The 143,449-nt window shown below is 33.3% G+C and overlaps 12 protein-coding genes, 2 long non-coding RNA genes and 1 pseudogene across 22 annotated transcripts; 8 read left to right on the top strand and 7 right to left on the bottom strand.

Moving 5' to 3' along the window:
- Positions 1–15,434: 15,434 nt before the first annotated feature.
- LOC144574307 (putative trehalose-phosphate phosphatase 6) lies at positions 15,435–18,571 on the top strand. The gene is made up of 11 exons (XM_078324246.1): positions 15,435–15,847; positions 15,973–16,113; positions 16,226–16,297; positions 16,439–16,537; positions 16,692–16,745; positions 16,856–16,957; positions 17,135–17,212; positions 17,322–17,391; positions 17,602–17,672; positions 17,839–17,931; positions 18,130–18,571. Exons 1-11 carry the CDS (start codon positions 15,569–15,571, stop codon positions 18,178–18,180), a joined length of 1,110 nt encoding a protein of 369 aa, XP_078180372.1. The 5' UTR covers positions 15,435–15,568; the 3' UTR covers positions 18,181–18,571.
- A 19,970-nt stretch (positions 18,572–38,541) lies between these two features.
- On the bottom strand, positions 38,542–40,957 carry LOC144573954 (proteasome subunit beta type-2-A-like). The gene is made up of 3 exons (XM_078323736.1): positions 40,648–40,957; positions 39,666–39,789; positions 38,542–39,043 (listed from the first exon to the last, which is right to left on the bottom strand). Exons 1-3 carry the CDS (start codon positions 40,803–40,805, stop codon positions 38,711–38,713), a joined length of 615 nt encoding a protein of 204 aa, XP_078179862.1. The 5' UTR covers positions 40,806–40,957; the 3' UTR covers positions 38,542–38,710.
- Positions 40,958–42,547: 1,590 nt separating this feature from the next.
- Positions 42,548–46,145, bottom strand: LOC144574152 (cupincin-like). Its single transcript, XM_078324021.1, has 7 exons — positions 45,753–46,145; positions 45,128–45,306; positions 44,477–44,652; positions 44,301–44,381; positions 43,710–43,958; positions 43,071–43,449; positions 42,548–42,771 (listed from the first exon to the last, which is right to left on the bottom strand). Exons 1-7 carry the CDS (start codon positions 46,010–46,012, stop codon positions 42,611–42,613), a joined length of 1,485 nt encoding a protein of 494 aa, XP_078180147.1. The 5' UTR covers positions 46,013–46,145; the 3' UTR covers positions 42,548–42,610.
- Positions 46,146–58,447: 12,302 nt separating this feature from the next.
- Positions 58,448–70,529, top strand: XRN4 (exoribonuclease 4). The gene is made up of 22 exons (XM_078324245.1): positions 58,448–58,854; positions 59,885–59,987; positions 60,095–60,171; positions 60,652–60,843; positions 61,492–61,611; positions 62,081–62,143; positions 62,224–62,358; positions 63,095–63,259; positions 63,862–63,939; positions 64,181–64,267; positions 64,347–64,430; positions 64,705–64,800; positions 65,328–65,398; positions 66,323–66,451; positions 67,254–67,330; positions 67,762–67,802; positions 67,887–67,961; positions 68,277–68,431; positions 68,542–68,646; positions 68,946–69,021; positions 69,123–69,202; positions 69,570–70,529. Exons 1-22 carry the CDS (start codon positions 58,648–58,650, stop codon positions 70,186–70,188), a joined length of 2,835 nt encoding a protein of 944 aa, XP_078180371.1. The 5' UTR covers positions 58,448–58,647; the 3' UTR covers positions 70,189–70,529.
- A 1,181-nt stretch (positions 70,530–71,710) lies between these two features.
- Positions 71,711–78,951, bottom strand: LOC144573958 (uncharacterized). Of its 4 annotated transcripts, none has more exons than XM_078323748.1 (9): positions 78,808–78,951; positions 77,059–78,704; positions 76,347–76,476; positions 75,636–75,730; positions 74,970–75,208; positions 74,271–74,357; positions 73,600–73,699; positions 72,836–73,049; positions 71,711–72,165 (listed from the first exon to the last, which is right to left on the bottom strand). In XM_078323748.1, the coding sequence occupies exons 2-9, from the start codon at positions 78,691–78,693 to the stop codon at positions 71,939–71,941; spliced, it is 2,727 nt and encodes a 908-aa protein (XP_078179874.1). In that variant the 5' UTR covers positions 78,694–78,704; positions 78,808–78,951; the 3' UTR covers positions 71,711–71,938. The 4 variants fall into 4 exon arrangements, with proteins under 4 accessions (XP_078179874.1, XP_078179873.1, XP_078179872.1 ...); XM_078323747.1 differs by having other exon boundaries at positions 77,059–78,707; positions 78,808–78,932; XM_078323746.1 differs by having other exon boundaries at positions 77,059–78,947.
- A 553-nt stretch (positions 78,952–79,504) lies between these two features.
- On the top strand, positions 79,505–80,725 carry LOC144574338 (uncharacterized). The gene is made up of 2 exons (XR_013518188.1): positions 79,505–79,864; positions 80,119–80,725. It is a non-coding gene; the product is annotated as an uncharacterized LOC144574338 (long non-coding RNA).
- Positions 80,726–85,145: 4,420 nt separating this feature from the next.
- On the top strand, positions 85,146–89,532 carry DJ1C (Class I glutamine amidotransferase-like superfamily protein). Of its 3 annotated transcripts, none has more exons than XM_078323569.1 (8): positions 85,146–85,446; positions 85,536–85,736; positions 86,231–86,380; positions 86,570–86,749; positions 87,136–87,213; positions 87,668–87,868; positions 88,409–88,583; positions 88,907–89,532. In XM_078323569.1, the coding sequence occupies exons 1-8, from the start codon at positions 85,282–85,284 to the stop codon at positions 88,936–88,938; spliced, it is 1,182 nt and encodes a 393-aa protein (XP_078179695.1). In that variant the 5' UTR covers positions 85,146–85,281; the 3' UTR covers positions 88,939–89,532. The 3 variants fall into 3 exon arrangements, with proteins under 3 accessions (XP_078179695.1, XP_078179694.1, XP_078179693.1); XM_078323567.1 differs by having other exon boundaries at positions 85,148–85,446; positions 88,409–88,546; XM_078323568.1 differs by lacking the exon at positions 87,136–87,213 and having other exon boundaries at positions 85,147–85,446; positions 88,409–88,546.
- Positions 89,533–91,162: 1,630 nt separating this feature from the next.
- LOC144573812 (small ribosomal subunit protein uS13z/uS13y/uS13x) lies at positions 91,163–94,029 on the bottom strand. The gene is made up of 4 exons (XM_078323566.1): positions 93,892–94,029; positions 93,658–93,818; positions 91,714–91,902; positions 91,163–91,420 (listed from the first exon to the last, which is right to left on the bottom strand). The coding sequence occupies exons 1-4, from the start codon at positions 93,892–93,894 to the stop codon at positions 91,315–91,317; spliced, it is 459 nt and encodes a 152-aa protein (XP_078179692.1). The 5' UTR covers positions 93,895–94,029; the 3' UTR covers positions 91,163–91,314.
- Positions 94,030–102,871: 8,842 nt separating this feature from the next.
- Positions 102,872–106,906, top strand: HCC2 (Thioredoxin superfamily protein). The gene is made up of 7 exons (XM_078324306.1): positions 102,872–103,054; positions 103,765–103,894; positions 104,022–104,097; positions 104,552–104,758; positions 104,859–104,948; positions 105,720–105,852; positions 106,611–106,906. The coding sequence occupies exons 1-7, from the start codon at positions 102,975–102,977 to the stop codon at positions 106,717–106,719; spliced, it is 825 nt and encodes a 274-aa protein (XP_078180432.1). The 5' UTR covers positions 102,872–102,974; the 3' UTR covers positions 106,720–106,906.
- A 2,021-nt stretch (positions 106,907–108,927) lies between these two features.
- Positions 108,928–109,937, top strand: LOC144573727 (trans-resveratrol di-O-methyltransferase pseudogene; annotated as a pseudogene). The gene is made up of 2 exons (XR_013518075.1): positions 108,928–109,424; positions 109,563–109,937. The product of XR_013518075.1 is annotated as a trans-resveratrol di-O-methyltransferase pseudogene (transcript).
- Positions 109,938–112,038: 2,101 nt separating this feature from the next.
- LOC144574265 (uncharacterized) lies at positions 112,039–116,187 on the bottom strand. Of its 3 annotated transcripts, none has more exons than XR_013518159.1 (7): positions 115,978–116,187; positions 115,693–115,832; positions 114,731–114,832; positions 114,095–114,172; positions 113,473–113,713; positions 113,111–113,228; positions 112,039–112,612 (listed from the first exon to the last, which is right to left on the bottom strand). It is a non-coding gene; the product is annotated as an uncharacterized LOC144574265 (long non-coding RNA). The 3 variants fall into 3 exon arrangements; XR_013518160.1 differs by having other exon boundaries at positions 113,481–113,713; XR_013518158.1 differs by lacking the exon at positions 113,473–113,713 and having other exon boundaries at positions 115,978–116,178.
- Positions 116,188–119,617: 3,430 nt separating this feature from the next.
- Positions 119,618–122,110, top strand: LOC144574381 (uncharacterized). Its single transcript, XM_078324336.1, has 3 exons — positions 119,618–119,745; positions 120,203–120,670; positions 121,177–122,110. Exons 2-3 carry the CDS (start codon positions 120,244–120,246, stop codon positions 121,785–121,787), a joined length of 1,038 nt encoding a protein of 345 aa, XP_078180462.1. The 5' UTR covers positions 119,618–119,745; positions 120,203–120,243; the 3' UTR covers positions 121,788–122,110.
- On the bottom strand, positions 121,698–124,686 carry LOC144574380 (uncharacterized). The gene is made up of 2 exons (XM_078324335.1): positions 122,129–124,686; positions 121,698–121,783 (listed from the first exon to the last, which is right to left on the bottom strand). Exon 1 carries the CDS (start codon positions 124,552–124,554, stop codon positions 122,461–122,463), a length of 2,094 nt encoding a protein of 697 aa, XP_078180461.1. The 5' UTR covers positions 124,555–124,686; the 3' UTR covers positions 121,698–121,783; positions 122,129–122,460.
- Positions 124,687–126,780: 2,094 nt separating this feature from the next.
- On the bottom strand, positions 126,781–128,158 carry LOC144574410 (non-specific lipid transfer protein GPI-anchored 5-like). Its single transcript, XM_078324372.1, has 3 exons — positions 127,754–128,158; positions 127,208–127,273; positions 126,781–127,071 (listed from the first exon to the last, which is right to left on the bottom strand). Exons 1-3 carry the CDS (start codon positions 128,082–128,084, stop codon positions 126,950–126,952), a joined length of 519 nt encoding a protein of 172 aa, XP_078180498.1. The 5' UTR covers positions 128,085–128,158; the 3' UTR covers positions 126,781–126,949.
- A 452-nt stretch (positions 128,159–128,610) lies between these two features.
- LOC144574411 (non-specific lipid transfer protein GPI-anchored 5-like) lies at positions 128,611–132,014 on the top strand. Its single transcript, XM_078324373.1, has 3 exons — positions 128,611–128,987; positions 131,623–131,688; positions 131,810–132,014. Exons 1-3 carry the CDS (start codon positions 128,657–128,659, stop codon positions 131,926–131,928), a joined length of 516 nt encoding a protein of 171 aa, XP_078180499.1. The 5' UTR covers positions 128,611–128,656; the 3' UTR covers positions 131,929–132,014.
- Positions 132,015–143,449: the final 11,435 nt, after the last annotated feature.

Raw genomic sequence — 143,449 nt, 5'->3', positions numbered from 1 at the left:
TTTTGCTAACTCCTTCTTACAATTGTCTTTCAAGAGACAACTTACGGGTATTTACTTAGTAGAATGGAATGCTTTGCAATTAAAATTTCAACATTTTACTTTATCTAATCAGTTAGAGGATAAGATTATATGGCGTTGGTCTAAGGATGACAATTTTACGGTTCATTCTTTTTATAAGTAGTTGGAATATGGGGGCATACCAAATAAAGAGTATTCCACCATTTGGAAATCTCATATGCCTTTGAAAATAAAGATTTTCTTATTGTTGGTTAGACGGGACAAAATACTTACTAAACTCAATTTAGTAGCTAAAGGGTGGCAAGGGGATACTACGTGTGTCTTTTGTGATCAGCCAGAGAGTACTGATCATTTGTTAACTCAATGCTCTTTTATTAGATTAATATGGATCTGTATTGCAAACCATAATAATTTTATTTATAATTGTCATACTTTGGATGATTTGTGGATGATTGATGCTTCTATTCCTTTAAAAGATAGATTGTTAGTAGAATTATTACGAGGGGCTCTTCTATGGACTATTTGGCTAGAAAGGAATAGATTATGCTTTAATGATAGTTCCCTACGTTCTATTAGGGTTATTGGTACTAAGATTATCTCTTTGACTCAATTCTGGTGTAAATATAGAGGTGATGTGTCACACCCCGCGGCCACGGGTCGTAGCAGTCCCCCGCCGTAAGCATACAACGCCGTGTAGGCTTACAAGGCGATTAACAATTCAAACCAAACAACAAGCAATTCAAAACAAGTTTCTAATATAAAATCAGAGTACACAGTCTGGATAGTAAATAATACAATAAAAGTATCACATCCGGATACCAACCATGAGGCCTACCCTAAATCTATATAACAAAACATATCTAGGGTTATCAAGTGGTAAGCTACTAAGGCCTACTACTCTCGTGCCTCTCCGGAATCAGTCGCACCAGTACCTGTAAAGTAGCCCAAAGGGTGGGGGTGAGAATAAATTCCCAGTGCGAAATTTGCCACAGTTTAGATTATTGGACTTGCAATCAAACTCTATATTCAAAAATGAAACCCAAACAATAATAATTCAAATAGATATAAATATAATCATAAATAACAGAATGTCAGTGCTTGACAACAATTAATCAGATGAATCACAGTTAACGGAATTTCCAAGATGAATTTCAAACACAACAGATATTTTGGCTTAACTCAATTCATTAGGGCTTGTAGCAATTACAGATGTTCTTTCGAGCTGGACCCTTTTATCAAACCCACATCTGTAGGGTTACTGACACCTACAGATGGCCAACCAAGCTGGACCCTTTATCTGACACCCATCTGTAATCGGTTGGCTTAACCGTTTATTAAGGTCTGGTTCAAGTCACATAAAGAAAATCCTCTTTGGAATCATTCCAATATTCGTAATATTCAATTGACCGTCCAAATGCATTAACACGTACTAGAATGCCACTGAGCCACAGACGTTACACATGTCACCCACGATTTCAAATCACACATCATAACATAATCACCCTCCCTCGTCCCAACCGGTACTGGGAAACATCGAGGACCGTTCACCTAAGGCCATTAGGATCCTGAGAATCCAAGTCAGCATACAACCCGACTTGGCAAATTCATTGGATCCAAGTGCTTAACTTCGTAAATCCATTCACATACATATCAAATCAAATCGTGGTGACTTTCAATCAAATCAGATCATAATAGATCGACACAACCTACAACCATACCAGCATGCAAATCACTCAAGTCACATCAATTCGAGTTTAATTTGATTGGGCTATGCAAATGCTATACACAATTCAATGATGCAATCAATGATATTCAACATGACGAACGAAAACACAGTTTAATTCATGAAAATAAAGTATCAAACAAGTCCAATAATCCCGCACCTGGTTACGACGAGCGTACCGCTTAGTCACGGATCAGGCGTCTTGAATTGCCTTGCTAATTCTTGCTCGACCGAGCCTACCCCTATATTATACGTATACTTGGTTTAACATTGGTTCACTATTGGAAATATTTTACTCGAGTTACATCAGGCTTACACCTTAATCAATTTCATATCCTATGGTACCAATCCGTTCAATTCCTGATTTCTTACTTACAACCTTTCAAATCACACCATTTACCTCAGGGTCCTTCAAACCTTACACAATTATAATTGGGTAACCATTCAGTCACAGTTTCACTACTTTGGTTCTCGGTTCAATTCAATTTACCGTTTGGTTAACCCTAATTTGGTCAAAATCTCAAATCAGCCGTTAATTGTTCTAGAAATTCAAGATCAAAGGGTAACCTTACCGATTATAAGTCTAATCGGTTGGATTAAACAGATCAATTCACGATTATGCTCGATTTGGATTTTGGCACGAAACCCTAGAAATCCAAAATCAACGAATCGGGAGAAATCAGGAAAAAAATTGACAAATAAACAAGCAAGGAGTGTAGAGGAACTAATCCTCGAGCAATTCGAACACAAATCTCGAGTTTAAAACGAGAATATGAGAAATCGAGAAAATTCAAGGTTTAGAAAGAGAAAAGGAGAGAAAAGAATACCGAATCAGGGAGTTGGGAGAGATTCACGGGCGCTTACTCGGTTCCAGTTTCGATTTCTTGCGACAATCGGGGGTTTGAGAAAGACGGGACACTCTCTCACTCTTTTTTCTTCTCTCTTGGCAGAAATTCACTCAAAATTATGAAAGAAATGAAGTGGGAGAGAGAGAGCAAATGATTTATGCAAATAAACCCTCAGATCACCCAGTGCGGGTCGCCCATCCGCACTGGATCTAAGTGCGGACGCACTCGGCACTCGGCTGGGCCTTCCAGCGCCTTCCAGAGGAAAGAACAGGTGTCGGTGCGGGTCCTCCACCCGCACTCACCATCAGTGCGGACGCACTCCATACTTAGTCAAATTTTCATGAAAACGACACTAAACAAAGGAAACGTCTGAGCGTAGTGCGGACACACTCAATTTCAGTGCGGGTCGGTCACCCGTACTCAGTACTTGGACGAATTTTGGAAAGAAATTCAATCAACATAGAAGAATACTCCAGTGCGGACGCACTCAATCCAGTGCGGACGCACTCAATCCAGTGCGGACGCACTGAGAAGAAATTCAGAAAACAACTAAGGAAAACAGAATCCAGTGCGGGTCAGTCACCCGCACTCACCACCAGTGCGGACTCATTGGACCTATAAAGGTTCATAACTTCGAAATTCCGACGCGGTTTCGATTCATACTTAATTTACTTATTTAGGGGAACCTTGATTAAGGTTTAAACTTTCATTTTGTTAGCACGATTTTCGATTCTTGCCTTTAAATCATTAAAAATTAATTGTAAAAGTTTCGTAACGTAACATGATGATTCTCTTTTTAAATTAAATCTTATAATGTCTTTTGATGTTAAGGATCTTCCAGATCTGATTCTGCTGGAAGAAGAAAGAAGTCCCGATACGACCCAAGCGATGGACCTCCTATTGTCCCTTGCTCGGGAAACACCAGTGGAGGACTTGCAGGGTTCTGGCAATGGCAACCCCCCCATCTCCAATGTCTGGAGAAGGGGAGGAGAATGAAGACTTATTAGATATGTAGTACTTAGTTTTTTGCCTATTATGATGTTTTGGTATTTTCTTATGTTACCGTCTTATGTTTTGTGCATGTTTTAATGTTTTTGATACTTCCTTTTATTGGTACTTTTGTTACGAACAGCTGTAAAGACTTGCCATATTTGATTTTGGTACCAATTTTAGGTACCAAGTCGAATATGCTATAGTTTCTGATTTCAATGAAATCGGTGGTATATACCACTATTTTTCAAAAAAAATTAGTGAATGTATATTAACAAAGGCGGAAGTAGAAGATCGATTTAGATAATAGATGTTGAAAGATAAAATGCATAATATGTGTAAATTTATGTGTAGCCGTCTTAATTTGAATTAAAAAATTTCACAATCACAAAATAAAATTCTAGCCACTAAATAAAAATTATACACACTTAATAAACTAAACTATAAAAAAAAGATATTCAATATAAATAATTAAAATTTTAAAATTACAACTAATCATTTCTGACTTTATTATAAACATATCCTTTATATCAGTGCATTGTGCATATATATTTTCATAGTAGAACTAGGATGTTCTTATGTTCGCCAAGTCCTTTTTACTACAGCAGAAAGGCCCATTAGCGACCCGTGTTGACGCCGGTCGCTGATTCTCAATTTCTCCAAAAAAAAAATTCACCCGAAATCAAGCGACTAAACCTTCAGCCATCGTATTAGAAGTTAACACTAAAAGTTTTGGTATAAAAAAAAAAAATAAGGCGCGCCAGAAGTTAACCCTAGCCTCCTTCTCTGCGCACAGCTTCTTCTTGTCTGCCCTCAACTCGACCCTCTCCATCTCACCGCTCTCAACTCCGCCCTCTCCGACCAAACCTTCAGCTAAACCTAATCCCTCTTCTCTCTTCTCTCTTCTCTCTTCTCTAACCCGCCCTCTTACCTCTTCTCTCAAGTTCGCGACGATCTCTGACCTGCCCTTTCCACTCTAATCCAGCGCCTCCAGACCCTCTAGCGGCCTCTCTCTCCTTCCCAGCGCTGAGTGGTTCCTTTCAAATGTTCCTTTCATCTCCTTTTCCATTTCTCTTTCTATTTTTCATCTCAATTATTTATCAAATGTTTGGTAATGGTTTATTTCCAAATTCTAAACCACTGTTTGATAATTTATTAATTTAATTATTATTTATTAATTTAATTATAATTTATCAAATGTTTGGTAATGGTTAGTTTCAATTAATTATTATTTGGTTAATAATTAGTTTCCAATTCAATTAATTGTTCTATGTTGCTGGTTGGTTATTTACTTGCTTGTTGCTTGACTGTACGGTTGACTGTTGGTGGTTAATCTTCCAGTTATTGCTTGATGTTGCAAGGCATAAGCCTTGATGTATCATATGAATATAATGACAATATTTTCTTATAACTATATTATGAAAATCAACGCAATGTTTGTTTTAATGCATTCAATTTGAAAAGACTCCGCTATTAAATCAATCTACTACGAGCCGTAATGCTTCTTTCACTCGTCGGGCATAGCATCTCACAGAGAAACATATAAAAATGAATGGTGCTGAAATTTACTTATTGGTAGCTAAATTTATAATTAAAATTTGGTTCCAAATAGATTATGCATGGCTTGATCAATATATATTTTCTAAAGCTAGCGTACGAGATAATAGGAAGGAATTGGGCAAAATAGGAGTTTGATTTAGTTAAAACATGAGTTATAGTTGTATTTAAAGTTATATGAATGCATAGCTTTTCTCATGAACACATTGGCATGGATGCATTAGATTGCTATGAGGCATTTAGTTAAAACATGAGTTATAGTTCTATATCTTAATTTGAATAAAATGATGCATAAGCATATATTCTATAATAGTTTGTGGTATTGAACCATAACATGATTTCAAGAAGAGGAGGGTTCAAATGCCTCCATTTTTTGTGCCTCCATCGTGCCTCCATCGTGTCTCCATTTTTAAAAATATTAATAAATAAAAACTTAAAACTTAAAAGTCAAAATAAAACCATTGGATATGATCTACATCATTTTATCTATGCACATATAAAAATTTGTGACATTTCAACTTTGTTTTGGTTGTCATCAAGAGTTTGTAAAAAACATACTAATATGAATAATTCTTGGACGTTGATTTTTCAAATGATTGATTCACATAAAAATAAAATTGAAATGCGATTATTTTTTTATGAGCACATAGAGAAAATAACATATATCACATCTAACGATTTTATTTTGATGTTTATGATTTAAATTTTGATTTAGATGAAAAAGTTCAAAAACAGGAGCAAGAAGACGTTTGACAAAACCAAAAAACAAGAAAATCGACACAAACAAGAGCAATGGAGAACAGTGCTTTTGCCTTACCCTCCACTCCATGTCTTGTAAGTTTTCACATTTTCTTCTGTTTACTTTTTCTTGTGTGAATTTAAGCATTGAGAACAGTGCTTCATTCAAGCTTTGGGGGAGGGGGGGGGGGGGGTGGAATAGAAGAAAATTGTATTCGCATTTAGGTCATGTTTATGTTTTCAAAAATTGCATTTTTAGGTTAAAAATTTGTGTGATTGCTAGAATTAAGGACTCGTTTGAAAATTTTTGGTTATAATTTGGATGACTTTGGAAAATTAGAAATAACTTCATATTTGATCAAAGAATTGCATAGGATGAGATGTTTTGAAATTTTTGAAAAAAATGAAAAATTAGATTTTATCGAAAAAGTATTTTGAAACCGGATTATGCCTTTTAAATTGGAAAATTGAGATTTAAAATATAATAGAAAAATTGTGATATCTATGGATATGAAAGAATATCTTTGGATGTATGTATTCATGGTATTTTTGCATAATTGGTTGAAAACATTTTAATTGAAATTTTTTTAAATTTATTTGGACTCCACTTGCCTATGTTATGGCGACATGACGTACTTATGGTTATGAGTCATTGACACTTTGCTTCGCTAGTTTGTTCGATAAAGTGACCGAGTTTACACCACAAGTGTAAGTTCGTGTCATGGAATGGTTAAACCAAGAGCATGCAATAGCACTTTTGAATTAAAACGATTGGGTATGGTTAACTAGCCGGTTTTGTATTAAGGATAAAGATCATAATGTCATAAAATTAGCAACAAAAAGAAAAACAAAATGGAATTTTGCATGATACCAACACACGAAAATTCACAACTTTCTAACCTAAGCTTGTTCCAAGCTTGGAGGGGGTGAAAAGGAAAATCAGCACAAAACGATGGCACATTTTTGATAGAAAAATGAAATATTGATAAATCCAAATAATTAGTTTTTGCAAATAATAAAACATCTTTAAAATATGAGATTTGATTTGTCAAATTGTGGGGTGAATTAAAATTGATCAAGGAATGTTTAAATTATTTTTCCAAAGGATTCTCAAGTTTTTAATGAAAGCAAGATCATGAGAATTTTTCGCACTTCGGGATATACTTAGAATTTGGTTGGTTTAGAAACCGAACTTATACCTAAGATTAGTTTTTTGCTTGAGGACAAGCAAGGTTTAAGCTTGGGAAATTTTGATAAGCCTCAATTATATATACTTTCGGTTAGGATTTTACTTCTAAAACTGCACCAAATCTCTTGTATTTTAGCTTAGGTTAATATAGAATATACCAAAGAACCAAGTTAATGTCTTTGCCTTGTTTAATTTGTAGAAATCAAGCAAAATGAGCAATTATGTGGGTGTTTGTGTGGCCTGTAGGAATTATGTGCGCCACACAAAATAAATTCAAGCCGAAAATAAAATTCGGAATTTATCAAGTTTTTTTCTTTCAAAACAGAGAGTTGTGCGGCCTTAAGGAATTTTGTGTGGGTCACACAAAATCCTGCATGATCCCCAGCCGATTCTCCATTCTGTGCAGGCCACAAGAAATTTGCACTGGCCGCCGAGAATTTGTGAAGGCCACACAAGAGGCCGCACGAATGTCAGTCTGGCCCGATTTCACCATATCTCTTCAGATTTGCTTCATGATTTTGGGGGATTGTTTCCCAAGGCACAAAAATAAATATATATTGGCAGAGAGGTAGGGGAAGACATCTTTCAACTTAGTTTTTATTCTACACATCTTTTTATATTTTTCTCTCATCCCCGCATGATTGAAGGCGATTGGAGCTAGGATTAAAGGCTTTCTTGAGCGAGCAAAAGTGAAGACAAAGGGCAGCGAGCGAAGAGATTGGCGTTTTCTATTCTCTTTCTTGTTTTTCTTAGTTTTAATCATGTTTACTCTTATATTTCTTTTGGATGTTAGCGAACCCATGAATAACCTGAGGATTAAGATTAGAAATTATCAAATCTATTTCTTAGTTCAAAACCACAAGAAACAAAGGTTGAATTGAGGTGAAGGACTTAATCGTGAAGCCTCATATTTGATCGGGACTCCTAAAATTGAACCAAATATTGGTATGAAGAACTTAATCGCGAAGTATTTATTTTTAGGGATAAACTAGGCTAATCTGTGCTTATGGCTTAGATAGCTAGGGTGCAGGACTTAATCGTGAAATTCGACCTATCTAGGCACGTCGTTAATTCACGAAAGTGACCCTTTATTATATTTAAGGCTTAGAAACCTCATAATTGCAAACATGAATTTAGAAACCAATTAAGTGTAGATTTGACCAAGGGATTGTATACCGATAGCCCCTAGACTTCTCTATTATTGAATCACAAAACTCATTTTATTTGTTTGTTTAAATTGCTTTGTTTATTTTTAGACTCTCAATCTGGTATTGAACCCATAAAACCAATTTTCAAACAAACCCCCCCGCCCCCCTAATTCGTATCCTCTGAGATATCTCATATTTTGCGTGACTTTCTGGGAAATCGTAACCGTTTAAATACGTTCTGCACGAATCTCAAATCTCTAATAATACTGGCCCCCGCGCTATCCACGAATAGGCACGGGACACGTCGGTCACGCAAAATATGAGATATCTCAGAGGATACGCACTCTGCCCCCCTCCATTTACTTTTATTGCACTGTTTTATAATTTTTATTAATTTAGTAAAAAGTAATATTTCCCGTTAATCGATACCTAAACTACTACAAGAATAGGTTGTATGCTTGCAACTGACCTATTATTGTGTACTAAGGTTTTATAAATTTAAAAGTGAAAAGTGTATTCAATTGACCCAATTATTCAATACCTAAAATACACAACAGTAGAGTAAACGCAGGGGAGGACCCAGGATTTTCGTCAGGGGGGCAAAAAAATATCGAATCGGATTTAAATTTAAATAGCTTATCGGATTTAAACCCATTAACTAATTGGATACTCGATAAAAAAATAATATTTTGACTTATATTTTCAAATACCCTGACTTATAATTTATGATTCTATAACTTATAATTAATATTACCAATCATAATTCAGAAAAATTTATTTTGATTTTAATACTAAATTAAATTCGAATTACAAATTAAATATTCAGAGGGGAGCAAAAAAATTTCCAAAAAAGAAGAAATTCCATCAATACCAATAAATCATCACTAAAACTCAAAATTCAAGAGTGGTGACTGCCCCGTGTACTACAGTAGATCCGCCTCTGGCTGAACGGGTAAACGAGTGACGAGTGTCATTGACACCCCTACTTACGAACACCCTTGTTTACTCGTATTTTCATGACTAATAAATGTGCGTCCGCATATAGTGGACAGAGATAAAATCTCAAATCTCAACTCGTGAAATACAAGGTTTGTACTAGGGATTGTAATAGCTGTCGTGTTGTAATTGGATTAGTCGTTATCGTACATCATTTTTTCTTTTGCTTTGGACTCTTCCCAAGTTTTAGAGAATCACAAGCACAGAGAGTTAGCATTATTATATTTTAGAGAAAATATCTGATTCAATTTGCAACATGAATGCTTGAATGGAAACAAAATATCCACATGACTAGGGGTGGCAACGAACCGAACCGAACCGAACTTACCTTAGGTTTGAGTTTGGTTTGAATTAATTTCGAACCGAACCTGATTTGATTCGTTTCGAACCGAACCTAATTTGATTCGTTTCGAACCGAACCCATTTCGAATCGAATTAATTGCGAACTACACGAACTATTTCGATCTAACCAGACTAAGTTTGAGTTTGGTTTGAATTAATTCCGAACCAAACCTGATTTGGTTCGTTTCAATTCGAACCCATTTCGAATCGAATTAAACTCGAATCAAACCCGAATCGAATCACGAACCTCGAATTTTTTTGCCAGCCCTACACATGACTACCACAAATTTTAAAGACCTCCCTTTGGTTAAAATGGCACCATAAAATATGTAGTGTCAATTATTGGAACAATTGTGAAAGATTTCTATTAGAATAATATGTTTGCTGGTTTTGCTTCCTGGGCAGGTTGCAGCTGCTTGTTTTCACACTTGGTGGGACCGGACAAATATAGATTTTTAGAGCAAAACTAGGGTGTTCTTAAGCTCACCAAAGTCACTTTGGTGAGCTTAACTCCAAAACTTATCAAATTGGTTTCAAATAATGAATCTGAACTATTGGAACCCGCCTACTTTACGAGTGATGAACTTACATGTGAAAATTTTAAACATTCAAATTAATTTAGTATAAAGTCAAGCGGTCAAAAAATATTCAAAAAATGAATGCACTAAAATTAATTTATTAACCTTCTAATTTTAACTGATTGACTTTATACTAAACTAATTCGAATGTTTAAAAATTTCACTGTAGACGCATCACACGTAAGATAGACGGATTTCAACGGTTCAGATTCTTTATTTGAAACCGATTTGATGGATTTTGAAGTTAAACTCACCAAACACTTTGGTGAGCTTAAGAACACCCTAGTTCTACTCTATTTTTTATATGAAAGAAGATTAATAAAATAATGGTAAAAATAAAAACTAATCTAGGGCAGATGTGTATTTAATTAACGATGGCTTTTGTTATTTATGAGAAAAAAGAGGTGAATTAGAAAACCAACAAAGGCATATAAAGCGGCCACCGGCGGCACCTTCCCCATTGTTAGTAGCTTTTAGAAAAGTTTGCATACATTTTTTTTCTTGATTTTTTGTGGTAAATCTGGAACTATATATGCTTTATGATCCTCTGTGGTTCTCGTCTGTGTCATTTTTGTGTAACGGACTCGGAGTCAAACAAGCTAGAGATGAATTTTTCTTAAGGTTAGTAGTTTTAAATACCAACTAATAATTTTATTGATAAAAAAAACATATTTACAATAGGTTAAATGACTGTAATTTTTAAATTTACTTTTTTATTATCATAAAATCTATTCTAGAATTCTAATACTCATCTCACTCCACGATCGGATCTGCTTTTTCGACCGTCGTCGCACTCCAACGGCAACCGGATCTACTTACTGTCGTGCTCCAATCGAGATGTTGATCACCCTAATAGACTTTAAAAATAGATATATGAGTTTTGCACCACTCGGTTCCAATTGTGCTCCAATCGAATCTACTCGCCATACTGCAAGACTCATATATCTATTTCTCGTGATTGGACCACGACGGTGAGTAGATCCAATGGTTCACCCTAATGGACTTTTTCGCAATGTACTCACTATGGTGCAAGACTCATATATTTGTTTTTAAAGCTTGAGCAGTCGATCTGAACCGATAAACATGATCTTCTTATGAAAAATATTTGCAAGCCAAATTTATATATATATTTTTTTTAGAAATTTTTTACTATTTTATTAGATAGGTAGAAAATCACTTGATTTGAAAATCCTGAACCATTCAAAAGCAGTGGTTCTATCTATCTAACAAAATAGTAAAAATATTATAAAAAAAAATTAGTTTGCAAGTACATTTAATGTAGACATTATGTTTAATGATTTGAATCAACTATTTGAATTTTAAAAATAGAGATATGAATCGATAGCCCATGTCGATATGTAATATGCATATTACCATAGCCTCACTCTTCAAATTTTGTGTAAATGTAACAGAGTGCTTCAGTTGTTAATATTTAATGATAGAGAATTTCAAAAATTTGTCTCTAATTAAACCTTCACAAATCACAAAAAATGAACATAATTTTAGAACTTTTATTTGCATCAAATTGTGAACAGACCTTTGATCTAACTAAAGTAATGTGACATTGTCTTTGTTTTGTAGAAGGTCGGAATCCGAATGAGACTTTTTATGAATATTGAGAACTAGCTTCTCATCTCCAACCTTTGATAAAAAAAAAAAAAAAACTTTTGTTTTCACCAAATCGATTGTAGAATTAGAAAAATTGATGGTTCTTAAATTTTGAATAAACAAAAAAGTTCAGTAGACTTTAATTTGCATCAAATTAGTACTCAACTTCTAAATGGGAATCAAGTTGATCGTCAAATTAAAAAAAGAGAGTAAAGTTTGTGCTTGAAATTATCTCAAAATAACTATATTAGTCCTGAATCATCATAAGTTGCCACAAAAGTATAGGCATCCCGCTGTCATAATTTTCAAAATTCGTTTAAACAAAAATCAAATAGTTCTTTGTTTTTATGAATTTGAGACTTTCAATTTTAACTAAATGGTCCACAACACCTACTGATCAAACTCTCTTTAATGGTAGCTAGCGGATGTCATGTCTTAGTCCTTCAATTAATATGTTCTTTTCAAAAGGACTAATTTTTGTTATTTAAAATTAAAATAAGTACCAAATTTTTTTCAAAACATCACACAATGAATTATGTGCAAATAAAAGTTGTCGGATTAGTTTTATCAAATCCAAATAACAACGTAACTTGATTTTTTTTTTTTTATATAAGTTCAAAAACCAATGCACTTGAAGTTAAAAAACCATGGTTTTCTTGTAAAAATTGAACGATCAAAATCCAAAATTTTCCTAGCGGGTGTTTAGATCGAAGAGGGAATCAAAGGAAATCTAAATTATTTCACCTTTTATTACTATTTGCAATTCTTTTTCTTTAATTTTTATTTATTGATCATTTCTTCTCTAATAATTTTCTTTTAATTAAAAATATGAGTTGGCTTACGATGTTTCATGAAGTAAAGAGAATACTTTACTTTACGTCTATATCTTTAATTATGAAGTTCAAAAAGTTGATCTAAACAGTTCAAAATGACCTTTGTATTAAAATGTGCTTGGAGATCAAATTTTATAATTTTTAAAAACTTTTTACTAATTATTTAGAATTTTTTAAAATCATTGTCTTTTAGAAAACTGTGGACCATAAAAAATCAGTGATTTTCCAAAATAAAATAAAAACTAGTAATAAATTTTCAAGAAATGTAAAATTTGGTTTTCAAGCACAATTTAATATGGAGATCATCTTAAATTGTTCAGATCAATACAGTGTGAACGGTATTTACAAGTGATTCCTTCTCAACAATAAAATATACTCGCGGTATTGAACAACACAGTGTGAACGGTCACTGATTCTAGCTACCACCTACATTGGAAGTTTGTTACCTGAACTCGAGAATTCCATTTTAATATCTGATGCTTCAACGTGTATTTTGTTGCTTTCTGAACCAAATGTAAGCAGAGCGGTAAATATATCAACCTATTCTTTTTTTTAAAACAAATTCAATTTCCGATGTACTAAAGAAGAAAAGGATAAATCCAAGTATTGAATTGAATTCCACACCGTCAAAACCTTTTCTCGCTTGTCGCCATTCATGATTCATCGGAACTCCGAAATGAATTTTAGTCAGATTTCAAAACTTCAGCCGAAACACTTCAGCGGTTAAAATTGTGACCCTGACAAAATTTTGTAGACGAAAAAAAAAGTAAGAGAAAAATTAGAAAATTTTAGTTAAGAGGACTGAATTATAAAATAAATAATATCTGGTACGTAAAATTTGAATTAAGTGTTCACAAGCATAAAGTGAAATTATATTCACCAAGTTGTAAGTTATATTTAATATTTTATGGGAGAGGGTGAATCATATAAAAATTAAAAAAAATCTTAATATATATAATTAAATTTTATAAAGGACTCAAATGTCTTTATTTTTTTTTAACTCGATCATGATTTTATTTTTTACTATTTTAATAACAGTAATCGTACAATTTATATGAGAAAAAATTGTCATGTGTAATCTATATTATTTCTCTATATAAATAAAAATTATTATTGTTTGTTTTGCTTTTTATGTAAATTAATAAATTGATACTCAATATTCAGAAATTATCCACAGTGTATTTTTGCAAGTTCTTGATAACAATCAAAACATAGTTGAAATATTATAATCTTTTACATATGTATTGAGAAAATAATACATATCATATCTAATTGTTTTATTTTGACATTTGAGTTTTATATTTTGAGTCGTTAAAATTTTAATAATCGAGGCATAATGGACGGGGTGGATCTAGAATTTTTGTCAAGAGGGATAAAAAAATAGCGAACCAGATTTAAATAGCTAACTGTTTCAAACTCATTAACTAATTGGATATCCGATAAAACCAATAATTTTTACTTATACTTTATAATGCTCTGACTTATATTTTCTGATGTTCTAGCTTATAATTCTATTACCAATCATAATTCACAAAATTTATTTTAATTTTAACTCTAAATGTAATTTGAATTACAAATCATAAATACAGAAGAAGACAAAAAAAAATTCATAAGAGGGACAGAGCCAACCGAGTTGATCGGAACTGATAGATCTCCATCTCACTTTTTTTTTACGAAAGAACTTGATTTTCTTAATATTAATATATATTAAGTTAAATCCATTGCCCTCTAATAATAAAGGCACAAAAAGTAGATGCATTTAAACTCTCCTTATTATACTTCTAATTAATATTATAAAATTGGCTAAGGACCCTATGATTGGTTGTAGATCATACGAAGAAAAGTTGGAAATATTTAATTGCAAGGATCATGAATATAAACTTTCTTAAGTTTTACAGAAAATGTCACTACCTCAACACTTTTTTTTCTCGAGTAAACATTTTGGTAAGTGAGTGTTTTCTCTCAATATATTTTTCATAATTGTAGAACAAAAAATAACTATCTGAAATTCAAATTCCAACAAAAATAACTTGTAATCATATTTGAATAGTTATTTTTTTCTAAATAAAGAGAGAAAGTCTAGCCATCTAATAATTTAATATACATAAGGAATTTATCTATTCGAGTTTCAAACCTACGACCTCACACACAAAATACATTATCTTTGGCGCTCGACTAAAAATTGATTATCACATTTGAATAGTTAATTGTTCTGACTTTTCTTCACATAGATCAAGAAAATACATTATAAAGTCATGCCTCTTATTTCACAGTCAAGCTGTCAAATAAGAAATAAAATAGAAATAAGATGACGTAATTGTAAAGTAAGTTAAACTATCTCTTTAGATAAATTAACTTATTTCATACTTACTCCATTACTCCATTTATAGCGTTAATTGTAATAAATAAAGATTTATTTTTCACGGTCTTACTATCCTAGCCGAATTAATTTACTTCACAATTAAGCTATCAAACAAAACAAAGTGTAAAATAAAATAAAATTTTATTTTAATTTAAGTAGTAACCAAACAAGATCATATTATCACAGAACCTCAACATTTGTTCGTCTATCTGATCTGGAATTCCGCGGTTCAGTTTGGGCTTTACCCAGAGTAAGACTTGAAATTCTTGAATCGCAGTTAAATTCACACGGGCCGCGGCACGTGCAATTTACTCGTTTGAAAACGGCGCGTAGACTAACATTGAAAAGGCAATAGATGAAAAAACAGAGAGGAACTAGAGACTCAGTGGCGGGGCCATAATTAATCTATCCAATGACATGCCTTCTAGACTGGGCCCGGGCCCACATTCATTCCCTCTTGCACCTATAAATCCCTCCCCGCTACCGCCTTCTAACCTCCACCACTCTCGCTCTCTCTCTCTCTCTCTCTCTCTCTCTCTCTAAATATCCCCCTTACCCACACCCACACACACACACACACACACCCCTTCTCTCAATCCCTCTCTCTGGCTTTCATTGAAGTTTCAACTTTTCAAACCATGACAAAGCAAAATGTGGTGGTGCCTGAGATATCAAACGGTGGTGTTACGATGGCCGCTGCTATGGCAGCAGCGGTGTCATACCCTCCTCCCCGTGGCTGTGGGACCGGAGGCATGACGTTGAAGAAAAAGTTTGTGACGGCACAACTTGAGATGTCCGGTTCACGCCTCAATGGATGGGTGGAGTCGATGAAGGCGTCCTCGCCAACCCATGCCAAAGCTGCGGTGGCACTCGCCTCGCCGTCTCTCTCCCTTGAGGAATATGCAGCTAATTGGATGGTATGAATGATGGATTGCAATTTACTTTTGCTTTGGATTCCATTCTTATATTTTTATTGGTGAGGTTGAAACAGAATTTGATTTGTTCTTTGTTTTTTCTTTTTTCTTTTTGTATCATTTTGTAGAATCGGCACCCATCGGCGCTTTCTATGTTTGAGCAGATCATGTCAGCTTCTAACGGGAAGCAGATCGTCATGTTCTTGGATTATGATGGCACACTTTCTCCAATTGTTGATGATCCGGACTCAGCCTTCATGTCTGACACTGTATGCAATTTAATTCATTGCTAATCTTGATTTTTTGTTTTCCTTTAGTAATAAGTGAGATGTTTTTCATACTTATACAAGTTCTTATGAGTGTATTTTGTAATTTTATTAGATGAGAAAGGCGGTACGGAGCGTTGCCAGATACTTCCCGACAGCCATAGTAAGCGGGAGGTGCAGAGACAAGGTACATTAGCATTATTGCTTTTGTGTACTCCAGCCAAAACATTCCACACAAAAATAAGAAGGAAAAAAAAAACAAAAACAAAGGATGTTTTATGGGTGTTTCATACCTAACATATAATTTTTCCATTATGAGTAATTTCAGGTGTATAATTTTGTGAGGTTGGCGGAGCTGTATTATGCAGGGAGCCATGGCATGGACATAAAAGGCCCCGCTAAAGGCCACAAGTACACTAAAGCTAAGGTTTGGTCTCTTCTATATGTACTCTCTGTATATAGTGACAAACAGTCAACTACAACATATCACATCTATGGTCGATCTCATCGCTGGTCTCTCTCTTGTTTGATTCTCTTCCTCCTTTTATGTGCTTATCTCTGGTTCTCTTTGTGTGGTTCAGGCTAAGGCGGTTCACTTTCAACCAGCTAGTGAGTTTCTCCCCATGATAGATCAGGTTGGTTTTCTCATTGTTATATAATTAATGTATTTTTCTCTCCTTCTACTCTCATCATTTCATGCAAGCTAAATTAATACGAGCTGTATATATATTGGACTTCTGACTAGGTTTATAAGTTACTCATGGAGAAAACAAAACAAATAGCCGGAGCAAAGGTGGAGAACAACCGGTTCTGCGTGTCCGTCCATTATAGATGTGTAGATGAAAAAGTACGCAACAAAAATTTAATAATTAATTGATTCATTATATATTTTAATTTTTTGGATTTGCATGCTTTCTTTTTATTTTATAAATTTATGTTGCACTACTTGAGAAAAGAAGAGCTCCTTTCCTCAAATTAAAAAAATGAGCTCCTTTCTGACTCAAAAAATCTCTCCTACTTGCAGAGTTGGGGTGCATTGGCGGAGATTGTGGGATCTGTCATGAAGGGGTACCCCAAGCTAAGGCTTTCTCAAGGAAGAAAGGTAATTATTTTCCTTGCCTTGGTCTATGCATTTAATGCTACACCAATATAACTAATTGTTAAATACAATAACTTTATTTTAATTGGATGATATATCTTTTTGAGTATAGGTATTTGAGATCCGGCCTACTATTAAATGGGACAAGGGTAAAGCACTAGAGTTTCTGTTGGAGTCCCTTGGTGAGTTCTAAAGCATGACTGACTTAAACCACATATACATTACATCACATCCCTTTCTTCAATATTCCCTTCTTTTGATCTAATATTCTTTCTTTACTTAATCATACTTAGAAAACAACAACACATTGATTTTATGGCCTCTAGCATTTCAACAGATACCAATAATGTTTCTATCACTAATATTCCCTTTGCTCATAATTATATTCTTAGGATTTGCCGACTGCAACAATGTCTTACCCGTGTATATCGGCGACGACCGAACAGACGAGGATGCTTTCAAGGTACTGTTAAATCTATATATTTCTAAATGATGATCAAACTTGACTTACAAGTTTCTAACTTGGGGTCAATGCAAATGATCATTAGCAATATTAATTTATAATAACAGCCAACATCAATCATTAATTTATAATAACAGCCATGCATTGTGTTGATATTTCAATCTAGGTACTTAGAGAGAGGGGTCAAGGAATAGGTATTCTTGTTTCGAAGTGTCCGAAGGAGACAAATGCCTCATATTCTCTCCAGGAGCCAGCCGAGGCAAGTACACTTGATTCTTTCTTTTTAGATGCTTTTGGGATATTATCTTGCATATTGACTATTTTAACCCTCTTCCCTCTTGGACCACTCCATCATATATTCATATATATATATATATGCATCCACCTTTTTAATTTTTTGCTATTCATTTTTACTAAGTGGTTGATTTGGTTCTTTGAATTATGACTTTTTGTGCAGGTCATGGATTTTTTGCTTAAGCTAGTCAAGTGGAAGCGCACTCAAGGCTAGCTAGCTAGACAAATTAAGGGTGTGAAAACTGGTGTTAATTAACAACCCATCAACCATACTAAATTAATTATTAGCTAATTAATTAATTACTTAATGAATAGGTGGTGGGTCAAATGTATTCTGTTAAGTTAGTTTAGGAGGAATGGAGAAGATACCCCCCCTAGGAAAAGAAAATTTATGTTTTCCTATGTAGTAATTAATTAAAAAATCCCCTCTTTTTTGGCGGGCCTGCTTCAATTGGGCTTGAAAGCGTTTAAGATGGCTTTTCTAGCTCTTAATTAAGAAAAGAAGCTTGTGAAAAAAACAAAAAAAAATCTAGATCTTGTAATTAGGTTTTTCAGTGTAAGAAATGGAAGTAATGACAAATATTTTCTTCCTATGGAACTTTGCATATTTGTGTCATTCTTTTATGATCTCACACACACAAGCGCACATGCATACAGATCACGCTTAGAGAGATAAATAATGAAAAACCAAGAGTAGAAAATTAATTTGAGAATTAATATATATAATACAGTTGGATAAGACATTGTTTTTGGTATTTGAGATTAATATTTTGAAATTCAATATATATGATAAAAAAATAGAAATAAATCATAAAATATTAAATACTGATTCATAGGAGAAAGGACTGCTGCTTTCAGCTTTATGTTAAAAGGATATGCTCTTACTTCACCTGATTAAAAACAAAAGAAAACATCATGGTGCCAAAGAAATTTGAGACTGATATTAAAATAAAATTCACTTATAAGCAGCAAAATATACATTCAAATGCATTCATGCATGCTTTTAGATATGCTTCACTAGAAACTAAAAAAATAAAAAAATAAACAAACCATTTAGCACGAGAGGTTTAATTGATGTATATACAAGGGCGGGTCTAAAATAATTAGATTGGAAGTTGAAACTTAAAATATAGTGCTAAAATTTAAACTCAAGTCTCCACAATTAATTACAAATTTAAATTCTAAACACTAAGCCACAAGCACATATATATTTGACATTTTTCGAGGGAAACGAACTATATATATAAAAACTTAAAATAATGCAATATATATATATGACTAAGTACCCCTTGGCTTTGACTTTAAATCCGTCCTTGTATAATATTAATTTACATTAATTCTACTAATTGAACGTGATTGCACCACCAAGATCTTGCTTCAAGTTCATAATACATATCAACATCAAGCTTTCCATGGTTTCTGGGTATTGCTTAATAAATTTAGAAACAACATCCATTAATTTTTGTCCTAGGCAAAACAAAAAAAAGAGAAAAATAAAAACCATGTGACTGTCATTCAGTATAGTGGTCCAAATAATTTCTACTTCCAAAATCTCCAGTGAAGAAAGTACAAATAGTTTCTACAAATGGATTTGGGGTCCATTTTCTCTCTCTCTCTCCCTGCACTTGCTCTAACCTTTATTAACAAATTCAACATCTTTGATAAAGGCTGGTAACCAACCAAAGTACATTGCACCTTAGTACTCTTTAGCTAGTTAAAAACATTTGCAATGATTTTCAATTATTTCACTAAATAAAGTAAGAAAGCGACTTCTAAGGTTACAATAGCTTCATTCAAGATCTATATATCTAGTACTAATAAGCAAAAGATCACCAATCTTGTAACCTCCTGCCATTTCTATTTGGATCAGCTCAAGTTCATGTAATTCGCCTGAATATCCCTATCAGTGCAATGAAATATGGCAATGCAAATTTCCTATTTTTGAATAAAGTTGATTTTGACTAAATGCGCCATTTGTTCATAACTTAATTTAGGATACTTGAAGAGCTCTATTATTGTTATAAAAAAAAGATAGATGTATATGTTGCCAAATTAAGGAAGAGGTGGAAACTGGGGGAAGCCTAAATTATTCATGAAAAGTGACAAATAACTTGACTTTCTAGAGTTTGATAGCAACTTTTTCTGTTTATGGGACAACTTGTTTGCAGAATTTAATTAATTTCGGGTGAATTTTCTTTTGACAAAAAACTTGTTAATTAGTTTAGATTTAACAACTATTTAATTCACGGTTAACATATATCCTACGTTTTCTTGTTGGAAATACATCATAATATCAAAATGGAAAACATAGGAAATTATATAATTGCAGAATGTAATGAATCATTAATAAGAAATTGCCCACTTTTAAAAAACAAAACAAAAAACAAAATAGAAAACATATGTAGGAAAAACAAAGACATTTTGTCTAAATGTGTCAAAACGGATATACCTCGTAAGTAAATTTGTTTTTCCAAGGTTTCAAACAAAACAACACCTAACCACAAAATACATCGCAGTTAATGTCTCCTTGGATTGCATGTAAAGCTGTAATTTTGTCATGTGTCATGTCTCTTCTTGCCCCTAGCGGCTACCTACGTTGACTGGTCACCGGTATCTGATTGGTCCCCTGAAATAGTCAAAATGCATACGTTGGAATTTTTTTTATAAACCATAATTAGAAAAAATATTTTTATGAAACCAAGTCGATTGCTTTTTTTTTTTTTTTTAAGTTCTAAATAGCGATTATAGCGCTATAGTTTTAAGATCCGAAAAAGCTATAGCGTAACCATAGTTAGCTATTTAGAATCATTATAAAAGAAAAATGGTTAATAACGTTATAGCTTTTGAGTTTAGAAAAAGTTATAGCACAGCTATTGCGTAGCTATAGCTAGCTATTTGGAACTCTAGTTTTTTTTTTACAAAATTCATAAAAACTGAAAAATCATTTTGGTCCTTTTTTGTACTGAATTGTCATTTCAATCCCAGTCGTTTTCACATATTTCGAGAAAAAAATATGATGAAAAATTGTAAAAATATGTGTGGCCGAATTGCTATTTCGGTCCAAAAAAATAATAATAATACATATTTCGGGACCGAAATGGCATTTTGGTTCTTATGATTTTTGTAAAATAAAAATAATCATGTTGGTTTCATAAAAATCTTTTTTCTAATTATGGTTTATTAAAATAAATTTTTATTCTGGGTAATTACATATATATAGATAGCACCGACATTTTAAAAAGATACCCGATTAGCAAAATATTTTAATAATAATAACCAGGTTTTAGATATAATTTTAAAACTACTCAAACCGTGGATTTTTTTCCACGGTTTCGAATTTTAATTCGGAACCATGAAAAAAAATCACTATTCCAACTTCTTCTTTTTGCAAAACAGAAATTTTTAAATTTTTTTATTTTTTGTATTGAAATATTAGAAATGCTGAATATATTTCTTTGAAAATAGATGAAATACAATATAATTAGATTTATTAGAAAGACTACAACAAATAACTCGGATCAACATTTTTAGGCCGGATTTTTCGCAGTTGTAAGAAAAATTAATATATTTATTTATGTGTTATTGTAAAAAAATAAAAATGCTTGGATTCTAAGTTATTGATCCCGATTCAAAAGTCACTTCTAGGTAATACAGAAAATATTGCCATCCTTCTAGTACATTTAATATCTAAAAAGTTGTATCTATTTTGACAATTCTTTTTGAATAACAATCATTAAATAACTTAAAGTTTTTGTTTTTTTTCAAAAATAGATACAACTTTTTAGAAATTAAATGTACTAGAAGGATGACAATATTTTCTGTATTACCAAGAAGTCACTTTTGAATCGGGATCAATATCTCAGAATTCAAGCATTTTTATTTTTTTTACAATAACACATAAATAAATATATTAATTTTTCTTACAACCGCGAAAAATCCGGCCTAAAAATGTTGATCCGGGTTATTTGTTACAGTCGTTCTAATAAATCAAATTATATTGTATTTCATCTATTTTCAAAGAAATATATTGAACATTTCTAATATTTCAATACAAAAAAAAATTCTATTTTGCAAAAAAAAAAAAAAAAAAAAAAACCAAAACCAGTTATTTAGTAACCGGATGAATTCATTTAGGTAAATAACAGGACCCAGGCTCTCTGTCCGGTAATTTAGTCACCGAACTCAGAAATAGGTCCGGTTACTCAAATAACCGATTTTTTTTTTTGCGAAACAGAATTATTTTTATTTTTTTTGTATTGAAATATTAGAAATGTTGAATATATTTCTTTTAAAATAGATGGAATACAATATAATTTGATTTATTAGAACGATTGTAACAAATAACCTGGATCAACATTTTTCAGGCCGAATTTTTCACGGTTGTAAGAAGAATTAATATATTTCTTTATGTGCTATTGGAAAAAAATAAAAATGCTTGGATTCAGAGTTATTGATCCCGGTTCAAAAGTCACTTCTAGGTAATACAAAAAATATTGTCATCCTTCAAGTACATTTAATTTCTAAAAAGTTGTATCTATTTTTGAAAAAAAAACAAAAACTTTAAGTTTTTAATGATTATTATTCAAAAAGAATTCTCAAAATAGATACAACCTTTTAGAAATTAAATGTACTAGAAGGATGACAGTATTTTTTGTATTACCTGGAAGTGACTTTTGAATCAGGATCAATAACTCATAATCCAAACATTTTTATTTTTTTACAATAACACATAAAGAAATATATTAATTTTTCTTACAGCCGCGAAAAACTAACCTGAAAAATATTGATCCGGGTTATTTGTTGCAGTCTTTCAAATAAATCAAATTATATTATATTCCATCTATTTTCAAAGAAATATATTCAATATTTCTAATATTTCAATACAAAAAAAATTAAAAATTTTCTATTTTGCAAAAAAAAAAAGTTGGAACCGTGAATTTTTTCCATGGTTCCGAATTAAAATTCGAAACTGTGGAAAAAATTCACGGTCTGGGTAATTCTATCTAAAACCTAGGGGTGTCAATGGCACCCTTTTATCCGTTTACCCAACTCGTATCGTATTCAATAAGATGGTTATGAGTAAGATTTTTTTTTCATAAACTTATCGGGTACGAGTAAAGATTTTTTTCCATTATCAAAACGAGTAAGGGTACGGGTAATATCTATTTCGTACCCGTTACCCAATCGGGTAATTATATAAAAAATTATATATATATATATATATAGAGGTTGACTTGGGTGAGCCATGACTCACCAAGCGTTTGTACTCCACGCCGTATTTTCATTTTGAAAGTCCAAACGACCGATCCGAACGTTAGATGTTTAATCCATATTGAAATGTGCTTGGAGACCAAATTTTACATTTTTTGGAATTTTTTTTACTATTTATTAAGCATTTTTTAAAATTGCTGTTTTGCTGTGAATAGTAAAAAAACAGTAAAATTTTCTAGACCATTGGATCAGCGATTTTCAAAATTGCTTAATAAATAGTAAATTTTTTTTTATTAAGATGGGTACAAAATTCAATGATCTGAATTTGACTAGTTTTTGTACCCATTTTAATAAATAGTAAAAAAAATTCAAAAAATATAAAATTTGGTCTCGAAGCACATTTTATTGTAGATATCACATCTAACGGTTTGGATCGACTATTTGGACTTTGAAAATATAGAAAATGATTGTGGTAACTTGTTGTAACTTGATTCCTCCTCTATATATATTATGATGAGGGTTCAAATGCCTCCATGTTTTCGTGCCTCCATCATGCCTCCATCTCTCTCCATCATTTTCAAAGTTCAAACAGTCGATCCGAACCGCTCAACCTAACCTCCTTACTAAAATATGTTTGGAGACCAAATTTTATATTTTTAGGAATTTTTTTACTATTTTTTTAGATAGGTACAAAAATATTGTTTTTAGATGGTTCAGATTTACTGATTTTGTACCTATCTAAAAAATAGTAAAAAAATTCCTAAAAATATAAAATTTGGTCTCCAAGCATATTTTAGTATGGAGGTTAGGTTGAGCGGTTCGGATCGACTGTTTGAACTTTGAAAATGATAGAAAGAGATGGAGGCATGACGGAGGCACAAAAACATGGAGGCATTTGAACCCTCCTCATATATTATATATCTTAATAAGCATTGAATTATTATTCATCTCCAACAGTCCAACTGACAACTACTCTTGATCTTGGAAAACAAAATTTATTAAATTTTCTAACTTGAACAATTGATAATTTAGTTGGAATTCACCATTAAAGCACTTGAACAATACACCATCTTGTTTTTATTTGCATGCCTTTTTTTTAATTAAAGAATAAAAATATTTGTGTTTTTGAATTTGTGTTTTGCTAAAAAAAAAAAATTAGTTGGAATTAATTTTCATATTAGTAATGTGATTATATATGTGATAAATAAATGTGTCTTAGTATTTTATTTAATAAATAATCAAAATAATTATTATACAAGTATTAACCGTTATTTACCCGCTATCATTTCGTTATCCGACAACTACAACAGGTAACAGTAGAGTACGGGTAAGATTATTTGTAACGGGTAAAGGTAGGGTACGAGTAAGAATAATTTGTGGCGGGTACGAGCATGAAAATGCTTCCACCTGACCCTTACCGTACCTGTTGACATCTTACTAAAACCTGGTTATTATTATTAAAATATTTTGCTAATTAGATTTTTTTTTTAAAATGTCGGTAGATAGCATTCAAAGTTTTAGGTACTTAAATGTTAAATCTGTCTGCAAGCATGTTTCTCTTGATGCTGGAAACCAATGTGATGCAAAAGGACAGTACCATTCCTGCAATATTTATAATTGATAAATTTTGTCATTGAGATCTCCAACACAAGGGACGAAAAAGATTCCAAATTAATCAAAAATAAATTGAATATTCAATGCAACTTTAGTAACGGTACAGTTGTAGATTCTATTGGATCAAATTCCTCTATAATTGTGCAGTACTACTTCCCTAGGTTAAAGGCATGCTTCTTTTTCATATTTTCCTTTTGTTCAAAATAAAATATTCCAATAACAAGGCCAAGGATGCAGGGGAAGATTTGAACAAAGGACCCCCTGATTCTAACTTTCTTAATTTCTTTTCTTATGTCAAAGAAATAAAGAGCAAATCATATAAATCATCCTTAAAGCATCACTTATTTATCATTTTGGTCTTCAAAATTTTCAATTAGTATCAAATTGGTCTTACCATTATTCAACGATCAAAAATTATATATTATTTTTAACTTATTTATGAATACATAAACATCAATACTAGTATCGATTTTATTTGACATCCAATTTCATGCATAATTATATTAAGTTCTACGTTTTTTTTTTTTTTTTTTTTTTTTTTTTTTTATTTGTGTGAACTGCATCAACATTAGTTGTAATCCCAAAATATGATATATTATAGATGAAAATATTTTCTTACAATATATGTTAAAATTATGATCAATTTGGTATATATTAAAAAATTAAGGGACCAAATTGATACTTTAAAAACTGTAAAGATCAACACAATAAATGAATAATATACTTTACGGATCAATTATGCAATTAATTTACTTAAGAATAAAACAAGAACTAATGTATTTAGTTATTTGCTTTTTAGAACAGTGCATTTTTTTAGTATCAATTTCTCACGCCGTTTTGGGAGAATTTTGAAAGATATAGCGGTTCGCATGTTCCTCTCCTTCCATAGGATTCACATAAAGTCCATGGCATGGAAATAAATCTGCGCTGTTATTCCAATTGAATAACAAGTTCCAAACAATTAAAAGTTTTTCATACACGAATCACAATGAATTTTTTTTTTTTCATGCACAAATCTCAACAGAGTTGAATGGTTGAGATCGGAATAAAATAAACATGTAATTCCATTGGAATAACAGCAGACTTATTTCCGGCATGGATGGGTGGTACAAAGTTGTCTGATATTAATTAATTGATATGGGGACAAAATTAAAGCACTTTGACGTATAGTTGATGTATAAACCGACATGGTTGCATGCATTTAATTAAATTAAGCACCTGGTACCTTAATGCTTACCGGGTGCACATCTATGATTAATTGGTAGCTAGGCGTTCAATCTGTATCAGGCTACCGAGGCAGCTAGCCAGTACAATTCATGTCAGACACTTGATCACATAGTTTAGAATATCAGTGACTAATATAAAGACCAAAGGGGATAAACAATTAGGAATGAAAACTGAAATTAGAAGAACATGATAAGTGTCTTGTAATTTGATTTTATAAAGGATTCTACTAGTATTAATTCTATAAAATTAAGAAGAAGAAAAAAGATAAACTTGAAATTTGTCATGTATAGGGGGTTAATACCCCCGTTCTCTCTCTCTATATATATGCAATATTCCTCTGCCCTGTAAACGATATATGATCACCATGACGGATCATATATATGATACTTGAAAAATAAACTTATCATGCATGATCATCTCCTTAATTTTTTTCTTTCTTTCTTTCTTCTTTATTTTTGGGCTGAAAAAGCCACATTGCAACATGATTCAAAGTAATGCATTTTTTTAGGAATTAATTAAGTGGTATTTTGACGGTATATATTTTAAGTGCACAAAAGATGTGTTGATGAATTGTCAAAGTTTTGCTGGTAGCTACCACCACTTTATTCAAAAAAAAGAAAGAAAGAAAGATGAATTGTCAAAGTCGACCTCTTTAAATTAAATTTCACAATATATATTAAACTGACTGTAGAACTGGAACACGCGGAGAGAGATTTGACCTCTTGCATGTATTCATAAAAATAATAATAGAAGATTGGATTCACTGTTGTTGAACCAAGAGACATGCATTAATTTAGCATGCCAAATCACTTGCTAGCTCCCTTGACCAGTAACGTTGAACCGGCCCATATATAAGAGAATGCACTTGTTTATGTACTTAATCATATGATTAAGCTTTGAAATAAGATTATTTAATCCATTTTTAAATTGGCAATTACCTTACTTTAACCTTTTGCCAACTTGGATCTTTGTCAGTCCAACCTCAAAAGAGCCAGTGGAATCTCGGCGTTGTCAATAACTCCATTGCTTTATCAATTTTAATATGCTCACTAGCTACGTCCTTTAAACGGTTGTATTCCTCGGAATATCCTTTTACCTTTTACAGTTTACTACAATAAAACCTACTGGAACACTATACACGTTGTAAACACGTTTATTAATATAATCTTGGTAGCCGCTACCAAGTTTAAAAAAAAAAAAAAAAAGAACACTATACACTATACCCACAATTTGCAATATCTCACTCTCCACATTTTGTCTGATTTGTTTTGGTTTTTTTTTTAAGAGAAAGACAAAGATCTAAACTTTCTAAATTCCAATGTTTTTGAAGAACTATTTATGCTTTCTAAATTCCAATGTTTTTGAAGAACTATTTATTCAAATTTTGAAGCTGAGATCTCCCACACAGATGAGTTAATTTAGTCTGATTTGTTGATATTACAATAAATGAGGAGGAATCCAATTGATATTTTAAGTGAGAGCAATGCATGTGTTTCATTATGATATAAAATAATATTAATTATCATATTGAGATAATTTTTCATTTTTCATTTATATTTTAATAATGATATATCATTTATTATGATGTGTCACAAACCCAATTGTAATATTGTCTGTTAACAAAACAGGCATGCAGTATTTTATTTGCAATTCAAGATTTGAACAACATGCATGTTAATCGGTAATTAAAGCTGTCACGCGTTGAACTGTTAAATGTTGACACTTAATTAAACTATTTTGGGGTTTAGAAAACAATATATAGTAGTCCCCAATGTAGCTTAAGTATAATATAATTTAAAACATGCGCTTTGGTTTGTTTTTTAATTTATTATACTATCAACATAATTAATGCACGTCAAAATTGAATCACAGTGACAAGAACCTAAAAATTTATTAACTTTTCTACCTTTATATCACTAGTATTTTTTTTTTCAGCAGTACAACTTATTTTCTTCAACCACACTATATTATCAAACGATGCCAACGTTTTAAATAATAATTATAAATATGTCGTAACTAAGTAAAAAAAAAAGAATTATGATAATTAATATTTAATATCGCATAAAGTATGATAGAATTAAATTGAATTTCTAAATACTTTATTACTCAAGTTTTTCCATGCACTTTGAATGTGTACTTAAATATTACATAATGCACACCCAATAATTATACACTTTTCAAATTAAAATGTATTTTTTTTACAAATGTCAATAATTATTTTTATCTCGAGACTCAAATTTCATAATGCACAATCTATATAATATTTGAAATAAATTTAATAGGTATAATTTTAGTGGTACGTGGTGAAAGATAACAATTGTATATACACTCTCAAGCATGAAACTTTTCTACAAGCTAGACTATTTTCTTACTCTCTTAAAATCCAAAAGACACCTAGATATATATTATAGACTCATATAAATTTCAACTTTATAGTTTCTAAGATCAAATTTCCAACTTCCCATGACAGCTAGAAGAACTTCAAACATGACTTGATCTCACCTACTTATTATTTATACATTGTAATTGACTACCAATTAACCAATTAACATATAAAATTAAGTTTATATTTCCAACAATTTTGAACTTCCATACTCATGATTATGTGTAAACTATCCTGAAATGCACACACTTGTACATAATACATACCGGTTGTGAGACTGACACGGATGAGATCGACACGGTGGTGCCATATGTACGTTACGTCCATATATTGTATATATACTCTTGACTATATGAAACCATCCTGAGTATATTTTTTTAAAAGGAAAAAGCAATTAGGTTATGATTGGAGGTATAGAAATGCATGATATATAGCTATTGAGTTGATAAGCTGTATATTCAGAAACTTTCAATTGTCATTCTTGTAGGTATATATCTTGTTCTTGAACCCAAAAAAAAATATGAATGTGGTAAAGTGGTGGCATTATCATTAACTATATTTGTTCAAGATAAGCCACTAAGATCATTTCTGAGAGACTTTAAGTCTCAAGTATAAGTAACATCATTTACTAGAAAAGGTTCATTTTTTTGTGACAATGTTATTACTCATGATAGTACTAGCTAGAATATATACTAGTGCAACTTTTTTCCTTATGATGGAGAACATATAGAATTTGAGACTTTAGCTTGAACACATGATATATAGATTAAAAGTTGCATCCCTTTCTAACAAGTACCCCAATGATAGCTATATAACATGCATGTAGATGGCATATTTGTACACCAAAACATAAATAAACGAATGAAGCCATATTACTAAAGCAAGGTTGTTAAGGGTGCATTTTGGGGTTGCACTTGGCAGGAGGGGAAGCAGAGCTAGCCTAGCCCCACTAGAGAGAGAGAGAGAGAGAGAGAGAGAGAGAGAGAGAGAGGAGAGAATGGCCATTGGTGGAGGAGTTGGATTCCACTTGGAAACGGGAGCCTCCTTTTAGAAGGCACCTGGTAGGCTCTCTCAGGGGGTGGCCCCATATTGACAAGCCCCTCTTTCTTTCCCAATTAAATCCCCACTTTGCCTTTTCTTGCGTGGAAAGAAGCTTGGCCACTGCACTTCTACTCATCATTGGCGCCTAAGCCCCTATTAAACTAACCCCCTTCTGGCTTCTTCCTCCGAATATTTTTTTATAAATCATAATTAGAAAATTCATTTTTACCAAACCACCATGATTATTATTATTTTTTTTTTTACAAAAATCATAAGGACTGAAATGACCGTATATTCTTTTTTGGACCAAAATGTCAATTCGGTCCCCATTGATTTCATAGTTTTTCCAATAAGTGGTCACAGAAAATTCCAAACCCCCTAGACCGAATTGGCAATTCGGTCTTTTGTGTTTTTGGGATTTTCTGTGGCTGCGTGTTGAAAAAACTATGACCGAATTTAGTTTTTGTAGTATAAATTACTTTTGTAGTGTAATTGTAGAATTATTTAATTTGCATGTAGTATAAATCAATTGTTAAATGATTTAATTTTGTAGTGTAATTATTAATTGTAGAATTATTTAGTTTGCATATAGAGTAATTTGACTTTTTGCATGTAGTATAAATCAATTATTAAATGATTTATTTTGTTTAGTGTAATTTTATTTTTTTGTAGTGTAATTATTAATTGTAGAATTTTTTTAGTTTGCATGTAGAGTAATTTAGCTTTTTGCATGTAATATAAATTAATTGTTGAATGATTTCTTTTTAGTGTAATTATTAATTGTAGAATTTTTTTAATTTGCATGTAGAGTCATTTAGCTTTTTGGATGTAGTATAAATCAATTGTTGAATGATTTATTTTTTTAGTGTAATTTAAGTTTATGTAGTGTAATTATTAATTGTTGAATTTTTTAGTTTGCATGTAGTATAAATCAATCATTGAATAATTTCTTTTAGTGTAATTTAAGTTTATGTAGTGTAATTATTAATTGTAGAATTATTTAGTTTGCAAGTAATTTAACTCTTTGTATGTAGTATTAATCAATTGTTGAATGATTTAATTTTTTTAGTGTAATTTAGATTTTTATAGTGTAATTGTAGTGTATTGAACAAACCCCCACGGTCCAGATCCGACCCGGCCGAACCATAGACCAGACCCGACCCAGACCGACCCCTTCTAGACCTCTGGACCAAATAGGACTAACCCTAGGGTCAGATCTAGCAAGGGTTTGGGCCGGTTTTTTGCACTAGACCCTCCTAAACCTGACCCGCCCAAACCCGAGACCCACCTAGCCCCAACCCAGACTAAACCCCCTAAACCCAGACTGGACCAAAATGTTGGGTTTCGGTCTAGGCTGTCAAGTATATTTCAAAAAAATTCTCTATCAAGGGGTACGGCTAGGAGGAGAGGAAGGGGAGGCAGCCTCTAATTGGATCGCACCCTTGCTCGCTTGCTCCTTAGTTCGATTTGATCAATGGAAGAGAAAAAGAATAAGGGAGAAGTTTTTATCAAATGAATTGTGTGTGTGTAGAATGGAGGGATCACCTTCTTAAATATAGTTCGTGAATGACACAAATGTCTTTGGAAATATCTATCCTCATGTTAAAGCAAGAAGGCTCATTTGATAATTTTCATAATTAATGGTGGACCGTTGGTCTATCTAAGAATATATCCATCCATTGCTTCCTGTGCAAGCAACCTCATCCCTCTCATGTATTTGACAAGTGAAACACATGATACCTCACCTTTGTTCAAAAATGTGTTTGACCAATGTTTGACCCGTCTTTGGCTTTGGTCAACTTTCTTACCTCTTCACTTAAATGATCATAACTTTTGAACCGTAAATCCAAATCGTGCATACCACATATCCACGCACTCGTATGATTATCCTCTATCTCATGGTATCAACACATCAACCAAAATAGTATGAAAATCACCTCACATAATCAAAATATCATTTGCACAGAAGGTTGCAAATTGCTTTGATTATGTCCTCATATCTCTCATAATGTTGAATTATATAATATCTCGTAACACTAAATTTGTTGTGCTATTTTTTTTCTAACATCCATGCACTAGTGTCATCAGCCTGTATGACATCTCGACCAAGTGACCTTATAGGTGTGACCGGCTTGGATCTGTATAACATTGGCAATCTGGAACAACCAGTTTCCAGTTTATCAAGGTTAGCGTCTAGCAACACACCTTGACTATCCAAGTATACAAACGATATGTATTCAGATAGTATCCAGATCCAATATAGTCAGTGCATAACACTGCATGTGTTGTTTTCAATATCTCATCTTTATCCAATGATGAACACGAGACAGGATGTTTGTTATTCCCGCTGTATCATTGATTATGTTTCTTGACACGTGAGCATTACATTATGATACGTGATTACACTAGTCAATCAGGTTGTGCACATATAATATAATCTCTATCAAGGGGTTCAGAGATATCATAGCTTACTCTTCATACACCAGGTTGCCTAGTAAGGAAAATTTAGTCATGTTGACATATGCGTCATACCCAACGTAAGTACCGTACACATAGAAGATTTTTTACTATTTTTTTAAATAGGTAGAAAATCACTTGATTTAAAAAATTCTGCACCATTCAGATATTTGATTTTCTACCTATCTAAAAAAATAGTAATAAATTTCCAAAAAATGTAAAATTTGATCTCCAAACACATATTAATATGGAGAACAAGATGAATGGTTCGGATCGACCGTTAGGATTTTGAAAACTCGAATATTGAGCCGTAGCACTGTAGCCCTCTATGCAACCCATAGCACCGTAGTCTTACTCATATATATATATATATAGACTTGGGCTATGGTGCATTGCAATGTGTAGCCTCTTTTGTACATTGGACTATAAATCACCAGATTCAAAGTCCAAATAATTGATCCAAATAGTTAATCTTGTTCTTCATATTAATATGTATTTGGACACCAAATTTTACATTTTTTGGAAATTTTTTACTCTTTTTTTAGATTTATTGAAATCACTGTTTTTTATGGTCCAGATTTGTCAGAAAACAACAATTTTCAATAAATCTAAAAAAATAGTAAAAAAATTTAAAAAAAATGCAAAATTTGGTCTCCAAACACATATTAATATGGAGAACAAGATGAACGGTTTGGATCGGTCATTTGAATTTTGAATCCAGTAATTTATAGTTCAATGTACAAAAGAGTCTATACATTGCAATGCACCATAGCCCAACTATATATATATATACATGGGACCGAAATGCCATCTCGGTCTCATGCATTACACCAATGGCCACACTATTTCTCACAAAAATCTGTAAAATTAGCGGGGACTGAGTTGGCATTTCGTTCCCCAAAAAAAAATGCGGGACCGAAATGCCATTTCGGTCCTTGTGGTTTTTGTAAAAAATAATATATATATATATATGAGATGGGCTATGGTGCATTGCAATGCATAGGCCATGGTGTGCATTGGACCATAAATCACCGATTCAAAGTCCAAATGACCGATCCAAACCGTTCATCTTGTTCTCCATATTAATATGTGCTTGGAGACCAAATTTTATATTTTTTGGAATTTTTTTACTATTTATTAAGCCACTTTGAAAATCGCTGATCCAACGGTGACTGTTTGGAACAGTAAAATCAGAAACCACCGTTGGATCAGCGATTTTCAAAGTGGCTTAATAAATAGTAAAAAAATTCCAAAAAATATAAAATTTGGTATCCAAGCACATATTAATATGGAGAACAAGATGAACGGTTTGGATCGGTCATTTGAACTTTGAATCGGTGATTTGTGGTCCAATGCACACCATGGCCTATGCATTGCAATGCACCATAGCCCATCTCTCTATATATATATATGGAGAGAGAGAGAGATGGGCTATGGTGCATTGCAATGCATGGAGGGGTTTGTACATTGGACCATAAATCTAAAATTCAAAATCCAAATGGCCGATCCAAACCGTTCATCTTGTTCTCCATATTAATATGTGCTTGGAGACCAAATTTTACATTTTTCTGAATTTTTTTACTATTTATTAAGTATTTTACAAAATTGTTGATCCAACGGTGGCTGCTGATTTTACTGTTTTGTTAAGCCACTGTTGGATCAATAATTTTGTAAAATACTTAATAAATAGTAAAACAAATCAAAAAAATGTAAAATTTGGTCTCCAAGCACATATTAATATGGAGAACAAGATGAACGGTTTGAATCGGTCATTTAGATTTTGAATTTTAGATTTATGGTGTAATGCACAAACCCCTCCATGCATTGCAATGCACCATAGCCCATTTATATCTATATATATATATATATATATATATAATCATGTTGGTCTGGTAAAAATAATTTTTCTAATTATGGTTTATAAAAAAAATTCCTCTTCCTCCCCGGCCTTGTTATTAGAATCTTTTATTTTATAATAATTAATCATGGCTCATAAGAAATTTATATATACTAATGATCTAGAGATTAATTTATTCTCACTCTATAGCTCAACAAGAACATGATCACATGAATTATTTTCTCGACCTTTAGTTTTTTTTCCATTAATTATACTTTTTTTTTCATATTCCATATTTCAATGTAACAAAATAGTGAGTTGCTTTAAACTAATTTTTTTCCGGTCAATTTCATTACCATTTCTATTTTTTTCGCCAAGTCTCATAGTTAAGCATAACAAAACTGTGATTCGTTTCATAAGAGGACAAGAATTATATATTATCGCCTTCACACCCCTTTTTCAACTAATTTTGTTGTAGTTTATCTTTTCTCACACCGCTTCAAAATAGCTAGATTTACAAAAAGGCAAGAAAAATGTTCTTGTGCTCAAACACTTATTTCTATCAATGTCATTGAAGTTTCTTATTTTTCAGCATAAAAATACAGTAGTTTGCTTCACCAAAGGATGAGAAAAATAATTATCACCCTTAAACCATTTCCCCTCTTTTCAACTAATTTTGTAGTTTTTACCTCGTCTTCTATTTTAACATAATAAAACAACAACTCAGTTAAGAATATGTCTTTGGTCTAATGACAAAGGCACATAGCTCCCATATAAGAAGTTATGAATTCAAAGCTCATAAAATGAAAAAAATTATCTATAATATATATAGAGATTTGAAAGTGTATTGGATGGCTTGATCTCCAACTCATGACTTACAAAAAAAAAAAAACAACCACTCGGTTCAAGAGAATAATTTTCTCACACTTAAATCCTTTCAACTTAACAAACCAATGTAGCTATCCATTTTCGGCGCCCTGCAAGTTAAGTGTTTTCATTATTTACTCACACTAACTTGTGATCATTAATGAATAAAAGAGAAATTACACCGAAATTGGCAGAAATAAAGGTTTAAGGGAGAAGTTTTTTCTTGTTTGTTGTTTTAAATAAGTCGATGTTTCATTACGTCAAAATGCGAGACCTAACTAAAAACAAGAAACTGCAATGAAATTGGCATAATAAAATGAAAAGAAAAAAAAAAAGCGAAATAAATTTACGTCTTTGTTAGACACTATCAGTAAAAATAAATCGATCCCTCAATAATTAGCAAGTTTTTATATGGATCATGATTTATAAAACAAGTTTCGTATTATTGGTGCATTAAGTTCTCAACCACCAATTTTTAAAGCCTTCTTCTCCGATCCAGTCGGCCAATCACTCACTCAATGGCATCCTCTTATAATATCTACATACACCAATGTAGTTAGGTAGAAGATTTTTTTTCTTTTCTTTTCTTTTTGCCTTTTCTTTTTTCTTTTAATATTAGATGCGGTTAGTGGTAAAGCTTCCCTTGTAGGATGTTTGGATGGTTGCCAAGAAAAATTATAATTTTATTAGTAGGCGTCTTAATTTGTTAAATTATTAGCAACAGTATGTAAGAATAATTTGGCACTCGAGGTTAAATAATGGTTTATTGAAGGATTGTTTATTTGTTTATTTAGTTTACTTGTCTTGATATAATTTTTATAATCAGGTTTGTTTTGTTTCAATTACAAAGTCATGCGATAATTATAACAACTAATTATTCAGTAAAACTACATGTATAAAAAAATTCCCAAAACTCATTCCAAATTAAATTTTTAGCTGCTAATTTTTCATTTAATTAACATACAATTTCTGCGTAGTTAATGTCGGCTAAAGCATCCTAAAAGAGCCCTTGTTTAATAATTATAGTAATAATAAAATTGCAATAATAATGCAATAAAATTTATAATATATATATTTTATTATTATTATTATTATTATTATTATTATTATTGTTGTTGTTGTTGTTGTTGTTGTTGTTGTTGTTGTTGTTGTTGTTGTTGTTGTTGTTGTTATAGTAATCCCAAGCTATTCTTCAAAGAACATAATTATATATAGTAATGACAGCAGAGAGGGAATGGTGATTTGGATGGACTGGAGAAGAAAACCGAATCCCAACAAAACTAACTCTTTGAACCTGTCAACCTATAAACCACATAGATAAAGAAAGCAGATGTTCATATCATTGATCACATAGATACATGTATTTGTAACCTCAAAAAAAGCTTTCTAGATATAAAGCGACCCATGCTAATTAAAGCAGATATCAACAAGGGAATGAAACCCAGCAAATGAGAAGGCGGTTTTTATGTGATTTGATTATGATAACCTTAGATTCGTTAATTACTTTGCCTAAAGATTTAAAAATTGTGCTGTCTTGGTAACCCATGCATGTCACCCACCAAGTGTACAATCACTAACCCACATGACCAGTTCTTAAATCTCGTTTTAATGGGGCTCATTTTTCAATTAATAAAGAATGATTGTATGATAAAGACGGGTGCCTTTGGACTGTAGTTGCACGTGCCAAGAGCATGCTTACAGTACACTTGTCGTCTTGAGGTGGTCCAGCTGCGAATAGATTTTGTTGTGTGTGTGTGTGTGTTTTTTTGCAGAGATTGAGCCCAAAAAAGCGACAGGACCACTTCATTTATTTAATATATATATATAGCTAACTTCGTTATTTATAATTGAAATTCTGAATTATGAGTAGGACATGTAAATTTTCTAGTACAGCTGTACAGTACAGATATTTGAATTTGGAGTTGGTTTGTATAATTTAATGTAGCAGGGCACAAATCATGAGCTGTGAAGTTTGTCTTAAAAGTCTGCAAATTGACATATTTTACAAATCAGTAGTTCACATACTTTATTATGGTTCTTGTTATTTATTTGTATGTATTTCGACAGTTTTAATTAATCCTAGTGACCACCCCGAGTTTGTATATATTAACCAATTAATAGAGTAAATTAATTATGGGATCCTTTTAATGAAAGACTTCTATTAGAGAATTATTATATTTATCTTAACATCCTCGCCTTTTAAATGTTCACCGCATTCTTATAATTTCCAAAAGAAAAGATAATAAATTGTCAACTATTCGTTATATTCAAATCAATGTGTATTTCACTTGAAAGAAGTATTATTCTGACCAAAAGGAGTGTGTATTATAAAATGTGAATTATGTATTTAGATGTTAAAAATAATTACTGCATAGTTGTCAGAACGTGTTCAAACTTTGAACAATTTTGTAACGACTGTCAATAATTAATTATTTTGAACTGAAATATAATAGTGTTTATTTAAACTTAAATAAGTGTGCATTTTAGCAGAGGTGACCAAAAAATTTGTATATAGAAGAATTAAAAATTTCGTGAAAGTACTTAAGAAATGAGACTAGCTTCAATGAGAACAAATAAACAAAAAAAAAATTGAGGCTATTGTGAATCTTTTATTAATATTCTTTCAAAAATAAACATCAAACCCTTCAAAGAATACTGCCTAACAATTAGCAACTTAAATATTCGTATACGAAAAAAAAAAAAAATTGTATGAGAGCTTGAACAGGTATATCTTGCGGATTGGCTAATTAGTAACATTTAATACGGTGGCCTGAGACAAGACCCAAAAAGGCCCAATCTGCAACATACATCTCCGTCTTATTTTCATTCAGTGCCATCAAGCCGAACTTTTGCAATAGCAATTTCAGGCCCTATCTTAGACCTTCATTTTTTTTCCTTTTTCTATTTTAACCAGAACGGAATCGAATCCATGTCCTGTGAGGTAACATAATATTTTTATTTAGATCCGGACTGTTCGATCAGAATTCAGACCAATCTGGTCGAGATGAAATGCACGGTCCCTTTAATATTAGTGCGGATTCTGATCAGACGGTCCTGATCTAAACAAAATATTTTTTTTTGTTAGTGAAACGAATTAATCGGAATCACCATAGCTTTTGTAGCTGCAGATGATTTTGGTCCATACGTAGCAATGGAAAGGAGGTAAGTAAAATATAAGCCACTAGAAAGTATAACGAATCACAAGAGTATCAGATCAACAGAGTTCTCAGTTCTCCCACAACCTTTTGCACTCACAACACATTTCACCAAATCTGTGTGATTGTACAGGCTTCTTCTGGCATCATTTCGTGCGAGTGTCAATAACAAAATTTGACAAACCTGACTCCATTTGGTGCGACTGTCAACACATTTCACCAATCCAATTCAAATTCAAACCGTAGTACACCTTACACAATGTCAACCCATGACAGGAGATGACACAAAAAGCCAGACGGTTCAGAAGCCAACCTGACACAAACACGAACAACCTGAAATCCAAGATGGCACAAAGATACACAACCTGAAACCCGACCTGATTCATACCTTAATTATCTAACCTGAAAAGCAAATTTAATTTAAGACAATTCGAACTTGACCCAACTAAATCCTGAAAAAACTGTGACCTAAAATGACCGACTCAAAACAAACTGATCTTAACCCAATCCAAAGTTCAATATCCGGATCAAAACCCCGAACAACTCATACACAATGCTGACCTGATAAGAAACAACCAGAAATCCAAGTATGATATGAAGCCGAATGAACACACAAGCTAACCCAAAAGTAATCCTAAACAGAACAATTTAAAACCCAATTCAACCTCAATCCACAATTTTAACCTCAAATTTTTGTACCCTGTAAAGTCAACCGTGGCCTAATCTGCAACACTTGAACCAAACATGACTACATAACAGAAAAATAAATAGCAATTTCTCAGGTTCCCCAAAATACCTAAATATCATTAAACTTTTGCAATATAATATGAAAGAAATTGTGCCAAACACAAAAGGAAACAGATCCAAAAGTCATAATAATAACAATCCTAGTACTCCACTACAGAACAATCAACAATTTCTTTCTTACAATCATCCCACAAACTTTACGAAATCAAGCCATTGTGACATCAGGGCTCTTGATGCTCTCGCGCCATGCGTACTCCCGGGCACCATCCTGATCGACAATCTTGATCACGAAATTCGGCGGTGCAACAACAAGTCGGGTGCGGATCTCGATGATGATCTTGTCAAGGAGATCAATCGCCTCCTCGATTGACATGTCGGGGTGGTAGTAGCGGTCCATCATTGAGAGACAGAAGTATGAACCATACCCAAAAGCACCCTTCTCAATCTTGTGAAGGGTGGCGATGTAGTCAATGTAGTATATTGAGGGGCCCACGCCCTCATCGTAGCCTGCCAGTAGTAGGTTTACGGAGTATGGGTTCTGGTAAAAAAGAAGGTTAGTGCTGTTAATCCGGGTAAACAATTCATTTCACCATCGCATAGCATAGCTTCGGGTCTAGAATAGTTCTAAGGTTAAATTCTTGTACCAGTATATATGAGTGCCACATTTAACTGTACTTAAGTGTAGTTAACGGAACTCTTTCCAGAAATCATAATATAATATGAGTGCCACAATTAACTGTACTTAAGTGTAGTTAACGTAACTCTTTCCAGAAATCATAATATGAGCGTCAACTGTACCATGGCCATGCAATTCACAACATTGAAACCCAAAAACTACTAGACAAATATAATGTGAAGGCACATAAATTACTTTGTATAACTAATAAATGGGTAATCATGTATCACCCTGAAAAGTTCAGCCATGCAAAGGTGCCCTATTAATCCTATTTTCTTTCTCATTGTTCAAATAATGAGAACCTTGGGAGAATAACTCTGGTATCTTCACAAATAAAATAGTACATTTTTTCCCAGTTTTAGCAGATTACATTTTCAACGCATTGAAGTTGTAATGTTTTATACAATACTACAGGTCTTGCCTAGGTATAAGATAAAATTTGAGGTTCTGTATAGTGCGTGCGAGTTGTACCAAAAACAAGTACCTTTCTGAGAGCAGTTGCAAGCTCGCCACGAGTGAAATTGGCAGTTGCAGCAGTGGTGAGAGGCATACCATTGCGGAATTGGTACAGGTGCAAATTCTTCTGAATGTATTCAGTAAACTGTACTCTGAAAGATATGAAACAAAAAAAAGAATGGAAAGGGGCTTTCATGCATCTCATTGAAATAATTATATTGGTGAACTCACTAGAAGTGCTCAAATCAAGGAAATTACAGGCAACGAAAGGCATACAGATCTTGAGTTTGCAGTGTGATATGACACAATTAACCAAAAATTAGCATCGAATCAAGATGTTATAGATCCCCAAATGTGAAATAAGCGCTACTGGGCCTCGTTTTGACCAAACCGCTTGTTTGGCAGTGTTGGATAAAATGGAATAGACTGGAATTTAGTGAAAAAGAGTGAAATAGGTGCCAAACACATTTGGAATTGGATGAAATAGAGTGTAACAATGATGGAATATAAATAATGCGAAATAGAGCCCCCCCTCTAATCCAACTTGAAATAATAAGATATCCCGTGGGGGATGTAATATTTATTCTAGACAAATGATGGGGTTGGAATAGGAGATATTTCAATTCCCTATTCCTAATACCACTCTTGCCAAACTCCATAAAAATGTATTTAACTTAACCCTAATCCTCTCATTATGTATCCTCTATTTTTCTTAAACTGAACAAAAGATCAGTTGGTCTTGTTATAAAAATCATATTTACTGTGAAAATGGGGAAGACCAATCAAACCAATTATTAAGCTAAAATCACTTCATCCAGATTTGACTGAATTAGTAAACAATGGTAGATATCCTGGCTTGAAGGAAACTAAAGAATGAACAAATAAGTGGTCAAAAAGCAACTACATTAAGCTGTGATCCGAAACTCTCGACTTCCAGCACTAAATTAATTCTCCCAAATTTAATTACCAGGTGATACTCGATTAAAATCTACTAGCAAAAAAAAACAAACCGGTCGCCAGGTTCGCCAGAGGCGCCCAGGAGCTTGTGCGAGTCAAGAACCATGACCTTATCCTCGTTCGACTTGTGCACCAAGATACTATTCACCGCCGAAGTATCAGCCGCCACAAGAGCAAAACCCTTCCCAACAAGCCCGAACACGCACTCCATTGTCCTAGATTTAAATCTTTTTTCCGAGAAGAACGCGAGAGAGACAGCGCTAGTCGATCTTGCTTGGATCGAAAGTATGGAGAGAGAAGAAGGGGTTTTTCTCTTTAGTTGGAGCTTAGGCAGCAAGAAAAGCTTCTGCCAAGGTAAAGAGATGGCCCAATTAGTACTTGGGCCTTGGTACCATTTTTATTGAAATTTTGAAAGCTTTAACGGGCCTAAAGTTAGCATCAGGTGGATATTCACTATGGTGATGTTCCGCAAATCTTCTCAAGTCTCTTAAGCCTACTTCAATGTTCTTATGCGTTTCATTATTTTCAACATTAGTTTTTTAGTCTTTAACCACTGAACATGAGTTTCTAATGCAAATTAATTAAGATTCAATTATATTTTTGTTGCCGAACGGCCTCAATTTACTTTTCAAAAATGATGATTCTCGGTTATTTCGGACCGAGTTCTTACCCTTTGAGAAGTACGGACCTTGACTAGTGGAACGGATACAAAACCTATTTGCCCATTCAATTCTACCTGCTAATCCATCTTTTTTTTTTCAATTTTGTCATTATTATAAGCAGAACAAATTTCAGATATCTAAGAATTTAATTAATCTTACCAATTTTCAGATACATTTTAGTGAGGTGGTAACTGATTCTTCTCTGGATGCAGAATTATTGAGTGACCAAATCTAACACATTTTCTAATGTCAATTTTTTTTTCCCAGTGTTTAGTTGGAAAACTAAAGTTAAGAATAAGGCTTCAAACTACCGACGGACAGCGGCTTTCAGATTTTTGTAATGGTGTTTACAGGTACAAATTAGATGGAAGATCATCATTGAATATGTACCGCTAGATGAATAAAAGGCTCCTTGATTTTTATTATTTTTTTAAGTGTGTTGTTAAGGTTTTTGGGGACATGTTAGTCGAAATGAAAAGGAAGACTATAAAAAGTTAAAAACAATCAAGATGGTTGTAAGGGTTTTTTTTTTTGGGATCATGTTGGCTTTCTAATGGATAATTTTTTAATGCTTTGCTTAAGTTTTTGGAGATGGAAACATTCATATGTATTTTTCTTTGTCCATATATCTATTTAATTTAATTTTGGGATGTTGTTATTCTCTTGGTCCTTGCCAATTTAGATGTTAAGTTAACACTTAACATGTGTCAACCCAGATTGTTAATTACACCAATGCAGATTATTAATTTATTAGGATACGATCATGTGCAAATAATGCAATCATGTTTGTTGCTCTTGAACCATGGAATTTGCATCTAAGCCCCATAAAGTTAATTTATACATTATTTGCACTTTGTTTTTGCTATATAATACACACACTATAGAATTTGTATTATTAGTATAAAAAAAATCATACGCATGGCTTGCCCATGCAAGTGATGCCATCATGCCAATAATTGAATAGGTAAAACATGCAAATGAGCTCGTTTAGTTGAACATGTAGCTAATGATTCTCATTTGCATGGAGCCCATACAATTGATCAATTGTATGGATGTGCAGCCTCTTTTGCATGGGTTAAAAACATGCGGCTACTGCACATTTCTCTCCATATAATAATTTAGTATTCACTCATACAATATAAATGTAACATGTCATAACTGGATTGATCGCTGAAATTAAATACACAGACAACCTACAAGTGCTCAAAATTTAGGAAAACACATTAGAACTAATACTCATCATTAACATTCAGTAACCCATACAGACATTATAGCAGAAAAGACTCACAAACTAGAAATTAAGCTCTTATTTCCAACACATTTACAACATTATGACACTTGCTTGTTACCATATTTATTTAATAGTGTGGCTGTGGCTGCCTCGGGACTTGCCGGGTCCGGGAAGGAACGCACTCTCTGATTGTGCATTCAGAAGTTGATCCACTTCTGTTGCTGACGTGCCGAATGCCAATTCCTTAGCCTCTTTCTCCATTTGCTTCAACACATTGTTCTTCCATGTACTCAGATTAAAAATTTAGCTCAGTTTCAGTATAAATACAATCTTAGATTGTATGTTGTACTGGTGCACATTATCATGCCTCAAATAATTAATTCAAAGGAAAAAATATGAGATATATACCACTCACATTTTCTGTGTTATACTATACCAGTAACACATGAGTGTGTATTAAACTATTAGTGCCGTACTGGTGTCTGGTACCAAATCAGGTAGCATAACAATCATAATACTGTAATGTTTATTTCTAATTTCCAATAAAAGGGACATAAATTAACCACATTTTTTATTAAGTTACCAGCAAGGAATATTTTCCTATTGTCCTCAGCTCTGATGCCGAAGCACAAGATTTGAAGGTTGTCCCTTGAGGCAACTGCCACCACTGGGTGAGATGCCGGTATGACGAAAACATCGCCACGGCATGCCCTTGACCGAACTAACTGGTAAGTGTGTCCTTCTTCTTCACCTCTCTCTCTTCCGTGTTCCCTCTCTCTTTCTCTCTCCTTTTCCCATCGCCTCTCTCTTTCCTCCTCTCTTCCCCACTCCCTCTCTATTTCTTCCTCTTCTCCGGACTCATGCGAGAGGTGGGGACATACCATTTCAAAGTCACCACATCCTTCCACAACCATAGCAATCTTTGTAGCTCTGGAGTTATAGTTTGGTGCCATCATTGAACCCTATATAAATTGATACAATGAGATCAGACGCATATGGCCACTAACCTTTTCTTCAAAATATTCACATCAGAGTGTATCATGTAAGCACTAACTCACAACAATATCAAGTAAACAACAAACGAACAAAAAGATAAAAAAATATCTCAATAACACATTATAAAAAAATGGTAGCTCAATAGCATTGCAACATCTTGGTACATGATGCATATAGTAAATTAGTAATCTCTTATTGAGAAATAAGAACAAAAACAAATACTTACACTGCTGATGTTAGCTATGGAGACATCTACATCATGCCCTTTTAGTTGTGAATAATCACCAGAAGTGGCCTCAAATAACTGTCCGTGGTTGTTCGAAAAAGATGGCCGCTTTTTAAGGAGGTTATACGGCTTTCCCAATTTGCCTTCTTTGGTTGATTTACTTAGGGCCTTGATTTGTTCGTCAGATGCTTTGAATATTTCTCCTTTTTTCTGCTTCTGGAAGACCCTCTCAAGCCTTTCTCTTGGTGCCTGATTAAAAATTGGATTTTAGCAAAATTTTAACTTAAGAGTAACTTCTCTTATAATTTTTCATTGGTCAAGGGGTACTACACATGCGAATTAAAGAAAAAGGTAACAAGCCGTGTTGTGCAACTTAATATGCAAGTTTACACCAAATCATGTTCTGAAATTAAGATAATTGGATAATGGCCTACTACTTTGTCATCCTGCCTGACCAAAAACTATGAATACCATTTATAGTATAGAAGGAAATATTATGCTTGAGATAGAAACCTCGACTGACCAAAAACTATGAATACCATTTATAGTATAGAAGGAAATATTATGCTTGAGATAGAAACCTCGACTCACATTAAATGCTGCTTCAAGGATTTCATGGCTGAAACTATTCCAGAACGTTTTAGGTCTCTGTCCTCCGGCTTGCATGAATTCCTTAAGAAAAGTGCACAAAGACATTCAGTCAACAAAATTTAAAAAGTTGGGGGGTTAATTTTGTGTGTGTGTGGGTGGGATGAGGGTAGCTTCACCTCGAAATGCCCAGGCAAGGAAACTGGGCACAGCAGCATTGCTATTCGAAGGCTTTCCTTTTGATGTTTGTTAACCTGATACATGATCGACCCGGATGGTATCATCATAACATCTCCCTGTCTGATTTCGTATGATTCTCTGTTTTCCCCATACAGTATACTGATCATTCCCTCCCCTATTTCACAATCAACAGGCATAATGAAAGTTGTAAATCATTTATGTTTATCAACATACAGATCATCAACATAATTCAGCATATCTTTTTGTTTTGTAATAGGAGTCTTATTAGTTGTAATAGTCTATTATGACTAAAAATAATATATTCCTAGAATTAATGAATGAAAAGGACATAAGTGAAAACTCACTTTTGTCAATTATTCAAGGACACAGTTTTTTTGTTATGAAATTAAGTCTCAATGACTTCTACATGAGCTAACAAAACTAGGAAAAACAGGAGTTCACTTTTGCATGAAACAGGGAAATTAAATAAGTTGTTACAAGCTCTTAGGTTCCAAAATATTGATGTGATATCTAGATGTAATTTTTATCATTTTTCTTATTAACTATTGTTTTCTTTGGTACTCTTAAATCTTAATCATGTATGCATTGCTTTCAAGAATAAATGAAAGCAAACTAAGTAAAATAGTTACCTGAAATGACATAAAACAGCTCATCTGCATCAATGTGGCTCGGCATGGCAAAGGTTCTTGGCCCTGTCTCTAGAATTGCGACACGGTACTTCTCAATCCCCTTCAATAACCTTGATCTACTTGAGAAATTTTCAAGAACTCTGAAATGCCCTTCTTGAGTTCTTGCTACTTCCTCAAACCTGTAAATCAACTCAAAATTCACTTAATTTTTGCTTTTAATTTCCCCCATGTTCACTAATTGTGCCTTAAAAAGACAGAGATCAGAGCCTAATTTCACTACTATTGCACTTAGAATATAATTTAAAACTCATTTTCCTCTGAGATTTGAACATTTTACACAAAATTAAAGCCAAATGAAAATTAAGAGGGATGAGTTTTGTTAATGAAGTGAGAAATTAATTTATGTTTATTAAAGAAAAGATACGAGTTATGACAGTGAAATTATTGGAAAAAAAATATTAAGCCTCCTAAATTTCAAGTCAAAATATCTACATGCAATTTTCATTTTTTTTGTTTTTTTGTTTAATGACTACACTAGGTGTACCATGTAATTTCATGTCACAATATTATCTGCATAAAATCTTGGTAATAACAAATAAGCCACATATTGACATTATCAAAGTACCTTTCCTTTCCAAAGTGATAGGGGTGCCTTTCTTCTCTTTCTCTTCCTCTTCTTCTAGCCTCATCCTTTATACCCGGCTCTTCTTTGCATATTTGCGTGCATATCCTCATGCACTTATCCTTCGCCTCCCCTTCAAACACACTACAACTCGAGTGGCAGTCACAGGGGTTACCAGATTGGAAGGAGAAAGCAACAGAAGCAAAAATTATAAGAAGAAGAATAGGTAAGAGAGGTCGATGAGCACTGGCCATTGAGGCCATGTTAATTAGCTATATAGGTAAGTGTTATGAAATGGAGAGATGGTAATTGTGACTTGAGACTTGAGACTTGAATTGATCAGTGATAAAGTGATCAGGTTATTAAATAGAGGGGAAGGAAGCATGCATGAAGCCATCTGGAGAGAGATGAGGTGCGACGTGGAGAGAGGATGGAAGAAAGTGTGCAACGAGCGCATGGCGTCATGACGATACCTCTATGTCTCTGGTGCTCTTTGAGGATGACAGTAGCTGACAAAATCTCAGTGAACAACAATAACAAGTAATTAAGGTGAATAATAATAACATTGGTATATTTGTCCTTTTATTATTCAGTTAAAATTATTTATGATTCAATCTATGTGCTTTTATTATTTAATTTAAAATTTGTATTTAGTTTATGTCTTTTAGTTTAAATGATTTTGTATTTAGTCCATGACATTCAATTTAATTACATGCTTTAATATTCAGTATATTTGTTTTATTGTTCAATATAAATGCTTTATTATTCACGTTATATGTGTTAGTACAGTTCAATTGGTGTTCATTATTTTTTTTAAGGTTATTAATGTTCATTATTGTTCTCTTTCAGTATCTTAATTTTTTTTTTTTGGAAGAAAAATGGAAGTCGAAGTCTCAAATTTTATACTCTTGCTATTACAATAAAGAATTTTCTCTATTTAAATTTCAAATTTATAACTTTCCATATGAAAACTATATGCCTGCTATGTAGTTCTTATTAGTTTCATTTTATCAAAAGCCCATCGGAGCATTTTTCTGACAGTTTAAATATTCACCTTCAATGCTTTATCGTTTGGTTTACATAATTTTTTATTCACTTTATGTACTTTGTTATTCACATTAAATGTCTCCGTCAAGTTTGACAGAGCTTCGCCGGAGGTTGGCTGAAGGTATAAAAGATATGTTATCGAAAGTTTTGTCCTAGTAAAAATTATAGTTTATCTGTCAATTTTAATGATTTTACAATCACAAATGAGACCTGAATTAATTAAAAGCATGCACCAACATATACAAACAACCCACTATAAATGCATTCTAGGGTAATTTTATGCATAATATCTGTTGTATTTGTTTGATGAGAAGGGATTCATTTACACTGTTTTTTTGTGATACCGGAATATATTTTACATCTTTAAAGTCTAAATATTTGATCCAAATTATTTAACATGATGGATATATTAAAGTGTGCTTACAGATCAAATTTTACATTTTTTTTACTATTTATTAAGATGGATACAAAAATTTAATGGTCTGAAAATAACAATTTTGTAAAATACTTAATAATTAGAAAAAAAAAATTCATAAAAAATGTAAAATTTGATCCGGAAACACATTTTAATATATCAATCATGTTGAACAATTTTGATCGACTGTTTAGACTTTAAAAACTTTAAAAATGTAAGGTATAATCAGTTGTCACCAAAAACAATGTAAGTGGATCCCTCCTCTCATTTGATTTAATATTGATATATTTATGCACATTTAAAGGACATAAACTCGAGTTTATCTGTCAATTTTATTGATTTTACAAATATAAATGAGGGCTAAATTGGTTAAAAAACATCAAAAGTCAGACAACGCATTGTAGATTTATTTTAACTTTATATGTAATATTTATTTTATATGTTTGTTTTAGTATTAAAAAACTAGATGAGTAATGAGTTTATCCGTCAGTTTTAATAATCTTATAATCGCAAATGTGGTCTAGATCTAAATGAATTAAAAACATCAACAATCATACACAACACATTGTACAAAAAAAATTAGAAGATTTTATCCAGAATATTTGTTGACTTGTTGTATCTGTTGTTTTAGTATAGATAGATATACCCACATTTAAGAGGCATTAATTAGAGTTTATTTGTCGGTTTCAATAATATTATGATGATTAAATATACTTAAATTGATTAAAATATCAGAAAACACACAATACACTGCAATGAATTAAAAAATATATATCCACAAAAATTACAAGCATCTTTGAAAAAGTGAGTGCTCCGTAACTGATGAGCTCAAAGCATGATAACTTGAAAAAGAAAAAGAAATAAAAACTCAGAATTATACTGGAAAATCTATAACTAAAAAAAGTATCAAGGGTTTCTCACTAAATCGGACAAACCAAAGTTCTGACATAGTGACATCAATCTTTTCACACTTATTAAAGAATTCATATCCTCAGTGGTAACTCACTGTTTGAGTTTTAATTTGATCCGCTCATTACATACCATAGTACAAATTTTAGAGGGACCTGTGCATTACAGATTTACAGGTGTGTGCGCGTTGAATTAGCACGAATTATATCGATAAGCAGATTTGAACTCAAGTAATTATTTTTTATTTAATGTTGGATATTAAAAAAAAATAACAGTCTTTATAGGCCTGGATTTTAGAATTCCTTCCATTTACATCAAAAGAACAATTTTTAGCACATTAACTAAGCATATTAGGCTAGGGTCCACAATATCACTGTATATATAATTTACCTTTCTCATATTTAAGAGTAAGGCTTGGGTGCTATGGATAGCATAGAGGCCTACGGTGCTACGGCTTAATATTCGAGTTTTTAAAATCCTAACGGTCGATCCGAACCGTTCATCTTGTTCTCCATATTAATAAGTGTTTGGAGACCAAATTTTACATTTTTTGGAAATTTTTTACTATTTTTTTAGATAGGTAGAAAATCAAATATCTGAATGGTGCAGAATTTTTTAGATCGAGTGATTTTCTACCTAGCTAAAAAAATAGTAAAAAATTTCCAAAAAATATAAAATTTGGTCTCCAAACACATATTAATATGGAGAACAAGATAAACGGTTCGGATTAACCGTTAGGATTTTAAAAACTCGAATATTGAGCCGTAGCACCGTAGGCCTCTATGCTATCCATAGCACCCAAGCCTTACTCCATATTTAAAATGATGTAACGTTAAGTACGTACAGTAGCAGAAGGGATGTGGAGCAAATGGGAGTCTGCATCGTCCTGTATTAACTCAAAAGAGCATCTTTTGAATTAATACATCTCAATTGTCTGATTTTAAATAGAATCAATTCGGTCCTCTGCTTATAACGCATGGCCCTTTAATATTAGTGTGAATCTAATCCGCACAGATATCAAAGCAGATTGAACAATTCAGATGCATTAAATCAATCAAAAGATTATTTTTTGAGTTAATATATGCAGAGGATACGAATTTAGCAAATGTGATGTTAATTGACTCCATATTTTTTTTTAAAAACTAACGATTACTATATGATTTTGTTATATATTTTATGATAAAAAACTATAGATACTATAAATTGACCCTAGAGGTGTAAACGGATCAGATATTATCTGATTTTGTCCATATCCGAATATGAAAAATTACCTAAATTATCCGATCCGTATCCGCATTCATATCCGAAAAATTATAATGGATGTTTTGTAACCAACAAACTAATTATGAAAAATATATGTATTCGAGACTATCTGTATCAGTATCTGTATCTGAAAAATTATAACGGATAAGAATACGGTAAGACCACTATCTGATTTGTATCTGATTGTTTACCCTCCTAATTGACCCTATAATTTTTATAAAAATATTATAGATTTGACTCTTATTTTTTTTAAAAGAAAAATTAAATGATTATACCGTGTACAACTTAAATTCTTGTAGCATTTGATCCTTATATGTTTTTTTTTACTTCCATTACTTCAATATCTGCTTTTGCTTCACGTAATGCTTTGTATGTTTGTATCTGACCTTATAATTAAAAATCTACGGATAATTTGACAAAAAAAAAAAATCGGCCGTTTCTAATATTTATGGCTATTTTGGATTATTGAGACGAACACTACTAGTAAGCATCATTAAGTACACGCCGCTATAAAATATATTCTGTTGTAAAATAAAGATAAAGAAAGCAAATAAGATATCGACAATGTATAAGATAGCTCTCTCTTATTCTTATGCTTTTCATATGTCTGTAATACAATTTTACAATCCTCTATTTATAGGTAGAAAATGTAAATAACAAGCCATTGTAAATTAATTGTATTGATAAATGAGAAGAGAATAACATAAATCTTTATGAGGAGTTTTAAAGTAATTACGGAAGAGTTGCAAATGAACATCCATTCATAACTTATTTTATTTATAACACTTCCCCTTGGATGTTCATTGTTAATTATACGCTGTTAATATGATACTTCAGGATCGATATTAACATAATACTTCATGATCAACGTGATACTTCAGGATCACGTATTGCCTCATTAAAAACCTTACCAAGAAAAACCCATTGGGATAAAAACTTGGTTAAGGGAAAAAGAGTACAGTGCGTATAACGCTTCCCCTCATTTTGATATCATTGAATATCCTTCAATCGATGTAGACCTATCTTCTTTATGAGTTGTACAAAAACCTTTGTCGGTAAAGATTTTGTGAATAGGTCTGCCAGATTGTCGATTGATCGGACTTGGCAAACATCTATTACACCTTCCTTTTGTAGGTCGTATGTCGAAAAGAACTTTGGCGCGATATGTTTAGTTCGATCTCCTTTGATATATCCTTCTTTGATTTGTGCAATACATGCTGCATTATCTTCATATAACGGAGTAGGATTTATCTTGATGTTTTCAAGTCCGCATTCTTCCTGAATGTTTTGAATCATTGACCGTAACCAAACACATTCTCGACCCGCCTCGTATAGAGCGATTAGCTCGGCATGATTTGATGATGTTGCCGTAAGAGTTTGTTTTGTCGATCGCCATGAAATTGCAGCTCCACAATAGGTGAATACGTATCCTGATTGGGATCGTGCTTTATGTGGATCCGACAAATATCCAGCATCTGCATATCCAATTAAATTGGATTTTGTATCCTTTTGATAGTATAACCCCATATCTCTAGTTCCGCAGAGATACCGAAATACTTGTTTAATTCCATTCCAATGCCTTCTGGTTGGTTTGGAACTATATCTCGCTAACACATTTACTGCAAATGAGATATCCTGTCTTGTATTATTTGCAAGATATAATAATGCCCCGATTGCGCTTAAGTATGGCACTTCAGGATCAAGCACTTTTTCATTATTTTCTTGCGGGCGAAAATGATCATTTTCTGCATTTAGCGATCGTACGACCATTGGTGTGCTCAAAGGATGATCTTTATCCATATTGAATCTTTTTAATACTTTTTCAACATAATTTGATTGATGGATAAATATTCCATTCTTTAGATGCTCGATCTGCAGGCCAAGACAAAATTTTGTTACACCAAGGTCTTTCATTTCAAATTCATTTTTCAACAATTTTGCAGTATTCTCAATCTCTTCAGGAGATCCAATAATATTTAAATCATCAACATACACTGCAATGATTGTGAAACCTAGATTTGATCTTTTAATGAAAACACATGGACTAATTACATTATTTTTATATCCTTCTTTTAGAAGGTACTCACTCAGTCGATTATACCACATTCGACCAGATTGTTTTAGTCCATATAAAGATCTTCTTAATTTTATAGAGTACATCTCTCTGGGTTTTGACTTATATGTTTCAGGCATTTTCAATCCTTCAGGGATTTTCATGTATATGTCACTGTCAAGTGAACCATATAAATATGCTGTTACGACATCCATAAGTCGCATTTTTAGATTTTCTGTAACTGTAAGACTTATTAGAAACCTGAGAGTTATCGCATCCACTACAGGTGAATATGTTTCTTCATAATCGACTCCAGGTATTTGTGTAAAGCCTTGCGCCACTAGCCTTGCTTTATATCTCACAATCTCATTTTTCTCATTTCTTTTTATGACAAATACTCATTTGTAACCTACAGGGTTAACACCTTTGGGCGTTTGGACTACAGGTCCAAATACTTGTCGTTTGTCTAATGAACTTAATTCTGCCTGTATGGCATCTTTCCATTTAGGCCAATCATTTCTATGTCTACACTCTTCCAGAGTTTTTGGCACATTATCTTCTTCGTTTATAACATCGCTTGCCATAGCGAATGCAAAAATTTCATTAACATGTGTTTCATTTCTATTTAATATAGTACCATTTATTATATAATTTATAGAAACCTCATAATCATTTGGTACTTGAGTTTCTTCTGAAATTTCATCAACCTCTTCTAGGGTTTTATCGACTTCTTCAGGAGTTTTACCATTAATCTCTTCTGGGATTTTATTGACTTCTTCAGGAGTTTTATCACCAACCTCTTCTAGGGTTGAACCAACTGCTTTATTCTGCTCTTTTCTTTTACGTGGATTTACATCCTTAGAACCAAGTGGTCTTCCACGTTTTCTACGCACATTAGATTCATTAGATATTTTTGTAATGTCAATTCGAGCAGGTGCATTTATAGCTGGAATATGTGATTTAGTAACTCTATTCGTATCTGTGAATGCATCAGGCAATTCATTTGCAATTCTTTGCAAATTTATGATCTTTCGAACTTCGAGTTCACATTGACCACTTCGGGGGTCGAGATAAGATAACGATGAATTCCAAGTTACTTGTTTATCCAGTTTTTTTTTTTCTTCCCCTAAATTTGGGAATATTGATTCATTAAAATGACAATCAGCAAATCTTGCTGTAAAAACATCTCCTGTTAATGGTTCTAAATATTTAATAATAGAAAGAGAGTTAAAACCAATATAAATTCCCAGCCTTCTTTGAGGTCCCATTTTTATGCGTTGTGGAGGAGAAATTGGAACATATACAGCACAACCAAATATCTTTAGATGAGACAAATTTGGTTCTCTTCCAGAGACCAATTGTAACGGGGAATACTTCTGATCAGCAGTTGGTCTTAATCTAATGAGTGCAGCGGCATGTAATATGGCATGTCCCCATGCAGAAGACGGTAGACTAGACCTCATAAGTAATGGTCTAGCAATTAATTGCAACCTTTTAATCAACGATTCTGCTAGACCGTTTTGTGTATGAACATGGGCCACTGGATGTTCTACCGTAATTCCAATAGACATGCAATAATCATTAAAAGTTTGAGAAGTGAACTCACCTGCATTATCAAGCCGGATTCTTCTAATTTGATAATCCGGAAAATTAGCTCTCAATTGGATAATTTGTACTAATAGTCTAGCAAATGCAATATTTCTTGTTGCTAACAAACTCACATGTGACCAGCGTGTTGATGCATCAATTAACACCATAAAATATCTAAACGGTCCACATGGAGGTGTAATAGGTCCACATATATCTCATTGAATTCTTTCTAAAAATGAAGGAGCTTCAGGTCCAACTTTATTTGGAGATGGCATAATAATTAGTTTTCCAAGAGAGCATGCTTTGCATGTCATATCTTTTGATAATAGGATCTTCAGGTCCTTTAGGGGATGCCTATTTGCACTTTCAATTATTCTCCTCATCATTATATTTCCTGGATGACCCAATCTGTCATGCCATAATGTAAATAACTTTGGATCAACTAACTTCTTGTTAGTAACCATATTTGATTCTATTGTACTTATATAAGTACCATATAGTCCAGAGGACATTGCTTGCATCTTTTCCATTATGATTTTCTGGTTATTCTTAATAGATGTGATATGAAGATATTCACAATTTCTCTCATTTATAGTTTTAATATGATAACCATTCTTTCGAATATCTTTAAAACTTAGTAGATTTCTTCTGGATCTACTTGAATATAATGCATCATCTATTATTAATTTTGTTCCTTTAGGTAATAAAATACAAGCTCTTCCGGAGCCTTCAATTAAATTACTTGTACCAGATATAGTATGGATATTAGTCTCACCAAGATGCAATTGTGAAAAATATTTCTTACTTTTCAATATGGTATTTGTTGTTCCGCTGTTTACTAGACATGGATCTTCTTTACTTACCATTGCGTCAGTCATTTTCCTTTAAAATAAAAGAATGCAATAATAACTTCCACTTATTCATTAACTTTATTTGCATAAAAAATTGAAATGCAAATTTAAACCTTTATTAAACATAAACATAAAATTGTACATTTTATTTTTATCCCTTAGTAAAAGTGTTTATTTCTTCATTCACATTATGGAAGAAATCTGATACATCAAAGTGTGTATCCATATGACATTAATTTTCGGGGTCATTTTCAGTAAAGTTAGTTTTAGTTTCCACATTTTTCCCCATTTTTTTTTCTTAAGTGGCATACAACAGGTACATAACCAATAATTTGCCATTCGACATGTGTAACAAACATCTTCAAGATGTTTCCCTTTCTCATTTCTATTACTACGTATTTATAACAAAATACAACTTCAAGTAATTAATAACATAACTTCAAGTTATGATAAATGAAAAGGGAGATAAATTCAAGTTTTGTGAGATTTGTCATATGTAATCAAAATAGATACATATTAATAATTTCAGATTATTAATATCATAACTTCAGGTTATTAATGCCATAAGTTTAGGTTATTAATATCATAACTTCAGGTTATGAAAAGGGAGATAAATAAATATAAATAAAAGAATACGTAAATGCATGAATAAATAAATTTAAATGTATTAATAACTTCAGGTTAATATTATATAACTTCAAGTTATAATAAAATATTTTATTTAATAACTTTCGGTTATTAAATTGCTTGACTGCGCAATTGTAGAATTTAAGTTGAATTAACTTCGGGTTATATTTTCATCCAATGACCTATAATAACTGCTGGTTATTATATTAATTTTATATGAAAATTTCTAATGAACTTCAAGTTTTAATTGAGAATAACTTCAGGTTATTATTCATCCAGTGGCCTATAATAACTGCTGGTTATTATATTAATTTTATACTAAAAATTCTAATAGAACTTCAGGTTCTAAATAAACATTTAGTTTTGATAATAACTTTAGGCTATTATTCCATCATTCACTTCAAGGAATGATTCTTATAAACTAAAGCAAATATAATCACAAATTTAAATGAAATTTAAATTAATGAAAGATATAAAAATTAATCACATAAATTACTTACAAGATTACTTTACAACTTTCGAGCAATTCGTGCTGATAACGTGTTGTAAAATAAAGATAAAGAAAGCAAATAAGATATCGACAATGTATAAGATAGCTCTCTCTTATTTTTATGCTTTTCATATGTCTGTAATACAATCTTACAATCCTCTATTTATAGGTAGAAAATGTAAATAACAAGCCATTGTAAATTAATTGTATTGATAAATGAGAAGAGAATAACACAAATCTTTATGAGGAGTTTTAAAGTAATTACGGAAGAGTTGCAAATGAACATCCATTCATAACTTATTTTATTTATAACATATTCGATATTGTTTTTTTTTCTTTTCTTTTGACGATTGTAAGGACTTAAAAAAAAATGCAGAACGTATTTGAACGGTTAAGATTTCCAGAAAGTCACGCAAAATATGATATATCTCAGAGGATGTGAATTCCGGTGACAAACGGCTCAGTATTTTTAGATATTTTGCAGCAACTTATTTTCCTGAAAAACGAAACAGATTAATTTAACCCATTTAAACCCATAGATATACCCACAGCACACTGAACTATATTTGTTAAGACCACACAAGATCTCTAATTAAAATTTCATAGAAATCAGAAAATAATCAAATAGGAGAGAGAGAGGGTTGGTCGGCAGACAACGAGATTATGTAGCAGGTATAATTCCGCCGGGTTCGGTGCTTATCCAGTTTGAAAAAAATATTAGATCCTAAACCCTCAATTACAAATCAGGATCAGCATTATCAGAAAAGTTGAAAACACAGAATATCCATTATAAACTGGAACCCATGGCCATGATTGACGAGTTTGGCTAGTATAATATCAGTGTCATTTTAGTCTATATAATATCAACTCTAAAATCTATCAGATCGACTTTCAAACGATAAATTCAAACCGTTCAAATCGATTTAATTCATTAGCTGTGCATTTACATGTTTTTTTTTAAAAGAGTGGTATAAGACCACCAGTTTCATTAGAAACTAAAGTATGTCAATACAAGCAGTAAGCTAGTTCAGATAATGCAACCAAAATATAAAATCAAACTAGTTGTGAAGCAACTAGGTGATATCTACCATTACATCAAGATATAGAAGCTAATAGTTTGCTAGAGGGGTATTATTACAAAACATCAAACATAAACTGAAAGGTAAACGGGCTTTAGGGAACATCATTAGAACTGGCATGAGAGATACTGGAATTATGTCCTGAGGAATTGAGGAAAGCCATATCAGCTTCATCACAAGCCGCTCTATCTCTGAGATACTCAGAAAGGTCTGATTCTTCGAGACCAAGACATGGATCGTCCTCGGAATCCCAAGAGCTGTTCTCTTCCATTGATGTATCGGTCTCCGAGAGGGTGATAGCGGCTGCCTGAGACAAATTATTCACATCCATGGGCAAGATTAAAGATAATTTAAAGAATGAGTCATCTAAATTAGATTTGCACCAATAAGTTGTTAAAGAAATTATTTGAGATCCTAAAGAAGCTACAGATGGAATTGATGTGTTATTAAAGCATATTTTATTTCGTGCTAACCATACTACCCATAGAGTAGCTGCTCGGATGAGTTCTATTAGAAATCTATCTTTCAAGGGTATCCATGCGTCAAATAACCATAGATCAGATAAATTAAGACAATTATAATTGAAATTATTATATGTGGCTATCCAATTCCAAAGAGAAGAAATTAGAGGGCATGTAACAAACAAGTGATCAATAGTTTCTAGGGAGTTACAAAAACTGCATGTTTGGTCTCCCGACCATCCTTTTTTTGCTAAATTGTCTTTAGTCAGAATCTTCCCCTCCTTAACTAGCCATATAAAAAATTTAATTTTAAGGGGTATTTTTGTCTTCCAAAGTGTAGTATATGTGGTATTCTTTATCCCTCCATATTCAAGCCATAGGTATAAAGAGTGTACAGTAAAAGACCGAGATGAATGCCATCTCCAATATATCTTGTCAGGTTGTGTAGACATAGTGAATATAGGAGGGGAGAAGCAGTGGGAGACTAATTGGTACCATTCGACTAATAAGGTGCCTGTAAGTTGTCTATTAAAGTGGATGGTACTGTAAGGGTCATTATGTAAGAAAGTCTCATCTACTTTTAATAGGGGATTAGTGGTTATTTGGAAAAGATTAGGGTATTGGAAATAAAGAGCACACTCTCCTAACCACAAGTCTAGCCAGAAGAAGGTTTCTTTTCCAGAACCAACTATTCTAGTAATTCCTAGTTCTACTATGTGTTTAATGGATATAATGCCTTTCCAAAAATGAGAGCAGTTGGCATTACTGAGTCCAGAGTGAGTGTATTTGTTGGAAAGAATATCTTTCCATTTACCAGATGTAGTGGGGTCTTTGAATCTAAAATACCATTTAGCTAGCAAAGAGATATTCATTCTTTCTAAGTTGATAATGCCTAGACCTCCTTGGTTTTTGCTAAGACAAACTTGATCCCATGCCACTAAATGATACTTTTTCCTAGATGAGGAATGGGAGCCTGACCATAAGAATTTTTTCCCAATTCTATCTATTTTAGCTCTTATGTTAACAGGTAGTCTATATATGGATAGCCTTTTTCAGAACAGGTCCGAGTCAAATAGCAATGATTCAAAGCACTTCTTTTTACATTAAACTATGTATTTCGGAAACCTAAGGACTCGATCGTATGGATATGTAAAATACAGGATTTCCAATCCTAACAGGAAAATGAGGGAAACGGATACTCAATCTCAAGTGAGTAAACAGAATTCCATACTCGATCTCATAGATACATATAGAATTCTGTGGAAAGCCGTATTCGACGAAAGTCGTATGTACGGCTTGGAGGGAGATCTTTCCTATCTTTCAAGATCCACCCTACAATATGGGGTCAAAAAGCCAAAAAAAAAAAAAATTGATTCGTTTTTAGGCCTTATAAAAAGAAAACAGATTCTTGAACATCTTTCACCCTCATGTCACGTCGAGGTCCTGCAAACAAAAAAATGGCAAAATTTGATCCATTTTGTCGTAGTCGAGTCGTTAACATGTTGGTTAACTTTATAACTTTTTGAATTTATTTAATATCAAGTCAAGCGGTTAAATATGTGAGTTTTTAAGTTAATTTTAATACATTCATTTTTTAACATTTATACAGCTTGATTTGATACTAAAATAATTCAAAAATATAAAAAAAATTGCATGTAAATACATTATTCATAAAGTAAATTAGTTTGAACAGTTTGAATTAATTGTTTGAAGTATATTTAATTAATTTTAAAATTAGTGTCATGTGACAGTGACACCGATGTGATACTGCTAGCCGGGCTCATGATTGACCCCTAAAAGGATATCCATTAACCCGCGAAAAGAAATCAAAACCCGATTTGCCGAAGTGCCGAATATACCCGATTTTTTTTTTTTTTCAACTGGATCTTGGTGCCCAAAGCCCCAAACTAGCTAACCAACCAATCGCACCGAGCGGAGACGGTCAGAGACTCGCACTCTTTGAACTTCTCTCTCTCGCGGAGCTCAATCGACTCATCACGAGGCAGTGAGGCACTCTCAATCTTCAAATCTTCAATCATAGAGAGAGAGAGAGAGAGAGAGAGACGGGGTAATAACTAGTGTAGTAATCAAGTGAGAGACAGATAGAAGAGAGATGGGAGTCCCGGCGTTTTACCGATGGCTAGCGGACAGATACCCGCAGACGGTGTCGGACGCGGTGGAGGCGGCGGCGATCGAGATCGAGCCGGGCGTGTGGGTCCCAGTCGATCTGCGCCGTCCAAACCCTAACGGTCTCGAGTTCGACAATCTCTATCTCGACATGAACGGCATCATCCATCCCTGCTTCCATCCTGAAGGACGGGTTTGTTTTTCTACTCATGATTTTTTTTTAAAATATATTTATTTCTAGGGAGGTTGGGTTAGGTTGAATTTTTTGTTGACATTTTCTGGGCCTGATTTGCGAGTGCGCAAGAAATGGTGGTAGAGAGCTTAGCAGAGGGAATTGTAATGCTTGAGAGAGAAATAGTGAAATGGCAGAGAGAAAATGAGATAGAGAGTGGTTTTAATCTCTTTTTTTTTCAAATTGGATCTCATTTCAACTATTATGGAACTGTATTCGTGAAAATTAAATGACCTAACTTTTGGTAGTGTGTGTGCACTATCAGAGATCAAGAGGGAGGTGATTCATGGAGAGTTATTTTTAAATATTTAGAATGCATTGGCACCTTCTTTCATTGTTGACATTAAGGGAGCATTTTGCCTCTCGAAGCTTACCTAGTATAGAGGTGTGGACTCAGAAAGTTACCATAGGGAGGGTCCAAATTTGGTGATCTTCTAAAGTTTAGTAAGGATGATAGAGAAAGAGAACGCAAATTAGACAAGATTTTTTTTTTTTAAATTGCATCTCTATTGCTTGAAGTAAACAAATGACTGTCTAATTGGGGGGGGGGGGGGGGGGGGGGGGGGGGGGGGGGGGGGGGGGGGGGGTTATTTGAAATATGGAAGGAATTTCACATGAAAAAATGGTCTGCATCATATACCTCCTTTAGATCTACTCCTGCTAGTAAACTAGTCATATGCTTATCTTGTTGTATAGTTAATGATATCATACAGTTGGCTTTGTCGTTTAAGTTTTAACTTAGTTGGACAGCTTCCATAGAAAGTAGAGCAACACACTGTCTTCCAAATGAAGAACTTCTTTTGGTGTGGTCACTGTAACTAAAGTTTGTTGATCAAAATTAAGAAATGGAGTTTAGCCCTTCATTTCTTTTTCAAATGTGACACGCATATGGCCATGACTAACTTAACCAATAAATCGGTCATTTCTTTATGAATCTGGTCAAGATATTCTATTATATATATTGTGCTTCCTTGATGGCTCTTCTTTACAGCCTCCACCGACCACATACAATGATGTATTTAAGACGATTTTTGGCTATATAGACCATGTCTTTGCACTTGTTCGCCCAAGAAAACTTCTGTTCATGGCAATCGGTATGAAAATACTGAAAACTCTTTTTTTCCCCTGCTGCGTGATATATTAATTATTTTTCTCCTTAGTCTTGTCATAACCTAACAGAGAATATATAATACATGATTAGATGGCGTTGCTCCTAGAGCGAAGATGAACCAACAACGAACCAGGCGCTTTAGAGCTGCTAAAGATGCAGCTGAAGCTGTAAGTATTCTAACTACAAATTAACACCTCAGCTGTGCAATCAAGTATATACTTGATCCAATTATCTTGAAACTCATTTTGGTTTTACCCAAATTTTCCACTATTGACCCATAATGTGCAAGCAAGCAACAGCAATTGTAGAAAGCTTGCAGTTGAAACATAAAATGGAAATTTGGTAAGACTAGTACTTGTATTGTGCCACTGCTGACCTGCTGCAATCTTACTACTAATACCAAGATTATGTGAAGCAAGAAGGATTAGATACCCACATGTTTTTTCTTATATCAAGTGAACTATGCATTTTACACAAACTCTTCTACATGGTTCGTTTTTAATTTGCTTCGATCTTGACCCAAAAAAAGTAGGATTTGTTATATGCAAATTTTTTAAAGTACATGACTATGGTAAAATGGTGGGTGTAGTTTGTAAATAAAATCCTATTTCTTTTTTACTTTTGTGATACTCCTATATTTTCCATAGGCTGCTGAAGAGGAGAGGGTGAGAAAAGAATTTGAACTAGAGGGGCAAAATTTGGCAGCACAAGAGAAGAGACAGACGGCTGATTCAAATGTGATCACACCTGGCACACCATTCATGTTTGCACTTTCAACTGCTCTTCAGTACTACATCCACCTAAGACTGAACCACATGCCTGGATGGCAGACTACCAAGGTGTTGACACGAATTGATATAATCTGGTTAGATTTGTATCGGTGCTGATCTTTGTTCGTTGTTCTAGTTCAGCTGGTTTTCTATCAGTATTTGCTGACTTGAACCTGTCTCCTCAAATTGAAAGTTTTGTCAGAACTCATTTTACATGAGGTTCATTGAAACCCCAGTTACAATTAGAAGGACCGAAGGATGAATTTGGTTAATTTTAATTGGCGTGGATAAAATCTTATTAATACTGTAAATTGAAACATTAAGCGGACAGCCATGAAGTAAAGAAAAAGATAAATGCTTGTTGGTAAAAGATAAAAGCAAAGCAGCTCTTTGAGTGCATTAATTAGTTACTTCTAGTTCATTTTGCATCGTCAGAAGCATGTAAGCTGTACCTGAGTTCGAATTATAGTTCTTTTACTATGGTAATGTCTAAGATTGTTCATTTGAACTAAAATGGTCTTAATCCAGACAGTATGGGTGAAAGTTGTATGTTGTTGTTATTTTTTGTAGTTCCGGCCATGCAAATTTCAGTTAACCTGGGTTTATTTCGCTTTTTTAATGCTGTGTAGTACTAGGCTTTCAAATTTCCTGTCTTTTTAGAAATGAATTAATAAGACTTGTGCCGTTAAAAGTTGACAGGTGATTTTTTTTTTGTAGGTACTATTATCTGATGCAAATGTGCCTGGAGAAGGCGAGCACAAGATTATGTCATACATTCGCCTTCAACGCAACCTTCCAGGTTTTGACCCGAATACACGGCATTGCTTGTATGGCTTGGTGAGTTTTTGCTTGTTGTTGATTGGTTAGTGTTGCTGGTGTGGCTTGGTGAGGTTTACGTGGATTAATTTCCTTTCAGTGGCATTTTCCCCTACCTTGTAAACACCCCTGTGATCAGAATATTTGTTAGAGGACATGAACACTTTTATCTAGAGAGTCTGCTAGCTTTTATTTAAGGAATTTGGAGTAGAATGGGACCTTTTTATGTTTAACAAAACTGTTGTGATGTCATAATGTGGCTAATAACATTTTATAAGGTTTTGTTAATTTTATTAAATTCTATTTTGATGACTCTTATGAGGGGGGGGGGGTCTCCTTATTGCTGCTTAGAAAACACCCCCGTCTACCAGTGAAAAAAATATATATTTGTATTTTGAGTAGGGACATAATGTCAGAGAAAAAGAGAAACAGTGATTCTAAGCTCATTTGTCAGTACAGGTCCATTGTGTAACTTACTTCTTTTACACAGGATGCTGATCTCATAATGCTTTCTTTGGCCACACATGAGGTTCACTTCTCCATTTTAAGAGAGGTATCCTTATGTTACTTACAATCTTTTAAAAGCCTTCCTTGAATTTGCATATTAGAGCTTCTTTCTACTTTGTAAAATAGGTAATCACAATGCCAGGCCATCAAGAGAAATGCTTTGTTTGTGGTCAAGCCGGCCATGTAGCAGCTGAGTGTCAAGGTAAACCTAAGGAAGGAGATGCTGCAGAATTACCCCCTATTTACAAAAAGAGATATCAGGTGTTTTTTGAGTTGTTATTCTTACCTTTTATCTAAGAATGTTAGGAAACTTTTACCCCTAGAATACATAAAACAGATAATACCTAAAGATCTAGGTATCATCTTCTTCTTCAAGGCCTTTATTCCCAAATAAGTTGGGGTAGGCTAGAAATGAAACCCAACCGGAATCAGCAACACAGGGACTTCCTAGGAGGTCACCCATCCTAGTACTACTACTACCCAATTCCTGAGGGTTTCATTTCCATAAAGAGGTTGTTTTTTTACCGCTGGCTCGCCAAGCCTATCATGAACCCTCCTCCTTTTTCCTGGCTTGGGACAGGCTGTGTAGAAAGATCTAGGTATCATCACTTCTCAATAATCTTGGATTTAAACCTTGACTTCTGCAAAAATAAACAAGTGAATGGAAGTTTAAAAGTATGAACTTATTTGATCTTCAAAGGGCTAGCGCCATTGCATTTCAGGATATGTACAACACAGTCATGCAAAGACTCTTTAGATGATTTATACATCACCCTATCCCAGCACATTTCGACCTTTTCTCTCTCTTTAGATATATATTGCAATGGCTACTAATTTTTTTTTATGTCCTACAAAAAATAGATCCTGTAATCCCTCTAAACCTTGAGATTATAACTTCAAAATCAGATATTTACTGCCAATATGCAAAATGCTTTCATGGTATTTTCAACTGGAAATTAACCCATGTCATGAATTATTTTTATTATATATATTGCAGTTCCTCAATATATGGGTATTGAGGGAGTACTTGGAGCATGATTTGCATATTGATAACCCCCCATTCAGGCTAAGCCTGGAGCGGCTTGTGGATGATTTTGTGTTCATGTGCTTCTTTGTGGGAAATGACTTTCTGCCTCACATGCCTACTTTAGAAATACGTGAGGTTAGCCTTTTTAGGAGTATTTTGGGGCATGTCCCTTGAAACATCAATTTATCAATCTAACCTCTGTAAAATGAATAGCCTCACATGCCCATATAAAACACTGAAATATTTGTCGTACTAGTAACCAGATCACATGCCCATATAAAACACTGAAATATTTGTCGTACTAGTAACCAGATCACATGCCCATATAAAACATTCAAACAAATAGCCTCTCATATACACAATAGAGGAAGTTTAGCTTGGGCATGTTGCCGAATTAGAGTACCTAAAGAAACGAGAGCTGCAGAGCCAATTTTTTATGTTTTGGAGGAAACATAATTTTCCAATGTTCTGAGCTAATTTTTCTTTTTTTTTTTTGAGAGATGCGCGTAAATTTTTCAATGTTATATAGAGTCATGTACTGCATTTCTCATTTGTGAGGTTTATGCGTAGTATTTGAACATTTTTTATGTGCAATTATCCTAATTTCCGAGAGGCTTTTTGAAAATGGTATAACCGTTGCAGGGATTTCTTTAAGAAAAGGGGATATTCTAATTTTCAAGAGGCCTTTTGAAAATGGTATATAGTCTTTTAATGTTGGTAGGTGCTAAAATTTGCAGGGGGCGATTACTCTGCTCATGTTTGTGTACAGAAAGGAGTTCAGTAACATGGGCGGCTACCTTACTGATTCTGGTGAGGTAATATTGATTTCTTTTTATCTTTTGGGTCTGATGTGTTCACTGGAAGTACTCAAACTGCAAAGCACATCTACTAATGTAATTGAGTTGGTTTTCTATTCAATAATAGGAACTTTTCTTTTATGTTTGTAAAATTCCTACCTACAATTATACATCAATTTGCATTTGGTACTTCTGCGGCTTGGTCACAAGTTGATTTTAAGAGTGATTGTTAAAAATATGAGTGTGTCCATGTGTTCAGGTAGTACTGGATCGGGTGGAGCACTTCATACAGGCAGTTGCTATATACGAAGAGGAAATTTTTAGAAAGCGAACTCGAATTCAGCAGGTTATTGAGTAATTATTTGCTAATACAGTTTGGTTCTTTGTCTTATTAAATTATTATAACCTTGAGATATATTTTATAGGCCATTGAAAGGAATGGAGAAAGGAATGGAGAATCTAAGCTTGGAGTAGGAGCGCTTGAAAATTCGGAGGAAAAAGTGGACAAGGTTTTTATACAATTAAATCTTAATTAGTATTTAGTGGGTGCTGGTGCAGGCATCTAGGCCGATGCTTGTGTTTTTTCAGTAAAAACATCTTTATAATAAGGTTCATTTAGTCACTAAATTAGGTACTCAGCCACAACAAAAGAAACCCAAGGAGAGCATAGTACCAGAACTGACTACTTAGATACTGAACCCGAGGCAGGAGATGTTGATTGTAATATATCCGTTTAAGCCATTGTAATGCTGTGAACTTTTGTATTCTTTATATTCTTATAAGGTAAAATTAGGGGAGCCAGGGTACAAGGAGAGGTATTATGCCGAGAAGTTTAAAGGAGAAGAATCGAGGAATATTGACGAAATCAAGAGAGATGTTGTGAGTGATATGCCAACTAGAATAATTTTGTCCTGGTCACTTATTTTACAGATACAAAATTTACCATATATTGACCATGCCAGTTGTATCTACTTGATCTACAAGGCCAATCCTGTTGTATTACCCACTTAAACACAAGTAATACTTCTGTATTCTAACCAAAAGAGAACAGAAAAAAAAAATACTAATTGTACCAGTACTATATCAGTCAATTAATTATAACTGTAATAGTTTTGAGTTCCAATCATAAGAAAACATAATATCCTTGTTGAATTTGTACAAGAGATTCCAGAGTAGCTTTTAATAGTATTTTAGTGGACCAGTTTCTTTTTAAAGGGTACAGGAGATTTATGGAGTGGCCTTTTAAGTTCAAGGTTTTTTTTTTTTTCTTTTTTTGCATTATTTCTTTCTGAATGCTGATTACATTAGGTTAGCTATGTTGTTTAGCAGTTCTCTTTCTTTATTTGCTTAGTGTAAAATGTTACCATTTTTTGTTGCTTCTTAGTAACTATTTAATCTTTCTGTAGGTTCAAAAATATGTTGAAGGCCTTTGTTGGGTCATGAGATACTATTACCAAGGTGTTTGCTCATGGCTGTGGTATGTTTAAACTTTCCAAGAATATTGCACAATTTATCAACTAAACCTATTAGATTAATTATTGAAGCAATTAAGATCTTTTTCATAGGAAAGCGTACAACTTGATCGAAATCTTTTCTATTTTATTGATTTGAGCCAGTCAACAATTTATAAATAGAATATGCTTATCTTTTTTTGTGGAAAGTAGGCTTCGCCTACAGAGAATTTATTAATAATAAAAGAGCGAGTTACAAGGAGTGGGTTATGTCAATAAAGATGAAACAAAGTAAAACATAAAACAAAGAAGAAGAGAAAATAACGAGATAAAAGTTAGAATTTCATCTCCAGCTAACTAGCCTAGTATTCCCAAAGTACTACAAAGTGTTTTCGCTAGTAGTGAGCAACCCAATGCTCGGCTTCACTCCTAATATCCATTAGTCATGAGGTGTGGTGTTTTCAGCTGTTAAAAGAAGAGCATGCGGTTTAGTTCCTTCTAAATATTCCACAACAGCGCCATGCAACCAGAATCTCACAGGGGTCGGCCAAGACAGTCTACTTTGCCCCTATTTCAATACAAAATGAAAAAAATGTCGTGTCCAATAGTGTGTCCCACACCATACGGGGCAAGCATAGGTTTCTCACCCTCATGACGAAAGGGCAAGGGAGAGACAGGTTCTCTGCCGTGAGTAGTCTGTCCTTGAGCAAAATTCACATAAAGATCTTGACTTAAAAGTGGAGCCTTGGCTCTCCATAATGCAGAAGTGTATAAACTATAAACATCGTATCCGGATGACAAGAAAAACTGTATAACGAGCTGGTTGAGCAGAATACACTTATGAGGATATTTTGTTTGAATTTGCAGTGATTTAGCGTGGAAAATTTTCTACTTACTAGCTACTTTACCAGCTTCATTTGGTCAACTTTAATTTTTACTGAATTGATCAGGTTCTACCCATACCATTATGCGCCCTTTGCATCTGACCTTAAAGGGTTGGCTGATCTGGAGATCACTTTTTTCTTGGGCCAACCATTTAAGCCTTTTGATCAACTGATGGGAACATTACCTGCTTCAAGGTTTATTTTTTCTTCTTTTCTCTGTTGGGCATTTTGTAAGTCTTAGCATATTTTACTGTAGTTTCTATTATGCCTGCAGTATCTCACCCTTGCAGCTTTCTGGACATTATATTAATAGTTTGCTAATTAGAACTACCTGTAAAGCTGATGGTTGAGTTTGAAGTTGCCTAAGTACCTGAATCTAGTTTCTCTAATAATTCAAATGAACACCCACCTGTAACTAGAAAGCAGCAGTTCGCTTGAACAAAAGAGAATTTTGATTAATTTGGCCAAACTCACACCAGAATCAGAACTTAATGGCATCAAAGAGATTCATTTAGGACATCTCCTTCTGTACTTTAAATGAATCAATTTGACTTGATGAGTCTTGAGGGGAAATGAGCTAATGTTTGAACGAGCAAGGTTACAAAATTTAGCTCAATCTGGCAGTTGATTTTGTCTGCAGATAACCTAAATCTGCAAAATTGCAGTGGCCGAAATGATCACTGACAAAATTTTACATGAAAAATAAGAGTTTACAAATTACAATACGCTCAAGTAGTAATAGAAAAGAATACAGCCACATTATGGCCCTTGGGTGTTCTGCCTTGCTGCCTTTTCAGTACTCATGGCAATAGCTAACATTAATTGCTGCTTTCCTAGCAAATGTTAGCTATCACTTGCCAGCTTTAGAGAATAATGCATGCCTTCCCAGAGAAAATTCAAGCATCTCAATAAAGTTAATTTTGATGGAGCATTATTAGTGAACCTAAAAGTCAAGCAATCCCTACTTATTACTCACTTTGAGTTCTCCCTCTTTTAGTTCGGATTCTCTACCAGAGCAATATAGAGCACTCATGAAAGATCCAAATTCGCCTCTGATCTCATTCTATCCTGAAGGTCTCTATTATTACTTTTGTTGTACTTTATTTATAGGTTATGTTTACACATTAGGCTTAAGAACGTCCCAAAATATGAAGTTTCATATCTGTGGGTTTTCACCTCCAGCATTTTCTCTAAGTACCTTATTTTATGTTTTAAACCAGTTATTTCATGTCTCGTACTGAAAGCTGACCTGTATGGTATTTTTGCTATGTGCACTATTCTATCATTCTTGTTTTAGTTAGATCTATGCTGTTTAAGGCTGGATCAGGATAATTATGTAATTAGTCACCAGAAGCTAAATGAAAAGATGGAAAGAATTGACCATGCTTTATATGTTTGTACTGCTCGTAGAATGAGCTATTACTTTACTCATTGTTAATGGTTGTTTTATGTTTAATCAAAGTATATTTAAATGATAACCACTTGTTATTTTTTCCATTTGATAGATTTTGAAATTGACATGAATGGAAAGCGATTTGCTTGGCAGGCAAGTTGTTTTTGTTTACTTGTGAATTTATATCTTTTTTCAGTCAGTCTTTTTGTATTGAATATGCTTTTGATTATTTAACAGGGTGTTGCGAAATTGCCGTTCATTGATGAGAGGCTTTTGCTTGCAGAAACGAAGAAACTTGAAGATGACCTGACAGTATGAAACCTCTCCCTCTCTCTCTCTCTCTCCCCCCTCTCTTTTTTTTTCTTGAAAAAAACTTGACAGAGGCCGTCAAGGAGTGAAGGGTCTCTCTCTCTCTCTCTCTCTCTCTCTCTCTTACTGTGCACGCGCGGGCACACTGGTGGTTATGGCCATTACCATTACCGCAATTTACTTCTGAAGTAATGCAGTTTACTCAAAGTCGCTTTTGACATTCTTTATTGAGCAAATCGAAAAATAATAGAAACAGTACTAAGGCCTTTTTTTTTTACCTACACACCCCCTTTGATGCAATTTGAGGTGCTTTTACAGGACGAAGAGAAGTTTAGAAATAGTACAATGTATGACATTTTATATGTGCGTGATATTCACCCGTTGGGTAGTCAAGTGCTTGTACTATATAAAACGATTTCCCAATTAACAAGCAAGGAGCCAGCATTTGTTTTGCCGATTGATCCACTTGCGAGGTTTGTTATTGTTTCTTCTTAATTTTCTATTTTATATCCATGGTCATTTCCCTGTGATCTCTTGTTGACTTTGCATTATTCATTGACGTGCGCCTTTTTTTTGTTTTAAGTGGCGGGATGAATGGTTACCTTTGTTTATCTGAGAGAAATCATTGCAGCGTGTCAGTGAATTCCCCTATTAATGGCTTTGGTGCTATAATGAATAACAGAGTTTTGTAAGTCTATTTGTCTTTAACACAAGTATTTTTTTCAGCAAACTTCCTTGGTGCCATTATAATACATGAAGAAACCAGATCAAATTATTGGTACAGGAAAATGCTGCCAGTTTGTTTTTTTTTTTTCTTTTATAGGCTGGAACTTAATTTTAACTTTTGTCCTGCATTAAAGAAGAACTGCATCAAGCAGCAAACCCATCTCCCCTCCACATGCCCAAAAGAAATATAAATGTCATTACTCAGTGGTGTTTCTAAAGAAGATAAAATAGTTGTGTTTTGTACTGTACTAATTTTTGCAGGAATGCTACCTATATTAATCCCCAATACCATAAGCATATTCCAGAACCACCAGAAGGGGTCATAATCCCGGCAAAGGTACTTCTCAACAAGCTTTAAATTAATAAATCAATTGAACACAATTGTCAAAAAAAGGTACTGTTCAGATGAATTTTTAACCAGGTGTGTCTCATATACAGTGTTTAAAACTTTATGACTTCAAGCCTTTCCCTGTGTTGTGGCATCAAGACAATGGTCGTCGCCAGCAAAATAGAGAGAGGTATCACTTTGTACTCACCCTTTTGTTTTTGTGCCCAATCATATACCTACAGGTCCATAATTTTTGAAGGTGAACTAGCCCAAATAAACATTCTGCTATGCAATTAAGGACCACAAGGAAGTAAAAGACTATTTATAAAGAACGAGTCTGACATGTATTCAAACTAGCACTGGTTTCATGCCAGCCAGTGCTTATTGGTACAGTATCAGATACAGATATCACATGTGACTAGTAAGGTATGGTAATACTTGTAATTGTCTGGTTGCCTTTCCACCAAAAATTTGTAGCTTCACCCAATATTCCTTTTTTTTTTTTTTCTTTTTCTTTAATATACTATGCATGCATATATGTTCTTTTACAATTTCAGGGTTCAAATCTCTGGCGCACTTTCAGGCAATTCTTTAGGGGAGGCTTCACACCGGCTTATCAGAAACTCTCTTCAAATCAAACCTACTAGCAGCACTGCTGGGCTCCTAGACATGCCCTATAGAGGTGGGCCACGTGGGCCCACTAACACCAGGCCTAGACATGCTGGCCCATATGGCTATGCTGAAGAAAACACCCATAATCACTATACGCCTTACCAAGGTTATGCGAACTATAACCCGAACCCCCAATTGAACCAGCACAATGTGAGGATCCAAGAGCGGCCTGGTTACAACATTCAGGCAGGGATGTCGCGACTGACAGTTAATCAGCAATACATCCGAGCACCCAATCCAAGCGTTGCGGGTTACCGGGCTAGCGGATCTGAATCTGTTTCATTTCAGCAAGCAGTGCCACCTGAGCATCCTGGTGTGCCGCCACCTTTTCCACCAAATAATTGGATTGGGAGGCAAGAGAGAAGTAGATATAATGGTGGGGGGCCTAGTAGAGGTGGTTTTAATGAGAAACGACCGGGCCCACAAGTCGTGAAGGTGTACCGAGTTAAGTCGCAGAATTCAGTTGCGAATGAACAGCATGACCCAGTAGCTAAGAGTTTATGATTGGCCGGTCCTAATTCTACCTTCTTTGCAACTTAGCTTGCACTTGTTGAAGTGAGGATCTGGTTTGTTTTTCTCATTTCTAATTTTTAATGTTAGGAATTTGGAATTTCATTATTGAGAAAGAGGTTTTAATGGTTTAAATTATTGTGTCTTTGTATTTATCGTCGTATTGTCTCTGTAGTTAGGGTGTAAAAGGGTGCATTAGTTTATCTTAGTTATTTTTCAGTGTATTGACAAGATTAAAGCGTTGTTGTGTGAAATGCAAAATAAATTGCTGTAGTTCAGATCTTACAGAAATATTGATCTATAGTAGCAAAAGCATGCACCTGTGTTGATTCGTCCTTCAATTTCAGTTCACATGTGAATCATAGTGCTTTTAGTTTTGCAAACAATAGTACTCTAATGAGAAAATTCCTGCTGTTATCTTTTCATTTGATGATCAAAATTACATATTTTGCCTAATTATCGAATATATTTTAAAAAAGCAATGAGAGAAGTTCAAACCTTCGAATGCCCGTCATTTTTTTTCTTCGTTTAGACTCCAATTGTTTTATCTAAATTAGCACTCATATTACAAAAATATAATTATTGGATATGTAATTATGTACTAGCATGCCTTCTTTAATGTGATTGTACAAAATGCAATCAGTACACTCCAACGCTTTTTGGTTTGCACCTATAAAGTGCCGATTTTTTTATTAATAAAAAATTAAAAATTAAAAATATTGCAAAAGGGATCGTTTTGTTGAAAAATCGAAATTTAGGAAAAAGAGGATGGTTTATTCCGTCCCGTTAATCTTAACTCTAATTAGTGATTTAACTTTAAAAAAAAAAAATCTTGAATGGTATAGATTATCTTATCCAGCACTATAGCAAATCTCAAAATATATATATATATATATGTGTGTGTGTGTGTGCTATAGTACTGGACAGGATAACCTATCTCGTCCAAGATTTTTTATTTTCTTAGCCAAATTAGCATAGCACTAATTTGGACGGGATGGTTAATCTAATCTAAACACTCTACCTGAACAGGATAAACCATCCCTTTTTTTCTAGATTTCAATTTTCCATTAAAATGATACCCTTTTCCCATATTTTTTTTTATTTCCGATTAATAAAAAAATCGGCATTCAAGTGACCGGGATCATATTTCATAGATTTTTTTATCACTTCAGTTTATATATTTTTGTTTTTGAACTTTTGAAAATCGAAAAGCACAAAAGAGTTTTTAAAAAAAAAAAAAAAAGGAATAGGAAAACAGAAGCATCTGAATACACCGCATTAAAAGATTCAGACACTAAGTCACTAACCAGAGAACAGAATGATATAAACAATTTATTTATAGTAAAAATAATTTCACAAGTATTTTTGTATATCCTATTTTATATTCATATTATTTAAAAAATGATGAACGAATCTTATTTCTCCCAACTTGTTTGGGACTACCAGACTAAAGGCTTGGTTGTTGTTGTTGAATGAATCTTATTTCTATAGAAATAAAGTGCAAAATTGTCACACATTTTCTACAAGGCAAGATCAGATTAGGCTTGGAAATTAGTATCTACTATGGTACGCACCATGTAAAATTAGGAATAATTCTGAGGATCAACTAAAAGAACAAACCTACTTAATCATATGAAGTTCTAGACTATCAAAACCTATCCACCTCCATCACCTACTAAGGTTAAAGATCTAAGATGACCTCCATCCATTAAGAATTACGAAGTAATCCTCAAAAACTAGCAGTTTAACATCCACTGGCAACCACTTCGGCCAATGGAAGTTTTTCTGCGGTTGATTCAGCATCTTTAGGCATCTCAGTAGTAGCTTCAAGCATGGTTTGTTCCCCATGTGCACCTTGAATGGACTCTCTCAGTAATGTAGAATCTACTTCTGAAGGCTTCTGAAAAAGAGAGTTCACATTTCTGACGTCATTATCTTTTCCGTTACCTTCCGAAGGACCTACAAGAATGTCTTTTGTAAATTTAATAGCGCAAAATTATAAGTGTACGAGTTACATCATGTATTGAACAGCATTGGGATCCGCTGACAATTGGTTAAATTGACAATCTTGACAGCATAGATCAAATCAAGCCCAAACAATTTTCAAAACTATATAGTTTATAGGCATATTGTTGGTCCTATAAACTTCAAAATGTTTGATTTACAGTAAAACTTGCATAACTTCAACATGTTACTTAAGAGTATAATATGCATTTAGTATGATCACAACTCAGGCATCTAATTTAAAAGTAGAAGTTATATTAAAAATTGTCGATACTTTCAAGTCAATCCATTATCTATCCATTAGAAGTCACCATTTTTTTTGTGGAGTAGAAATTAGTAAGTTCATGGACAATATTCAAATTTAACTACATGTAATCAGGATATTCAGAAAATTAGGCACCATTCAGCATCTTTTTTTTTCCATTAAATTTCTCAATTCAGGGGTCCGCCTAGTATTGTACTACATACAGGTCAGTACATCAGCAGCAGTGGATATTTATTTAATTTATGTTTCCTTTCAGCATATGAACACTGAGGGAGGGGCTGATCCTGACAAACCCAAATAAGTACAACAAAGAACCAATCTCCAAAAAGAAGAGAGTAAGGAAATGAAAGAAGGAAGAGAGAAATTAAGTACCTTCAATAGTAGATGCATGCACCCTATCTGAAGGCTTTGCTAGCAAAATTTTCTGGAGTAGACCCGTACCAGGAAAAACTAGTAAATTAAGATAATTTATTTCTTTTCTATGAGTACGGTCAAGGTGGGTAAACCCAAAAACATTTGTCCATGTACTTTTCAGCTCTGATATGGCAGGTATAATCAGCTTCTTTACATTCAGTGAGCAAAGTGCCTGCACATTTTTATAAATAATAAGTTCAATTCAAAAAAGAACATGGAAAGGTAAGACCATATGAAACATACAACCGAGTTACTAGGGCCATACAAAAAGTAAAATCAACAATAGAGAACAACAGCTGGTCCTGGCATATACCCGCCGTTACAAATAATTTAACTTAATGTGTTTGCTACGAGTTCGACTATTTCATCATTTTATTTTTCCAGACTTTGTCTTTACATGAGACTCAAGAAAAGAGAAACAGCTTAAGGAATTTTTTCTCTCTCTTACTCACAGAACCCACTCTGTAAACCCAATTCCTTCCCAGTTACAAAATGTCCATCATTAAACACATTTATATTTAGTTCATCATCAATGAGTAATTACTATTACTCCGTCCCAGGTGGAAACAGCTTGCACTTCAACTAATCTCACTGAAACTAACTGAACCATTTGAATATCCAAAGCTGACCCAAAATACATGTTTTAAGAAAAATCCAAAATTATTGACAATTGAGTAATGTACATAATTTTTTTTTTTAATTTTAAAGGTGGAATGAAGTACCGATTCAATGCCAGTAAGTAAGCGCCAACACATTCCTTGTCGTCTGTACATGTTTCTCGTGCCAATAAAAGGCATCTCGGCCAGATTTGTTCCATGAATCCTGTTTCTTGTACAATAATTCAGTCATAACATTTGTAAAATACAGTTCTCAATAAGGAGCAACCAAGATGTAATGAGACAGGTTCTGATCTTCTGTGACACTGTTTGGCATAAATAAATAAGCAGCTAAACTGCACATACTCTGAACAAAATATGCTCACAATTTTAGATTATATATAATTAATTAAGTACAAGTTCTCGTGCTAACCCTTAGACTGCAATTACACGTCATCTAACTCCCCTCCAAAGGAAAAGAAACAAGATAGAATAGCCAATTAACCATACATTCATTCCCCGGCAACATGGTGAATTGCTAATGTGCCTTACAAAACATGCAATGTAAGTTCATCTCTAAGTAAATACAAAAGAAAAGATTGTAATCTGGATAGTTCTGAGATAAAGAGAGGGGCATAGACATCCGTGTTTTAGAGGACATATGAGAAACTTTTTTTGTTTGCAGGGTACACATACATTATTAGGTTTTAAGGTCATAAGAGATTATTCAGGAAACAAACATTTTAATTACGGACTTGAATTAGTTGAAATAATAATCTGGTTTCCGAATGAAGTACCTAACAGATGCAGCAGAAATGATTTCATCACCCCGTTCCAGAATGAAGGTATAGAAGCCACCAAAGTCCAATCTACTAAAATTTGATCTGCACATAAGGACGTTAATAATTAATCAAATCAACCAGGACCACTTGGAAATGTAACTAATAACAAATAGCCTTCTCCTAAGATATATATATATTTTTTATAAAGATAAATTTCTAGTAGTTCAAGCTTGGATAGACACATTTTACTTGACACAAACTCAATAACGCTGTAATCTGATATCAGATAGCCCCATTATATCGCTCATTGATAAAAAAATGTACTTACAATTCAAGTTCAAGGAATGCAAAATTACAGCTGATCTTCAATTGTATTTTCACTTTTTCAGATAGCACCCGGCCATTTAAATTAAAATGGAAGGATTATATTCCAATTAAAATTGACAATTTTGTACTACTCTAACCCACTCATTTGCTCCTAAGCCCAAATTGAACTACAATCAAGTAGCAGATGTCAGTGCTTGATACCAGATCTACACATATTGTATAAACCAGGAATGAAGTTACTAGATTGCATGAATATGAAAAAATAAAAGCTTTTGGTCATTTTTTGGCTTAATCGGACCTTTCTGTTATCAATCGATTGATACTTGCAAATGATGCGTGTAGAACAAAGATGCCTAAAATGTTCCAACACCAGAGGATTGCACATACCCGCAATTATAGATAACATTGTGAATTAGATCAATCCCTGTTCTTTGATCTGTAATAGGCAAGAAGCATTCGTCCATTACATTAAATGCCACAGCTATCTTGGAGTTGCAATTAGCCACTTGAGATAGTCTTTGTAGGTTTCTAGGTGAACTTTCATCTAGCCGACGAACTAGAGTCCATGAATAACCCCCTTCAATTTCATTTCGCACACCTAAAAGCCTTTGCAACTGCTTGTACAGCTGTGCATATAGAAATAAATTAACTTTTATCACTTTGACTTATTAATTATTCTATCATACTAACTATAACGGCTTTACTAAATGTCCATCTAATAATTAGAATGCTTATATTTAAGATTAACTCACTTGTTGTCAACATCAGTATTGTTACAACTTGGAAAAAGAATTTACACCCTACTTAAAAACTACACAAGATAAGCTCATAACCAATATACCATTAAAACTTTGAAACATGGAATAGATGAAAATATGAAGTGCTCCTCTTACTCAATTTAACTAATCAATAATTCAGGAACCTTTGCAAATTATGAAAAGTGGTGTCTCATTATGCAAGTCTTTTTTTCAAAATTTACCAGTGTATACAACTTGTAAACATAAGAATGCACAAAACAAAACATAGGACTATAGATCATTAAAAAAAGTTTACCTTTCTACAGCTCAGCCCACAAAATGAGTTACTCACTTGCCCTGAGCTAGATTTTGTACAAACAGCATCCTTTTCCGGAATACAACCTTCGTGATCTATACATATGTTTACATAGTTAGACTAGACCTATGGTCCTATACTAAAAAAAGAAAGTTTAGACTGGACCATATTAAAATAAATATTACTACAAAATACAAGCACTTCTCCTGCTGTAAAAATTATCCAATGTATAAGTACCACCATGTAGACAATAACTTCTTATTAATATTATTCAGAAAAAAAGGCAACAAAGGTAATCCACTTAAGATAGTATACAGATACATGGTAAATTAAATAATTTTGTATAAGAAACAGAACTACCCAATTGCAACATTTGTATTCAAGTAAGGTCCATTTGCAAATTATGCCTAATACTTCTACCCAATCTGCAAATGAAAACCCATATTAATATTCATATTTGCAACTAGCACTCAACATTATTCAAGATATTTACCCATGCTTAAATTTGACCATTTTATCCGTGTTGAAATTAAAATAAGAACAATTGACCAAATTTAACTGGTCTTTGTATTGAGATTCAAGTCCGTATGAGCCTCTGCTAAGCAACTTGATTCACAATTTAGTGCTGTTTACAAATATGTAACTATCGCCTGCAATTTGTAAAATGCCCTAAAGAAATTACAAAATCAAGAGCAGTGAAATGAGCCATACATTTTTGGCCACACTGGCGGCATGCTAGTAGTACAGAACATGATTTGTGAGTCTCCTGATTTTCTGAGGAGGTTGATTTACAGAATTTGCATGAACAGTTTTTACAGAGCCAATATCCCGAAGGAAGTACCTGTAAAAGTGATTTTGTTGATAATAAATTACTTATTATAGGAGCACCACAACAGCACGAGACATTATATAAATAACATGAAAAAATTGAATGTCTTCCTTGGTGCTTAATTAGTTTTGCGAAGCATTAAGTACTCATTAGAATTAATAAAACATTGAATCGTTTCATATATGCACCTTCAAACAACAAAATCTATTTATGCTAAAAAAAAATATATATATATCTTGTGTGCCCTATAAGATTGGACAATGTCAGAAATACCTGTCTACTCCTAAATTCCTCATTTCATAATGCACAAACTTCCCTTTCCTAACTAGTTTTGCAAATAAATAGAGGATGAGAAAGGAGGGTAGTTGGGAATATATTTATATACATTAGTGGACAAGCAAGGGTCCACTTGATGTTCCTCATGTTTCCTACAAACAAATGTCGAATTTTGTTTTCAAAGGGCACACATTATATTACTAATTCTGAACGGGTGGAGTTGATTGTTGACATTTTAGGATATAGTGATATTTCACGAACAATAAACACCAGTTAGTAAACCCAAAAAAAAAAAAATCTTTCTCAGCATCCCTTTACCTGAATACCCAAGCAAGCCATATGAAAGGTCGAGGGACAGCCGTCACAGCAGATCAAGTCACCGCCATCCCCACAGATGCCACAGGTATCATCACTTGCATCATCGCCACATGCCTCCACCTCATGAAAACCCTTTCTCTCTCCTTCTCCTTGCTTCTTCCAAGCATCCAGCAAGCACTGAGTTAGAGAAACACTCAATTCCTCTACATAGATATTCTCATAGGCTTGTTTCTCTTTGCTGCCGGCATGAAGTTCAAATTTATGAGCAGAGAGTATCTTACTGCAGCAAGAGCAATAAATACCATCCCTCCTGATTCTTCCCTTCAGCCTTGTTTTGTTTCTTCTCACATTCATGTACTTGACCTTGCTGTTCTCTGAAACTACCCCTTGATCAATGAGCCACGATAGCACTGTTCTTCTCCACTCATAAGGGGTATAATTGTCCAGACGGTCGTCTCCATGAGGTCTTTTTCTCATACTCCATTTAGCCTCTCTAGAAGCTTCCACAGTCCCTGCCTCATGGCCCCGCTTGTTTCGCACATTTCTCTTTAGCATCTCTAACTCGTCTTTTGCTATTGATTTGTTGTTAGTTTTTTTGTCCTCTTGATATGCAGCATATGCCTTAGTAATAGACCAGTAACTAGTACCTTGGGGTGAGACATAGACAGAGTCTTCGTAATCTCTGTTTCGCCTGGGCCTCAGCTCAATGCTCCAGCCGGCATCAAATAGCATATTCCTAATCTGGTCCTTTACTTTCTTCTTAACATCATTCCGACCCCTGTTTAGACGGCTAATTCTTTTGTTGGCTGGAATTGAAGAGCCGGACGTAGAGACATCTCCCCTCCTTGAATTTATCTCATTGGACCTGGTTTTCTCAGTGCTTGAGGGTCCTTCTGGTACTTCAACTGTTGAATTTGATCCATCTACAACACTTCCTTCACCATTCATGAATAATTGTCTTGATGGAAAAGCAGTAGGTTCAACAAATTCAGAGTTAAAGCACTTCATTTTGTTCAAATCTTCTCTTTTGTATCTATTTAAATCACCTTTACTTTTCAATTTTACATTGCAAGACGAACTACTCCCTTTAAACTTTAAAGAACTGGCTTTTATAGGATCAGAAATTGCCCTCTTCTTTATTGATTCGTGCATGAAGATGCGACCTTTCTTCAAAATAGGCATTTTACCATTCTGTTTCAAATCTTTTTTCTTTTCACTCACAAAATTACCAGCTCGTACCTCCTCTTTTTCATAACGGCACCGTGGTACACCCAATTTCGGTCCCTTGTTGTCTTTTGCCGACTCAATTCTAGACCCCATAGCATCAATTTCACCATTGTTAAACTCACCTATTCTCTTTTTCACCCACTCGGTTCCCATGAGTTTGTCCTTGATACCGCGATTTGCTCTGGACGCACCGAAACCATGATCAGATTCGTTCTTACGGATACTAACGTTCAACTTCTCAATTCGTGTCTCCTCTTCGTTCTCCTTCGATAATGCACTTCTGGCTAGATTTTTATCGATTGGAGCATCTTTTTTACAGGGTTTTGCCCTCGGAGAGATATAGTAATCGTCCAATTCTGAATCGCTCGATTCGAGAATCAATCGCTTTCTCTTCTCAGGCACCGACATTGCAATATCCTCTACTATATGGCAAAACACAATCCGACACTTAAAAAATCGTCCAAAACAATCCAAGAATCAAACAAACTCTGAATATTCTAACGAAATAAAGAGGTTCAGTACTTCGTTCTTACGATAAGAATTGATCTGAGATGCGAAATTAGAAAGAGGAGAATGGACTTCGCCTTCGCTTCTCGGATTAAGAGGGGAGACGAAGATGCGATCATGCGAGCGATTTTATGAGGAGTTCGCATGATAAATTCAAGCAGCAGTCAAGACCTGAGATCCGGACCGTTTATCTTAATCTGGTACGAATCTCAGAGACGCCGTGGACGTAAGGCAGCCCCAAAATTAGCTCGACTGGAATTTCCTCTGCAGCCGATGTACTTGGCTCCAAAATTAGCTCGAGTGGTAGAAATCCTGGAGGATTTAATTACTTAGTTATCTAACACGATGTAATTCTGGTAAGGAATCTGATGTATCCTGATTGTATAAATTAAGCTACTCTTCGCATGATGACAGCTGGGTGCCATCGTCTTAATCTAAGCAGTTCAACTCAATCAACGGCTTAGATCTTATACTTCCGATTTTCTTTTTATCCATAGCAATCAAAACAAATAAAATTAAGGGAAAAGATTATTTTTTCCCATTCTTTCTCCAATAACTGTTGAACTCAAATTTGACTAAAAAAAACTGTCAAACTCAAATTGTGATTAACTGATCTAATTTTCTCCATTTGCTCTCACTCTCCTTCCTCTCCATTTTTTTATACCTTCCCTTTTTTCTCTCTCTTTTTATCCTTCCTCTTCTTTTTTAATCCCTCCGATCTCTCATCCTTCAACTGCCACGTGTCCGATCTCTTCTCTGACCTTATCTCCAATTCGTCCTCCGTGCTGGCTTCTAACCTCTAATCTAGACACAGAGGCTCCCCGACAGAGAAAAACATATCAGAAAGAACATGTATTAGTTTGGCGCAAGTTCGAGTTCTTTAAGGAGAAGTCTGGTGGGAAGGCCGCGATCCTTGCCGAGATCACCGGTAGGATTGAGTGCTGGTCCAGCGGTAGAGGCAAGATGCCGTTGCTTGCTATGAGTGTATCCTTCACATGAAAACTGTTTGATTCGGATCACATCAATTCTAATACAAGGCCCGGGTAAAACCAACATTGCTACGTCAATTCTGGTAAAAATGCAACTAGCGTGTTTTATTTTCTTAGTAAACTGCAACAGTTGGGCAACAATACTGCTCAATCAATTATTCGGGGGTGTCTAAGCAAACGAAAATATCTAAACTTTGAGAGTATTGTACAAAGTCTTCATTGTTGCCTCCTTAGATGGATTGGCCGCACCTATTAGGGCTTTGCGGTTCTGATTTGTGCTAGATCTCATGTTTGAACCTGATTTAGTAATCTGATTTGTGTATCTTTCTTTTTATAGTACCATGTTACTGGTACATTGCATTGTAAGAGCTAAGAAGAATTGTAAGCAACAAATTGAAGAATGAGGAGCTTAGCAGTAGATGGAGATTCGCGTGGGGAGTGCAAGGGTATTTTCGTACCAGTAAAAATCAGCACTTTGGAAGATACTGGTAAGATGTAAGGTGGTCAGAAGCATGGAGGAATTTTTGCAACTTAGCCTCTAACATATTTCGTTTTTGAGCAAAGAAGAAAAGAGGCGGGACGGGGGCTGCTAAATGGGCCTTCAAAGTAGTAGATAAATTTTTACTTTTAATTTATATTTCAATCATTTTAGTTTTTTTTAATTTTGTAATGTAGACTTATTTTCCAGTTTTTAATGAAAGATACCTACGAGTCTTGAATCAAAAAAAAAAAGTAATCTGAATTTAATAGTCATACAGTGGTAGAATTATCAGATTTCTGACCCGACAATATATATATAATTAAAAATGTCAGCATACTTGGATTTAGGTGCCGATGTGGTGAGATATTATGTGCTAAGCATATGTAAAGTGATATGAATAATTGTTCCTTTTAATATAAATTTGCTGGATAGAGGAGATTGCAAGGGCAAATTCTCTAAATAATTTTGGTTTTGAATAATTTATAGTGCCTTCATGCTTTCTTAATTTGAATAAGGTATATGAATACTTCTAATATTTGATAGTAATACTTTCAGACATCTAGTGCTATGTGAAAAAAACCTTGATAATTTTTTTTTTAATTTAGATACAAACACTTGATATATGAACTTTTCACACTTGCATAGAGATGTATGAATATTTGCAATACTTTATATTAATGCTTTCAGATATCATCCATTGCTGAAAAAAATTTAATATAATTTGTTAGATACATATATTTGATAGATGTACTATTTACACTCACATAAGGAAAAATGAATACTTGCATACTTGATATTAATACTTTCAAACATCATCTGATGCCATAAGAAAAAAAAAACTATTGATAAAATCTTTTAGATAAAACACTTGATACATAAACTATTAACATTTGCATGACGAGGTATGAATACTGCAATACTTGAAATCAATACTATTTACACTTACATAAGGAGGTATGAATACTTGCATACTTGATATTAATATTTTCAAATGTCATTTGAAGCCATAAGGAAAAAAAACTATTGATAAAATCTTTTAGATAAAACACTTGATATATAAACTATTAACATTGCATGACGATGTATAAATACGTGCAATACTTGAAATTAATACTTTCATACATCATCCAATGCCATATGAAAATAAAAATAAAAAATCATAGATTTTGTTAGTTACTAACACTTGACATATGAACTATTCTCACTTGTATGACGATATATAAATACTTACAATACTTAATATTAATATTTTCAAACGTTCTCCCGTCTCCAGTGTCATATGAAATTTTTTTTTGATAAAATATATTAGGTACACACACTTCATACATGAATTATTTACACTTGCATGACGAGGTATGAATACTTGCTCGACGAGATATGAATACTTACACGACAAGGTATTCACGACGATGTATGAATACTTGTATGACGAGATATGAATACTTGCACGACGGACAACCCGAAAGTATGTCATCATATATCTCATTTGAAAGAGAAAATTGCGTAGAAGACGTTCATGGTTTAAGATTTACAAATTTCCTCACAGATCGTCAAAAATATTGACGAGATTGAACAGAGAAAAAAACCTCACCTCTAAAAACATGTAAAATATGAGTGTGTGATGTGTCCATTTTTTTTTATAATACTTGATATTTTAGGTATGAATACTTGATATATTTACACTTGCATGACAATGTATAAATACTTGCACTACTTAATATTAATATTTCAGACGTCAATCTGTGTCATATGGAAAAAGTTGATAAAATATGTTAGATACAAACACTTCAAACATGAATTATATGTTAGATACATGCATTACGAGATATGAATACTTGAATGACGAGGTATGAATATTTGTTTGACAAGATATGAATACTTACACGACAATATATGAATACTTACATTACGAAGTATGAATACTTGCACGACGGATAACCCGAAAGTACGTCATCATGGATCTCATTTAAAAGAGAAAATTACGTAGAAGAAGTCCATGTTTTTAGATTTACAAATTTTCTCACAGATCGTCAGAAATTTTGACGAGATTGAACGGAGAAAAAAAAATCTAACTCTAAAAATGTGTATGTGTGTGTGATGTGTCCAGTTTTTTTTTTAAATACTTGGTATCTTAGATATGGATACTTGATATATTATATATTAATACTTGCGCGCATAAGTATCCATATTTGCATACGTCAGTTATTAAATCTATCAAATATTAGGTGGTTCCCCAAGTTATTAATGAAGTTCAGTTAGTTAATTGTCCTCAAAAATAGTTATTGACTGAGAAATGAATGAGGAAAATTGACTAAGGGATAGTTAGTCGATCCCTAAAATTAAACCCATAACACTGTTTTTTTTTGCTGAAATTCGAAACACAGCAGCGGGACCGAATCTTTTTTTTTATAGGTTTCTTAGTATTGGAATTTTCTGCGGCGTGAAATGGGTTGCTTCGTTGAGGTGCATTGGCTCAAAAAAAAAAAACGCATTTTTTTCTGTTAAGAATAATCTTTCTTCCATAGATCAAAATATAAATACAATTTATCTAATATCCTATATTATTTTTATATAATTCTATAAATAAATAAATAAATTCTTGGAGGGTTTTCTTGACCCAGATGATGTCATCCGACATGAATCACAAAATTAATTATTTTATATATCTGGATGTTTTCATATTTTTCTGTGAACTTCTTTTGCCCGAATTTTTTATTAATAGAAATAAAATAAATAAAATATTTAAAAAGAACACTACCGTTGAGTTTTGTCGAAAACTAAGTAGACCGGGTCCTGTAAACCCGTCCCACCGGACGGGTCCAATTGACCCGTCCCGGTTAATCCGTATTAGCCGTTAACTAACATCACGGAAGAAAAAAAAAAAAAAAATTTCCCGGACGGGTTTAAGCATCCCGTCCCGAGTCTGTAAAAAAAAAAAAAAAAAAAAAACAAAAAAATTCCGGACGGGTTTCAGCATCCCGTCCCAAGTCTGTAAAAAAAAAAAAAAAAAAAAAAATCTGGACGGGATAAGTAAACCCGTCCAGAATTTGAAATATTATATTTATATTATATTATTATATTATATTATATTATATTATATTATATTATATTATTATATTATATTATATCATTATATTATATTATATTATATTATATTATTATATTATATTATATTATATTATATTATATTATTATATTATATTATATTATATTATATGATATTATATTATATTATATTGTATTATATTATATTATTATATTATGATTTTATATATATTATATTTTTTTGTTTTTTATATTATATTATTATATTAATATACTTATATATATATATTATATTATGAATAGAACTAGTTTAGTTGTGCTTAAGTTCACCAAAGTGTTTGGTGAGCTTAACTCCAAAACTTATTAAATCGTTTTCAAATGACGAATCCAAACCGTTAGAACCTGCCTATCTTGCGAGTGATGCATCTACATGTGAAAATTTTAAAAGTTCAAATTAATTTAGTATAAAGTCAAGCGGTAAGAAAACGTTCAAAAAATAAATGCACTAAAATTAATTTATTAATCTTTTAATCTTGACCGATTGACTTTATACTAAATTAATTCGAATGTTTAAAATCATAATATAATAATATAATAATATAATATAAAAAACAAAAAAATATAATATATATAAAATCATAATATAATATAATAATATAATATAATATAATATAATATAATATAATAATATAATATAATATAATAATATAATATAATATAATATAATAATATAATATAATATAATAATATAATATAATATAATATAATATAATATAATATAATATAATAATATAATATAATATAATATAATATAATATAATAATATAATATAAATATAATATTTCAAATTCTGGACGGGTTTACTTATCCCGTCCAGATTTTTTTTTTTTTTTTTTTTTTTTTTTTTTTGCAGACTTGGGACGGGATGCTGAAACCCGTCCGGAATTTTTTTGTTTTTTTTTGTTTTTTTTTTTACAGACTCAGGACGGGATGCTTAAACCCGTCCGGGAAATTTTTTTTTTTTTTTTTTTTTCCGTGATGTTAGTTAACGGTTAATACGGATTAACCGGGACGGGTCAATTGGACCCGTCCGGTGGGACGGGTTTACAGGACCCGGTCTACTTAGTTTTCGACAAAACTCAACAGTGGTGTTCTTTTTAAATATTTTAAATATTTTATTTATTTTATTTCTATTAATAAAAAATTCGGTTTCTTTTGCAGGGGCGAGTACAGTACTTTACAGGAATAAGCACTTGTCTATTTTTAAATATATATTTTTTTAAACTGGCCTATTATTATGGACTTGTCTATCTCAGAAATTAAATCTCGCTTGCCCCAGACTCAGAACCCAAACCTATGCTCTCTCCTGCGCAAAGGAAAAGAAGGAAGAAAGAAACGCTCCGCTCAGCCGGAAGTATATTATCTGCGGAGCCAGCTTTTTAATGTGATCCGTTTGTTTCGAATCGGACTGATCATATCAGATCTTGTAAATTTTGAAAATATATATATTTTTTTTTTCAATTCGGATAAGATCTGATCCGTCCGATCCGAAATGAACAAGCGTCAACAGCTCCGAAGCGATTGGCTCCGCAGAGAATACGCTTCCCCGCTCGGAAGCGTATCCTCTGCGGAGGTTTTACCTGCGGAGCTGTGCGGTGGTTTTGATCTGGTCCGTTCGTTTCGAATCGGACGGACCAGATCAGATCTTGCCCGAATTTTAAAAAAACTCAAAATTTGGTGAATCCTTAATACAGTTCGTCCAATCCGAAACGAACGGACCAGATCAAAACCACCGCACTCCGCAGAGGATAGCGTTTCTCCCCGCTCAGCCGCTCTCTCCTGCGCGAAGGAAAAGAAGAAAGAGGAACTTGGTATCCAAATCAAACGGGCCCAAAGAGGAACTTGGTGAAACAAGACAGGATATCTCCAATACATATCAATTGGAGAGTATATACAGCTGAGTGCTGACCGACAATGGATGGCGCCATGGCAACATTGTTCCGAACGCTTAGTCCCATCCCCTTCTCCTGCTGTGCCCCTATCCGACCATCCATTTTAACTCGTGTGGCCACACAATCTAGCTCATCAATCGCCGTCTCACCTCTTCCTCATTCCTCCAAACCTCCTCAAGAGAAAAAGGCACTTCAAAATTTTCAATATATCTATTTTCGTAGCCTCATTCCTTGTAATAATGACACTAAATAAGCTTCTTCCTCCTTTTGATGAAGGTGCTGGTTCCAATTGGAATGGGAACAGAGGAGATAGAGGCAGTGATACTGGTAAATGTGCTGCGCCAGGCTGGTGCACAGGTGACTCTGGCATCAGTTGAAAAGGAACTGGAGGTTCCCTGTTATTCTGGTACCAGGCTTATTGCTGATGCATGCATCAGCAAATGTGCAGATCAGATGTATGATCTGGTGGCTCTACCGGTAAGCTTTTATGCCAATTCATGTATGGACTGGCATATGTCCCATCTTACTGGATAGAGGTGTATGTACTTTATAAGGTACAGACTACTATAACACCAGTACTACTAGGATTACTAAGGTACTGTGGTAAGTTGGTAACCAATACATACTGAGATGAGTACCTTACTACTCCCTACATATACCAGCCCTAGTTGGTATCCTCAAGGCGAAGGATGTCTATTGCAGTACCAATTTGAAACCAATTAGTTCTGATAAGAAAAAAGTGAAGAACTTACCATGCCTGGACACAACCTGATAACTGACTTGGATCCAGTGTGCAAAGCTTTTGCAAAGTATGGTTTCATTTCATTTTGCAATCCAAAAGCTGGACACTGTAGCTTTCTTTTATCTCAATGCCGAGAGGTCTACATATCCTTCATTATCAGATTTTTTATTTTTTTTATTTTTTTTTATGTCATGATTTGCTACTAACGACTATGGTTATCTTTTGCCAGGGAGGGATGCCGGGTTCAGTGCGCTTGAGAGATTGTAAAGCCCTTCAAAAGATCACCACAAGACAAGCAGAAGACAACAGACTATATGGGGCCATCAGCACTGCTCCTGCTGTTGTTCTTGTAGCTTGGGGCCTACACGAAAGTAAAAAGGTGACTTTTGTTCTACTTTGCCTGGCATCAATATGCAGTTGTTAAAGCAACCCATTCAACCCAATTATAAGTACTGATAACTCCTGTCTGATACAATCCATTGCCTCTCTTTACTTTGCCAATGATAACTGGTTGCCTTTCTTATTAATTTTTTATATGTGGGTTTGTGTTTCTGATTGGCGGTTGAAGATAACATGCCATCCAGCATTTAAGGACAAGCTGCCTACTTTTTGGCAAGTTCAAGAAAATGTTCAGGTTTCAGAGGCGATGACGACCAGTCGTGGGCCTGGCACAACCATTCAGTTTGCTCTCTCTTTTGTTGAGCAATTATTTGGATTGACCATAGCCCAAGAAATTGGTAATAGTTTGGTATGCCTCTGTAACACTTATTTTTGATTGGAAACAATGTTCCAACAATGGATTTTAAATTTTGGATTTCATAACATACTGTTCAGGTCCTAAGAAGAAATTTCCATTTGCCATTTGGTAAATGTAAGCAATGCAGAAATTAATATTTGGAACATGGATAGAATCATATTCTAGCCGGACTCTCCTTGTAACGTTATATGAAGGAGAACAATCACTGACCTGTAATTTTATTCTTAATTCGATCAAAATAAAGGAATAGTCCCCCAAGATGTTACCTAGTTTCATTGTTACTTATTACTCAGTCAAAACTACATAATCTCTTCAATTTAGTTTCTGAATAAATTCTTCTAATTAGTTGTGATGATTTCTTCTTATTGTTTACATAGTTGATGCAAATCAAAGGAGGCCGTAGGAGAGTTAAAGAATTTAATGAAATTAATTGGTCTTGTGACCATACTCCTCAAGTTAGTACCACCTTGTTGGACTTCTCGATATGAATTTATAGTTTCTTTTATTTATTAGATTTATTATGTTTCCTTTACCTGTTTCATATCACTAAACCAAACTCTATGGTCTACATTTTCCTTGAATTTATGTATCTAATTCAAATTTAGATCATCTTCAAATTATTGAGAAATAGGCCAAAATCTCCTGCATCATGCCATGTAGCTTAATTGAGTTTAATTTAGCCTAAAACCCTATGTATCTTTCTTGGTTGATTATGTTTCTCCCAGTAGATTGCTGGTAACTTCCTTCCTGCCTTTAAACTAGGCCTGTTTGTTACTTTGGTTTGTTTGATATCTTTTTGTGGATGTAAAAAATGTTCCTTCAGTCAGAACCTTGAAATATTAAAGAAGCACATATAAAATTGAACACAACACAAAAAGTTGACTCTATTTTATTTGGTCAATCAAATAGGTCCTCCTTCCAGTTGCAAATGGCTCTGAAGAGATTGAGGTGGTCATGCTGGCTGATATCTTAAGAAGAGCTCGAGTTAATGTGGTGGTTGTTTCAGTTGAAAAACGGCGGCAGATTGTTGGGTCAAAGAAAATTAAAATCATTGCAGACCAGTGCATCTCTGATGCCTCCAAGTCAACTTATGACCTAATTATTCTCCCAGTAAGTTTGCTTGTAATTTTTTTTATTATTTTCGTTTTATTAGATTTTCGAATATTAGTACCCCTCAAAAGAAGAAGAAGAAGAGATGGGTGGGTGGATTAAATGCTACCATTAGTTCAAAACAGAAACAAATGAATATCAAAACATCCCAAATCACCTATGCTGTGTCCTTGCATCAAAATAAAACCTGATTTGGGGAGAAGGGGGGGAGGGGGGGATTGAAAAATCCCCTGTAGGGAAACTCGAACAGTTATTTTAAGACTGGTATTGATCACTACCAGGCCTTGTAACAGTCAAACCTTATTTATTCTCGACCTTCATAGTAGCCCAAGCATTCTTCAGTGCAGTATTTATGCTGCTTATTACAAGTTGATGGGTATTATTTTGACACATAAGCAAAAGAGTATTTATGATGCTTGTTACAAAAGGAGCTCAGACATTAAAAATTATAATATAACAGAAAAATAGTGATTGTGTTGTAACACAATTCTTTAAACTGAAATGTGCACACATTGTGAATGACATCCCTTTTTCAATAAGGGGGGAGTTGATGGAGCTGAGCGGCTGAGCAAATCCAGAATACTCATGAAGCTACTAAAGGAGCATACTGAGGCGGGGAAGGTGTATGGTGGGACACAATCATCAGTGGTTATCTTGGAGAAGAAAGGTTTGCTCAAGGTATATACATGGTTGGATGACCTTGGTAACATGATTAGTAAGTTTGTGGTATGAAGTACAACCCGGCTGTCATTTATTGTTGAATTAAGGCTAAATATGCAGGTATCAAAGAACAATGTACTGGAAAATGCTCGTTTAGGGCTATCTTGATGGGTTAGATAGAAACAAAACTTTGAAATAGGATCTGAATAATATATATATTTTGTAACGTTGAAAACGGGAATATAGATCATACTTCTACTTCATAGCAAAAATAGGTTTTGCGCTCTCTACGTATTGACTCACAAAATTTGTCAAGAGCATTTTATCTAACTCTTCGCCAAATGTCGCTAAGAACTTGCTAATTTCATTATTTATCAGGGAAAAGTTGCAACAACAGACCCATCTACTAAGGACCAGCTAAGGGGCCTAGTAGATGAAGCTGAGGTGATAATTGATGGAAACCTTATCACGGGGAAAGGACTTGGGACAGTGATAGACTTGTCCCTTGCCATTGTGCGAAAGCTCTTTGGTCTTGAACGCACAAGATGCCTGGCGGAAGGACTTGTTTATGACTATAAATAAGATCTGAAAGCCTAAATTTTTTGCTTGATTGGAAAATTTTAATGGATAATTGCTGATCATATGCAATCAGAAGACGCGTATTCTCTACCACTGTGGCGAATCAATATGGGTTGGCAGAACTATGGCCTTCTTGGGTCTTGGCAGTTACTATTGGCAGCTATTGTTTAACGTTGACACGACTCCTTCAAATGCTGCTACCTGAACCAACCAGGAGGATAACACATCCACCAACTGGGCAACTTAAATTTTGTTTCATTTTTTAGTTTCAGTGTACACCAATAAGTGGGCGTATATTTGGTTTCTTCTTTACCTCTAGTTTGTTGCTATTGGTGGTGGTGTGATGCTGCTGCTTGCTTGTTTTATATAAACCGAGTTGTGCTATGTATTTTTAAGGTACTAATATGGTGGTACTTTTTAGTTTACATCTTGATTTTCGAAATTTAAATGGCTAATATAAGATACTTCCTATCTACATAATAAATCGTATTGAAAATTAAATTTATACTTTCAATCTACAAGTTGTGTTGATGATACCTTTATGTAAATAATCTTTTGATGCTCTAAACATTTTAGTTGGTCATAGATGTTGTTTTTCAAAATATATCAATGAATAAATTTTATTCTACTAGTTTTAAAAAAATGATGTATGACAAACAACATTTTATTGATAATTGTGAAAGTGGAAATTTTTTTTATCAAATACAAAACTTAAAATTTGTTTAGTCACTAGTGCTGACTGATTATATTATTATTATTTTTTTTTCAAATTGCTTGATAAATGACCGAAAGATACTTGAATTGCTTCAAATGTAATACATAATCTAACTTATAGAGAAGCATTTATAATTTTATTTTGACAATCATTTAGTTTTCACAGTTATGCAACTAAATTTGCTGTCATTTTAATCATGAGGAGGGTTCAAATGCCTCCATGTTTTTGTGCCTCCATCATGCCTTCATCTCTCTCTATTATTTTCAAAGTTCAAACAGTCGATCCGAACCGCTCAACCTAACTTCCATACTAAAATATGTTTGGAGACCAAATTTTATATTTTTAGGAATTTTTTTACTATTTTTTCAGATAGGTACAAAATCAGTAAATCTGAACCATCTAAAAACAATATTTTGTACCTATCTAAAAAAATAGTAAAAAAATTTCTAAAAATATAAAATTTGGTCTCCAAACATATTTTAGTATGGAGGTTAGGTTGAGCGGTTCGAATCGACTGTTTGAATTTTGAAAATGATGAAGAGAGATAGAGGCATGATGGAGGCACAAAAACATGGAGGCATTTCAACCCTCCTCTTTAATCATTCCCTTGAAATAAAGTAGTAATTAATTTATGGTGCATGTTTGACTCGTGTAGTCGTGTGTTCTCTCTAATTTTTACAAGACTTCGACTTACATAGTTTATGAATAAATATCATTTGTGTAGTTATGTTTGCCTTTAAATGCCAGAGATGTATAAACTGCACATTGTTTAGCGTGAATGATATATAATAACAAATTTATTTAGTTTTAGTTTTGGATGGAAGTTTATTATTTATTTTTACAACGAAAAGTTTAATAATCAGAAATATTGGGGAAAAAATTGTGTCCGATGTCCATCGGGCTCCGCTTCAATCCGTTCCACTTCAAGATCCGTGCAAGCCGTTTTAATATTCATGCAGATCAGGTGTGCACGGATCTTAAAGCAAAAGAATGGAAGCAGAGTCCTAAATTAGTTTGTGAATTGTGTATTGTTAGAAATGTCCTGCAAGTCAAACAGTTTGGGTTAAAATCAATAGTTTTTTTTTTTTTTTTTTTTTGAATTATACATTGATTAACATACTAAACCGCATGGAACATTGGCCGAAATTCAACATTTTGAATATATGCATCTGAATATGTGCAACATAATGGGTGCGATCTAATAGGAGCGAATAGGCCTATTGGTCTATTTTTGTGTGTTCAGTGGTTCAGATTACCGAAAATCTGCACACTCATGCATCCCACAAAAAAGAAAGAGAAATAAGGGAACCGAACTACAAAGCAACAAAACATTCAGCAAATGGCTTGAAACAACTCCTAAATACTTGAACAACCAACATCATCCATGAAAGACTACAAAAAATGAAAAACACCGTCCAACAAAACTGTTTGCGCAACTAGACCTCAGATATCAAAATTCAAGCATATCAAAATAATGCAACCCGAGAATTGCTTATCGCTTCTTGGAGACACCAACAGTCTTACCCCTACGGCCAGTGGTCTTGGTGTGCTGTCCGCGCACACGCAGGCCCCAGTAGTGACGCAGCCCACGGTGATTCCTGCATTGCAAAACAATATTGATGTTATAAAAAACTACTTTAATTAATTAAATCTAATTGTCCTTCATGCTGAATGTCCCCCTCAGATACTTCATCACATGATTTGAAGCATCATCATATATTTCGAAACGGAATGATTAATCTCTAAAACAGAATGATTTCTGTGGCCAACCTCTGCTGCTTTTGAATAATTAATCTTTTCAGTAACAAACTTCAAACTCCAGCTGGAGTTATTAACCTGATCTTAAAAATAAGAAGGGAATGAATTAACTATGGCTGTGAAGACATTTTACCTGATCTTCTTGAGGCGCTCAAGATCATCCCTGAGCTTCATGTCAAGGTTGTTGGAGACAACCTGGGAGAAACGGCCATCCTTGTAATCCTTCTGCCTGTTCAGGAACCAGTCAGGGACCTTGAAAGCACGTGGGTTTGCCACCACCGTCATGAGGCGCTCCATCTCGTCAGCCTTCAACTCCCCAGCTCTGCAATTTGTGAAAATAAGATGAAGAAAACAGCATCAATCAATTGCAACATAAATGATGTATGAATTTTATGTTGCTTTGAATTAACCAGCATTCATTACTACATAAATTACACAGTGCTGGCAGAGAATTTGTACATGGATTTAAAACCAGATAAGTTAATAATTAAGCACTCAGCAAAAGGTATTTTATTCTCTGGCACCCCTAACATTAATTAAGACTGGATTATAACAAACCTCATTTGGTTAAAAGAGATGTCCAGTAAGTTCAAAGAGGAGGATTTATTATTCTTTCCATCCAACCTGACTGATAACACGTAATGATGCAAATTACAGTTTATAATAAGAAAAAAATGAATTTCCCAGGAAAGATTCCAGTTTTACTAATTATTTATGAAAGCTTTCTAATTGTTACTGGATACCTATATAGTGCATACTGTTAACAGATTCCTATTTGTTTGAATAACCATCTAAAAGTTCACTAAAACCAGATATACATGTATTTAACCAGACATACATGTATTTAACCATCTAAAAGTTCACTAAAACCAGACATGTATTTAACAAGCAACTTATCTAATTACTCTACTAGGAACCAATTATATAAATTTCAGGAAAAGAAAATTAAAATCAATTCACTACTTCTTCTCTATAATTTTCTCTCTTTTTGAGGGGAAAGGGATCCATATGCACTAATGTGGTGGGATAACATCGTGCCCCTTAAAGTGCAAGTGTTTATGTGGTTACTGTTTCGGAATAAAATTCTTACTAAAACTGTTTTAAGAAAAAAAAATTGGCCCGGTGATCCCCCGTGTCATTTCTGTCATAGAGAAGAAAAAACATCTTTGCATCTCCATACTTATTTAAAATTTGGTTTTGGATGGGTCAATTTCAAAACTATTATCATAGCTGGACCTCTTTGGAAGATATTCAATTATTAGCCTTGTCTTTACCTATGCCACAGAGAACAGCCATGCTTATGGTTGTAAGTGCCATTTGTTGGACTATATGGAGAGAGAGAAATTCTGTGTGTTTTGATAACAAAAGTGTACCATCTATTAGACAAATTATATTACTAATTTGCTCTTTGTTGGATTATTAAGCAGGGGCTAAAAAGAGGCATGTGCAGTTTACTCCCTGCATTCCTGACGATATGGACATGGTGCCTTTGCAAAGCATGTCACCCTTGCCAAACAGTGTTGACACCCCTTTGATGGTGCCACTGTTGCTTGCCATCTAAACCTCTGTTATTGCAATGTGTCATGAAAACATTACAGTCTACATCTTTGTTTGCTTAGTAGCTATATGGCTTGATTGGTTGTAATAAGCATGGAGTGTTTCCATGCCAAACTTGATTCTGGCACAACTGATAGTGCTCCTGTGTTGGTCCTGTTATTTGGGTAGTTTACTTTCTTGCTTATCTTTCAACTCTAGCTGTACTCAAACTCTTGTATTAATGGATGGGCATTTTCTGCCTTTTTTTTTCAAAAAGGAAATTAAAATCAATCTTAACCACAACAGTTGGGAACAACCACAAGGCCAAATTCAGAAAAAGAAATTCAAATTTCAACTAATTGCCCAATCAGATTATAATCTGATCTATGAAAGAATGAGAAGGTTAATTAACTACAAACACCAGAAAATTAAACTAACCCATATCTGCCCAGGGCCAAAACCTCTAGCTTCCAGACAGGAAACTGAAAAGGAACTCCAGAGAAAAATAACTACAATAAATGATACAATGAACTACAATTACCTCTTGTTCATGTCGATGTCAGCCTTCTTGCAGACGATGTTGGCGAATCTGCGACCGATACCCTTGATGCTGGTCAAGGCAAACATGATCTTCTGCTTGCCATCGACGTTAGTGTTGAGAAGACGGAGAATGTGCTGGAAATCTTCGTTCGCGATCAAAGACTGCAAAAATATAAATACAAACAATTAAAAACCAGATGCGAATAAATTAGGGCTAAAAGGCGTAGAAACCAACCATGGTGGCCGCCGGTAGGGTTTTGCGTTGTAGTCGTGGAGGAGTGTTTCTCTAGGTTTTCGCCGTCAGAGAGGAGTGCTGAGTGCTGCGCTATAGGGTTTTTGCTGTCGTCAGAGAGGACTGCTGGGTTATACGAGTTCAGACTTGAGAGGCTTAGGCCCAGCCCAGTGCGATTGTTCTCTATTTATAATTCATCTATAGATATTAGATAATAAGGTCCGCGATTATTCTTATTAGTCATTACCCAACGATAAATCATTTCTAGTTTTAGGATTGAACAAATTTTACATTTTTTTAATAAAAGGTATAATTTCGATATAATTCACATCTCTAGGACTCCTAAAAATACCACGTAAAGCATGGTAAATTGTATTATTGAATCCTCATTTTTCTAAAGACCTTAGCACGCACAAATATTGACGCTATAGACAGGAGCATAATCAGCCTTTCGAGTTATTATGGTTAAACATAAATGTAAATTAATTATATAAAAAAAATTTACTGTAAATGAAGATCATTTATAATATTTTATTATAAATTATATAAAATAATAAGACACATAAAATTTTGGGAAAAAAAATGAAGGTCAATTGATCCCATTTTTTCTCCGCCACTTACTACAAAGCTAGTTTTGTCAAATTTTCTATGTTGTGGCAGTTGAATCGAGTCATTTATATTTTTTCCTATATATATATATTTTTGTAATTTAGAAAATAAAATAAAATAACTCTCAAAAATTTCGAAACAAGGGAGAATCATAAAGAACTAAAGATTGTATATATTATGCCGTTCGTTACATTGCAAATAATTGCTTTGTCAGTACTATAGTGACAAATAAATTATTCGAGCTCATTTCGTCGAGATCAAAAATTCGTGATTCGTGAATAATTCATGTATAATTCGGGAATGATTCGGACTAAATATCTCAGTCCTGCAAGAGAGAGAGAAAGGAAAACCAAAAAAAATGTATTTTAGAAAAAAAATCGGGAAAAATTCGGAAAATTCAAAAAAAGTTCGTAAAATTTGCAAATTATTTGGATTTAATTCAGTTAACCGACTAATTCGGTGTTCGGTTCGCCATCACCCAAAAAACAAATTATTTAAATATAATTCGGATATAATACGCGAATCTTGTCACTGTGGTCGGTACTCAACAAAAAGTGCTTTCTAAATTGCTTTTTTTTTGCTATTGCCTTGTTTTACTGACTTAAAGTATGCATCTTTATGTAGCCACCATGAGCACCGTATGATATATTTTACAAATTAAATTCCAGCTGTTTTGCTTGAATATTTAAAAACGTTATTTCTTCAAAAAAAAAAACAATTATTTTAGATCAACACGACAACACTGCACATTAATTAAAAGAAACATCCAGTTCATCAGTTATTTGGGTGCGCTCCTCGCATTTAATTTCACACGAACTATTGAAAATTTTAATCCAATGGATAATAATATTCAAGTACTATGATACGGATGGAAAATCAATCGTTAGTTAGTCTAGTGAACAAAATAATATAGGTTCGTAATCTATTTTTTTTTATGAATAGTTAAAGTTGAGAAAATTGATCTTATCTTTATTTTAAAAAATGTAATTATGTTTTCCTACTTTCTGCAGATATTTTCGAAAGTGTTTTCGTTATTTTTTCTCGTTGACATTTGGCAAATATTTTTATCAATTTAGAGTGAAATTTTATTCTCATAAAAAAAAATACTTGCTTGTTTTATATAAAACCGAGTTGTGCTATGTATTTTTAAGGTAATAATATGGTGGTCCTTTTTAGTTTACATCTTGATTTTCGAAATTTAAATGGCTAATATAAGATACATCCTATCTACATAATAAATCGTATTGAAAATTAAATTTATACTTTCAATCTACAAGTTGTGTTGATGCTATCTTTATGTAAATAATCTTTTGATGCTCTAAACATTTTACTTGGTCATATATGTTGTTTTTCAAAATATATCAATGGATAAATTTTATTCTACTAGTCTTAAAAAATGATGTATTGACAAACAACATTTTTATTGATAATTGTGAACTTGGAATTTTTTTTTATCAAATATAAAACTTAAAATTTGTTTAGTCACTAGTGTTGACTGATTATATTATTGTTTTTTTTTTTCAAATTGCTTGATAAATGACCAAAAGATACTTGAATTGCTTCAAATGTAATACACAATCTAACTTATAGAGAAGTATTTATAATTTTATTTTGACAATCATTTAGATTTCACAGTTATGCAACTAAATTTGCTGTCATTTTAATCATTCCCTTGAAATAAAGTAGTAATTGATTTATGGTGCATGTTTGACTCGTGTAGTCGTGTGTTCTCTCTAATTTTTACAAGACTTCGACTTACATAGTTTATGAATAAATATCATTTTGTATAGTTATGTTTGCCTTTAAATAGTTGCCAGAGGGCAGAGATGTATAAACTGCACATTGTTTAGCGTGATTGCGTGAATGATATTTAATAACAATTTAATTTAGTTTTAGTTTTGGATGGAAGTTTATTATTTATTTTTACAACGAAAAGTTTAATAATCATAAATATTGGGGAAAAAATTGTGTCTGATGTCCATAGAGGTGCTATCGGGTCGGGTCGGGTCCGGGTACTATTATATTTGGACCCGTACCCTAAAAGTGTTCGGGTCCAAATTTTGATCCATATACTTATTTGTTTCAAATCGGGTCGGGTCCGGATCCGGATACCTATCTACCCGTAGATATTTCGGGTCCAGTCTTTCGGTTCCGGGTAGATAGATACCCGTAACTTGTTTGTGGATTATCGGGTCCGGTTCGGATACGGGGCGGTTCCGGATCCATAACGGGTATAGGTCACAACTCCAAAGCATTCGAGAAATTATTTACATTTAAATATAATTATAATTTCTTAAACATCTTATATAATAAATCATTACAATATAAATTAAAAACTACTGCAAAATAAAAATTATACTATTGATCATGTTTATAAATAATAAAATATATCATGCTACATAGCAAAATAAAAATAATAACTCTAAATTATTAGTTATCTATCTAAATTAAAAAATACTATCATATTGATTCAACATTTGCAAGTATATTATCCCAAATGAATGTAATAGAATCTATGAATTGAATGTAATAGAAGAAAAAAAGGTATAAAATAAGCTGGTTATGGAAGAATAAATTTGACATTCATGTGTCATGTGTCACATGTGTATAATATAGCACAGAAATTAAAGGACGTAATTAAAAGACTAGTTAAGGCTATAATTAAAGGGTAGTGTAAAACAGTAGCATAAATTTGGTTAAGTTTTATCAAACTATAGCTCAGCTGAAATATATTATCTGACACAAAAACTTGATGCAGAGTTATTAATATATATTTTATCGGGTATTTATACGGGTATCGGGTCGGGTTCGGTTATGGGTCGGATAATTAAATGATACCCATATCATACCCATTACAGTATCGGTTCCGGTTCGGATCCGGGTCGGATATTAAATTATTAATTTTGTACCCATACCCATAATTTAATCGGTTATATTTTTTAAACCATACCCTATCCAAATTAATCGGGTCCGGGTCAGTTCCGGGTCGGATCCGGTTTGGTTCCGGATCGGATCCGGGTAATCGGGTAAAAGTAGCACCTCTAGATGTCCATCGGGCTCTGCTCATTCCGATCCACTTCAAGATCCATGCAAGCCGTTTTAATATTCATGTAGATTAGGTGTACACGAATCTTAAAGCGAAAAGAATGGAAGCGGAGTCCTAAATTAGGTTGTGAACTGTGTATTGTTAAAAATGTCCTGCAAGTCAAACAGGTTGGATTAAAATAAATAGTTTGTTTTTTTTTTTTTAAATTATACATGGATTAACATACTAACCCGCATGGAACATTGGCTGAAATTCGACACTCTCTTTGAAGTTTGAATACATGCATCTGAATATGTGCAACATAATGGGTGCGATCTAATAGGAGCGAATAGGCCTATTGGTCTATTTATATGTGTTCAGTGGTTCAGATTTGGATCTATATGAGACTGAAAATCTGCACACTCATGCATTCCACAAAAAAGAAATAGAAAGAGAAATAAGGGGTTATCAGTTAGGAAGCGTCTAATTGTTCACATATTGTTGTCCACCATTTGTTTATAGATTTGACTTGCGCAAACACTGTAAAACTACTTCTACATGCTGTATAATTATACAATATATCACATAAAATTTATCAATTAATCACAAAACATCCAGCAACTATTTGAAGTGGTCCCATGATAGTTAGAAACATATTGCAACTTGCACAACAGGACAAAAAAATGTACTTTCAAACTGTACTTTCGAAAATTGCAGTTATAAGAAGTTATTGGCAGTTAGTGTTAGTTATTAGCACTTATTTTGACAAAAAACGTGATAAAAAGACAAAATTAAATTTTCTGATTAATTTTTTTTTATTCTTTTTTCTCGATTTAATGAACACACAAATAAATCATCAAAATAATGAATACTGTAAAATTGATCACTTTAACTATAAAAATAAAATGTACAAACTATAAAATTACAGACATGCAAAATTCACAGATGAAAACAATAAAATAAAATGTTGAAAAATATCAATTTTCAATACTGTAAAAATATCAAGTTAAACTGTGAAATCAAAAGGTAAAAACTATAAAATTAGCAGATTAAATAAAATTTAAAAAATATCAATTTTTAATATTGTAAAATTGTAAACTTAAACTGTGAAAATAAAAGGTAAAAACTATAAATTTACAACTATGTAAAATTAACAGATGAAATATTAAATACAATTTATAAATTATAAATTTTCAATACTGTAAAATTGTGAATTTAAACTGTGAAAATAAAACGTAAAAACTATAAAATTTCAATAATGTAAAATAAGCATATGAAAATGATAAAATAAAATATAAAAAATACAAAATTTCAGCTTAAACTACAAAAACAAAACATAAAACCTACAAAGAATCAATACTGTAAAATTTCTAAGTCTAAACTATAAATCAATTCCATGTATACTGTAAAATTTCTAAATCTATACATACATTCATCATCTGTTCAATAAAACCATAATATTCACCACACACAACATCTGTTCAACACAAACCATAATTTCTACAACCCTAATTTCTGCAACATCATTCACGGTAGAATTATCACTTGCAAAATCTTCATTCAAATCAAAATCCATTGGAGCAAAACTGTAAAAATCAATAATATAGAATGTTAGACACAAACAAAAAATATATAATGATGTACATCAAAATGTCTTCATAACATTGTATTAGTATATCTTATATATTATAAATTACTTAATATAAAATGTAACATATATATCTCATAACAAATAATATAAAGTGCATATGAAAATATTACATATATAATGTAAAATGTGTCACCTATATCGTAAACCAAACCCATCTATAATAGAAAATGATATACATAACATTTAAAAAATAATAACATATATCATGTAAAACTGGCTTGCGCCAATCCTGTAAAATTCCTAATTCAAAGTTGTAACTTATGTAAAAAAATCTAATAAAAACTAATTATAATTTTCAAACATAAAGAAAAAGTGTCATTTGACTTGCAGCAATCCTGTAAAATTCATCATTCAATGCTGTAACTTAAATAACAAATCTTATAAAAAACGTAATTCAAATTTTCAAAGCACAAAGAATAAAAAAAACGAACAACACCTAATTGTTGATAACCGATAAAAGCACAAGTATTAATTACTTAAACCGATCTAAAAAATATTGATTAAAATATTTATCATAGGTATGATAAAAACAAAATTCATTCATGCACAAAAGGCATCCATAAGATTTATGAATTGAATAGGATATCGTACAGAGCATTCGAAGTTACCTTTAATTATTTATTCGCAAAAGGCATCCCTACGAATCAAAATAGAATATGCATCTGTCAATTATTTGTTCGCATAAGGCATCCTAGGATTTACGAATCAAATAAGAAATCTTACAAAGCATTCGGAGTTACCCGGTGCGGCGATGGTCTGATTAGCACCGTCAAAGCAACATTTACGATTTCTCCTTTGATTATCGATATCTTGATGAGAGAGTTCATCATGGAAGAACGCCTTTCGTACAATACGTTGGAGAAAACCTTACGTTTGGCGCCGCTGGGACCTTGCTTGAAAGAGATCGGTGTCATACGTAGAGAGATAAAGGGGTTAGCGAGACAGACAGAGCGAGAACTCTGATCAGTGGTGCCGTGCCCGATTGAGATGATCTGATCTAATCGGGAAGGAAAATAATCTGATCGGAAGTTTTTGAAAATGAGATTAAAAAAGGAAAGAGACGATCGGGAAGGAAGATTTAAATACGCAAATCTGGAAAGATTTTAAATTTCCGTTGGAACGTGGGGATCGAGTCAGTTAAAAATAGTTAAATGAAAGTGGATAAGGTTGTGGACAGACTGTGAACAAAGGTCTGTGGACCAAAACCTTTTCTCTATCAGTTAACGTTAGCACTTTAACTTATAATATTTTTTTTATTTTGGATCTTGTTCATGTGAATATCGATAAAGACGCGGTTGCAACTTTGTTGTCAATATCGATAAAGACGTGGTTGCAACTTTGTACGCCTGACTACCAAAAAGAAAGGCTATGGTTCTTAAATAGAATCATGAAAACTCTCAATGTCTACTGATAAATTATATTTTGAAATTAATTTTACACAGATTCTTGTTCGGGTAGCTATTAATTTACTAAATTACTAATGAACTGTACACCTATACTCTATTTTGAAACCTTACAGTACTAAAAAAAGATTGTAACATAGGAAATTACAATGGCTAATAGAAGAGACCAATCCTATATATAGATGTACAAACCTGATCGTAAGTATAATTGATTGAGTACTACAATCTCTTACAATTTTTATCACAAAAGTTGGGAGGGAGTACACAATGCAGATTCCCAAGTTTTCTAACTTTTCATCTTTTGGCGAGTACAATTTATAATTTTTTGCGTCTTTCTTTCTGTTCATTTAATAAATGCAGTGAATTGCGTAAATGTTGGATGAGGATTAGTGAATTACTAAATCGCAAAACTTACAGATGCATAGAAGATCTGAGAGTTCTAAATTTATGTTTCCACGTGGACAAGATAAAGGCCTGCCTTTGGAATTGCAGGGCACTGATCTTACATACAATCAAAGCAAAAGAACCTTTTTTTTCTTTTGCTAATTTTGCTTATTTTATTTCTGGACAAGAGAACTTGATGAATGATGCCATTTTGGTTTTCTTATGTTATTGTTTTTATGTCTGTGTTGGTCCGTGGTTGTTATTTGACGGGAGTATTTAATGAAAAAAAAATGTAAGATTTAATTTAGATTGCTTGCAGCATCAATTTTTTGAGGCTGAGGACAAGGAATTTTCCATGTCTTTGTTTCCCTTTTGATATTTTTTTGAGTAAAGGGTGGAGCTCAAACCACCTAACTATTTAATACCCTTGTTAATATAACAAAAAATTTCTCTCATCTGAATTTCGAACTCATGACCTCTTACATAAAGACCATGTGTCTTTGTCACTAGACCAAAGACTAATTCTTGTTTCCCTTTTGATATTGATGTTGACTAAAATAGTTAGGCTTTTAGTCTGGAAACTGACAAGGTACATCATACTACCAACAGTTAATTTGTTTACAAAATAGAGGGTGAAGCTTTAAAAGATGCATAAACTCAAAAATCAACAAAAAAAATTACAGACTTTTTCCGTTGGAGTTTGATGCACACATGCAAGTTTGTGCAAGTGGAGTGATTTGAATTTAACCCTGTCCGCAGCACAGGCTTTTAAGTAACTCAATTTTTCTTTTTTTTTAGTAAAAGTTAAAGATGAAGCCACTCTATTATTTAATATATTTGTTATTATAATAAATGATTTCTTCCATTTGAATTTAGAACCAATAACTCAAAATTTAAATTTCAATTCATACAATTTAGTCATAATCTGCACGTACGTTAAAAGAGATCTAGTGAATTCTATCTTGTGCTGAATTTCTCCATATTTTGATCAAACGTTTCGAATCCAAACTCAAATTTGACTTTTTTTTTTTTAGAAATTAAAATTAAAATCTTCAGAAAAGAGATTGCTTTTTTTCTTCTTCGAAAAATAGATAGAACCGCACTCATGGTACAATTCCAGTAGGTGAAGGTTTCTAAGACCACACTAATGTGCAGTTCTAGTAATTTCCAGATGTTAAAATTCTTTCGGACCACATATTTGCCTGAAAATCACTGTAACCATATCATTGATATGGTTCCAGCAACCTGAACCGCATTGGAGCAGTTTCATATATTTTTCGAAGAAAAAAACAATTAATTTCTTTTCGAGAATTTTAAATTTTAATTAAAAAAAAAATCACAAAGTTTGGAGTTGAGGGATCCGGATTTCAAAATAGGAGTGTACAGGGTCCTTTAGCGAAAAACCCAAAATTGCACTGGCTTGGGCCTCTCAACCCGTATTAGCTGGATCAGGCCCATCTAACAAATTATTCGGCTTGTTTAACAAGAAATGAATTTTAGGAAGAAAAAAACTTGGAAGCGACCGGCCGACCGCTACCGGTCTCGATTCCGAGTCCGATTATACCGGTCTCAAGTTAGGAAGCTTATCTCTGCGGAGTTTTTCCGTGCGGAGCTTTTAATCTAGTCCGTTCGTTTCGGATCGGACGGACCCGATTAAAAGTTAAATTTTGAGAAATTTTGTTCAATTCGGATAAGATCTGATCTGGTCCGTCCGATCTGAAACGAACGGACCAGATTAAAAGCTCCGCACGGAAAAATGATACGCTCAAGTTATGGGTTTAGAATGCACGGGTACCTTTAATATTCGTGCTTACGCAGATTGAACGGTTCGGATCTAAACTTAAAATTTGAGTTAACTCAGGTGATATGAATTTCCTCCATGACTTCTCACTGATCGCCCCAAAACAAGGCAAAATCGCAATTTTCTCGCGATTTATAGGAGAATGAGTGCAAGTGAAATGAGCTAGTCTTCATCTTTTTCATCCAGTAATTTTTGAAGTTCGCATCAGTGACCATGCTCAAGTTTCGCCGTGCGGGTCATTCGCTCTTGTACGGATTAAGACAAGCCGCCTTTGCTCCTACTCGGCCTACTCGGTATTAATCTCTTTCTGTACCAGTTGAGCTACATTTCTTTATATCTCCCTTGCATTTTTCTTTTGCCCTTTGTTTTCATTTTGTTTATTTGGTGTATGCTGTTGTATTCCGAAATACACCATTGTACCTATTTGCTATCTTGGGGAAGATTTCAAGACTAGAACTTCTGAACTTGTTATTTGGAAAGATCTGTTTCATCAGGGAAGTGGTATAAGAAAATAATTAGGATGGATTATTGGTCACTCTAGTTCTGATACAAAGTACATGTTAAATTTGGTATTAGTTTGACCAGTAGAGTTATATACCCACTGGCCTTATTTTAAATTAGTCTATTTTCTTTATTTAATTGTTTAATTGAGTGTTATCCTACTATTCCATGTACTAATTTATATAAAGGGAAACAAAAAAAACTGACTGACATGTGATATCCTGGTGCTTAAGTCATTTGGGTTAGTAAAGGTGAAGTATTTTCCAGGTACCAATTCTCACAATTAGTGCAGAATACGGTTCAAACTGGCCTTGTAATATATTTCGAGAGAGCATCAGTCCAATTTTGATAAAAAAATGTTATGCTCGATATCGAAAACAGGAAAATTCCATCTTGCCTTTTGTGAAATGCAAAACAGTGGCTGTAACGAATTGGAAACCCATTGCTTTTCCCGCCTCTTTATATTCCCGAGTTGCTTATCTTTCTTGCTTTTGGTACCTAGATCTCATCCATCAGGAAGGTTTCAGTATCAGCGCTTTTGTAGTAACAAGACTAGCTATGGGGATCATAAACTGGAAGGACCCATCCATGAAGATAAAGAACCGAGCTCAACATGGGGATCTTATGCTCTTGTATGTTGCATTTATTGTTTTGCTTCTGTAACTTTTTAGTATCTATTCGTTATTTACATATTTGTTATAAGTAATCTAATTACTATGGAATGAGTTGCTAATATTGAATTAATTTATGTTTTTACAGCCTGGAGCACTGTTAGTATTGGCTGGTGTTGGGACATTAATTCACTATAATGATGAGAGGCGTGCAATATCTAAAGGTCTCCTTTACTTTCTTGTCTTTTTTATGGTATTTGGTAATATTATGTATGCCTTTCAGAAAATGTTGATACTGTGTATACTCCTGAGAAGTGTAATGCATATGTATACACAACATTGGGAATATCACAAGCAAGCCTATAAACATCAAAAGCACCCTCAATCTTCACTTATCTCCATGAGGGAAAGAGAGTTAAATTGGTTATTCATATAAAACAAGTTAACATAGTAGTGTTGTAGATTCAATGCTGACGAGGAATTTTGGTCTGTAGGGATGTATGTCATACTTTATATTTGTGAATGTCAGGTTATTTTTAGTGTATTCAATAGTATTGTGCACCTCATCTATATAGGGTTTAGGGTTGACTGCACCAAAGAGAAATTTTCAGGAAAGCTGAGCCAGCAACATTTTTGAAGGAAATTTCCATACATACTCGCATTTTCCCTCTTAAACAGAACCAAATGCAAGCACTGTGCCAGAAAGGGTTAATACCAACAGGCCGGCAATAGGAGGTCCCTTTAAGCTGTATGATACAGAGGGTAATGAGGTAACAGAAGCTAGTCTCCGTGGAAAATGGTTGATTTTGTACTTTGGATACACATCAAGTCCTGATGTGGATCCCCAGGAAGTAAAAAAGATCGCTGATGTGACAACCATATTAGGTGTGTGATTACTCTCTCAATCTGTCTCTATTTCTTACTTCTTTCTTTGCATGTGATTTAATTGCTGTAGTAGTAAATTGTTCCAACTCTATTCTTCCAGATTCCAAGTACAACTTTAAGATTACGCCAGTGTATGTCACATTGGATCCTCAAAGGGATTCTCCTGCTCAGCTGAAGGCGTACCTTGAAGGTCAGTATAATGTTGGGATCGTATTGTTGTTGCAATTACACTGAATTTATGGTTTTTGACAGATGGCATCCCACATTTCTTGTAGTTGTATCGATATTTACACAAAAGCCATTGAAACTAAGGTTATATGAAACATAAGTAATTAAATTAGCTCTGAGTATTTTATATTAATTCAAGTGCTTTTTTTAGATTCACTCTGAGCATATACAAAAAATTACCAGGCTTAGGAGCAAATGTCAATAAGAAATATATGCATTTAATCAATCTAACCCAGCGGTATAGGTGTTTTCAGATATAATCATTGTTGTGTCTTGTTTGCAAGTGAAATAGAGTGTTGGGTTCAATTTGTAATAGAACTAAATGAACTAGAATTTTTCTGTAATGCATAGCCACAGGATCTTGAATATGCTACTTGTAGAAGATAACTGGAATTGGATTATGTTTATTCTTTTTATAACAAGTCATGGTTTAGGCATATGTATAGGTTTAAGCAAAATTTGTATAGTTTTACTGTAATTCCATGTTCTTTCATCAATTAGTTTTCATTCAGTACAGTAGGGTTAATTTCCTGTCTATGCAAATGCTTTGAAGACACTAATGAGATCAGAACGAGTTACTTTCAAGTGATTTTACATTGTAGTTGATGCCGAAATGCCTGAATATGTGCAAATACCTTCATGCCACTAATGAGATCAAAACTAATTGCTCTCAAGTACTTTAATGTAGTAGTTGATGACGAAATGCCTTTGTGATTTTCTGCTCTTATTGCAGAATTTGACTCGAGAATTCTAGGACTTACTGGTTCAGTCGCTGCTGTTAGACAGATGGCGCAAGAGTACCGCGTTTTCTTCAGAAAAGTTGATGAAATCGGCCAAGATTACCTTGTGGAGTGCTCTCATACCATGTAATTTTTTTACCTTTGAACGGCATGTAGGGATAGGGATTAGCTGACCATAATTTAAAGACTTTTTTGTCTATTCTTGGTTTAACACACTTGCATTGGATGATTTTAATCATTCTTGATAGTCGCGAACCATGGAAAAATACAGATCCTCTATATCAGTCATATCAATTCTACTAAAATATTTAGTAACTATTTTGGTTATCATTATCTTTAATCAACCTCAGGGTGGTGATTTTTTTTGGATCACCATTTCAAGTATCAGCAATCATATTTGTTGCAGAACATCCCTAGACCTTTCCTGTGTTTGAATAACCAACATCTCTTGTATAGTAACTGATGCCTGCATATATTTGGTTTGTTGCAAAAAATGTACTAAACAGTTTAAGATGGTATACTTGTGCTAGAAAATGACCCCTGATTTTTTCATGCTTACTCTTAAGATGGTATACTTAAATCTGGTTCCAATTATGGATTTAGCTTGGGTTGATCATTGCTAAATTTGACCCTGCAATAGTATGTAGCGTACAGTATGGTATAGCACTATTAATTTCTACTGTGTTATACTATTTTCATCATTTAAAACTAATGATAGGGTTTCTATGTGCAAGTATCTAGAAGGGTATTTGCTAGTTGCAATTTAGCAATGCTCATATTGCCAAAAGTATTTGCTTTTCCATATGTCGTAACTAAGATTTATGTTTGTTTCATTGAATTTGTCTGAAAGTTCAACCTGGTTTGTTATGCTCTTCCCTTGATAGGTATTTGTTGGATCCAAACTTGGAGACGGTAAGGATTTTTGGGGTGGAATATAACCCTTTGGAGTTGGCTGATGCAATAACGGCAGAGTTCAGAAAAGCTCAAAAGTGATCAGGAATTTGTTATTTTGATTTCTTCATCCTATGTCAAATTTCCATTTTCAATAGGTCAAAAAAGATTTTGCCACTGACATGATGTTGTTAGAAGTGCCTCGTTGTCAGTAATTTGTCCTTCATGAAATTATCATGAGAATTTTTGACAAACTACCATGAGAAATCAATGTTTGATTGTCACACAATAGGAATATTTGACAAGCTTTCTCCATTTTTTCATAATATTTTTTTTATTATGTATTTGCATTAATTTTTTTTTTTTGGAAATTAATTGGACTTTTGTTTACAAAAAAAATACATAATTGGGTGTAATTTTTTCCGCAATTTTTATTCATAGGAAAAAAAAAATTAAAAATAAGAAGTGTTGCAGAGAAATTTTAAAAACAAGAAGGCAGTATCGTGCTATGGTGTCCTGTAGGGATGCCATGCCAAACTTTGGTTCTACGGGAAAAAAAAAAATCAATTAATATGGACGGGATGCCATGCCAATCTTTGGTTCGATTGAAAAAAGAAAAGAAAAAATAATTAACTGGGATGCTTGAATCAAAAAAAAAAAAAAAACAATTACATGGGACACTATGCCAATCTTTGGTTCGACTGAAAGGCAGCAAAATGTATTGAGTTAAGAGTTTTGGAGGTAGGGACGGGAAAGCAGTATCAACCTTCCTTTTTTAATTTTTTTGGGGATTGATATAGCATATGGTGTCCCAGTTAATTGATTTTTTTTTTTTTGGAACCAAAGATTGGCATGGCATCCCGTCCATATTAATTGGGTTTTTTTCTTCTTCTGTAGAACCGAAGTTTGGCATGGCGTCCTTGCGGGACGCCATGACACGATACTGTCTTCTTGTTTTTAAAATTTCTCCGCAACACTTATTTTTAATATTTTTAATATTTTTTTTCCTATGAATTAAAATCACGGTAATTTTTTGGTATGAAACTTTATTAGCTTTTCTCACAAAAATGTGTTAGGCACACAGTTTCATTAATTTGGGCTTATCATAAAAAAAAAAAGAGACGTAAGTTTTACGTGCGTATACATTTAACAATATGTTCAAGACACTTCACTAAGACATAATCAAAATTTTAGAATAACTTAAAACTGTAATAGATTTTTAGAGTTGGCACAACTTCCTATAGTTCAGGAGAAATTCCTCAATACTAGTTGTAGCAAAGCTTTCTAAACAAGGAGATATCTCAGTTGAAAACTTGAAATTACGTTTCTCGTTGGTGACAATGGTTGATTTGTAGCTTTTGTGACAATACTGTTAACGTAAAAATTTCGTACATGAACAATAGTTACAAAAGATAATTTGTATACTAAATTTCCGCAGTCCGTTTTCATGCATGAAGCCTAATTAAGTCTAACAAAGTTTTCCTCAAAAAAAAAAAAAAGTCTAACAAAGTAGGTGAATTAGGTAGGGAAGGAGAAGAAAACTGGTTTTGCTCTGGCATGCTTAGCGCCAGTGTTGTAAAATGCAGTTTTGTTTATGCATGTGAAAGGCACTGCATACTACATATGCAGATTTGTATGCGAAAGTACATATGTGGTTTTACTATGCTTTGTTATATAGATAAATTAAAACTAATTTATATCTAAATAGTTGTTTAGTCTAGTAGTTTGTACTCTTTATCATATTATAAAAGTTATAGATATTAATCTCCTCCATTGCAAAATAATTTTTAGGTTTTTTTCAAGTTTGCATAAACCGTATATGTGTCCGTATATTTAAAACTACATGAATTTGATTGTATGAGATTTTATATGCAAAAAATAATTGTATAAGCATATGCAGCTTCATATGCGGATCATGCAGCCGTATTTTACAACACTGCTCAGCGCTCTCTAGCTGCTCTCTGTCACTAGCGGCAAAAAACCTAAATTGCTCTTGGGCCTTGCCCATAAATAATTATGGGCGGGGAGAGGTTTTAGGTGTGGGGTCTAGATAAATTCTTATGAAGTAAAATCGAGCAGCTAGTAGGTCAGATGAAATTAAGTTTTTGGAATTTTTCTCTCTAAGAATTTTTTAGTACTTCTCAAATAATAATAATAATAATAATAATAATAATAATAATAATAATAATTATTATTATTATTATTGTCTACTATTTAGGAAAGCATATCTAATTATAAATCCCAAGATCTAAAATAATAATTAGTGAGATTTTGATTCATTGAATCTACCCTCTTGTTAAGTCTTATATATATAAGTACATGACATTTGGTTAGCCAAGCTTTATTTCTCTTTTATTGTGTCTTTTCTCAATCCTCTCACCTATCTATTGCTACCAAAATAATGGACAACAATGTATCTCAAGCTCAAGCAAGGTTGTGGAACATGACATTTGGTTACCTAAAAACCATGTCTCTCAAGTGTGCTCTGCACCTCGGTATTCCAGATGCAATCGACAACAATGGCCACCCAATGACTCTCAGCCAGCTCCACTCTGTTTTGGCACTTCCTCCCTCAAAGAAATCCCATCTGCAACGCCTTCTGCGCTTATTTACCCATTTTGATGTAGGAGGTGGTAGAGGAGCAATTACAGAAATTATAGCCAAAAATTTCCCCCAGGTCGTGTGCAGCGTTTTGGATCTACCGCATGTTGTAGGTGACAGTACAAATGATGGTATCGTTATTCGTTAAGTTTGTTTCAGGTGACATGTTCAATTATATTCCTCCTGCAGATGCAGTTCTTCTTAAGGTAAAAAAAGAAAATATCATTCTTATGCTTATATTATATATAATATAATTTGTTCAAAACAAATATTATATATAATACACTTTTACATATATATTGTGGGTGCCAGAATTATTTACCGATTGAAATTCATTGTTACAGTGGATTCTGTATGATTGGAGCAATGAAGATTGTATAAAGATACTGCGGCGATGCAAAGATGCAATTCCTTCAAGAGAAGCTGGAGGCAAGGTTATCGTTTTGGAAGCTGTAGTTGGATCAACATCTGCTATGATGTCAGACGAATCACAGCTGTTGCTTAATATGTTGATGTTGACAGTAACTGGAGGAGAAGAGCGAGATGAGAATGAGTGGAAAAAATTATTCATGGAAGCAGGATTTAGTTCTTACAAGATAACCCATACCGTTGGATTCATGTCCGTCATCGAGATCTACCCATAACTTTTTGTGTTTCATTCAGATCTTTGTTTTAATCATTGCCTTAGTTTCCTTGTTCTCAATGCATATGTCAGTTAATCAATCCATGGAACTTATTTTGAAGTAACAATCTATCGGATTCTTGAAATAAATTTCTTACTGAAGATAGATAGATATATCCATTGTATGAAATTGTTGTTATCTATATATAGATCTATAATCATTTTATTTTCATAGCACGGTGGCATAATTAAATTGACTGGCATTTATTAATTAGATCATTTCATTCACTACGGAGCTAACTGATCATTTCCAAGGCACAATAATTTGGAGTAAAAAAATTGGAGATAACATGCATACATATATCTTGACTTCATTTTTACGTGAGACCATAACCCCTTAAATAAATAACTGCCCACCGATGAATCAAGTTAAGTTCAAAGTCTTGTAAAGGTGTTCTACAGCCTAATTTGTTAAGGTGTTCTATATCCAAATTTTCTTTTCGGCATGAAATGAAATCTGAACCCTTTTTAAAGGATTATTTGCTCTTGTATACTTATTAAATGTTTCAATATTTTCAATTATATCCCCGCAAAAATATTAATTTTTCTTATTTCCTCATCAATAATATAACGTTCATCATTGGAATATCTCTAGTAACCAAGCTTCTAAATAGCGTTTATAGCGGTATAGCGGGGAGACAAAAAAAAAAAAAAACTTTAGCGAATAGCGGAGCTATAGCGAAAACTATTATAAATAGCGTTTTTTTATTTCAAAAATTATATTTTATATTTCTACTAATAATAAAAATGTCTTATCAAGAAAAAAATATCAAATTAATTAAGAAGTTATAATATTCATATTAAACCAATACAAAGTTCAAATTGTCATTCAAAATATCCCTAATTCAAAAACTATCGATATATTTTATATTCAAAATATACCACTACCATATATTAATGCATGATACAAAATTTAATTGATATAGTGGTATAGCCCGCACATGTTCCATTGTATTGATATAGCTTAATAAAGTAAAAAAAAACCAATCTAGATATTAAGGCCCATTAAAATTGCAAAATCATAACCCATGTAGCATAGCGGACCGCTATTACCGCTATAGCGGTCGTATCTTGATTAGCGTAGTTTTTGACCGTAGCTTAGCTTTCTGGGTTCAAAACCGCTATAGCTAGCTATTTAGAAGCTTGCTAGTAACTACAACTACTGTGAAACTAAAAGCAGAGATCTAACGAAAACCAAAGGAAGAAAAGAAAGGAGACGATAGCTTTAATATCAGCACAAGTGTTGCCATATTGCAATGCACTTCACTGTCAATGTCTATAGTGCTCTCGAATTCTCCGTATTTAGATATACATTATATTTCGCCATCATATTTAGACACTGTTAAAAGTTATGTAATTCTGATTTCAAACTTAGACACCGCCGAATTGACATTATTATCCCATCAAAAATATTGGCAACAAAAAGAAAACCAGAAGCAATATTTGCAACACCATAAATTATTACATATTATCCTATCAAATTAACTTTCGGTACATTAGTTCTTATTAGATTTAAGGAAGAAAAGGAATTGTATTGATCTTGTATGTTTGATTACATTGACGTGACGTCTCTAGGCATCTCCTACCTAAATCAACTCCTACAATTTACATCCATTATTATCGCCAATCCAAATATTAATGGGGTCTTTGAATTCCCTTTGAACGAATTCGTATTCCAATCCGAATATTAAAGGAGTCCGTACATTACAGGCGTGGATCGGAATTGGGTTCACAAAAAATATGCTTTATTACTAGGGGCTAAATTGTGAACATTTAGCAGAAATGCCAAAAACTATTTTTCTGTCAATTGAATTACTTGTATATCAGTCGAAGTTGGGCCAATTTAATTCTGCTGGATAATCCAGCATAAGTGTTATTTTCTGAAAAGTTCAGAAAAGTGATGTTATTTTATTTTATTTATTTATGTTGTATGTTATTTACAAAAATTTCGGCATTTTCTCTGTGTAATACTAAAACACCAAAACTTTAAACAGGATGACATGATCAACATGGTGCCCTGCGGCACATTTGGTCATACAAGACATCTCTGGAAACCGTAAATAAAGCGAGAGAGAGAGCACCACTTACAGCCACTGTCAAGTTTTCAAAAAAAAAAAAAAAAAAAACCAGAGAGAGACAATGAAATGATTGTATTGATCTCGTGTAAATCTTTAGTACATATACATCATGTATTTACAGCCATGGTTTACAAGTATAACAACTCTATAACAAACTAACAATTGGTAAGAGTCCTAATCAATCTTGCTTGTTTCAGTTTGACTTGGTGAAATCTTGTTTGCTCTTGTTGACTTGGTCAACACTGTGATCCTCTGTTAACCTCTCTTTGACCCTACCAAGCGCCTGAAGCTGGTTCAGGATTGGCTTCTTCGCACTCGTGGATCAAGGCAGCCAGAGGCCAAATCTGAACCAATAAGCAGCTGAAATGACACCAAAGAGGCAAGGAGGCTTCTGATAACCCCTACAAAAGCATATTGCCTCCCACCTGAACTATCAAATCGTGTATTGCGTGAATACAAGGCAATCTCTGACAGATTTCTGAGGGTGACCTTCATGGACGAGGGGATGCAACAGTTGAACAGTTTTGCTTTGAATTACTCAGTGGCTTCCATTGTCAGAGATATCACATCTCAGTCTTATCAGCAGAAGACCACTATTTTTAACTGATGGCTTCCACCTTTGCGGGCGCAGGTACTGTAAAGATTGTTATATTGTTCAGAAACCTTAAACAATTAATAGGTAGTGCATAAGAAACATGATATATTAGCGCCTTTGGTTTGTAATGAAGTGCTATCTTAATTTACTACTTTGGCCAATATTTACACCATTTTTAGGCAATTAGCTGTGGACATAGCCAGTTATTGTGGTAAAACATGCAATGAATTTTATGAAAAATAGTTTGGGTCGGATATTGCCCATAAACTTACAAATTCATACCACCATTTAACCTAATACGTCAACTATAGGAGGTCTCTACTTAAGTATATGTATTGACTTAGGATAAACTACTCAATTATTAAACATGAACATGTGCCATTTTAATTAAAGCATGCAAAAGGAATAGGCTATGTTTACAAGGATAGGCATTTACTTTTGCATCAATTTGGAAGGACCTAATTCTGATTGAAGCTAACCAGCATGTAGATCTATGATCGGCCTTTTCAATCATATAAAATAAGAGTGAAAAATTACCTGAAACCAATTGTTTTTCAGGGGTTTACTGGGCAGTCAGTCCCTCAACCACCCATGTTGCTGGAATATGCACATGAAAGGTGGAAACCCCACCACCTAGTACAATCCCCGGTACAGCCTGTTATAAATCAATAATGAAATATAAGCACCCTTATGAACTTGTAATATTGCATTGTTGTGATAAAAACAGACTACTGATGGAATTTTCTAAAGTTGTCAAGTTTAGCAAAAATAAAAAAAATCCTACATCTAAAAGTTACATCACACAAGTTTGTTCAAAACTTCCTACCTTCTGTTACAAAAAAAGGGACAAAGTAATTAGACTTGTTCCTTTCAATTAGATAGACTTGTTACTGCCTCACCTCATCACCTGCTATGTTAAATTAAATGAAGCTCTTCTTTTCATCCCTCTACATATGCAACCTATTGGTTCATCAAATTTCTTTAATATTTTTCAAATGAAGGGCCAGAAGATATCACATCATAATTAGAGTTTTCTTATTACTTACCTTATATAGGTACGAGTCTGTAAAAAAGTATTCACTCCGAAAAGTTTATATTGGCATGGGATATTTATAACCTCATTAACAAATTCCATGGAAACTGACAGAATAAAACATAAAGCAACATACAATAATTGTTTGCTTCAACATTGGAAAATGTTACAAATCATTGAAGATTTCTCTAACAGAAATCACTTTTGAGCAGGTTTTGCAGTCAAAAGAACCAAACTTGTTAAAATGTATTTCCCACAATATGAAGCATGACATTAAAGTAAATGTCGTAATTCTTGTAAGAAATATTTGCGGGAAATTCCATGAAAAAATTGACAAAATCAGGATATAATTTGGTGCCCTGTGAAATTTCAGAAACTACGGACAACAGTATCTAAATCTCGACCCCCCCGCTCCAACCCAATTACCATGAGAAATTCACAAAAACACAAAATCAAATAAAAATAATGTTTTTGTATACTTGCAGTACCTAAGAGGAACTCATATGGAACTTTGGATTGAATGGAGCCTCTTCCTCTTGAGTCGTACACGGTACATCCCAATAGCCCTAAAAACGATAACAATTTATAAGGAAGAATATTCATGTAGAATTGCTAGATAATATATGGTATCTTTTGCAGTAGAAAAAAGGAAAAAAAATCAAATATTATGTGACCAGCAGCCATCAAACTATTTTTCTAACATTATAGTTATTATAATTGTTAATTTAGGAAACTAGTTTTATCCTTTAAACTAAGAAAGAGTACAAATCATATTTCTGAACTAGTATGACAGTTCCCATCCTTACATAGGATCATTCTCAAGGTTGGTTAAAAAAGAGGGCAGGTGGTCTGGGAGAACTTAATTCTTTCCAAGGTAAAGGAATTGATTTAGAAGCTAACACTATCACCGTTAAAAATAGTATATTTCTCAGTTTATTTGTAAGAAATAAATTAAAGGCCATATATCATTAGGGAATAACTAACATCTGTATCGTATATATGGTTTGTACTTTAAACTAAGAAAATAATCAAAATGTTAGTAATTCTTAGATACCCCATGCCAAAAATATAGTAATTCTTAGTACAGTTAGTGCATTCAATAATCAGTTAATGTAAACACATACTTGCAAGGCCATTGAAATTTCCCTTCCTTTCCTAAACCACTCATGCAGAATTCAACAAAATTGCATTCTTCATGATTAAAGGCAATGCCACCTCATGTGTACCTGTATTATAAAGGTGAAAAATTATAAGATATAAGTACTATATTTGCGAAAGACCAGCAATAAAAAAAATAACATTCCAACTACTAATGAATTCATTTGGGATACTTAAATTATGAACTTCAAAATTTCTTTTGGCATAAAGTTGGTCCAGCAAACAACGTTATTTTGACTTGATCAACTAGAAATGTTGAAAAATTAATTATTAAAGATAAGGCGCGTCCAACAAATGTTTTGCTTCAACATAAGAAAGTCTTACAAGTGATAGAAGATTTCTTATGACAACAAAATCCAGATTTGACCATGCTTTGCAGTCAACAATGACTAATTTTTTATATGTTTTTTATCCATCATTAGATATAAGATATCAATGTAATACACCATCATTGAATATAAGTATATAACATACCAATGTAAGATATTATAATTTGCGTAAAGAATATTTATGGGATATAACAATTGTATATAACTCTCTTAACAGTACTTGAACAATACTTCCCATCATGAAATACTCCCAAGTAATTGACACAAAAAGATCCCATAAAATGGTAAGTTTGTAAACAGTAAGTAAATCACCAAATTTCATCTTGTTGAATCATTCAATAGCTTTACTTTTCAATTTTGAAGCAGATCTACTAGCTAAAAATTCTAATCTTGATGGCATTCTTATAAGATGTAATAAAATGACTAAATGAGAACATCGACTGTTTTTTAAAGGAAGTAGTAATGTAGTCAGTGCAGTAATACTAACTTGACTTGAATTCTTATCATGAATAACCCCTAAAAGAATAACCAATTCAGTCTTTGAATTTCAGTAACAACTTGCACACAATTAATCGTAACTCACATGGAGGCCTGATTACCTTAAAAACAGTCGGATCAGGTATACATGGAGCTGGTTCTTCGCCTCCTTTGTCTGCACACAGAACCTGATCTATCCCTTCTCTCTTCTCTGCTCTTATACAAACCCACTGAGCGATCTATTGGTCCTCTCTCTTAAGTCCTAATCGTGCAAGAAAATCAACCATCAAGGCTCTAAACATCTTAGAATTACCAACTCCATACACTGAAGCCTCACGATTTATCAAAATTCACACAAAACACATACTAGAATATCAAAATAAGAACCGGAAAAGAGCAAAATTTACCTCCTTCGAGCTTATTCTCCTGCAAGAAGAAGAAAGAGTAGCACAATTAGGCCCGATAGTAGCTCACTGCTCACAATTCCTCGCTCTCTCCGCCTTGATCGCTTGCTGCTCGCAGCTAGGGTTTTACAAGGGGATATATAAGAAGATCGAAAGAGGAAAGAAACAAAGGCGGAAGGAAAAATGGCGAAGCAAAGGTGGAATCATATCCCCTAAAGGTACTCAAATTTTGAGTTTAGATCTGGACTGTCAGATCTGTATAAGCACGAATATTGAAGGCTACCCATTCATTCCACCTGGGACCGATTTGGTCCGAATTTTGATCGGACAGTCCGGACTGAACTCAAAATTTGAGTTACTTCAGAGGTATCTGACTCGGTAGTGTTTCCGTTTTTTATTTTTTTGAGGAAAATGTTTCCGTTACGTTGGTTCGTTTGAGTGACAAGTGGCAAACCATCCCACCGCTGGCGAGGCCTCCTCGCTCGCTCTCTAACTGGGCTGTCTTTTGTTGGATCCGCATTCCGAGCCGACAGTGGACCATCGGCCCGTATTTTGGGCCCAATTGGTGTATATTCACATAATTTGTCGGATAACAAGCAGGCTGCTTTCTCTCTAATTGGTGAATATTCACAAAATTGAGCCGACAGTCAACCAAGTACCAACCCTTTAACCGTTTTTTTTTTATTTGTAACATTTTAAAAATAATAATTCAAAAAGTAGCACGGTTTTCATAGGAAAAAATCGTATACTAGAAAAAACATGGTTGTTTTCACTCAAGGGCGAATCACAGTCTCAGAACACATTTCCAGGAGTGAAATGCTTTCTAGCAGAGACGGAACTCATTTAAAAAATGAAGGTCAATTGATCTCATTTATTTTTAAAAAAAAATTATACTTATATACAATTTTCTATGTATTATAGGGTAAATGCTATAGATAGTGTAATATTGGCTCCATTCGTAGCATGAAAATTTTATATGACTGACCCTTATTCATGTTTTATTCTCATAACTTGAAAGTCTAGCTCCATCCTGCTTCCTAGCATATAGTTTAAGTATACCAGTCATCAAAAAATTGATATTTGTTTCTTTAACATCCATATTTGTTTTATATTTTGCACATAATTTTACTTCATCATAAAATAAAACATCAATGCATCAGAAAATAAAAGCATTAATTTTCTCACGACAGGTATTCTGCTTATATGACAAAAATCGATTTTCTCAAAAACAATATTTTATTTCTTTTACATTGATGATCTATTTCTGATATTTTAGCATAATTCTTGTCATAAGAAAATCAATGTTTTACTTCATCATAACATTGATATTTGTTTCGTTTATTTAAGCATAATTTTACTTCATAAAAAAAATAAAAACATTGATGTATCGTAAAATGAAACTTCGATGTCAAAGAAAGAAAATATTGATTTTTATTATGTCAAGTGTTCTTCTTAAATAAAAGAAATAAATCATTAACGTAATATCTTTATTTTTGGAGTAGGAGTAGATTACTACTTGTGAATAATTTTCCAATTTATCCACAGGTTTGAAAAAGTCCACATCTTCTTTTAAATAATTCACAAATTCTTGTGCCCTATATGTCGGATCATGACACTTAAAATATTAAATAAAGTTGTTATGTATTTCAAAGAGAAGGAATCGTAAGATATCCAAAGATCGAAGCTTTGCTAAAGCAATCAATACCTTGTTAGAAGTTAATTTAGTAGTTAACGATTTAAATTCTAGTGAAAAGGTATCACGTGAGAGGTTGCAGATTTAAAATATAAATAAAAATTTATTATAAATCGATATTACAATTATAGTTGGATCGCTTTACCTTTTAATTTTATATGTAGAAAATAAATCTTAACTTCAAACATAATTTCAGCTAGCTAGGTATAAGACATGGCAGTAATTAATTAATCACCTCCCTTCCAGGTGCTCCATTCTTTAAAAATAGCACCTAATAATTTGTTGATTGCGACTCAAAACTATCAGTTTCCAAAAACCGTTCGTATCATGTAGTAGAGAATGTTCGGAGACTCCGAATTGAATCCGAAGGGCACCACCGAATGGAATCATCAGCAGCATCAGAGGGGCCCATAATTAATAAACTGCCCTAGGAAATGGACACATCCCTTTACGCATAACCCTTGCTGGGAACTGAACTTGTGACCTTTACATGCATGCAAGGGACCGGGTACAAATATTTTATTATTATTCCATAGCAAAGGCATTAAATTGTTAACGGGACCTCATCACGATGTGGAGAGGGGACGTAACAGTAACAGTAACAGTAACGGGAGAGGCATATGAGGCCGTGTTCATGCAGCTGGTCCAGCGCAACACGAGGCCCCTCAGGCGCTGGCCACGTAGTGCAGCATCAGCCGAGCATGCCGAGCAACCCGTTCTAATACTTCGGCTGCCGTAACTGCCGTTTATGACCCAGCCCAACTTTTCATGTTCAACAACAGTCAACAGGTCTTTGTATCTGGTGATCTTCTGTGGATCTTACTCTCTTTTTCTGCAAAATTTTGTGTGGTATTTTTTTGTTTCTAATTTTTGTATGGGGATTTCAATAGTAAGATTTAAGTTCTTTTGAATTATAAGTGATTTTTTAATTTGGCATTCATCCAAATGATCATAAGTAAAATTTTAGCAGCTAAGTATATATGTTTTCTTCCGATTTTTTTTTTTTTTATATATATAACAAATATCGGCAATACGCATCACTTATTCGATTGTGTTACAAAGACGCGGGAAATTGAGCTGCTATATTTGATTCAATTTTTTTTGCACATTAAGCATATGTATAATTACGTTAAATGTAAAATTTATATTCACTTAATATAATATTTTTCAATTACTTCTTAGCAAAATATGAATAGATGATGGATTATTATCTTATATATACGAGCTAACTTTTTTTCACTCATTTTGAGCCTTAATTTACTATATGAAAAGTTATCTTAATTTATTTGTTTTCTTCTAATAGCATTTATTCCCCTGTCACGTGCACGTTTAATTATCAAATTTACTGAGTTTTTTTCGCTACACAATATGTAATAAATGCCGATATAATACTTTGTTTATTCCGATTAATTAATTACTATCCATTAAATTTTAAAAAGTTTAATTAACTTCAAATATATATATAACTTGTTTCGTAATACGTAAAAACTCGATCAAATTTGGATTCAATTTCTACACAGGACAATCCTAATTAAGTTGGTGCACATCTTTTTATTACTACCCAATTCATTACCAAATCAACGAAAACGAAAAATATATATACACTAGTGACTATTTTTAAACCTTTTTTATATAGAAATTGCAACATTCCGCAAGGCCACAAACTTGAAAAAGTGACAGGGAGCCTCTTTATGCAGAGGTTGAAAAGGCCGGGTGGCAATAAGCAGTAGTCCACGACATCACCATGCATGCTCACCGTGCTTCTCTCTCCTCTCTCTCTCTTCTCTTGACACGAGTTTCCCGCTCTCTCTCTCCAGCTTCCCCTTTATAAATTCCAACCAACTGAAACACGGACTCCACGTATCTAGGCCTTTAACACCTGTCCTCTCTAAAAAAAGGAAATACGTTACAAGAGAGCCTCTGTTCCTACTATTATCTCTCTCCATCATTTCGCCAGACCCAAAGGAGTTGTGTGCACGCATATAATATACATCTGTGGGCGTTGTAACCATGGTGCATAGTGTTGGCCATCGCAGTTATATGAGTAATATATACACATAGAGATCATCTTTCTAAAGGTATGCTAGTACTGTTGATGCATGCTTGCCAAAGATATACTAGGGTTGATGTAAAAAAAAAAAAAGATATACTAGGGTGCAGATATATACATCTTTCTAAATTTGAAAGAGGAGCATTTATATTTGGTTAAAGTTGTTTGTTGCATAGGTTATGGATCTAACTTTTTCCCTAAATATTAATTAGTTCTTCCAAACAGACAAGTTTATTATTTTATGCTAGCTCTTAGTGAGCGAGAGTGGTGTTAGTTACTTTAGCTGGTTGCCTCTCATTTCATCTAATATTAAGTCGATATGTTTATCTTGTTCTTATTATTTTATTATTGTATTTGTTTTCGTTCTCTTTTGTCCATCCTAGCAAGTATATATATATGATGTTATCGAGCCAGTACCATTCCTAGCTAGTATTGTAATGTATTGATTCTTGGACTTGTGGTTCAATTGTACGTGTTCTATGCAGATAATTAAAGATCAATCAATATTTATCATCAAACAACTGAGATGGCTTCACAAGAAGCAACCAGCAGTGTGAAAGTTGGTAAAACGACCGAGCATCGAATGGGCTCCAACACTGAACTACTTGCCATTGATGGCAATGAACCCACAACACTGCTCGTGTTGTGCGGTGACAAAGTTGATTCGATTCAAGCATTCCGCTCGGGGGATTTCTCTGTAAACATGGTGAGAGTCAATAGTAGCAAGCCCATAAGCTTGCTGACATGCATGGTAGGTGATCATCAATGGATGCTAGCAAAAGATTCTCTCGTGGCATCAGTGGGGGAGAGGAGGTTTGTTTTCGGGCTTCCTGGTTTCTTCTATGGGATGGAACTCGGTAGTGGAGAGCAAGAGCAGAAATATGAAACTTTGGGGGGCATATTTGCGAGATTCTGTGCCTACCAAGATCTCACTCAGATGGAACCTAGTGAAGGTGCCATTTTCTCTCTTTTTATTTTTCCTTCAGTTACCATCTTCCTTTGCTAGGTCAAGTAGGTTAAGGAGTTCGCCAGATCCATTATACTATAACTAATAACTAGTCATTTTGAGTGTACGGGGCTTCAGTGGAAATGAGATATGCGTCTGTAATCTGTATGCTATGTTAATTTGGAGATGATCTATAATGCAGCAGCAACATGAAATAAAACCTAACAGGAAATTTTGCCTATAGTTGGATTGACAAAATCTGATGATTTACCAAAGAAAACACCTTAAAATAAATGCTACAAAAATTCAGGGTAGCCTTTATTAAAAGTTAAAACTAAGAAAGCAAACTGTGTACAGTGTTGGTATGAAAACAGAATCTGCAATTAATTGATATTGTTTCAAATTTGGGAGTAATACATAGAAAGGTTATCTAAAAAATGTAACAATTGATTTGCAGTATGATTTCAATTAACTCCTAGTTTTTTTTTTTTTTTTTTTTTTTTTTTTTTTCAGGTCCTGATGATTCGACAAATCCAGAAAATGACCCGTGGATTGCCGCTTACAATAAAATTCAGAAGCTTACAAACTGGAGAGCAACCACCTTTGGCGCTCCAAAAACCATACCCGACTCGACCCCAAGTGACCTGACACTCTATAATAAGATGGAGAGAGCTGTCAGAACATCTGCTGTGGTTAAACTGCTAAGCCATTCCCTCCTGACTGGAGCTCTCCATCCCTCGAAGCATATTCAAACTGGTCCCACAAACACAGAGACAGTGGCCTTTCCGACCATGTGGGTCGTCTCTGATCTGCTAAATGCACTGGAGACTGGTCGAACAACTGCGATTCGAGCAGTGCCCGGTGTTCATGATGGTACGGAATGGTGGCAAGTGAATGTGGAGGGGTTGATGTTTCTTCTAAGAGTGATGCGTGCTTTTGGGGCGAAGGCCGCAATGTCAGATACAAAGAGAAAGAGGGATGACGAACGAGGTGATGAAAGGCAAGAGAAAAGGGGAACCGGTGGTTCAAAGTCGGAATTAATTGGAGGTGGCCGCTCAAAGAGGCCACCCTGTGGTGGGTTGTCTCAGATGACGGGTTTAAGAATTGGTACCTGTGGCAACTAGCAATAGCATTTAGTTAGTGTTAGCCTGTTAGGTAATGATTTTAGCTTGTTAGAAAGATCGGAGGGGGATTAATGATGTAGTCCCAGCTTGTCAGGAAACAAAAGCTTGTGTTAGCGTCTCTCTGTGTGTATTCATTTGTGTTAATCTGTGTGTCGGTGTGTCAGTGTGTTAGATTATCAGGAGATAATGTGTGTCATATCCATCTAATTAAGGTGGTACCATTGTAATCTGTAAAATGATAAAATTTCAGCCTCAGATTCCATAATGTACCAGGTTCCTTATTTATGGGGAGACTAGAGAATAAAAACAGCCAGACATCAAAACAAAAAGAATATTATTACCATTTGTACTGTCAGATATGATCAACTACCTGCATACACCCGTATCTGATAGCTCACATAACCTCAACATTCATCTAGAAACCGTAATGTGATCAGCCTAAATATCAGCAGATAAACGTGAAAATACAAATAAATTGTGTCATCTATTCATGAAATAGGGTAAAGTGAAGTATCAGCATTCAGACACCACCTAGGAGTGAATCCGTTTGCCATGTAGTAAGAACATTTATGATCAAAATGCATCCATTCCCTTTGATTTACATCAACTAGAAGCTTTGAATTCATGCGTCCGGTAACAAACACCAGCTTACAAACACGTATTGATAAATCAGTTAAACCAGCCTTTCCTTGCCTCGTATAAACACATTATCAGTAAAATAGTTGTCCATGCTTATTGGCACAAAACCATCTCTTACCATATCATTGTATAAATTGAGCGCCTTTCCGACACTGCGGCTGGTACAGTATCCATGAATTAACATACTGTATACTGATGCATCAGGTTTCCACTTCCTATCTAGCATTACTTGAAACACCTTCTCTGCTTCATCCATCATACCATTCTTACAGAATCCCTTCAAGAGGGTTACAACACTCTGGAATCCTGCTTCGGCACAATGTCCTACTAGTACACTGTAGGTAGCACTATCATGCACCAGCTTTTCGTCGTTCACCTTATTTAGCAATCTTTCTGCCTCTTTATTTATTAATCTTTCTGCCTGTTTTATACGGGCTAACTTACCAAGGCCAAGTATGAGCACACTATATGTGACATCTTCTGTCAGTATTCCTTTCTTAGTCACCTTATCATGAAGAAGCATAGCGCTTTTCATATCGCCATTTTTGCAGTAACCATCTATCAGACCTGTGTAGGTTATCTTGTCAGGTTGAAAGCCTGACTCAAGCATTTCATCGAACACGTTCTGTGCATTACCAGGTCTGCCTGCATCACAGAACGCACGAACAAGCAAAGTGTATACGGCTTCAACAGGCTTTATACCTTTTCCTAGCATTTCTTTGCTAAGCTCAGAAGCCCTATCCAAGTTACCATTTCTGCAATATCCACTTAATACTGTTATCCAAGTGAAAACATCAGGTTTGATCCCTCTCCCCTCCATCTCCTTAACTGTTTGCATGGCCTCATTCATGTGGCCTAAAATGCAATATCCATTGATAAGAGCATTATAGCCCCCAACTGACGGTTTAATTCCACTTTTCTTAATCTCAGCCATGGCCAACAGCGCATGATCTGTAAACCCCTTCTTGCAAAACCCATTAACAATTGTTGCAATTGTAATCTTATTAGACCTAATACTTCTTCTACGCATCTCTGACAAAAATTCCAATGTCCTCGTCAGATCACCGGCTTTACATGTGGCATTAATGAGAGAGGTGTAAGAGACAACATTAGGGGAAATGCCATGCAAAGCCATCTCCCGATGCAACAGCTGAGCTTGATGCATATCCCCTGTTTTGCAGTAGCCATTTACAAGGGTGCTATAAGAGATACTATCAGGAGACAACCCTCTTCGACGCATTTTGTCGAGCAAATTGCGTGCACCTCTCATTTTTTCTTGCTTGCACAGTCCATTGATGAGCACGTTATAAGTAACTAAATTAGGCCTAACATTCTTTTCCATACTCCTAAACAGCTCAAAAGCTTTATTAATGTTGCCAGATTTGCAGTTCCAATGAATAAGTGTGTTATATGTAACAACATTAGGTGAACACCCAACACGTTCCATTTCGTAGAGACAATTTAATCCACGATCTAATTCACCCCGAGCACAATACACACGAATCAAGATGTTATACGAATACACATTTAAAGTTACACCTGATCGTGTCATTTCAGCAAGAAATGAATCAACTTTGCCAATGAAAAATCGGGATCGAAACATGCAATCAAGAATTGAATTGCAGGCGAAGAGAGAAGGCACAAAGCCAGCACCTTTAACAAGCGAGAATGCGGAGAGTGCATTAGAAAGGTTATTCAGAGAGGAATAAGATTTTATTAACAGGTCGAAGGCAATAGAGAGGGATGGGAGAGGGGGGGTGAGAAGGGAGAGAGAAGAAGAGAGTGTATCGGATATGGAGCGAAGAGGGAAAGAGACTGCCAGGTGGCGGGAGATGGTGATAGCGGAGTGGTGGTGGCGGTACCGACAGCGAAGGAGGAAGGTGATGGACAGGAGGGGTAGGGAAGAACGGAAGAAATAGAGGCGGCGAGGAGCCCAGCTGAGGAAAGAGAGGAATAGGCTACGATCGGATTGTGTTAGAAGAAGGGTTTGAACGGTGGCTTCAGGTGTAAAGTGAGGAATCAAGCGAGTGAGGCGACGGCCAGTGATTAGATGGTATATGGTAAACTCGGCGACAAGTCGGTGGTGGTAAGAGGCGGAGGAGGAGGAGGAGCTGGGGCTGGCCGCCATAGCGGTAGCGGTTTACCAGATGATTCAGGACTGGTTTTAGGGAATTCATATCACAACTATTATCACCTAATGTACCTCAAATTTGAGTTTGAATCCGGACCGTCTGATCTACTTTAGCACGAATAATTAAAGATGTCGTGCACTCCATTTTTAATCAGATTGGTCCGAATTCATACTCACAGACTCGTATATTTTTTAGGGGTGCAAAAGCATAAAATATATTCAATTCGAATTTATTTTCATATTCATTTTTATTTTTTAAGCATATATTTTAAAATACGAATTTGAACGTGAATATGAATGCTCTCTGATTTGGGTATTAAATAAATAATAATACAATTGACAATTCAAATGCTAAAACAATAGAGATATAAATACAAATGATCGAATATTAAAAATTAAAACATCACGTGTTTTATCAAATCAAAAAAGAAAAAAAGGAAATATACATAGTACAATTAGGGCCTGTTCGACAGCCTAGGGAATAGGAATGGATATAGAAATTGAAAATTTTGAACTGGATTTTACTGTTCACATGGAAAAAAAAAATTCAATCTGAGTGAATTTTTTTTTTCCCACGTGAACAATACTTTCGGGATTACTGCCGAACAGGGCCTTAGAATGTTTTTAAGCTCGTCAAACTATTTATGAGCTTACTTCTAAATTTTATCAAATTAACTTTGAACGATAAATATAAACTAACATCGAACGATGAATATAGACTGTTAAAACTTTTTTTACGTTAAATTTATAAAATTTTGAATTAATTTAGTACAAAGTCAAGTGATAAAAAATAACAAAAATGTGGGCATTAAAAACTTATAAAATTCTCCTTTACAACTTGACTTTATATTTACTTTACACTGAATTAAGTCGAATGTTTATAAATTTAACATGCAAACACATCACTTGTAAATTAGATCGGTTTTAATGTTTGAATTCGTTATTTGAAGTCCTTTCGATAGATTTTGAATTTAAGCTCACCAGAGAACTTGGTGAGCTTACAAGCACCCTAGTTCTATTCAATACGTATAACAGTAGAATTAGGATGTTATTGAGTTTACATCCAAAATCTATTAAATTGGCTTCAAACAATAAATCCAAATTGTTAAAACCGATATACTTAACGATTTGCGTGTTTAATGCAAATTTATAAATTTTCAAATAGATTTTGTAAAAGTCAAGTGATCAAAATATGATGAAAAAATGAATACACTAAAATTAACTTATAAACCTTTTTTTTTTTCAAACGCTCGACTTTACACTAAATTAATTTGAAAATTTATAAATTTTGCATGTAAACACATCATTTGTAAAGTAAATCGGTTTCAATTTATCGTTTAAAATTAATGCGATAGATTTGAGAATTAAGCTTACAGAAAACTTGATGAACTTAAGAACACCCTCGTTCTACTCTACATATTAGGTTAACTTCTAAACCTACAGAATGACTTAATAAAAATTCATGAGTAATATGTTTATATTTAAAATTTATAAATTTTTGAATTAATTTAACATAAAGTTAAGTGTTAAAAAAAGATTTATAAGTTATTTCTAATACGTTTTTTTTTCATCGTATTTTGTCTGCTTGATTTAATAACTAAATTAATTCAAAAATTTATTAACTTGACATGTAATTAAATTTAATAAGTTTTGAAGTTGAGCTCACCAAAGAAGTGATGAGCTTAAGAACACTCTAGTTCTACTCTTGTATGTATATTATTAAGATTAACATAATATTTTCATGATAAATTTATTAGTTGCAAAATCATATATTAACTAAAAAAATAGTTGTTATGCGTTGTTAGTCAAAACATATAACAAATTATAAAGATTAATAAAAGATGAAATATGCTGCAATTGAGTAATTAGTTCTAAACGATTATTGGATTAGTAATTTTGATTCAATTTAATTTGTATTGAACTTGGTTCTATTTTGAATAGCTAATTCACTTTTTCTAAAAAAAAGGTATAAAAATTATAAATTGGATTGTAATAAAATTTTATATTATAATTCAAAACTAAAATAAAACCGTATCCGTTAAAAAGTTACCCTTATCCGAATCCATATTGTATATTTGTATGTATCAATTATCGGGTAAAATATGAATACAAACGGATAATAATTATAATATCCAATCCGTTAACACCCCTGCTTTTCAATAAAAAATAAAATTACTGCTATATATATATTTAAACAATGTCGGGAACATGCGGAGCTATATATTTATTCAAAGTTAACAAATTAAGCAAATTTAATCAATTAACCACAGAAATTACACAATATTCTCTCACAGAAACACATAAAGTACACAACATGCTCATAAAAATGACATCATCTATATATAATCTAGGAAAATATAAATAAATCATAAAAAACAGACTAAATATATGTTTAACCAATCCTGGCGATGGAAGCTGCGGCAAGAAGCGCAAGGAAGAAAATGAAATTGGGTTTCTGAGAAGTTGTGCCAGAACCCATTACAGTATTTGGCACATCCTTTGATCCAGTGTTATCTGCATGAGGTAAAAAATCATAATGTTATTTGCTTAAAGAAATTAAAGATGAAATTACCAAGGAAAAAACTATTTATTAATTTTGAGTTATAATTGTATCTATCTAAAATTAAATTGAAAGATTTTTTATGGCTACCTGTTTGAGGGTTTTGCGTTGATGGTGTCGATGACGGAGTCGCTGCAGCCGGTGAGCCCCCATTAGCTGTTATATAAGTTCATTGTGTGGTGAATCAATAATGAACAATCTTTAAATTAATTCATTCAACCTAGAATTCATGTACAGTACAAAAATTCTTAGTTTCTTTTCAGTTCTGCTTACTAAGGATTCTGATGTGAAGCAGAGCAAGAACAATGTAAATTAAATGGAAATAACCAACCAAAATTCTCTCTCTTAAAACAATACCAAACTTTAACATGTAATTAATTGATTATAACAATAAAAGAGTGAGGTCATGGTAATAAGCATATTACGGATGATCAATCCATACTATGAATTTATATCTCTATTTTTAAAGTCCAAACAGTCAATCCAAATAGTTAAATATAATGTCTATATGAAAACATATTTGGAAACCAAATTTTACATTTTTCAGGATTTTTTTTACTATTTCTTTAGATAAATAGAAAAAAAAAACTTAATTTTAAAATTCAGGATCATCCGTGATCTGAAAATTCTACTTACTGTTGCATTTACTGGCAGATGGTGTCTGAACCTTACACGCACCAGGCAGTGCCAGTGCCCTCGTTTGGTTAATCGTCACACCGAGAGAACTAGATGATCCACCATTTAAAACTGAGCATAGGCATTGCGGCTCAGACTTTACAACCGACCCCAGTTGGGAGCAGCACGAGCCAGACGGGGTTGTGTCGTTGCCACCGATATAGTTCAAGCAAGGGGAGAGGCCAAGCAAGGCAGAGGTGCAACTGCTACTTGATTGCGCATTTGTGCTGATTGCAAATAATGTGGTAATGAAGATAGTTGCTAGGAATGCAAGGGAGAGGTGTTGAGACATTTTTGTTCTGGTTTTCTTTTCTTTTCTAAAAAAAAATCTGATGTTTGGGTTTTTTTTGGGAAACTTGATGGATTGTTTTGGAAAAACCAGAGGAGCAGAAGATGTTATATAAGGAAATTATATTAATTTCTGGGTGAACCACTTCTCCTACTTTGTAACGAATTGTTTGACTGTGATTAAAATTACAAAAGTTCTAAATCAGAGGTTTGACATTTGACTATGATCTTCAATGGCGGGATCTCAAATTGTAATGTATGTGGTTCAATTTCAAAGTTTGCAAAACAATGAACCACACACATCGCTAAATGAGGTTCCGCCATAGGAGATCATAGTCAAACCTCTGATTTAGAACTTTAAATAGTGCAATTTTAATCACAGTCGACAAATAATTCGTTACTAAGTAGGAGGAGCTGTTCATCCATAAAGCCACACTTCACCACCAGTCACATCATTAATTAATTAATATAATTTCCTTATATAATCCCTATCGCTCCCCTGTTTTTCCATAACAAACCAAGAAGTTCACCGAAAACAACCAACCAAACATCAGATTTTGTTTGAAAGACACAAAAATGTCTCTAAACCTTACCCTTTCATTCCTAGCAACCATCTTCATTACCATATTATTTGCAATCAGCACAAATGCGCAATCAAGTAGCAGCTGCACCTCGGCCTTGCTTGGCCTCTCCCCTTGCTTGAACTACATCGGTGGCAATGACACGACCCCATCTGGCTCGTGCTGCTCCCAACTGGCGTCGGTTGTACAGTCTGAGCCACAATGCCTATGCTCAGTTTTAAATGGTGGATCATCTAGTTCTCTCGGCATTACGATTAACCAAACGAGGGCACTGGCATTGCCCGATGCTTGTAAGGTTCAGACACCATCTGTCAGTAAATGCAACAGTAAGTAGAATTTTTTTATCGCTGTTTTCTGATAGTCCTGATTTTTTAGATCAATTGATTCTTTTATCTATCTAAACAAATAGTTAAAATTTTTTTTAAGAAAATGTAATATTTGGTTTTCAAATTTATTTACATATGTAGATCATATTTAAAAAAGATGGTCCTAAATTTTTAGATCAATTGGTTTTTCTATCTATCTAAAAAATAGTTAAGAAATACTAAAAAAAAATGTAATATTTAGTTTTCAAATATATTTTCATATGGTCATCATAATTAAAAGTTCAGATGGAAGCGTCTAATTGTCTACAGACTTTTGTCCACCATTTGTCCACATATTTGACTTGCGCAAATACTGTAAAACTACTTCTACATGCTGTATAATTATACAATATATCACATAAAATATATCAGTTAATCACAAAACATCCAGCAACTATTTGAAGTGGTCCCATGATAGTTAGAAACAGACTGCAACTTGCACAACAGGACAAGAAAATGTACTTTCAAACTGTACTTTCGGAAATTACAGTTATAGGAAGTTATTGGCAGTTAGTGTTAGTTATTAGCAGTTATTTTGACAAAAAACATGATAAAAAGACAAAATTAAATTTTTCGAATAATTTTTTTTTCTTTTTTCTCTATTTAATGAACACACAAATAAATCATTAAAATAATGAATATTGTAAAATAGACCACTTCAACTGTAAAAATAAAATGTACAAACTATAAAATTGCAGACATACAAAATTCACATATGAAAATGATAAAATAAAATGTTAAAAAATATTAATTTTCAATACTGTAAAATTATCAAGTTAAACTGTGAAAATAAAAGGTAAAAACTATAAATTTACGAAATTGTAAAATTAGCAGATGAACACAATTAAACAAAAATTAAAAAAATATGAATTTTCAATACTGTAAAATAGTCAACTAAAACTGTGAAAACAAAAAGTAAAAACTATAAATTTACAACATTGTAAAATTAGCAAATGAAAACGATTAAATACAATTTAAAAAATATAAATTTTTAATACTGTAAAATTGTGAACTTAAACTATGAAAACAAAATGTACAAATTATAAAATTTTAATAATGTAAAATTAGCAGATGAAAACGATAAAAAAATGTAAAAAAATATAAAATTTCAATACTGTAAAACTGTTAACTTAAACTATAAAAACAAAACGTACAAACTACAAAATGTCAATACTGTAAAATTGGTAGATGTAAACTATAAACCAATTGAATGTATACATCATCCAGAACATCAAAAATAAAAAGTGAAAAAAAATAAAAACTATAATACTTCAATACTGTAAACTGACTTATGTTAACTACAAAGATAACAATTACAAACTATAATACATAATACATCATTGTTCAATAAAAAAATAACAGTTCAAAAGCATATGTTTAACACAACCATAACATTCAGCACACAAATATATCTGTCAAATAGCAAATGATTTTCGCCGCTGCTCTTCAATCCAAATCGCAAACGATGAAGATCAGAGATGATTCATTGTGTTCTTCTTTTGAAAATGAAATCAAATATTGTAAAATAAAATATCGAATCATGTAAGTTCTTAAATCAAAAAATTCAAATCGATGACATTACAAAAGCGATCTATGTAATGTTGAATTCAAATATCAAATTCAAAATAAAAAATTTAAATCAGACATTGAGATAAAAAATTTACAAAATCAGATGAAATCGATAGCTAATCTGTTAGAACAGATTAGATCAGCTTCAAAGTAAGATGTGATCGTAATCGGGATCAGATCCGATCACCGTCGGTTCAATAGAATAATTCAGATTTCCACTAAGAAGAGGCTCAGATGTGATCGTAATCCTGCCAGTAAGATTGCATATAGTTCATATTTCCACGAAGCTGAATAGAATAATTCATAAAAAGTAGCGCCTCATGGAAACGAAGAAAAAAATACGAATAGGTGGCAATTTAAAGCGGCCAAGAATTAAGTGCCGCACAATGGATTCAAGAATCAGGTTGGAGATCTGTTAGAGAGAAGGCCGTTGAGGGGAGGCTGTCAGAGGAAAGACAGTCGACAGGTCGAGTCTAGATCTTCCTCGGCGCCGGCGAACGGTGGACTGGTGTGTCACCACCACGAAAGGATGACGCCCCGCAGGCAAGAGAGAGATGGAGACTAAGTTTTGCAACTTGCGTAAGGAATTATAGGAAAATGAAATAGAGACAAAGGTCGTTAAAGACAGTTGAACCAGATAATGGATAAGATTGTGGACAAATGATGGACAAAGACCTTTTCTCTATTACCATAGCCTCACTCTTTTCTTATTATTAATCTCAGTAATTACATGTTACAGTTTGGAGTATTTTTTTTTTTTTTTATGAAAGAGAACTATGATTGGTTAATTCCATTTAATTTTGGAGCTAATCATTGTTCTTGCTCTGCTTCAAATCAGAATCCTCAGTAACAGTAAGCAAAACTGAAATAAAAATAAAAAAAGAGCGCAATTGTTGAGTAATTTTGTTTTGGTGTGTGCGGTTTTAGTAATTGCCCATGGTTTTTATACTGTACATTAATTCTATGTTTAATAAATTAATTTCAAGATTGTTCGTTATTGATTCGCCACAATGAACTTACATAACAGCTAATGGGGGCTCACCGGCCGCAACGACACCGTCATCGACACCATCAAAGCAAAATCCTCAAACAGGTAGCCATAAAGAATCTTTCAATTTAATTTTGATAGAGACAATAACTCAAATAGCGTTTTACTTTGGTAATTTTATCTTAATTTTCTCTGAGTAATTAACATTATGATTTACTGCATGCAGATAACACTGGATCAAAGGATGTGCCTAATACTATAGTAGATTCTGGCTCAACTTCTCAGAAACCCAATTTCATTTTCTTCCTTGTGCTTCTTGCAGCGTCCATTGCCAGGATCGGTTGAACCTACATTTATTTGTATTTTCCTATGTTACAGATGATTAAATTTTTATGAGTACGAGATGTTAGTTTCCCCCCTTTTTGTCACCTGTGTGAATTTCCTTGTAATTTCTTTGATACAGACGATATATATTTATAGCATTCTTTTGTTAAAATTTTACATTATAGAGCTTCTTGTGAGCTTAACTTTGCCCTCTCCTTTACCGAAAAATCGAGAATTCAAACTCCTCTCATGACTTTGCAATTTCTTTAAAGATCCTTTTTTTTTTTTTAAAAAAAAAGAAGAAAAAAACTTAGACCTCTCCCGAGATATCTCAACTTTTGAATTGATACGTGTACAAATCTGAACCGTTGAGTACTACTCTCGAAGCAATTCATTTCCTATTACTACATTCTTGCATTTAAATAGACGCCGTTTAAAATATGACTCGTATATCTATCAACTCAAAAGTTTAAGATATCTCCAGGGATATATATTCCCCCTCCCCCATCCAAAAAAGATAAAAAGGATACACACACACACACTGACACACATACATATGTAATAAAATAAAATAAAGCAAACTAGCAACTCAAATATTTTGACGCTGTCTGATCACCTTCAATTTGGTTAGATTGCTGATGTATCAGGAATTCTAATTAGCACAGCAGAGGCTTCAGGCTTTAATATCTTTTAGCAAACTAGTAACTTTAATATATTACTTGACAAGGATTCAATTACCTCTATTTTTTATGCTTTCATTATCCTTCCACTTTTTATTTCTTAATAACACAAATTCTAAAATTTATTGTCAAAATAAAACTGTTAGATATAATATATATTAGAGAAAAGGTTTTTGTCCACAGACCTTTGTCCACGGTCTGTCCACAACTAACAAATTGGTCCACTTCTAACGGATTTTATCCAATTCCTCCGACCTTTCCTTTATAAGAAGCCGCTTTGCCCTCTGCTCTTTGCCTTTTCCCACCTCCACATCCAAAGAATCTAGTCTACCAAGAGAGCAGACTTATTGGCGAATCAAAGTCAAAGTAACTTCCATTTCCGATCATATCTTCTCAGCGATTTCCTTCCTCTTTCGTCAATTCAAGAGTTCCTAGTCGCGAGTTCTTCGATCGAGCCTAGGTTTTCAAAACCATCGCGATTTCTTCTCTATTTCTCGACGAAATCGCTGTTTCTCGACGATCGACTAATATCCACGCTATTGTTTCACTGTTTCTCGCTGATCGACTCATCGCTATACTCGGAGGTTCTTGTATCGTTACTTTTTCGCTGATTAAATTTCTAAAATGAGAATTCGTTCCTTTCCTTTGCCATGGTTTTTCTTCTTTTAACTTCTCAACGATTGACTGCAGATTTGAATGAGCTGAGCGCTCACTAAAGCAACAAACTCCGAGTGTGATAGGTCAGGAAAGTACTTGAACAAAAACAATCAAATAAAATCAGAGAAATCTAATCTCGGTGTAACAAGGTGTAAATTGCTCAAATCAAAGGAGAGACGTCTTGCTTGGCCAAGTCTATTGCATCATCACCTCTCAAGGTAATTAAATGCAGTTCTTTTCTCTTTTGATCAAACCGATTTTGAATTTTGATTTTCCTAATTAATGCATAGGTGACAAACGAAGAGGAGCAGCAGCCTCAATCATTGATTTCCCTTCATCAATTTGTTGTTTGTTTTACCTTTGCTCGTCACGAATTTTCGAGTTCAATGGGATTGGAGATATGTTTTTAATCGTCTCTGGTAAATTTACTACAAATTTCGAAAGATTTTCAAGTTTGATTACATTGCACAATCGTCTCTGGTAATTTTCAAGTAGTAGTAGCTCAATCGTCTATGGTAATTTTACATGATACATGAAGTAATTTAACACGATACATGAAGTAATTTTACTGGATATATGAAGTAATTTTACAGGATACGTGAAGTAAATTTACAGGATACATGAAGTAATTTGATATATGAAGTAATTTTACTGGATATATGAAGTAATTTTATTGGATATATGAAGTAATTTTGCAGGATACATGAAGTAATTTGATATATCAAGTAATTTTACTGGATATATAAGTAATTTTACAGGATATATGAAGTAATTTTACTTTACTAGATACATCAGTGCTTTTGATTTGAATGTTTTTGATCGTTTGTTTTTGTAGTTGGTTGAAATGGTTCTGAGTGTCATGCAATTTGAGACGCCTGTCAAGGATAAATGGTTCTTCATTAATCATTATTTGTCTGTAAGTATTTTTTTTTTGCTTTTTTATTTTATTATCTCTTTATTAATTTAATCTTTTTATTTTTGCTGTTAAAATACTTGAGTACTCTTTAATGCGTTTTATCTTGTATGATACAGGTTTGTATGCATGATTACACTGTATATGCTTTTCAGTTAGGTAAATAACTTGTAAGATTATTTTGTAATTCTCATTTGTTATAAATCGAATTTGTTTCATTGTTTATTTTATTATTATGCATGATGACATCTCAAAAGAACGTGTTGTTCTTGTGATGAGGCTTCTTACCCATCCGAACAATGAACACAAGAGGTTTTTAATGTAAAAGTTATTTGTCCATAGTTTTTTTGTTGCTATTATGCTATTCTGAATGTTGCGGTGAATATTTTTATTTTGTGTTGAACAGATGTTATTTGTGGTGAACATATATTGTTTTGTGGTGAACAGATTTTTTGTGTGATGATGGATGTATGTATAGATTTAGCAATTTTAGAGTATACATGGTATTATTTTATGGTTTATATTTTGCAATTTTACATTATACATGATTCTTTGTAGGTTGTAGTTTAAACTGAAATGTAGCATTTGTTACATTTTATCTTACAGTATAGATGGTATTATTTTATGGTTTAGTTTTAGAAATTTTACATTATACAAGATTTAATTGAAAATTTACAGTATTATGTGAAAATTTTACAGTATACAAGATTCAATTGAAAATTTACAGTATTATTTGAAAATTTTACAGTATACAAGATTTAATTTTACAGTATACAATATTCAATTTTACAATATACAAGATTCAATTGTAAATTTTACTGTGTAGAAGATTCAATTTTACAGTATACAAGATTCAATTGAAAATTTTACTGTATACAAGATTCAATTTTACAGTATACAAGATTCAATTTTACAGTATACAAGATTCAATTTTACAGTATACAAGATTCAACCCAGTGCGGACGCTAATAATTAACTCTAACTGTCAATAACCGCTAATAACTAACTCTAACTGCCAATAACTTCCTATAACTGTAATTTCCGAAAGTACAGTTTGAAAGTACATTTATTTTGTCCTGTTGTGCAAGTTGCAATATTTTTCTAACTATCATGGGACCACTTCAAATAGTTGCTGGATGTTTTGTGATTAACTGATATATTTTATGTGATATATTGTATAATTATACAGCATGTAGAAGTAATTTTACAGTATTCACGCAAGTCAAAGCTGTGGACAAATGGTGGACAAAAGGCTGTGGACAATTAGACGCTTCCTATATATTATTGTCTCTATATTCAAATAAAAAAGTATCACTTTTCAATTTTGATTTTATATTATTACGTGTGGGTGAAATTTGATTTCAAATTTTCTCAACTACAAAATAGAACTTTAACCAATAAACTACAAGAATAATACATTCTCAATAGAGTGAGTCTATGGTACTATGCATATCACGGGTTGTTACCGTGCTACGGCTCTATATTCAAGTTTTCAAATCCTAACGGTCGATCCGAACCGTTCATCTTGTTCTCCATATTAATATGTGTTTGGAGACCAAATTTTACATTTTTTGAAAATTTTTTACTATTTTTTTAGATATTTAAAAAATCACTTGATCTGAAAATTCTGGACCATCCAAAAACAGTGATTTTTAATAAATCTAAAAAAATAGTAAAAAAAATTCAAAAAATGTAAAATTTGGTCTCCAAACACATATTAATATGAAGAACAAGATGAACGGTTCGGATCGACCGTTAGAATTTGAAAGCTCGAATATAGAGCCGTAGCACGATAACAAATTGTAATATGCATAGTACCATAGACTCACTCTTCATAAATATGCTGAAAACAAATAATTCAAAAATTACTTGTGAATTTTATTACTACGTTTTGGAAAGTTTTGACGGGTTAACCTTTTTTTCTCCAATTTTTTGTATTTGGCAAAAATAAAGAGTGAGTGTGACTCCAACCCATTTCTTTCGTGAAGCTTGAAAACAATTACTTAAAGCGACATAAGAACTCTTAATATTATTTTCTGAACATTAGATAGTGCGCTGAGTAGGAAAAAAATAAAAATAAAGAATCCAGTTCTTCAACTAATTATAGTGTGTACAGATTTAATACTATGTTTGGTTTTATAAGTGGCCGATAGAATTGAAGTTACATTTTCTAGTTCGTTCTCGAAGTCGTAATCATTTGGTTGTTAATTAAAACATACAGATCATACAACAACAACAATAATTAAATCTTTTATCTCAAACAAAATAGAGTATGCTAAAAATGAAACCCAAAAACTTGCAAATTACTTATTTCTCCCCTCTAAAATTCATAATATCATACTTACCCTTCTAAACTTCAAAAACTCACAAATTTATCTATTTTAATGTCTTTTCTATCAAAACTCATTTTAAATTTATGAAGTACCATTTTATATTTCATTAAAAAAATAAAATATGTAGTATGTTTTAGAAAAAAATATTAATCTTCTAATTAAACATATTTTTTTAGGACAAATGAGTCATTTCTCTACTTATGACGCTTACACGGTGACATTTAGGTATATACTTGTGTAAGCGTTCGAAGTAGAGAAATGACACATTTGCTCTCGGAAACTGACTTGTTAGAAGATAAAATTAGTATTAGTTTATATTTTTTTAGGTATATACTAGTTTATATTTTTTTAGACAAAGATAAAATTAGTACTTCATAAATTTAAAATAGTTTTAATAGAAAAAATAATAAATTGGATATGTGTGTGTGTGAGTTTTTGAAGTTTAGAAGAATAATATGTTATTAAATTTAGAGGGTTGAATACGTAATTTTGAAAAAAAATTTAGGGATACATATAAAATTGCCTCTTAAATAATGAAGAGAGAACTTGTCTATCATCTCATGTTAAAAACACATGTGAAAGACAATGAAAATATTACTTCGTTAAACCATTTTTCTCTAAACCAATAAATGGAAGTCCCGTTGCCGTTTTAGCCATCTTCTCTACATGGTGCGCGTTGGTTGTGATATTTTTCCTAAAACTTTATTCTTAGTATTCTTTTATCATGCAAAAAAAAGAAAACAATCTACCGATTTTTTTCTATTTTGTAGCATTTAAAAATAGAGATAATATTTTACATATCCTACACTCAAACTCGGGGCTAGGGTTCATACCTCGTGCTGCCAATGCTGCACAATCATCATTGTTTTAGGAGATGCAACAGGTGCCTGGTCACTTGGTTTTATATGAGACGAGTGGAACATAAAAATTAAGAATGTGATATGTACTCACCTCCCCATCATGCCCCCTCTTTTCTTCCCCGCATGCCTCCCTCTACCCCTCCCTTGCGCACCTTGTCTCGGTTGTGCGCGAAGGCGATGCATCCTTGAGACGTGTGAGAAGGTGATGAAAACCAGCAACTCCTCTACTAGTTAGTGCATATCTCTCTTGCACAAGAAATTGTTTCAATTTTTGCGAATTTAGATATGAAATAAAATGAAACCTTTCAGGTGCTGACTTGAAAATTTCTTATGAAATTTAATGGTTAACAGATCACCAATTCTTGACCCATGTACTTTCCCGCATCTATGACAAAGGGATTTAAACTGTCAGCTTTTTATTTATTTTTAGTGATATATACTGATTGTCCTGGCACAGTGTATCAAAGAAAAAAAACAATGAAATGATTAATTTGGAGAAAAAAATTGGTTGTATCATTTAAATTTCAAAATTGAAATTAAAATAAGATTGAAATGTTTAGTTTTTAAATATATTCATATGATATTGAAATTAAAAAGTAAATTTGTAGTTTAGTTATTCGTCATATACATAATCTAACAATTACAGGTAATATTATTTTTAATTTCAATTTCAATTTACGTATTTTGTTATCATCTGGTGCTTATATTTGTGTCTAATTCTATTGGTGCCTAATTTGAATACATTTTTTAATGGTGTCAAATTATGTTGTTGTTGAGATTTCACTTTGCTATCTTTGTTTTCACTGATACTTCGCTAAAGCCCTTCTCTTTACTTACTATATCACTGATGCTTCGTTGCTGGTGAAGAAGATATGACCTTTATTTTCATATTATTATTTTTTTAATATTTGTTATGGGAGGTGAAGAAATGTTAAAATTGGAATATTTGTTATGTAAGAAATATTTTCTTCTTTGAAACAGTTGAAAAAAATGCTAGAGTTAGATGATCTTTACACTCTTGCGCAGTGAACACTTGAACAAGATTTAATTGATGCCAGTTTGAGTGCTCCCCTAATATGATAGCTTGTTATTGTAAGCATTTCTTTGTTAAATTTTATCTTTTGAAGTTAAGAAATTTTCAAGTTTTTATGACAATTGCATGTAACAATTCTTTTTAATTGCAAACTATTGTCTAATTGTTTACAATTTGAGTAAGATACCAGTGGTATATATGAGCCTAGGTTGCGATTCTGGTAAATTTAAGGGCTAGAGTGCAAAATTTGCTTCTGACTATGTCAGGATATAATTTTGAAAATCAAAAGGAAAAAAAAAACAGATATATCTATGAGAAGTTTTGAGTTTCGTTCTTATTTAAATATGTCTATATGTGTACTTTTAGAATTTCATTAAACATATAATTTTTATTTTTTTGAATTTCATTAAACATAGAAATCAGTCACAGTAATAAACATAGAATTTTTATTTTTAGAATTTCATTAAACATAGAAATCAAGGGCTATGCTTGTGTAACCATCTTTACACAGTAGATACTACTATATATGGTCCCATATGCATTTTCAAAATTTCTTACCTTTTTGCATTATTTCATTAGTAGATACTGCTATATGACAACTAAAGTTGTCATGAATGTTGATTTTGAATCTCGAGTGAATGAGGATGTCACTGATAGCAATCTACATCCAATATTGTTGAGTCATTGGTCACGGTTACTATAGGAGAATATGAACCGAGTGGAGAAAAGGAACTTACAACAAAAAGTAAACTGGAGAAGAAAAAAAATGAGACAAATGAACAGTACATTTACTTATAAAAGAAGATTTTGTCATTTTTTTCTGCTTATTGTTCATAGTATCTTTTATTTATTTTTTGCTATTTTCAACATAGGAAGATTTTGTATATGTCTTTGCTTATTGTCTATGGTCTGCATTTTTTTCTTTCTTATTTGACTGATTTAAGAGAAAGAAACTCAAGACAAGGTATCATATAAAACTTGATGTCCTAATTTTCTTAGCATTTCTTGAAATTTCAAGTAATGTTATTTTTTTGTCATACATAATGACAATTAGTAGGTTTATCATATTTGGTGGCATGTAGCTAGGTTTACCATATTTATTTCCTTTTGCTATTTTTGAGGGGTATTGTCACACCCCGAATCCCGGGTCTGACAGCCTGCCGCGTATATTCATTAAGACATATATATACGCAAGGCAGTGGATCTTTTATATGCATTACCAATATCCTCATTTGTTGTATCCGTGTAATAAACCTGAAAATGACCCAAAGGGAGGGGGTGAGAATAAATTCTCAGTGCGAATTTGCCACAGTTAGATTATTGGACTTGCAATCAAACTCCATATTCAAAAATGAAACTCATTCAATAGCAATTCAAACAAATATATATAATCATAAACAACAGAATGCCAATGCTCGACAACAATTAATCAACCTGAAACACAGTTCACGGAATTTCCAAGATGAATTTCAAACACAACAGATATTTTGGCTTAACTCTATTTATTAGGGCTTGTAGCAATTACAGATGTTCTTTCGAGCTGAACCATTTATCAAACCCACATCTGTAGGGTTACTGACACCTACAGATGGCCAACCGAGATGGACCCTTTATCTGACACCCATCTGCAATCGCTTGGCTTAACCGTTTATTAAGGTCTGGTTCAAGTCACATAAAGAAAATTCTCTTTAGAATCGTTTCCAATATTCGTAACATTCAATTGACCTTCCAAATGCATTAACCCGTAGGAGAATGCCATCGAGTCACAGACGTTACACATGTCACCCACGATTCCAATTCACACCTCATAACATAATCACCCTCCCTCGTCCCAACCGGTACTGGGAACATCGAGGGCCGTTCACCTAAGGCCATTAGGATCCTGGGAATCCAAGTCAGCATACAGCCCGACTTGGCAAATTCATTGGATCCAAGTGCTTAACTTCGTAAATCCATTCACATACATATCAAATCAAATCGTGGTGACTTTCAATCAAATCAGATCATAATAGATCGACACAACCTACAACCATACCAGCATGCAAATCACTCAAGTCACATCAATTCGAGTTTAATTTGATTGGGCTATGCAAATGTTATACACAATTCAATGATGCAATCAATGATATTCAACATGACAAACGACAACACAGTTTAATTCCTGAAAATAAAGTATCAAACAAGTCCAAGAATCCCGCACCTGATTACGACGAGCGTACCGCTTAGTTATGGATCAGACGTCTCGAAATGTCCCGCAAAGTCTTGCTCGACCGAGCCTACACCTATATTACATGCACCCTTGGTTTAACCTTTGTTCGAATGATTGCTTGAGTTGTATTAATCTCTTTATACTTTCCTTAACGAAATTCACATATTTTGGTGTCAACCCTTTCTTCATTGGTCTTAATTACTTAACCTCTCTTATCAATTCTCATATTCACGTTTGGGTCCTCTAGACCATATACAATTCCAATTTGGTAACAATTCCTTTACCGTCTCACTATTTTGGTTCTCGTAACAATTCAATTTGCCAATTAATTAAACCCTAATTTGGTCGAAAATTGAATTAATCGCTCTATGTCAAGGTTGAGAAAGAGGTTTACCGATTACAAGTCTAATTGGTCGGATTAGCCTAACCGATCAACAACATTTCCAAATTTCAGATTTGGTACCAAAAACCCTAGAAATGGGAATCCAAAATCGAGGTGAAATCGGGAAAAGAATCGACACATAAACAACCAAGGAGACTCAAGGAGCTAGTCTACAAGTAATTCAAACACAAACCTCGGGTTTAAAACGAGAAACCCTAACAATGGTGAAATTCGGATTTTGAGGGAGAAGAGGAGAGAAGGGAATACCAAATGGGAGAGCTAGATGAGATCCACGTCCAATTTCTCGTTCCTACCTTCGATTTCCCGAACTTTCGTGAAATAATGGAGCTCTCTCTCTCTCTTTTCTCTTTGGGGCGGAACACACACCAGGCAGGGAGAAGGGACGGAGTGAGAGAGAAAGAGACACAGAATTTTGCTAAATAGACCCTCACATTGTCGCATAAAACGTTATAACGTTTTGGTAAATTGTTATAACGATTCAACTGGTGAAAAACGTAGGAAATAGTGTATAAAACGCATAATTTAGTGTATAAAACGTTATAACATTTTCTGAAAACGTTATGACGTTTTAATTGAATCCAACATTCATAAAATTGTCATTTTTATCAAGTTTTACAGTGAAAAACGTTACATAACGTTTTAAAAACGTTATAACGTTTTACGATTTTTTTTTTTTTTTTTTTTTACAGATGTAACAACAAGTCTCCATGAGGTAGCAAACACACAATATTGGTGTTACAAGTGTGACAAATATTATTCTGAAGTGCATCTCAGGTACTTATTTTCATGGTGCATGTCATTGTAAGTTCAAATGTCCATATTGGATGGTATATATGTTGATCTTTGAACTTAAATACTCTTTTTTCTTGGTATCTATTCAAAATGGAGATTGCAGACCATACTAATAGTCATGATGTCACAATTTTTGATGAGGTGTGAGAGAAATTGTTGGGATGCAAGGCAAATTTTCTCTCTGAGTTGTTTAAGAAAGTTAATTTTTGTTCCCATGTTGATATAATTTTTATTTTATCATCCATGTTTCAAGCATTTCTCAACCAATTGAGGAGACTTCCTCTCTCTTCCTATGATAAACAAATGACTTGAATTTCTTAATGAATAAAAATGATTTTCCTATGATTTTCTCTCTTATAAGTGTTCAGATGGTTGAGAAATACAATAAACATAGAAATCAGGGGCTAGATGGCATAAATTATAGATAAAACTGACAAGCAAAGGTTCTACATAAGTGTAAAGCCATTGATTTTATGTTTATTGTATTTTAGATAAAGGAGTAATATAATCATAGGGGTAAAATAGACTTTAAGTTTTTGCTGTGTCAAACTCTATGTCATACATGTGTATATTGTATGACTTATACGTGTGACCTAGTAGAAAAGACAAAGAAAATTGAGTATAGCTTAACTGGTACACTAACAAACCCAAATGGACCTCTTAAGTCTACTTCCATATTACGTTCCAATTCGTCAATTCGTCAATTTGTATTTGTTTTGATTGTAGGATAATTTCATGTTGCTATACTAGAGCGTCTGCGGTCAATTACTTACAATAGATATAATATGTTTCTGATAGTTGGAAACAATAACGGAAGTCAAAATTCACGACAAAGGGATGAGATCAGTGTGATCCATGTCACCCCTCTTGATCCAGCAACAAAAATCAAGTATCTCCTCAATGCAATAGATAGTTTTACTTAGATTTAATATTAAAGTGTAATAGAATAACTATATTTTACCTCCTTGATATGTAAGAAATATTTCAATTATGCTTACTGTTGTTATACTTGATTATGCTTTATATGCTTACTATAAGCATAATAAAGGAGATAAAATAAAGTAGTTTTCCTATCACACTTTAACATTAAATCTAAGTAAACTATCTATTGCATTGAGGAGATACTTGATTTTTGTTGCTGGATCAAGAGGGGTGACATGGATCACACTGATCTCATCCCTTTGTCGTGAATTTTGACTTCCGTTATTGTTTCCAACTATCAGAAACATATTATATCTATTGTAAGTAATTGACCGCAGACGCTCTAGTATAGCAACATGAAATTATCCTACAATCAAAACAAATACAAATTGACAAATTGACGAATTGGAACGTAATATGGAAGTAGACTTAAGAGGTCCATTTGGGTTTGTTAGTGTACCAGTTAAGCTATACTCAATTTTCTTTGTCTTTTCTACTAGGTCACACGTATAAGTTCAATATACACATGTATGACATAGAGTTTGACACAACACAAACTTAAAAGACTATTTTACACCTCTAATTATATTACTTCTTTACTATAAATACAATAAACATAAAATCAAAGGCTTTACACTTATGGAGAACCTTTGTTTGTCAGTTTTATATGTAATTTATGCAGTCTAGCCCCTGATTTCTATATTTATTGCATTTCTCAACCATATGAAAACTTATAAGAGA

This window comes from Carex rostrata, chromosome 22, assembly GCF_964058835.1.
Source record: "Carex rostrata chromosome 22, lpCarRost1.2, whole genome shotgun sequence".
Taxonomy (NCBI): Eukaryota; Viridiplantae; Streptophyta; class Magnoliopsida; order Poales; family Cyperaceae; genus Carex; species Carex rostrata.
The sequence above is the reverse complement of the archived record's forward strand: the minus strand, read 5'-3'. Positions and strand labels throughout refer to the sequence as shown.

What these genes read in the sequence shown, in the direction of transcription:
- LOC144574307 (XM_078324246.1), top strand. Translation starts at nt 15,569, where the DNA reads ATGACAAAGCAAAATGTGGTGGTGCCTGAGATATCAAACGGTGGTGTT. An exon ending in AATATGCAGCTAATTGGATG is followed by an intron (nt 15,848 to 15,972) that starts GTATGAATGATG and finishes ATCATTTTGTAG; the next exon opens with AATCGGCACCCATCGGCGCT. An exon ending in GTTTCTGTTGGAGTCCCTTG is followed by an intron (nt 17,392 to 17,601) that starts GTGAGTTCTAAA and finishes TTATATTCTTAG; the next exon opens with GATTTGCCGACTGCAACAAT.
- LOC144573954 (XM_078323736.1), bottom strand. Translation starts at nt 40,805, where the DNA reads ATGGAGTGCGTGTTCGGGCTTGTTGGGAAGGGTTTTGCTCTTGTGGCG. An exon ending in TCTGGCGAACCTGGCGACCG is followed by an intron (nt 39,790 to 40,647) that starts GTTTGTTTTTTT and finishes CATATCTTTCAG; the next exon opens with AGTACAGTTTACTGAATACA. An exon ending in TTGCAACTGCTCTCAGAAAG is followed by an intron (nt 39,044 to 39,665) that starts GTACTTGTTTTT and finishes CTTTTTTACCAG; the next exon opens with AACCCATACTCCGTAAACCT.
- LOC144574152 (XM_078324021.1), bottom strand. Translation starts at nt 46,012, where the DNA reads ATGGCCTCAATGGCCAGTGCTCATCGACCTCTCTTACCTATTCTTCTT. An exon ending in GCTGTTTTATGTCATTTCAG is followed by an intron (nt 44,653 to 45,127) that starts GTAACTATTTTA and finishes ATTGTGAAATAG; the next exon opens with GGGAGGGAATGATCAGTATA. An exon ending in CCTTGCCTGGGCATTTCGAG is followed by an intron (nt 44,382 to 44,476) that starts GTGAAGCTACCC and finishes ACTTTTCTTAAG; the next exon opens with GAATTCATGCAAGCCGGAGG.
- XRN4 (XM_078324245.1), top strand. Translation starts at nt 58,648, where the DNA reads ATGGGAGTCCCGGCGTTTTACCGATGGCTAGCGGACAGATACCCGCAG. An exon ending in ATAATGAATAACAGAGTTTT is followed by an intron (nt 68,647 to 68,945) that starts GTAAGTCTATTT and finishes TAATTTTTGCAG; the next exon opens with GAATGCTACCTATATTAATC. An exon ending in CGCCAGCAAAATAGAGAGAG is followed by an intron (nt 69,203 to 69,569) that starts GTATCACTTTGT and finishes TTACAATTTCAG; the next exon opens with GGTTCAAATCTCTGGCGCAC.
- LOC144573958 (XM_078323748.1), bottom strand. Translation starts at nt 78,693, where the DNA reads ATGTCGGTGCCTGAGAAGAGAAAGCGATTGATTCTCGAATCGAGCGAT. An exon ending in CCGCCAGTGTGGCCAAAAAT is followed by an intron (nt 75,731 to 76,346) that starts GTATGGCTCATT and finishes ACATATGTATAG; the next exon opens with ATCACGAAGGTTGTATTCCG. An exon ending in GCATGCATCTACTATTGAAG is followed by an intron (nt 72,166 to 72,835) that starts GTACTTAATTTC and finishes AATTTACAAAAG; the next exon opens with ACATTCTTGTAGGTCCTTCG.
- DJ1C (XM_078323567.1), top strand. Translation starts at nt 85,282, where the DNA reads ATGGATGGCGCCATGGCAACATTGTTCCGAACGCTTAGTCCCATCCCC. An exon ending in AAGAAATTGGTAATAGTTTG is followed by an intron (nt 86,750 to 87,135) that starts GTATGCCTCTGT and finishes TTGTTTACATAG; the next exon opens with TTGATGCAAATCAAAGGAGG. An exon ending in AGAAGAAAGGTTTGCTCAAG is followed by an intron (nt 88,547 to 88,906) that starts GTATATACATGG and finishes ATTATTTATCAG; the next exon opens with GGAAAAGTTGCAACAACAGA.
- LOC144573812 (XM_078323566.1), bottom strand. An exon ending in GACATCGACATGAACAAGAG is followed by an intron (nt 91,903 to 93,657) that starts GTAATTGTAGTT and finishes CACAAATTGCAG; the next exon opens with AGCTGGGGAGTTGAAGGCTG. An exon ending in GAGCGCCTCAAGAAGATCAG is followed by an intron (nt 91,421 to 91,713) that starts GTAAAATGTCTT and finishes TTTGCAATGCAG; the next exon opens with GAATCACCGTGGGCTGCGTC.
- HCC2 (XM_078324306.1), top strand. Translation starts at nt 102,975, where the DNA reads ATGCTCAAGTTTCGCCGTGCGGGTCATTCGCTCTTGTACGGATTAAGA. An exon ending in GCTCCTACTCGGCCTACTCG is followed by an intron (nt 103,055 to 103,764) that starts GTATTAATCTCT and finishes TTTGGTACCTAG; the next exon opens with ATCTCATCCATCAGGAAGGT. An exon ending in GAGGCGTGCAATATCTAAAG is followed by an intron (nt 104,098 to 104,551) that starts GTCTCCTTTACT and finishes CCTCTTAAACAG; the next exon opens with AACCAAATGCAAGCACTGTG.
- LOC144574381 (XM_078324336.1), top strand. Translation starts at nt 120,244, where the DNA reads ATGGCTTCACAAGAAGCAACCAGCAGTGTGAAAGTTGGTAAAACGACC. An exon ending in TCAGATGGAACCTAGTGAAG is followed by an intron (nt 120,671 to 121,176) that starts GTGCCATTTTCT and finishes TTTTTTTTTCAG; the next exon opens with GTCCTGATGATTCGACAAAT.
- LOC144574380 (XM_078324335.1), bottom strand. Translation starts at nt 124,554, where the DNA reads ATGGCGGCCAGCCCCAGCTCCTCCTCCTCCTCCGCCTCTTACCACCAC.
- LOC144574410 (XM_078324372.1), bottom strand. Translation starts at nt 128,084, where the DNA reads ATGTCTCAACACCTCTCCCTTGCATTCCTAGCAACTATCTTCATTACC. An exon ending in ATCTGCCAGTAAATGCAACA is followed by an intron (nt 127,274 to 127,753) that starts GTAAGTAGAATT and finishes CTTATATAACAG; the next exon opens with CTAATGGGGGCTCACCGGCT. An exon ending in AACGCAAAACCCTCAAACAG is followed by an intron (nt 127,072 to 127,207) that starts GTAGCCATAAAA and finishes TACCTCATGCAG; the next exon opens with ATAACACTGGATCAAAGGAT.
- LOC144574411 (XM_078324373.1), top strand. Translation starts at nt 128,657, where the DNA reads ATGTCTCTAAACCTTACCCTTTCATTCCTAGCAACCATCTTCATTACC. An exon ending in ATCTGTCAGTAAATGCAACA is followed by an intron (nt 128,988 to 131,622) that starts GTAAGTAGAATT and finishes CTTACATAACAG; the next exon opens with CTAATGGGGGCTCACCGGCC. An exon ending in AAAGCAAAATCCTCAAACAG is followed by an intron (nt 131,689 to 131,809) that starts GTAGCCATAAAG and finishes TACTGCATGCAG; the next exon opens with ATAACACTGGATCAAAGGAT.